Source organism: Perca fluviatilis, chromosome 9 (assembly GCF_010015445.1).
Source record: "Perca fluviatilis chromosome 9, GENO_Pfluv_1.0, whole genome shotgun sequence".
NCBI lineage: Eukaryota > Metazoa > Chordata > Actinopteri > Perciformes > Percidae > Perca > Perca fluviatilis.
This window is the reverse complement of record NC_053120.1, coordinates 7,379,561-7,523,739: the sequence shown is the minus strand read 5'-3', so window position 1 is coordinate 7,523,739 and position 144,179 is coordinate 7,379,561. Positions and strand designations below refer to the sequence as shown.

At 40.6% G+C, this 144,179-nt stretch overlaps 5 protein-coding genes and 1 long non-coding RNA gene across 7 annotated transcripts; 3 read left to right on the top strand and 3 right to left on the bottom strand.

Annotated features, from left to right (window-relative positions):
* The first annotated feature begins 31,874 nt into the window (after positions 1–31,874).
* On the top strand, positions 31,875–91,788 carry exoc2 (exocyst complex component 2). Its single transcript, XM_039811819.1, has 28 exons — positions 31,875–31,951; positions 46,882–47,039; positions 49,191–49,367; positions 50,301–50,427; positions 52,739–52,852; positions 53,744–53,868; positions 60,381–60,461; positions 63,096–63,241; positions 65,344–65,425; positions 65,532–65,634; positions 66,687–66,805; positions 72,489–72,602; positions 72,909–73,033; positions 74,049–74,117; positions 74,229–74,386; positions 75,431–75,552; positions 76,747–76,808; positions 79,991–80,071; positions 81,130–81,189; positions 82,401–82,462; positions 82,548–82,617; positions 83,972–84,088; positions 85,417–85,558; positions 90,104–90,159; positions 90,273–90,395; positions 90,628–90,689; positions 91,114–91,173; positions 91,276–91,788. The coding sequence occupies exons 2-28, from the start codon at positions 46,922–46,924 to the stop codon at positions 91,367–91,369; spliced, it is 2,769 nt and encodes a 922-aa protein (XP_039667753.1). The 5' UTR covers positions 31,875–31,951; positions 46,882–46,921; the 3' UTR covers positions 91,370–91,788.
* Positions 91,789–99,919: 8,131 nt separating this feature from the next.
* Positions 99,920–108,299, bottom strand: LOC120566212 (interferon regulatory factor 4-like). The gene is made up of 9 exons (XM_039812533.1): positions 108,194–108,299; positions 107,768–107,967; positions 106,782–106,968; positions 106,235–106,311; positions 105,455–105,593; positions 105,046–105,147; positions 102,810–103,178; positions 101,434–101,546; positions 99,920–100,318 (listed from the first exon to the last, which is right to left on the bottom strand). The coding sequence occupies exons 2-9, from the start codon at positions 107,963–107,965 to the stop codon at positions 100,157–100,159; spliced, it is 1,347 nt and encodes a 448-aa protein (XP_039668467.1). The 5' UTR covers positions 107,966–107,967; positions 108,194–108,299; the 3' UTR covers positions 99,920–100,156.
* Positions 108,300–110,047: 1,748 nt separating this feature from the next.
* LOC120566053 (dual specificity protein phosphatase 22-B-like) lies at positions 110,048–125,602 on the bottom strand. Of its 2 annotated transcripts, XM_039812274.1 has the most exons (8): positions 125,292–125,602; positions 125,140–125,173; positions 124,540–124,575; positions 121,818–121,900; positions 118,946–118,995; positions 118,163–118,237; positions 115,923–116,094; positions 110,048–110,866 (listed from the first exon to the last, which is right to left on the bottom strand). In XM_039812274.1, the coding sequence occupies exons 1-8, from the start codon at positions 125,310–125,312 to the stop codon at positions 110,711–110,713; spliced, it is 627 nt and encodes a 208-aa protein (XP_039668208.1). In that variant the 5' UTR covers positions 125,313–125,602; the 3' UTR covers positions 110,048–110,710. The 2 variants fall into 2 exon arrangements, with proteins under 2 accessions (XP_039668208.1, XP_039668210.1); XM_039812276.1 differs by lacking the exon at positions 124,540–124,575 and having other exon boundaries at positions 125,292–125,600.
* Positions 125,603–128,461: 2,859 nt separating this feature from the next.
* On the bottom strand, positions 128,462–129,367 carry LOC120566054. Its single transcript, XR_005640327.1, has 3 exons — positions 129,326–129,367; positions 128,973–129,049; positions 128,462–128,623 (listed from the first exon to the last, which is right to left on the bottom strand). It is a non-coding gene; the product is annotated as an uncharacterized LOC120566054 (long non-coding RNA).
* Positions 129,327–139,027, top strand: bphl (biphenyl hydrolase like). Its single transcript, XM_039812273.1, has 7 exons — positions 129,327–129,601; positions 133,188–133,291; positions 134,160–134,326; positions 135,299–135,452; positions 135,544–135,675; positions 137,917–138,040; positions 138,513–139,027. Exons 1-7 carry the CDS (start codon positions 129,516–129,518, stop codon positions 138,601–138,603), a joined length of 858 nt encoding a protein of 285 aa, XP_039668207.1. The 5' UTR covers positions 129,327–129,515; the 3' UTR covers positions 138,604–139,027.
* Positions 139,028–139,676: 649 nt separating this feature from the next.
* Positions 139,677–143,061, top strand: psmg4 (proteasome (prosome, macropain) assembly chaperone 4). Its single transcript, XM_039811824.1, has 3 exons — positions 139,677–139,999; positions 141,551–141,626; positions 142,670–143,061. Exons 1-3 carry the CDS (start codon positions 139,823–139,825, stop codon positions 142,789–142,791), a joined length of 375 nt encoding a protein of 124 aa, XP_039667758.1. The 5' UTR covers positions 139,677–139,822; the 3' UTR covers positions 142,792–143,061.
* Positions 143,062–144,179: the final 1,118 nt, after the last annotated feature.

Sequence of the window (144,179 nt, the reverse complement as noted above, 5' to 3'; positions counted from 1 at the left end):
GGGTACCGTCGGATCCCGACAGGCTCGGTTCGGGTACCCATCCTCTTGATTGGACAGATAGTCTAGCTAGCTGTCTGGATTTACCCTGCAGAGATCTGAGGAGCAGTTAACCATAGTCCTCATAAATCCACCAGAGTTTAGAATTCCAACACAAAGAAAGCGGAAGGAAACGGACATCGGCGAAAAGACATGCATCCCGCGGAATTTCCTGCGGCACCGCAGCAATCCCAGAAGTGGAACGTCAAGGATTCAGACTGTCCAAAGCAGACCACAGTTGCTGTTGGTAGGAAACATCACACAAACCCACAGTCACTCTCTTTATTTCGTTTTTCCTAATCTTCACAATGTTTTAATTTATATTCAGCTTATATTTAGTTCCTTAGGCTCATAAGTTCCTGGGATAAATTGGCTGAACAAGCCTAAAGTAAATGTATGAGGGAAAGGGGTAGCAAGATGATGGTAAATGGACTGCTTTTATATAGGCTAGCGCTTTTCTAGTACTCCGATCACTCAATGCACTTACAACACATGGCAATATTCACCCATTCACACACACACACACACACACACACACACACACACACACACACACACACACACACACACACACACACACACACACACACACACACACACGTTTATAAACTGATGAAAGAGGCTGCCATGCAAGGTGCCAACCTACTCATCAGGAACGGTTAGGGGTTCAGTGTCTTGCGCAAGGAGGACACTTCAACACTCTCTGGAAAATCTTGAATCTTGAATGGCCTTTGTTCAGTTTTCTAGATGTTTTTTAACTTAATTTTTTGGCATGCACGGGTCAGGGTCGAGTAAATGGGTGCTGTGCTGGCACGTGAGGGACTTTGAGCTTTACTTTAACCTTGTCAAGCTGTTTTGATGCTGTTCAAAACAATGAGTCAATCTGGCACTTAAGTCAGTTAGTTGACTAATGCGAGTGTTTCAAACATTTGTCTTTCCACGCTGTTGTCTGGGAGGTGGATTAATGAAGCTGGGATACTCCCAGGTTTCACAATGCCTGGCTAGATATTGAATATGAACTGAGCAGAAGAAGAAAACACATTGTAAGCATCCAGCTGCAGCCAAGCTTTATGAGTCACCAAACTCCGGAAACTTTTCTGAGCCTCAGGAGTTCGACACAAACATGGGCGGTGGATGAATTGGTTGGAGCGGTTGCACACATTCATAATGTACACTCCATCTGTCGGCCTGGCGCTGCCTGTGGGCAGGCTGCAGTTTGATTGGACGTAGAGAGCCGAGGCTGCTGTAAGTTCGGGTCAGAGGAAAGGTTTTGGGGTAAACAAACACACACATTTTGCATAAACACAGAATGTTAAAAAAAAAATATTTGTGTTGCTCCTCAAAAACCACACTGATGGGGAGAACTGGGGGAAAATGATTAAAGGGTCAGTTTACTCGAATTACAAAGGAACATTATTCGCACATACCTCAAGCAGTGTCTCGCCTTGTCTCTAAGATTTCTGCCTCTCAATGCAATGGAAGGGAATTTTGTTAGCAGTGCTCACAGAATTGACACAACATTTTTTTCACTGAAAATTAAGCCCTATGTTCCCACAGCCCTATGTTCCCACAGTTCCCATATTTCTAAGATTTATTTTCCAAAATTAGGCCCTATGTTCCCACATTTCTTTTTTCATAAATTTGTATCAGATTTTATCCCGCTTTCTCCCAATTTGGTAACCAATTACACCCAACCTATTATCCAGTAGAAATGGACTACATAAATAATTTAACCCTAACCCTAACATAGGGCCTAATTTTAAGAAAAATCTTAGAAATGTTGAAACATGGGGCTGTGGGACCATTGGGCTGTGGTAACATAGGGCTGTGGTAACATAGGGCTGTGGGACCATTGGGCTGTGGGACCATAGGGCTGTGGGACCATTGGGCTGTGGGACCATAGGGCTGTGGGACCATTGGGCTGTGGGACCATTGGGCTGTGGGAACATAGGGCTGTGGGACCATTGGGCTGTGGGAACATAGGGCTGTGGGACCATTGGGCTGTGGGACCATTGGGCTGTGGGAACATAGGGCAGACCCCCTTCCACCAACTGTCAGTCAGTGGAACAGCATGAAACCAGCGGCAGGACTGTGTATTGCCTCACCTGTATGCAAGAGCAACCTCGTGTGTGTTCATCATACATACATACAAACCAAGGACACATTTGTAAAAACATTGTTCTGTTACACAACTGGTGGTCAAAAACTCCACAAGGCTCTTTTAACTGTCAATGAAAGCTGTGGATTGGGTTCTGTGAATTATCTTGATTAAAGGTACGATGACACATCTTTCCGTCTAACAAAATTGCCTCCATAGGATGTAGTGTCCTGATTCAGATGTAGGTAATAAATACATATTGAGCAGATTGATCACAAGCTGTAAGAGCAATGCTGCACTTTGTAATCTGGTACAGTAATATTTTAACCAAACAAATGCGCAAATTCACAGGTCAGAGTTGAACAAAGCAGTTGAACAAGTAAGCACATCTTTGACATCATCAATCATGTATGCTTCGATAGGAGAGGAAGCTAATATTTGCAGAATCTGGCATTAGTGTGACTGCACCTTGAGGCCCAATGTGTTGCTCATAGGCAGAGGTGGGTAGTAACGAGTTACATATACTCCGTTACATTTACTTGAGTAAGTTTTTGAAAAACATTATACTTCCAGGAGTAGTTTTAAATCACTATACTTTTTACTTTTACTTGAGTAGATTTGTGAAGAAGAAATTGTACTCTTACTCCGCTACATTAGGCTACAATGAGCTCGTTACTTTTCTTTTTACCTCTTTGGTATTCTTCGTGTCATTGTTTTTATCCCCCCGCGTTCGCCTCATTTTAATGTTTTATTTTGACAGAGAGAGAGACTTCCGCTAAAGGCTCTACCACGTGGCTGTGTTTCACCAATCAAACATAGTTGTGCAGTCTCGTCACGTGACCATACTCAATCTCATCAGCGGGACGGGTTAGCTTTACAATGTCAGAATCAACCATCGGCGATGCAGACACAGATGAGGAGGAACACCCCAGAGGCCAGATCAACATGTCCTGGATCTCTTTCAGTTCCCCGGCTTCACCTAACCTAACCACCGCGGTCCCGCAAGCTGTGTCACGACCACTGACATATATAACGCTGGTTAACAACTAGTTCAATCAACCCAGGGTTTCCCAATCTAGCGCCGCGTGTGCTTTTCCCCCGGTTGATCTCTGATCTCCAACTTAACCTGCTCCCGACCAGGTTAGGCGTCCAGCATGAGTTACCACGGCGATTGAACCCGGTAACAAGTGATCCACCTTCCTGATACAGAAAAACAAATCTTGCTTCGTAGTCCAGGCCTCTGGCCTCATAATGAAAGCATGGTTACCTTAGTAAAAGTGCCAAACAGTAGCTACATTACCTTGTTCTAGTTCTGCCTGCAGAGCCTGGTAAAAAAAAGTATAAAGGTTTGGAAATTTGTGTTACTTGTGCTTATTTATTTTTTATGTATTATTATTTTATTGATTTTATTTTTTAAGTATTTGAATTTATCTGGATTATTTGAATTTAAGCTATTTTGTAATTAATTAATTAATTAAAATTTATTTTATTGATTGTATGAACTAGGCTATAATTTGCCTAAAGATGATTATTTTGTATTTTTGAATGTTTGTGTTAAAAATAAACCGGACGTTACTCAACAGTTACTCAGTAGGCCTACTTGAGTAGTTTTTTCACCAAGCACTTTTTTTCTCTTACTCAAGTAATTATTTGGATGACTACTTTTTACTTTTACTTGAGTCATATTATTCTGAAGTAACAGTACTTTTACTTGAGTACAATTTTTGGCTACTCTACCCACCTCTGCTCATAGGTCACAATTGTTTTGTTTGACAGGTGATCTGCAGTGCGGCTCCTCAGAAGTTGAACCATTTTCAGATTTTTTTCAGGTGGACTCCACAAAAAGACGTGTGTCCGCGTCACCACGCTGCTCTCTCTCTCTCTCTCTCTCTCTCTCTCTCTCTCTCTCTCTCTCACTAAAATACATTACAATCAAAAGCCTTTTGTCTTAGTGACGTCTCTCTGTTTGAACAGATCATAACGGTGTTTCTGGAAAGAGATGTTGAATTTTCGAAGTTGGTCAGCACTAAAAACAATATGACATTCACCTCCATTGTATTGGGGTGGGTGCAGACATCCTAGTGACAGATATCTCAAAAAGCTGCATAAATCAAACCAAAACTATTTGCATGGTTAGATACCATGAGAAATAAATACTTAAATATAATTTTGCAATGTGGGTGAACCAACTCTTTAAATCGTATTGATTCCCAACCTCCAAGGAGGACATAAAAAGAAACAGACAAGGATTTATAAGCTTTGAAACATGAGATTTGAATCATATAAAAGATGCTGCAACTTAATATCAACAAGAAGCTTCTAATATTTAGCTCATTCAGAGTGTACACAACTGCACACAGTAGTTTTTGTTGTTGGAGTGCAACAATGCGCTCAGTCATTATTAGAAGGATGAAACTTTAATGATCCCCATGGGGGGAATTGGGGAAATCATATTGTAAATATGAAAGGATGTTTTTCCGAGTTTATGAGGGTGCATCACAGCCATAAAGAGCAAGTTTTCCAGCCTTTGTCATTTTAATATGGCACAGCGGTGTGTAGGGGTTCAGAGTTTTTAGAACAAATTTCACTCCTTGTCCTCACTGTTGTCTGTTTCCCCTCTCGCTGCTCCGTCGCCGGTGACTTCTGTTTATGCAGAGGTGGCGGCTCGGCTTCATCTGCATCCCTCACAAAGAAGAGCAGCTTGTATCGTTCTCTATGTTAATGGCCCCCTCTTTGTACGTGTGCTGCACATGTCGATAACTCCCCAGCTTTAATCCAAGCCAGTGTCTTGTGAGTGGCACAATCCCGGTGGCGTGCGTGCAAGGATTATCTGCAAGGGTCGCTGTAACGGCGTCTAATCTACAGCAGGCCTGTTCTTCAGTGACTCGCTGCTTTGAACGCATCTGTATAGCACACACAATAAGGGCGCCAGACATCCTCGCTTTGCATATGCATGGCTTTATTACCTCTCACAATAAAAGGCAGGTTTTTGAGTGGCATGTAGCTTGTCGTGCATTTCCCAGAAACCAGCAGGTATTTGCGTGTATCTCACACAGTTAGCTGCATGTGTTCAGGTGCTTTCTGGACTGCCGAGAGTCAGATATCAAAGAAGTTTATTACATAATGTTTATCTGCACAAACAATCCCTTCGTGACCGGGTTCAGTGATATAATGCACATTCTCCCATTAACAACAGCTAAGGTCAGCCCCCTTATGTTCGCAGCAACACGCAGGCCTGAGTAATGACTGCAGATACACTTCATGTAAGCAGTGGGTGTTACCTCCAGCCTTTGTTTGCCCAGTCACTCAAACACTTCCAGGTTAAGTGGAGGTACATGTTAGTTTTGGTGCCCTGATCTCACCCCATTTCTTGACTGATCGACCCAGGACCAGAAGTTCACAGCTCCCCTGTCCTGCAGGTGAACCATGAGAGCTGATCTTGTATAAGGGTGTTTTACATTGAGATATTAGGTGTGTCTGAGGGCATCTGGAGTGCAACAAACCTCAGACTGACAGACGGAGAAAGACAATATGACAGAACACGTCGTACCAAACCTTATTTATCTCGGTAGTTCAGCAGGTTCATCCTTTACCCCTCAGGCCCAGAGTGTGCCAAGACATGGAGGTCAAGAGAGCAGAGGAAGGACAGCAGGATCAGGAACAGAAAATGAAAATGCTTTGTTAATGCGTTGAAACATATGAATCAGTTTTGGAACGTTCTCAAGTCCTTTTTTTCCAAGTAAAAGTAGCAAGATTACTGTGAAAAAAGTACTCCCAATGATCAAATTTAACCACATATATTTACTCAAGTACTGTAAAGGAACTGAGTATTTTCATTTTAAGGTTTGTACTTCTTTGTACTTTTTACTTTTTTTTTCACAGCTGGTGTCACTTGTTACTTTGCAGACCAGGATTCAAATGAAGACGTCTTGCTTGTTTACTTGACTGTCTGAGAAATAGTCAACAACTAAAATTTACCGTTTTCTATCATAGAAGTCTAAAGAGAAACAGCGAATCCTGAATTTGGGCATTCAAAAATCCTCTATCTGTCAAACTAATCAACTGATCATTTGGGCTTGAATTGTGGTACTTTAATTTAAGTAAAGGATAGTTTTCCGCCAGCTATAACACAAAAAATATTATATGAACTGAAATGACAGTAAGAAGGAAATAAAGAAGGTTGTGTTATGAAATCTTATCTAATGTTGAATGTAAAACCTGAAAGTTCCAACTCTGTCAGATACTGTGGTGGAGTAAAAGCAGAACGTTGCAAAAAATAAAAATGAAAATAGTCAAGTAAAGTAATACTATGTAAGGTAGTATTACTTTGGAGATGGAGATTGAAAATTGAACAATGGAAGTAAACAGAGAAGCAGACAAGCTGGAGGGCAGGGACGGAGTAAAAACGAGCAGAGAGAGGTTTTCGACACCTCTTCAGCAGCTGGCTCTGCCAGACACGCCATCCTGCGTGGGTTCACTGACAGCCATTACTTCACCTCCCCTGTGGTTACCCAGCCAGAGACCAAAAACGCACACACACACACACACACACACACACACACACACACACACACACACATGCACGGTAACACTTTACAATAAGATACACCAAAATGTAGGTAGTTCCTCATTCATTAATACAGTAATTACTGGTCTGTTTACCGATAACTAATAATTAGTGCTTAAATCACAGTTAATAAGTAACTACTCATTAAAGAGGCGCTATGCAGTTTGGGCAATTTCTTCGCTTTTTGCTCGCAGGTTTCTCTTAGAGCTCCACCTACAGCTTTGGAATAGATATTTGGCAACGCTGTCGTAAAAACTCGTTGGCGACCCTCCCCCCTCTTCCCATCTTTCAAAGAAGCCGGCGAATGCACGGAGCCATGTCCACTGAGGTTTTTCTCGATATAATACCCTTCTCTCCCGGGTCCGTAACATTATTCTTTTTTCCTACAATGGCCTTACAACGCTGTCGGAGCAGAAGCAACTTGCGTTTGCCAACATCAAGCTGACAGGAAACTCTGTGGCAGATAAAGTTTCTGATCAAAGATGCTTACAAGTGTTTGTCTCAGTTCTCGCCATTCTCTAAAACGCAGCTGCGATGTTTACTCGTGTCTGACTCCTCGCTCGGTCAGTCTGCCCTTTGCTCTTTCTCTGTTCCTCCGACAAAGCTTTCCTAGCTTTCTGCTTCTTTTTTTGCCGGCTCAGCCATGACGATAGTGTGAAAAACTCCATCGCCAGGGGCGGATCTAGAAAAATATTTATGGGGTGGCGAGAGGGGGGCAGGAATTTTTGAGGGGTGGCAACATATGGCAGACGTATATATACTGAATTTAATCACAGTTATCACAGTTTGATGAGAAATAGTATGTACGGTACACGCTATGAAAGGGCACAGCCTGCCATTTATAAGCCCTTACAGACAAACTTAATCTCATGCAATCAGTGTCCTGCATTTGAGATTCATATTAGGAATAAGTGACCATACAATGTGATCTCACTTAATAGGAGATATAGAAGTATGATAGAAGTAAGGGGCATTATCACAGGAAAGGCATTAAGGTAAGACACAGGTGATGAGATGTGTCAGTGTGAGAGGGGAAGCAAACAGTTTTTGACTGACTGCAGTCGGACGTTGGAGATTCACACTCGTAAATTGTCAAATTGCCCATAACTTTTAATTGGTTGCTGCCAACTGGGGTGGCAGCAGGGGTGGAAAGGCTTTCTTTTAGGGTGGCATTTGCCACCCTATGCCACCCCGGTAGATCCGCCCCTGTCCATCGCTACCTTGATCTTATAGCTAGCCGGTTCCTGGATGGGGGCGTGTACGTGTGCAGTGCCGTGAAGCAATTTGTTGCATCGCGAGACCTGATATCACGATGCTGAGGCCGCCGGCTCGCCGGCCCAAAGTTGCAACGGTGGTTTTTTCGCTCACAACCACCATTCAACCCGAAAAAAGTCATATAACCATTCCAATGACTCTGAAGTTCAGTTAAGGTAAATCTTTGAATGTGACGACAGTCTTAAACAAAACATTGTGTCCGCAAACTAAATTATCCCCCATCAGCTCGCACCATTTGGATTTCATGCTGGACTCTGTGGTTGTAAATTAGCTTCATTTTATTTAATTAAAATGTTCTGTCGAGTTTAAATGCCTTCCAGAAGCAAAGCAGGTTTGTTACTAGTATCGTTAAAAGAAGCTTGAAAACACAAATAAAAAAATGAGACATATCACATAAATTTAGGGCATTAATGTTCTTAAAATTCTTTATCTAGAAATGTTTCTAAATCTAACATGCTTCTAGTTGTGTAATGAATTAATTGCAACCACGTGACAACGGTTAGTTTATAACTTTTTTGGAAACCTGACAATTACAGTTCAGGGTTTTATTTTCATGTCCAAAAAAGCACTTAAGATTTTACTTTTTTGCCACAATGTCTCCCATGACCATGTAAGTTAACACACGTACAACAAAATATCAAATGAACTAACAGATTAAAATGTTTATTTTGTTACTGATTGATTTGAATTGAAATTGCATTACATCAATTTTTTTGTTGCGTGATGCCTGTTGGCTTTGTGGGGAAAGTGACAAAAATAGAAATGGTTATTTCACAGGTGAAGGCCTGGGGACAGTTATACAATATACAGACACACAGACGCTCTCAGGAGACATTACAAACAAAGACAGCCTATGGGAACATGACAGTTTCACAAACCAGCTTCTGAGTGACTTCTGAGGTGTCTGTTACATGTCCTATTGTGAACACGGTTATATAAATTATCCCCCCATTACATAACAAGTAGAGTCAGTGTCATGTTTATCCTGTTCACATTTCTACCACAAACACTAGATTGGTAGTATACAGTAAGTGTCTGTCATAGAGATCACAAGGTTACAAACTGTGAAGTAACTGTATGTAATGTATTGACTTCAGGCCTTTGCAAACTTATGTCAAATAAGGTTTTTATGCTCCTGCTCTGAAACTGGCATCCATCATAAGGAATAAACAATAGCTGTAGGAGAGTTTTTTTATTTTTTTTTATTTTAAGATAATGTTTCTCCAACACGCAGTGTTGGCTGTGAATGTGCTTGTGTGTCTGTCATACTTCAAGCTGCTGTTTTGGATCAAGTAAGTCAAAATCAGTCCGGTTATTTTTGATGTGAGCTTCCAGCATTTTCAGTCGTGTCAAAATGGTGTCCCGGCATCACACAGAAGATCTAAGATAAGATTAACATGTATTATCCCCATAGGGAGATTCAGGTATCATAGCAGGATCAGCTGAGTGATGAAATGTGCTTACCGCTCCATTTTATTTTGTAATATGATTCTCTTTCTCAAACTCAAAAAAAAAAAAAGAGTCATACTTGGTGTGCAAAACCTTTAAGGTGGTACGAGTTAAGGGTGTAGCATGCTTCTTCGTTTCAGGACCTTTTCTACAACAAATGCAACCAGATGTCTTGCTCGATAATATAAGCTGACTACTGTGTTTTTACCTTACATCTATAGGCAACCCTGTGTCCTTAGCTGCACTCCCAGTGTGTATCTCGCATCTGGGTGTAAACCAGTAAATGGGGCATTCCTCCAGCAGAAATATCTTATAATGGGTGTGTGGCCTTAGGGTTAGGAGTAACCTTGGGAAAAAAGCCACAGCCGATACTGTGTAGGCTATCCACGCCTAAACATTGATGTGTATACAACGTGAGTCTGATAAGCAACAGGGTATACAAACCTACAGTATCCATCTGTCGATGCAGATACAATGAACAGTTATGAAAATCCTAAAGACAGAGTGGTAAACACAGAACCGAGTTGTATTCGGGTTGGTATGTTCTACTAAGATCTTGTGATTAATACAACACAGTTTGTGACCTATGATAGATATAATTGTCATATATTGCATGCTAAAAGTCTATTTGCAACTTTACAAGTTACTGCGTATTTGGGGGTATTTCTTAAGCTCTATGCTATGCCAGTTTTATTTGGGCAGTCAATTAGCATTTTTATATATATTAATGCAGAATAGACTTACATGTTCACTTTGATTGAATTATACTTTACTTAAATCTAAATTTAATTGCCCTTCTAAATGTGTTAGGTTAGTCCAAACTCTAAATTTAGAGAGTGAAAAAGTTGAAACTAGAGCCTTTTAATCAGCTGAGCTATATATATATATATAATTTTTTTTCTTTCTACATATTCTTTATTAAGTTACAGAGAATAAGTACTGTATATGTGGAGTTCAGAGACAGTACACAAGTTAAATCTTCTGCATCTGCATGTATATCTAGGTGTGACTATGAGTCAAAAACAAGTCTTGTTTTTTTTTCGTTAAGAATAGACACAAACGTAAGAGTTACAGACCAAATCCCTAAAAATAGATGCCTTTTAAATTCCATCCATACCTGCTTATAACCTATGACAACATGCTTTGAGCAAGGCGTGGTACGTCCTGGAAAGGGCCCAAATTAGCAAGGGGCTTTTAAATTAGGATTATTATATTTATTATACACCTTGTCAAAAACTGAGGGGAAAATCCTTTGTTTGCTGAGGTTTGAAAGGTAAAATATAACAACTAAGATGCACATAACTACCAAAGAATTAAGTTAAACACAGGAACCCAACCATCAAATCTTACTCTTACAAATGGTCAATCAATTATGACAGTTACTCTTTGAACAGATATTGCTGTGAATATGCAAAGTACAGAGTTAAAAACACCTTAATGTAACACGTGAAAAATTTAAGTTTACTACACAAATTCTAAATAAAATTCATAAAAGGTATCCTTATTAACTGTGCTTTCAGAAAATACACGTGAGTTTACTTTATTTGACACATTACAACGTTACAGTATTACAGTATTACAGTAGTGCAGTTATTTCTTTGTCCTATTTCATCATCTGTCAACATGTGATCATTACAGCTTATTTAAAATCTTTGCTCCTGGTAATTACATCTATTGGAATTGAGTTTTTTTAATGAGTTTACAGAAGCAAAGACAAATTGAAAGCCCTCCGAAACAGAAGGGGGACCACTGAACAATGTTATTCAGTGTTTTTCTGGATAGCGTGACTGCAGACTACACAACTGCATTGACTGTAAACTGAGGTCATCATCTGTGTTCAAGGACCTGGGCTTTTCGCCAAGTAGTGGAGAATTCGGCAATACCTGTGGCCAACGGCGTTCGGGGCCATTAGCGCAGGGTGTGTCTGCACACTGTCCAATTTTCTGCCTTGTGTGAATGACTAACCATTCACATTAACCCAAATGAGATGACAGCTTTATGGCTGTTGAATGGAGAATAAAATATTGATGTAACGTGGCCAATAGGTAAAGAGCGACTTGGGTGAAATAGCTGTGAGGAGACGTTCCAAAGATCACTTTTTTTTGGTTTGCTGGCATGAAGAACTGAGCAAAGTATGAAGTTCTACAAAGAGTCGTATTGCACAAGACTCTGATACTGAAACTGTATATGTATGTTGGTAAGGATTTGCTTTGAGATTTCTCAGGTTCCCCCCAATCTTTTAGAACACAATGAAAATAGTTTATATGTGAACATAGTTTGAGAGAACAATGGCAGCTAAGCTTTGGAGCAGTGTTGTTTCTTGTTTCTAGGTGTGAACATGCCGGCCTATCAACAATCCGAACTGTTTAAACGAGATAAAGCGAGTCCATTACCAGCTCAGGTGTGTAACCATTCAAAACCGAGGCTTTCGAGCAACACCTGTACTGATAAGTAGCTCAAACGTTTACCTACTAAAATCTTCAGACAAAGACTGAGAACCGATGAATATGACGTTATCAGCATGTGAATTGACGGCCATTTTATTCCAGAGGCAGTTGATACAGTCTTTTCAATACAACCAGCCTTCTTTAAATCACCCCTTTGACCCTGACTAATGACTGCAGTACAGTTTTATCATTGCTTTGTTATACTGTATGGTTGCACATTTTAAAAGCTATTTACATTCCTTCCTTTTTACTTGACGTGCAGGTAAGTGTGCGTTATATAGATCAAATAAGGACATGTCTCATTTAGGAATCAGGTATGCATATTTTTCTGTCCCCCCCTGTCCCCCCCAGACTGAAACAGTTTTAAGTAGCTGTCAGGGCCGTTACTAATTACAACCGTGTGTCATCTCATCAATCAACTGCTAGTTTCATTAACTCTGCGAGTTCATCTATGGCGAGGTGAACTTTTTACCTGGCAGTTGGCCGCAGTAAGCGTACGATTACTCATTTGTATACGATGCACACAAGCCCACTATTCATGTCAGGCGTGTATTATCAGCACCAGACATCTCACCTGTACATTCAAATGCACGTGTAATGGCTCATTTCAACGGTGGTGGAAGAAGTATTCAGATCCTTTACTCAAGGCAAGGCAAGGCAATTTTATTTATATAGCACATCTCAGCAACAGTGCAATTCAAAGTGCTTTACATAAAACAGTAAAAGCAGTTAGAAATGAATACAAAATTAAAAACATAGAATACAGGAATATAATTCACAATGCAGTACAATGAATTTAAAAAAGGCAACGTCAGTTTGTTCCAGATATGTGGAACATAAAAACTGAACACTTCCCCCTTTTTGGTTCTGATTCTGGGGACAGCTAGCAGACCTGTCCCAGATGATCTGAGAGGTCTGGGTGGTTCATAGTTTACAAGCAGATCCGAAATGTATTTAGGTCCTAAACCGTTTAGTGATTCATAAACCAGCAGAAGTATTATGAAATCTATTCTTTGAGGCACAGGAAGCCGGTGTAAAGACATAAGAACTGGAGTGATATGAATCACTTTCTTGGATGTTAGTGAGGACCCGAGCAGCGGTATTTTGAATCAGCTGCAATTGATCTTTTAGGGAGACCTGTAAAGACACCGTTACAGTAGTCAAAGTACTAATACCTGACTGTGAAAACACACCACACACTACAAGTAATAGTCCTGCATTGAAAACCTTACTTAAAGATATAATATGTCGATAAACGACTAGACCTGTGTTCTATGTTTGAGTTGTGTACTTGCATTATCCCAAATGTTCCCAACAATGTTCAAACCCAGAGAAATCTGTCATTTTAATCAACAACACGGAGCGTGTCGTTTGGTCGCCTGTCAATGCCGTCTTAATCAGATGATTCGGTTGAGAGTATTTGTGTCATACAACGTCAGAGAATTATCCTCAGTAGCAGTAGCACGGTGTTTGTTCTGCCGGCATCATTTTTTTATTAACCCTCTGAGGACAAAAGACGCACCGGCAAGTCCAAGCGATAGTCCTCAAAAAGTGATATTACAAAATTTCATTTTAAGACATTTATTTACAATTTTATTCATTTAATGTTATTACGCTACTTTGAACCCAAGACTTTTGTTAACTCATTTCAATTAATAATTAAATGCCACTTAACACAATAATACAGTAAAGATCTAATTTATTAATATGATATTTCCATACTGATCCAGCTTACTACAACGTGTTACGCTGACAAGTGGCTCATGCTAATGCTTGGTGGCTAAACCGTACGCTCAACACGTTCATAAAGTTTTCCAGATGATCAAAGAAGCTCTTTAAATACCAAAATTGTCTCAACACTTCATCCTTTAGTTAATCAGAAACACTTGAAATGAACAAATGTGGACATAAATGCTCCAGACCACCATTCGTTCCCATAGCGAGGCCGTCGTGTGTTTATGTTTGGCGGCGTGAAGAGATAGTTGTGTGGGGAACAAAGTATTTCTGAAAATAGCAAGAAAAATAGCTGAAGAGGAGCTGTGTGCAGTGAAGAAGAGGGATGGACTCTGTGAGAAGAGAAACCGAAAAAAAAAAAAGAAATAGTGGGTGTGCTGCTCTGTGCTGCGTGCTCGCATTGTATTGAGAGACAACAGCGTTGCAGAGTGTGCCCGTGCATGCTTCTATGAGCCACTGTATTGGAATGCTGGCCCCGGGCACTCAGCAGCTCACAGCTTTAACTTCTGTAAACAAACTAATAGCAGGAGACCGGAGGACCACACAGCCTCTCTGGTGAAACACTAACTGCAGCCTGTCCTCCTACACTGCTGCTGCTGTGGACACAGACACCGATTTACTTTGCTGAAGAAGGCCTTGAGTGCTGGCTATAATTATACTTCAGTTCAATACTTACATTTTAATACAAAGAGTAGAATCTGCTACCTGTTCATTTGTGCAACACTCCAATCTGTCATGGATCTTTGTCAGAAACAAAGTAAGTCAAAGGCAATCGGTATCTATTTTTAGAGCCTTGACATACTCTGTGCTAGCCTGACGTGGTCATACTCCGATTCTAGTCAGAATCTGAGTCAGAATCTGAGTCTGATACTGCTCCGCTGGGCTGTGATTATGGGGCGTGTTTCAACCGAACCAGGAAAGAAAATGCCTCTGCACTCAATTGGATAGACCTACAACCAATCAGTGCTCCCCATCTTCTTAGCGATCATTGGGGCCAGCTGATGAATTAAACTTTTGCCTAATCCCGTAGGAAGGACGGCAAAAACATATTTCCGATCGACAAATGCCTTGATCACGGTTCTCTGTTCCTCTTTTAAAATGAATGCGATGTTGATATCTTCTACAACAGACGCGATGGCAGCCATCTTTGTCGTAAACACATTCAACCCAGGCGCTTTTTGGTGAAGTGGTAGATTAGGTTACTGTTGATCATCTGTCCATCATCGTATAAAGCCCGCCCTGACAATTTGATTGGTCCGAACAGCTCTGTTGCGAGCATACATGCTCCACAACAGATCAAATCCAGACCGATCTTCCCGACCTCAAATGTTGTGGGCGGGGCTAAGTTCGGCTGGCATCCAGGCTAACTCTGTGCAAGTATGCAAGTGCAAATATGCCTGCTCTAGCTGGTTGAACATATTCACTGTGCATCCGTATGTACTTGTAGAGATGATAAAGTCATGGGGTCAATATCAGAGCTTTTGCTTGCAAGGCAGGGTTGTTAACTTAGTAAGTAAACCAAAAGCATGCATGTATTTAGAGAACTGCATACAATCTTCCAAGATTGCGCCTCAATCATTCCAGTGAAAGTGGCTCATCGACCGCATATGCCAGGAAGAGAGCGAGCATCAGCGTCCTTCTCTGGCTCAGCTCGCTGGTTTTCCATCTGGATCCCCACTAAGATGACCAGCACTGATATCATTTACCGATTTTCAATGTTTATTAGACACAATGGCTCAAATTGTGATAATACAAAGTCATGTTGGAGTGTTTGAGATGCCCCCAAAAAAAGGATTCATCGATTCTTTTGTAATGATTGTACTTAGGGGAAAAGTCTTCAGAGCCAGTTGGTTTTGCATGACTTACAGTTCTGACTGTGGCCAACATCACCTCCCAGTCCGCCCGGTGCTGTTCCTGAAGGCTTGAGGTCAGCTTTGTCTTGTTGTTTCATACTATAGCATCCCTATATCCAGTGTCAGGACTGCAGCTCGTGCTTGAGATGACCCATTATAAAACACAGCAAAGAGTAAATTTGTTTTTATTGTTCCATTCCATTTATGCTCAAGCCCTTAAAGGTAATTGGCTGTGACTTAAAGTGCTCATATTATGCTCATTTTCAGGTTCATAATTGTTTAGAGGTTATATCAGAATAGCTTTACATGGTTTAATTTTCAAAAAACACCATATTTTTATTGTACTGCACATTGCTGCAGCTCCTCTTTTCACCCTGTGTGTTGAGCTCTCTGTCTTAGCTACAGAGTGAGACATCTCACTTCTGTACCATCTTTGTTGGGAGTCGCACATGCGCAGTAGCTAGGTAAGGACTACTAGCCAGTCAGAAGCAGAGTATGAGGGCGTGCCACGCTAGCAGTTAGGCTAGCATTATAACGTGTGTTACAAAGTGACCACGTCTGTCTCTGAAGTAAAGGCTGGACTACAATAGAGCTGTTTGGAGCAGTTTGTGAACAGTGTTTTCTGTTGGAGATGCTAAGTCCCTTTGGGGGGGACTTTGGGCTTTTTCACTTTGTAAACCTATACCGTTCACAAAAAAGATATATGACACACTAAAGGAAAGGGAAAACGCCAAAACGCACTTTAAGTCAACCACAAGTTCATTAGCTGCAAGTAGTGGAAACTGGTATTTAAAAAACTCAGTCAATTTTAAAGTATATCATGATCATATATTATGAACCATCATCAGGTAAACCCCCTTGGGAAAAATTGTTAAAAAGTATCAATGAAATAATAAGTTCAATCAAATGATACAGAAATCACCAGTTCTGGTTGTTGCCATTCAGCAGCAAACTCCAAAACAGATACAGTTGGAGCAACAGATTAGAACAAACTGATAGCAGACAACAACAAGCAAAAGAAACAAGGGAACCACATCACAAATATCTTTGCATGCGGAGAACCCTGTAAATTCCCCCCTCTTCCCAGCTCACCCACCAGGCTTGAACCACTGGTCCACCAGTATAACAACAAAAGAGTGAGTGAGGATACAAGTTTCCGTTTTTATAACCATCATTTTCAAACTAACAACAGCAGCGAACACATGTTGGAGCTTCTACTCCACTCGCCACGGACTACACACGGTGGCATGCAGGTGTTCACATACGTTGGAGGTGGAATGTTTTATCGCCACAGCAAGACAAAGAAAATAAATGGAATGTTCAAAGTGCGTTTAGACGTAAGTGTCAGGTATTTTAAATGTGAAAATGAAACCATTACTGTTTGTGTGTTTTAGATAGATTTGTTTCAGTAACAATATCACTATGATCCTGTGTGTCTAAATAAGACAAGACAATCATGGTAAAATGGGCATACTGGTACATGCCCATCAACCGACATTTCGATGTGTATGTATTGTATGGCTGTTTCGGTATAATAGTATTTTGCATACAGTTTGTTAAATGTTGCGTTTTAATGATGTGCCTTAATCCCGCAGGTCAATGAGCAGCCCACTGAGGTGTCAGCCTGTCTCTATCCTGCCTTTGTTTGACTCCCTGATAACAATCCAACTGTCACCTCATTATGAGCTGAAACAGGTTGGATGACAGGTTAAACATCCAAGAAACCTCCCTGTGCACTCGCCTTCTGCACAGCAGTCACACGCGATAGGCAACCCTTGGCTGCAACGTCGCTCTGCCTCTGCGTCACCGTGAGTGTGAGTGTGCGTGTGCATAGGTGTGTTTGTGTAAACCAAATGACAGTTAGGCCTACGCAAAACAACGGAATTCTCCATCCCAGTTTCTAAATACTAACTTACCGTATTTGATATACGCATGTGCATGTGGAGCTTGAGCATTGTCTGCTGGCTGTAGACCCACGCATGACGGATGGGCATTGAGGAAATCATTAATCTTTAATGATACTCTGATTGTAACGCTTATGAAATGTATTAACCAATGCAAATGCCTCGCATTCCATTTCCTGCTGCACACAAGTGGGTTGGGGAGGGGGTGGGTTGTGTAGGGGAGCTGGAGGTAATTAGATATGGAGTGGGAGATTGGATTTTGGCGTTTCCTACCTTTCCTGTCCCATCCTACGGACACTTAAGTAGATATGAGTTCTCAGGGGTCTGGTTGGGCTCTGCATACATTGCAAGGCATCAAAGGACAGGAGACTGCAAGGGAAGGAATGTACTTCTACAATCTTGAAGTACTACTTTACTTTAGTAGCACTGTTTATTCTACTTTGTACTTCAATTCCATTACATTCATATGGAAATATTGTACTTTTTACTCCACCGCATAATTATCATCATAACAAGATTGCTTTATATTGCATTTTTGTAAATATAGTGACAAAGTTTACAATTTAACAAACAGAGACAAACAGTAAAAACATGATGAGGTAAAACTGAGAAATAATTATAGATTTAAAATATATATAAATATATATAAAGAACCCAGTAGAATAAGAAAAATACCTTCCAGTAAAATGGATTTTAAGAAGTGAGTTAAAAGCACTGTAACAAATATAGTCATTGGTTAAAAGATAGCACTGATTTGGCTTGCTTGAGATGATCAGGCAAGTGAGTTTAAAAGCTGAGGGGAGTGAATAGGGGCTGGTCATCTGAGGTTTGTTGGTATATGTCAAAATGTCTTCTGTGAAAAAGGCCTATCAGTGTAATACGTTTCTCAAGAGTTAGTTATAGTCTTTGTTACTTTGTAGATTAATACTTTACAAGACTTTTCAAAGCTGGTCATCTTATAAAATATGATACATTGTTGTAGATTTAAATGCCCAAACAGTATAAATATACTGTGAAGTCGATAAAATTGTCCAGCTCGTGTGTTAAATAACTCTCTGACGGGCATTTCTGCATCTTCATGAGTACATTTTATTGACACATTTCCGTACTCATAAAATACAATTTAGAATGCATGACTTAAACTTGTAATGGAGTATTTTTCCATTGATGTTTTATTCTTATATATATATATACTTCTTACACTAAAGCATAGATATCTATGACACTAAAGGATAACTGGCAACTTGTACGGTATGCACAACATCGCAAACACCTGTAAATAACAACCTATTTCCTGTAAGTTTTAGGCTTGTGCCGAGCACTAATCCATTATAGAAGAACCTGTTTCTCAGTTCATTGAATAAGGTGCTTTTTCTGGCTGCGGTAAAGTTGTCAGGGATGATTAGTTTAGAAAGCCAGAGAGATCCCCAGCTGCTGGAACTTGTTTTATTATGCAATGTAGCCGGTGATTCCATCCGCATGCTAAGAAACAAGATGGCTGAATGAAAAGGGTCATTCATCAGTTGTTGTTGTTGTTGTGTTTCTCTTTAGGGCATATTATCATTTGGGTGTGAGATGTCAACCTGCCTATCAATCAAGGTTTAGCTCTATATTAGCAACCCGGTAAACCGCTCAGAACTATAAATCTTATTTGCTTTTGATTGTCATAATTGGATTGTTTATGCAAAGGTTAGTCATGCATAGTGATGGAGGCTTTTTCAAAATAGCATTCCTGTTGCATGTTTTCATACCGTATGTGAGTCATCCTTAACCTTGTGGATTTGTATTGTTATATAACCAGGTAATCTAACATCTGTTATGGTATTTACAAAGTTATCTTATGCATCCTCTTCTCAAAGGCTCTGTCACCGACACATTGTGAAGTTGATGTGAAGATACTATGTCCCCACACACAGGGTCAAAAGGTTCGGGCTGAATGGGTGCCAGGTCAGTTCATTTATTACCACAATGTCACATCGCTGCAGATTATCTCTCAAGATTTGGTTGGAGCTCCGTTTTATTTTCACAGACATCATTTGCATCCTCCCACTTCTCTAATAGACCTCCACGCTAGCACGCACACTTCCCAGACTGTCCTAAAATGTTACTGTAGGTCTTCTTTTTTTTATTCCGATCCGGTCTTCTTTATTTCTTTATTTCCAGATTTTCCTTGTTTACTCATTTGAAAGCCATACTCTGTCAAGAACAAATAAATGAAGAACATACAGGACATTTACGTGCTACTGGTCCAACGTCAAACACAGGAAAGTGGCCCTCTATTAATCCTCTTTGATCCTGTGCTCTATTGTATTTGGACTTATAGTTCCATCCTGTCATTTATGTTCCATATGTGTGTGTTCTTCCAGTGTGAAGAAACACTTTGGAGTATTTCTGCTTCAGAGCAGAAAGGTGACAACAAGGAGAGAACACGAAATCAGAAATGCCAACAAGCAAAATGAAGATAAGGTGAGAGCTGGACAGTTTGTCACAACTTATTCAGCAAGTTGAAGGTATCCTGTGGAGTTTTTGACTACTAGTAGCACTATGAAGAGAAGTTTTTAGGAGTTTGCGCTGACGCTCACACACTCAAGAGCAGCCATTAGTTTTACGTTATTTCGCTGATCGACCGTTGGGGACAGGAACGAGCCAATAAGACCAGCAATGCAACAGCAAAGACAATAAGGGAGACTACTGCAAGCTAGCGAACAGCGATGTCAATAAAGAGCACGTTTTTCTCCCATCCCAGAATGCTGTGTGGACTAGCCAGACCCTCCTCCGCAGTGCTGTGGAGGAAGGTCTGGCAATGCAAGGCTAAATGGACTGTGACGGACAGTTTGGGTACTTTTCTGTTTTCTCTTTCAAATAAGTTCAGCTACAATCAGGGGTTATTATTTTTGGGGGCATTTTTAGGCCTTTATTATGACAGGACAGCTTAGATATGAAAGGGGAGAGAGAAGGGAATGACATGCAGCAAAGGGCTGCAGGTCGGAGTTGAACTTGCGGCCTCTGCGTCGAGGACTGAGCCTCTGTATATGGGCGCAAATTATGAATTGAATGAATTATGAAATTATGCTCAAAACCACAGACATAAGGCCCAATTTGTAATAAACTGAAATGATCCATTAATCAACCAGAATTCCGAATAAAAATAGTCTGACTGCCTGACTGGAAGCTGCTGCACTGAACCAAGGCATCCTCAATATGTTCACGCAAAGTGTTACATCACATTAGTCACACAGTGAGTCAATCCCAAACACCAAAATCCCATTAAGTAATTATTTTTTGATCACACGCACAGTGATTGACACAAACTCGGATGCTTTTGCACAGGATTGTACACACAAGGCCTCACACACACACACATGCAAACATCGGATCGCTCCAGGCTTCGGGTCGGCTGTCTGACAGGTCGTGGGAGGATCAAAGTTCAGATTTTGAATGCACTGTAAAGGGAAACAACAGAAGGGAGGGAGTCATGGAAGAACAGATAGAGAGACAAAGCATTGATAAAGCCCATCAGGATTTATATTAGCAGGAAAAGAGGGGCTGAGTTACAGAACAGCGTGGGCGAGGACGCGAGTTATAGGCAGAGGAGAGGCGAAAAAGATGAAAATAAAAGATTATCGGTGTAATAGAGGAAACAGTTTGTGCTGCATCAAGCCATATTTGTCAGGTAGAGGACTGAGGTCCTCCCCCTGCTCGCTCGCCTCCCTTTCCTCCCTCCTTGGCGAGGGAAGCAGGATGTCTTTCATCCAGTTCAGCTGAGGGATCAAAGCTAAAAGGCTACTCGGCTGAAACTGACCTCAATTTGCACTGCTGCGCACTCCGCACCTCTCCAACATACACAATCCTATAGTTCTCCTTACATCCCCTCCACCACCTCCCACTGAACTACACACATGCTATTTCCCTTCCTGTAGGCCACACTACCTCATCCACTTAACACGGGAAATCTCTCGCCGTCTCCAGCCCATTAATAGCGAAATTTATAGCCTCCACGACAAGTTACCTTTAATCTGGACTATTTATAGAATATATCACATATTATCAGATGTGCAGATGATCAGATATGTCCTCTGCTAACATATAACTTGTGTTTGTGTTCTGCTCACAATAGCCTTACCCTGCTCTGTGCTTCAAAGAGCAGCCTGTGTTTAGCTTCCTCTTCTTTCTCACTGTTTTCACTACAAACAGCCTCTCTGCTTCAACTCCCTCCACACACCCACCCACACACACACACACACATGCATGCACGCACGCGCACACACTCACACGCACGCACGTGCACATACGCGCACACACACACACACACACACACACACACACACAAAAACTGTAATGTATACACAGTATTTGTGTACGTACACATACTTTTAATGTCATACATTTTTGCCCCCAAAATAAGTCAGAAATCCTTTTTTTTGCTGATTTAAAGGCACGTGATTGGTTGACCACACCTGTAGTTAATGTTTGATGTACTGTGCAGATATTCAGCTCTTCATGCTCACCTTTTTTTGAAACCAAAATATAGGCACCTACCTACTTTATACACTGTTACCTGCCTGGTTAAATGACCAGCTCCTATTATGTATCTTTTACATTACATCAATTAATGATTGCATAGAATGGACATAAATGACAAAATTGTATGTACCCTGTCATATATACACACAGTATTGTGTCCACAAACTTTTAACCTCCAACATTTTTGCCCCCAAAATAAGTCCAAAATAATTTTTTTCTATGCGTATTTAAAGGCGCGTCATTGGTTGACCACACCTGTAGTTAGATTCAAATCTTCATGCGCACCATTTTTGTGAGTAAATGTGCACGGATTCTGAAACCAAAATAGAGGCACCTACCTACTTTATTGTTACATGCCTAGTTCCACGACTAGCTCCTATTATGTCTTTTACATAACATCACGTGTAACAAAATCTATTTATTAATGCATAGCATGGAGAATCAACAAAACATTATTTTAAGAGATCTCTTATGCTTTTGTTTGTGTCTGAATTATTATTGATTTCTATTTCTATTTATTTTACTTTTATACTATTCTTCCTATCAATTATTATTATTATTGTAAGGGCTGAATATTAAGGCTCAAGACTTTTGGAACCCACCAAAAATGTCTAAATACTGAACGGGTCTGGTCACATTTGTAATTTGTTTATTGGTTCTTTTAATCAGATAGTTCTTCATTTAAATCAAAATGTTGCCAATTTTATTTACAGCATTCTGTAACACTTAACAATTTAAAAACGGTCTTTGGCTTCTTCGTTAAAACTAAAAAAAGTGTTTGAAGTGTAAAACAAAAATATTTTTTGTGTAAAGTTTCCTTAAAAAGATATTGGCATTATATCAAAACACTGCCAAAAATAACCACCAAATGGTTCATTTCTGGAGGTGTTTATGGTGCTGTTGTTACTGGCTTGCATTGTGTTGTAAGGTGTTCTTATTATTTTGTCTATCCCCTGTGTAGGTTTGATACAGTAACCGTGCAACTGGTATATAGGGGCTCAATCAATGATATGGTTCTTGTAAGTTCACCCATCTCTCATTCACATTTTCCCACTTTTAAAAAGAACTTTCTGTTTGTCTCATTTACTACATTCTCAGCCCTCCTCGGCAAACAAGACCACAGAGGCCAAGTTCATAAATGACATTCTTGGGCGCCCCCTTCTGGCCTGTAGCCACAATGTTTTTTTATTCTGGAAATATTTGGACTGTACAGAAAGAGGGAAAATCCTTACACAGTGAGGCTGCCTGCCAAGGCCTGAATCCTTACTGTCATTGATTTAACAAAGGAAATGAAGACATATTATTAAATCATTTGTGAGCCAATATGCTGCACATTAAGTCCAGTTAATATTCACAGAGGCCAATTGAGTTCCTCCTGAGTGTGTTAAATCCTTACAGCCTGATCCGTGGGATAGAAAACCCATGTGTGGCATTAGAGGGCTGATTCAAGTTAAGACCCTCTCTTCCTTTCACACAGTGGAAAATAAGATACCATTTTATTTAAAGTTTGTGTCATGTGGTATTTTTAATCCCTGACGTCTCCTTTAATCCCCTCACTTGAAATAGGTCCTCTATCTTTCCCCAACCGTACTGTAATGTATGGTTTACTTTAAGTTACTTATCACTTCTTGGTGTTTTATAACATTTTATTAAAATCCTTACCTTTTCCTTTCTCTCTATGTCATTTGATTCACATTTAAGTCAAATCAAAATTTGTTTCCTTTAAAGGAAATATGCTTATTATTATTATTATTATCTTTGCAGATGTGTTTCACCACAAAAACCTTAAAAACGTATTTAACAAAGACAATAAAAACACAATGGTTGGCATGAAATTAAAGTCACTCATCTTTGCTCAATTAAATTAAGTGACGTAACTACATGGGAATGTCCTAAAAAAAAAAGATAGAATCTTACAAATGAATATATGGCAGCATTTGAGCAATAATAAAAAAAAAAGATCTAAACATCTGACCAATGACGACAGAAAATAGAGCCTGAGCGTATAACATCAGCCGGGTGAGTGTATGATTTTATGTTGCTCTCATCTTGATTGCAATTGGCGTGGGTTCATCCAGCACAAATAACCCCCAGCTGTAACCAAGTCCACCTGCTTATAAACACAAACAGTTATGAACACACTCCGACCTGTCACATCTCATCAAAGACGGAGCACACACACTGCTGCATGCATCGATGGCTTCAGCTGGCCCCTGTGGATGAAAGCTGTTTCTTGTTACTCAAGAACATGTAACAGTAAAACATGAGGCGGTACTCCACAACAACCTTTTGGAAGACAATATGTGTCAGAGGAAGTCGTTCTGGCTCGATTCTTCAGCACCCTTGTGGATTTTTCATTTAACTTCCTAGACTTTTCCCAGAGAGTGTTCCTCCACAGTTCTCAGGACCGATCCTGTCTGCGCCTCCTGAGACACAGTAGCCTGTTGTCTGGCCTGGGGGGGGTGCCGAAGGAGTGGTGTTATGAGAAGGCAAAGAACATGTTATGTTAACCTGGGTGGTAAAAGCCTGAACATATTTGGGAAAATGCCCCTTTATACCCTCTCACACCCACTCTTTTTCTTCGGCTTCTTACACCTAACTGCAGGAATTCTCCAATCTTCCCGTGTCTTAATACTTAAAGGGCCAGTTCACCCAAATTACAAACAAAGACAAAACACATATTTGTTTCTTGTGGTATTAAGCCATTCAAATAATGCAGGTTTGTTGAATGGAATTTTGTTTTGATGCTCAAAACATTGAAGAATTCAACAGGAAAGGGTCATTCCATAAACAATGTCTCTGTTACTGTGTTGATAGTCCACATCAAGGCCATAACAAGAGTTTTTAGAACTACTGAGGTCACAATACTGAGTCCAAATTCTCCCAACTGCAACCATTGCTCCAAAAAAAATGTTTGACTGGTCATCAATAACTTTCATAGTCTTGCTTTGCCAGACCCTGCTCCAAAGCGCGCTGAAGGAGGGTCTGGCTACTCCACATAGCATTCAGGGATGGGAGGAAAACGTGCTCTGGTTTAATGGCATTTCTTTAAACCAATCCCAATTGTCATGGGCGGCGCTAAGCTCCGCACAGAGCCATCTGCAAAATAGTTGTGCGAGAGAAAACTCAGATTGGACAGATAGTCTAGCTAGCTGTCTGGATTTACCCTGCAGAGATCTGAGGAGCAGTTAACCATAGTCCTCATGAATCCACCAAATTTAAAATTCCAACACAAAGAAAGCAGAAGGAAACGGAAAATACATGCATCCGTTGGAATTTTGTGCAGCACCGGAGCAATCCCTGGAAGTGAATTGTCAAGGATATAGACTATAGCTTTCATAATACGCTGAGGATGTGTTGGTTAGATTAGTCTCTAAATTGTGTCTAATGCTGTTTCTGATCCCACTAATCTGCACAATCTCGAGATATACTGTAATTCAGGCAATCTCCTTATTTCAATTTAAATTACTTTTGAATTAATTGATAATTTTTTTTGGCAGAGCAACATTAGCATTCATTTAACGTTGTGTTCACCTGATGAATTTGGTTTCCATCAACTCCTAAGGGACAGGTGCCGTCCGGAATAAAATATCTCTTACTTTCTCGCGTCGACTATCATGCTAATGAATAAAATACTTAAAAATACCACCAGCTAGTTGTTAACTTTGTCTGTACATTTGGTTTTTAGAGCTTTTCCTTTGCTCAAAACAGCTGCCTGGTGGGAGGGAAAATATGTTGATGAGAGCTTGCAGCGAAAACAAAAGTAGTGGTCCGTAAAACTAAAATAATGCGCTGAAAGATGCCAAAACACGGTAAAGTTGAGGGGAACTGCAGAGTTGTGGGTTTGTCACTACTCCTTTCATATTACATGAAGTAATTTGATCCTTTGTAAATATGAAACCATTTGTTGGAACAACTTGAAAGAATCACCATGTGCACTGTGTAATTGTAGAATATAAACTTCCTCTCAGGTTGTTAAAGCCCCCAAATTCCCAGAGATAATACCTTGGGCATGTGTCCTCATAAGTACTTGCTATGGTCCTTGTCCACAGTCCTCGCTATAAATAGTTTCTATTGAAATTTCTTTCTACTGAAGAAATGGTTCCTGTGAAAACTGTTGACATAATGTTCTGTGGAATATCCAGAGGAACAAGGACAATAAAGAGTTGTTGCTGTTGAATTTTTACGTGGCATGGCTCTTTGGATGTTAATGACGGCCTGATGGTTGGTCCACCACTTTGGTCCAGACAGAAATATCTCAACTTTGCTCATAGCCTGACTTTTCCTCCATGAGGTCAATAAACTTCAACAGTCCCGCCCACGGCCGATTCCGGAAGTAAGAATACAATACAATTTCTCCATTGACAATTGGAGTATAACCCATAAAATCGTAACCGTCGATGTTAGACTTAAAATCAGCTACGACATGACTAAGAGATTGTATATGCTCATATAGACGCCAAATGTTCATGGGGCACCAACCTTGTTTTGAGATAAATGTCTTTTATTTGCGATGTCTTGGATAAGTACTTCATTACCCACAATCCTGAACAATTCCACAATCCCAAAGTGATGCCTCTGATCGGTGGAACTCATGTCATGTGACTGTTTGGTTAAACCCTAAACCCTAAACCCTGCGAAAGTCCTTCTTTGCTGCTGTACCGTGGCTACTGTAACGTTACTCTCTACTGTACTAAAAAGAAAAAAAACCTGTGTTGCGTTTGTGCACGGTAGACTTATCAGTGCAATCATGATATCCTTGGCTGCCATGATGGCTTTTTTTCAAGGACGAGAACAAGAGTGTCCAAAGGGGTGAAAACCACTTTAAATCGGATCACGTTATTGAATGTAGTGTGTCCGAGGGTCAGCTTTAGGGTTTTGTAAGGACCAGCATGAGGGACAAGACCTACAAAGTTGTGGTGAGTTTTACAGGGAGGTTGGTAACGTTAGTTAACATTATTCGTTCACTTTAGCCAGGCTACTGTAGCCTTTATACTGTATACTGTACTGTAGTCATATCAATCATTTTAAAATTCAATACACAATACAAAACACTATTATTTAATCAATTTCTACTGAAATAACTGCTATTAACTGTACAATCACTATATAAAAATCACAATGTTTGGAGGAAAAAGTGCGCAAGGCTGTTGAAGTTGTTCAAGAGGCTCTTTCGCGGTTGTGTCTTTGACTATATTATTTAGTGGTGCGCGGTGGTTTATGGGATGAGTAGTTCCTTCGCTCGGAAATGAAAATACGTACACAGTTTTGTACCTTTGACTTTTTTTGGATTTTCTGTTCGTTTTTTCACTTGAAATGATATGTTGTATGCTTATGAGTCAAGTCGTAGCTGGTTAGCCTAAGGCATGGTCTAAAACTCTTTATATATGGATTTTTCCAGACGTCGATTGGAGAAATTAATGGGAAACTTACTTCCGGAAACTAAGCTCTCTCGGAGGAGGGGCGGGACTGTTGAGGTCTATAGTTGTGGTTATAAATGAAATGTGTTTCATTTATAACAACCATTAAATGGACTGGCGTGACATTTGGTATAAACGTTTATGGCCCCCTCAGGATGAATTATAATCACTTTGGTGATCCCTTAACTTTTAATATAATCAGGTCAGTACAGAAAAATACTTCGCACATCTACAACGGGAGAGAGACAAGCAGGTCAAAAGTTGCGAGGAAAACTCCTGCACACTGTTTAACTTATACATACAGGCAACGTTCGTAGTTCTGACCAAATACCTGCAAACCTGATGACTGTTGGGAATGTTTTGTCCAGTGCTAATTAGCATGTTAACTCTCACTAAGATAGTAAACATGGTAAGCATTGCCTGCTAATCACAAGGGGGTAAGCGAGCATCTGGAAAGCATACCTCCTATTGGGAGACTCTTAGGCTAACAAGCCACATGCCGTTAGCATCCCATTGACTCCCATTCATTTTGACGTCACTTTCACAGCAAATAACTTTACATCTGAAGTGTTTAAAGTCTCTATTTGTCCGTTATTTATTTCTGAAGAAACACGACAATGTATAAAAGGCTCCATTACCTTGTATCTCACATTATGGCCCCGTAGCAGACGTTTTTGTAAAAATAGGCTAATGATTGTGTCATAACCACGCAACTTTCTGTCGCACAGTAGAAAAATTACCGTAGAGTCAGGAGACGCTCGCAGGCAGTTTCGGCTCACATTAGCTGTTTAAGATTAATTACTAATGTTAACTAGCATTTTAGTTACCAATAATTTTTTTAGAGAAAATCCCGCACACTGACCATTATGCAAGCAATAATTTATTTAGAAAAATATAACGTTATGGTCTCAGACCTTCATCAGGTGAATTAGTTACCAATAATTAGCATGTGCCTTACATATACCTACGCTCTCCGTCTCTGCAAGATTCTGAATGACTGAGATTTCTCTTGGCACAGCTACCAGAAGACTTCCAACGTTTCTCACGTCACATCTACGTCGTCAAGCTCAGTTGGAGGCTGCTCAGTAACGCTCAACCATCACCGAAAAAGTGCTTCTAATTGACTTCACTGGTCTCCGTCGAAGTCTAAGGCGTCACTGTGTCCATTATTTTACTGTCTATGGCTAATCATCAGTATGTCATTGTGAGCATGTTAGCATGCTGATGTAGCATTTAGCTCAAACCACCGCTGCTAATTACAGCCTCACTGTGCCACTTGAGTGGCTGTAGACTCTTGTTTTCATATCATCAAATGAAACCATGGCTGAAAGCATCTACATGGCAATATACCGCTGGAGGAAGGCTAAGTGAGATAATGTGTTTTTGTAATTTGGGTGAACTAACCCTTAAAGTCACAGGAGAGATATCATCAGAGCTATATCAGATTATTTTTCGCCCACTTTTTGTAAAAACATTCCTTTACTCCCTCCCGTATCTCTCCATCCATTTATTGGTTGTGTCATCCAACCACTGTGTCAAACAATGTGTCGGTCAGCACTCAGACTGAAAGGCTCTCTGTTCCCCTTAACTCTCCCTCTTGGAATTGTGTTCATTGGGATGCTTCTCCAAGCTAAGCCTGGCACAGGCCTGAATTTCCAGAGCCCAAAATGTGAGCTCAGGGAACTGGACTCCTCCGGGAAAGGGCAGCAGCGGGAGATGGAGCGCCACTCGGAAGCAAAACAAACCCAAATATCAGGGGGTTTATTTAAAATCTCCCTGTCTTATATTGACCGCAGTGCCACAGGCTAGTGATTAGCCACACATGGGTCAGGGGTTGCTAAGCCTAACTTAATTTCCCTTTGGAATCCATATTTTGTGCATGATGCAAAATACAGGCAGGGATTGGTTTCATGCTTAGTCATTATTAAGATATTATTGCTTATTTAACACTTACAGAGACTGACTGAAGGGCAGCTATTGGATATGTGTGGTGAACATTCTTATTATGAGAAAACATAAAAGTATTTCATGTGTACAGTCCAGTTTTCTTGATAGATGGCAGCTTTGTGATGACACATGGAGCCACAAATGTAGATATAATGCTATCTGATGTTCTTCACAAAGAGCTGAGACCTGCCCAGGTTATTGTAATGTCAACACTGAGCATATGATCTCACTGCAGCGATCTGTGACATTGAGGGATTCATACTTGTTTGATGTCTTACAGTTGAAATGCCCTGCGCAGGAAGGAAGTGCTCACCCACTGGTCGCCTGTTCCATCTTCAGGAGCTCTATGGGAGGGAGGGAGGATTTCAGTGCAATATTTACAGTGACCTTTTCCTCTCACTGGCCAGGGGCCCATGGGAAAAAACTGGAGAGGACAAACAATGAACAATAGGGTTCAGGGATGAGCAATGGTGCCAGCGCAGCATGCGCCATTACGGGATGTGGATTGCTCAGGGTTGGGGGGTCACAGCAAGGATCAAGGCACCAGCAGTGTCCCTCAGGAGCACACCTGGGACACCTGTTCAGAAAGCCTGCGCTATTTAAAAACACAACATGCAATCACGTGTTCCTCGCTAAATGAGAATATTGTCAGCAGTGGGTAAAGGAAAAGTTTGTCATTATGGGGATTATGCTTATTCACTTTCTTGCCGACAGTTATATGAGAGGATCGATACCATTTTCATATCTGTCCATTAAATATGAAGCCGCAGCCAGCAGCCGGTTAGCTTAGCTGAGTATAAAGACTGGAAACGGGAGGAAACACCTAGTCACTGCTACTAGTGCAGTCAAGAAAGTGTGCAGTACATAAACACAAGTAAAACCACATGTCATTTTTACACTTTTTTTGCGCAGAACAAATAGGTATACAAAGGCTAGCTGTTTCCCCCCTGTTTCCTCTTTTTGCTCAGCAGCTAACCGTCTCCTGGCTCAACCTTCATATTAACAGATATGAGAGTGTTATCAATTGTCTCTCTCGGCAAGAAAGCGAAAAGGTGTATTTCTTAAATGGTAAACTACTCCTTAAACTAAAAACAAGGCTCTGCTGTACTGTAAAATGGCTTGGTCGGTAAATATAGATACAAATTAATAATAAAAATATAAATATTCTCCTGGAATATTTTCCCATGGATAACATTAATACTTCAAAACATGACACGTATAATGTGCCAAATAACTTATTGGTTTGTAGATTCACCAGTTGCTGTGTGTGATATGCGACTGATGTTCTCATTAAATGGCAAAGGCCTGTACCACTGAGACCAAGATCAAAATCTCTCAGCGTCATTGCTGTAAATTGATGTTTATGTAGACAAACAGCCCCTGTGTTGCATCAGCATCTGTGCAAACTCTCAAGTCACAGTTTGATCCCTCAATTATCAGATTACCTCGTCTAATTGGACAATATGGTTTCCCCGGGGATTGGGCCTTGCCTTATCAAGGAATTCTTTCTGCCCTGCACAATTTGGTGAGATAAATGTAATGGTATCAGTGTTCTAGTGTGTGCCTGGGTGGTCTCTGTTGCATTTCTAATGATGCTGCGCCTTTCCCAGAACAAGTGGAAATACCTCAGTGATGCACCGTGAAAAGAGAGACGAGGAAAGAAGCAAAGCTCCAACTGGGCCTCAGAATTCTCACACAAAAGACATTCGACACTTCAGAGGAGCATGCAGGCTAATAATGCTGTTTCTGCTGCATTTGATCTTACATCCACTCTCAGCATAAACCAGATGATCCATAGATCAAACTGCATATTAAATGTTGTTACAGCACATCAATATCTTCATTAATTCCTCAAAAGGACCTTCAAGACATAGGAGCAGAACCAACCACCGTCCAAATGGGGTCAATATTTCAAAGGCAGATAAAAAAAAGAGAAATTGGAGAAAGTCAGTTAGTTAGTATTATGTAACTGTACGATGTCTGCAGTGAAGTATTCAGATCCAGAATACTACAATGTCACAAGTAAAAATTTCACTTAAGTAACCATACAGAAGTATCAGCAAAATGCACTTTAAGTCAAAAGTAAAAGTACTCATTGTGTTCCTTTCAACACATCTTATTATACTAGGCTATGTATTGTTGGGTTATTGTTGTTGGTGCATTAACATGTAAGCAGCAATTTAATGTTGTTGCTGTTGGAGGTATTATTTTAACTGCTTTATACACTGTTGGGTTTAATCGATGAGAATCATCAACTACATCATCAACTACTTACAGATAAAATATAGTGTAGTAGAAAGTACACCATTTACCCCTGAAATGTCTTGGAGTAGAAGTATAACGCAAGCTAAAAATGGAAATAATAAAGTACAAGTACCACAACACTATACTTAAGTAGCCTACATTATTTGATGAACTGTCCCTAGTTACATTCCACCACTGATGGGCTGTATACTGCACAGACTGAAATGTAGAGAATGTAAGAAAAAGGTAGTACATGCAATGTATTAGCTTTCTTAAATAAATACTGGTATCATAATATCCACCTTGTTTTTTTTACTTTGCAAAAAAATGGTATTTTTCAGGAGTAAATGTGTCTTTTTTTCATTTTATTTTGAAGGCTGTGACTGAGAACGGAAAGCCGGAAGTAGTCACATGATACAGGAAACGGTCGCCGCAGTCCAACCGCTGTAAATTGTAAGTTACCATTTCTTTAACATATTTTTCTCTTAAATGCTCGAGGTAGATTCAAAGTCATTATGGTAGAAAATGTGATAGTATAAGCGGTTTAGATTAAGTTTACGACGAACACAAATGACAGCCACTCCAAGCACTTCCGGACAGCATAACGAATAGCTTGCTAGCGAACACAGGTTAGCCTAAGCTAACGTTAACGTTAGATGTCAAATTTGTCAACAAAGCTGATTTCCCTTAAATCTTAATTGTCCTAAAATCGCTGATGGGTTGTTTAAGTATGTACCAGTAGTATGTTGCACCGTACGTGTATGATAGCAGATACAGCGGACAGATGCGGCTGCTGTTGTCATTTTTGAACTGCCTTTGCATTATGATTTGCTGAACCGAACCCCATTGAAATATCTATTTAGCTAAAGCTGATGTTGTCTTGTGTGTTTAGGTCAGTGGTTCTCAACCTTTTTTTGGGCCAGCGCCCCTTTATCCATAATCCAGGTCCCTTACCGCCCCCCCATCAAATAGTTGATAGTTGCCCTGAATATTAATGATTAGGCCCTATTATTGTTATGATCAGTGGTTTAGCATTAAACACTTAATTTCCTGCATTTTGGTGAATTTTTATGCACCTATTTCTGCCTTTTTCTGAATCAATATGCTGGAAATATCTTTATGTAAAGGGAAACATAGATTACAATCCAAATATAAAAAACATAATGGAATATATTGCAGTGAGGCTGGAAGGCATTCTGTATTGCTTTCAACTATTTATTCACCTTTGGATCGACTTTTCTAATTATATCGGAGTCAGCTCACATAGGCATAATGTACTCTTCCCTTCTCTTTTGCATCTTTTGTTGGGGAAGAAACCTCCTTAAATGTGCATATGAAAATTATTCACCTCAATGATACATTATTCATTTTAATTTATTAATAAACCCCTGGACTGTAATATTTCTATATGTTTGAGAAAGATTTCTGCTCATGTCCAAAACTTTGTGCATATTCAAAATATATCTCATCCCATCTGTGTTCTCTGAGATTTGAAGGAGTCGTGATATTTTGTGAAAAATAAAGTTATAATTGGCTATTACAAGAATATAGTCGCTATATTTCAGAAAATAATCTACCTGCACCATAGTCTGCTGTGCAATACGTGATTGCTCTGCTGATACGGTAGATCTCAGACCTTCTGATAGACACAGAGCCCCGTTTGGGTCTCTGGATGAGACAAAGTTTAGGGAAGTGGCTGTACGCTGCTCTACATCGGAGGTGGAAACCCGAAACTACGGCTGAAATACACAGAATACAAATGCGACACATCTGCATGTCGACAGCAGAGCGCATCCATAAACCTGAAGCTGCACAGCTTTTCACAGCGAGAGTGGACACTAAGCGAAAAATCATATCATTGAATGAAAAATGTTCAACGGATATGTTCATAGACTTGTTAAAGATAAATTATGTTAATGTTTGATGGAGACTTTAAAGTTCACGACAAGACTGATTCATAACGCTGCAGTACGGAGTTCATTTAACATGATACTCTGGTGTCCCGTTCCCGTGAAGGCAGCACGGAGCTGACCGAAACACAGAAGAGTTATGATCCACCGTCTCGTCCAGTCGCAGTGGCGTAAACTGGCAGGTTTTAATGTTTAATGTTTAATGTTGCAGACCAATGTTTTTTTGCGAATAGTTTAAAGTGTGTAAACTCGTATTGTTGTGAATCGTTGGTGTAAACTCGCCTTAAAACCATAGACTCTTAATAATAATGGATAGAGCGTCACCCATTGGTTTCTGGCATTGACATATATAAACTGGACCAACAGATCCGTTGCTCTGGATGGAAACCAGTGAAGGATATTAGAAGCACTTTTCCGGTGAGCGTTACTGAGCAGCCTCCAACTGAACTCAAAGACGTAAATGTGATGTGAGCAACCTGTCTGAAAGTTGTAAGTCTTCTGGTAGCTGTGCCAAGAGAACTCTCAATCATTCCCAATCTTGCAGAGACGGAGAGCGTAGGTATATGTAAGAAGATAACATGGAGGCTAATTATTGCTAACTAAAATGCTAGTTAACATTAGTAATTAAACTTAAACAGCTAATGTGAGTCGAAACTGCCTGCAAGCTACTCCTGTACTATACGGTAATTCCTCTACTGTGCGACAGAAAGTCGTGTGGTTATGACACAATCGTTAGCCTATTTTTATAAAACCGTCTGCTACGGAGCCATAACGTGAGGTACAAGGTAATGGAGCCTTTTACACATTGTCGTGTTTCTTTAGAAATAAACAATAGACAAACAGTCTTTAAACGCTTCAGATGTAAAGTTATTCGCTGTCAAAGTGGTGCCAAACTTAATGGCTGTCAATGGAATGCTAACGGGAGGTGATGGGCGCTATCTGACTGTGACGTTAGCTGAGAGTTGGCTTACATTCTACGTTACACTTTCACTGGCAATCTGGATGCAACTGCTGCTGAAAGCTAACCTACATAATTCGAGGTAAGATTTGCCTTCCCTAGGTTTTAAATATATCCTTGTCCCATAGTTATATTACATATAAGACAGGCCGCGGCCTGTCAATCACATCATAGCCACGCCCTAAAACACCCCCTGCTTTGTCGCCTATTTTAAAATCAACAAGAAATAAAAATAAAATTGTAACATCATTCTGTGTTGCAGAAGACTTTAAACTAGCGAATGAGACCATAAACTCATTATGAAGATGTTTACTGAGGTAATAAATCAAGAGAGAAGTGGGTCACTTTCTCATAGACTTCTACAGAAACCGACCTCCTTTTGCAACCGCACATGTCGCCCCCTGCTGGAATTCAGATAGAATGCAGTTTTAAGGCACTTCCACATTTGCAGTACTTCGCCGAACCGGATGCTTTGTCCATTAATATTAACAGTCTATGCTTAAAACAAACTCCCCCCAAGGGCACCTCAACGTACCATGGATATCGCTCCATCTTTCTTTTTCAGTTTTTTATCCATCGTTTGCTTGTCTCAAAGTAAGTTTAATACAGTCAATGTAATATATTTTTTTGTGTAAAGGAAGGCATTCCCTGAAAATATACCAAGTTGAAACAAACAAATTTGTTTTGCTCCTCTTCAGTAACCTCCCTCTTTCACCCCTCCTTCCAAACCCTAAGGCACCAGATTCTTTTTTTTTTTTTTTTTTGGTCTTCAAAATTTTTTATTATTCAAGTACAGATATACATACTGTACATTGAAAACATTAAATGCATACATACATACATGAAAAAGGGGCGCATAAAATTTACATTAAATAGGTTGTAAGGCATTGTAAATGTTCAGAGTCCAGATGGCTTTCTTATTTGTCAGTTTCAAAATATAATTTCATGTCATTTTTAAATTGGTGAATATTTGGTTTTCTTTCAGACCATTTACTTTTATGGATATAACATTTTCCAAATAAAATTAAAAGATTTAAAATGAAAACATGGCATTTATCCAAATCATTTCCCTAATAGTAAAAAATAATGTCTCTACTTTGTAATTTTATCCTACAGCCACACAATACATGAAATACATCCTCCACATCAATCCAGAACAATTTGACATAAAAACATTCACAAAAACAAGTGCAATCGTCTCTGTGAAAACACCACAAAATGTGCAGGATTCACAAAGATCAGATTTATATTTATTTAAGATTTAAAAAGCACTAGATTAATCTCTCACGTCAAGTGAAGCAATTACATCACATTGTTGTGATTGCAATAAGTTGAAACAGCGCAAATCAGTTAAGGAGTGTTGTATGAACCTGCAGTGGTTACTCATTGCCAGGTGGCCTTATTTCTCTCCCAACTTCTATAAACACTGTGCAGTCCATTCCAATGTAAATAGATTAAGTATTTGCCTTCTAACACAGAAATAATGGTTGCCTATGAAGGGCTCTATAAAAACAAAGAAAATGTATTGGACGTATTAGCACCTTGCTTATACTTGGAAAAACGTTTCATGTATACAGATGGGAATGAGCAAAAAGAAAGAAATAATTACACCATATGACCTCATATGACTCAGAAAGGCCGCCTTCCATTGATTGGAATACACTTTGATGAGAATAAACATTACACTACTGTAAATGAGGTTTTAAAAACGCAAGTTGTTGACTCATCACTACTTCATTGATTGTAGATGACAAATTATTGGTTTTAATCTCCAATCACCTTAATGTCCTATTAAGCAACTTGATTGCAAGTAAAACTGTTTTCAACCTTGTCTCACAGCTTTTAGACTAGGGCTGAACAATTTTGGAAAATAATCTGTGATTTTTTTTTTTTCACCAATATTGCGATTTAATATGCAATTATTTTTTAAGCTCTTTGTCTTCTGTATTATTCAACAAAGACGAGCAATAAAGTATGAACAACACACGATTAGATAGATTAAACAAACTGTTCTTTCCTGGATGCCAGGCCTGTATGTGATGATGAAATTAGGTGATGCATGAATTTATATGAATCTTTTATTTAACTACTTCAATCACACAGTAGTATATTGAGCACTGACCAATCCTGGTGTAAGCATTCGTATGAAAGTCAGAAACAAATCACAGAAACTAAAGTGCAGATTGCAGAAATATAAAAACAAATATGTGGCTTTACCACACTTAGTAGTATTTAGATGATTTCATTATTATTTACTGTAATAAACCTACGTAAACATGTGGATTGCAGTTTTTAAACACTATCTTTAAACTTTACTAGACAGTTAAATAAGTAAAAATATAGTATATACAGTATATACTACGGCTTATATTTTTTACAGCGCACACAGAGGAGCGGCCTCCAGCCCCTCCCCCTCATGAAGTTGCGTGCATCACAGCATCAACGTTGCACTTGCTCAGAGAGGCTATCGTAACGTTAGCAGTAGCATGCTGCTGCTGGTCTTGCCGTAGGATTAACTGTACTAATAAAACTGTTGAAACAACGTGGCCACGCTGCTGTGAAAGCTCCCCAAACGTCATTTATCAGAGTCTGGTTGTTACCCCTGGTTGGTACAGTCTCCTCCGCTCCATATCTTTATAACGGAGCTGGATTTTAACTTTTTACTTCCACTGTAGCTTTAAAACCTGCTTAAAACACGAATATTGTGGAATCAACTGAAGTGAGGGGGTTGCATTACGTAAAGCTGATGAGATTCAAATTTGGTGTTTGGTGCGAACAATTACTGGTATAGAAATCCAGTTTAGTTACAGTCAGGAGGGATAACATGAGCACAGCTTCTTTTGTTTTAGAAATGTTAGCTCAAGCTTATGTTACTCTAAAATCACGAAAGCACCGTTTCAGCTGTGGTACAGTTGTTTTCAAGTCGCCTAGGTCTTAAGGTTAAGACATTATACTTAAAGAAACCTGAAGTCCTCCCCCTTTTGGATATAGACACTTCTCTCCGCTCAGCCTCATTAAGTGAAGTGTTTTTAAACAGAACAGAGTCTAAGCATCTATAATCCCTACTCTTGTGTACTTATGTCAAATATTGTTATAGCGATAATACCTTATTTAAATAAGCTTTTTCAGGGGAAAAAAGAACCCTACCATGTGTGCTTGTTGAGTATACTAAATGAGTATATGAGAGAGTGAACGAGAGGAATTGATTGACAGATGTGTTGCAGGCAGGCGCCACGTCGCGGGAATTACTTGTCATTGGGCTCCTCCATCATTTATGTCGACGTCCACGCTAACGAGCCCTCAGCCTTTCAGTGAGAGCCTACAGAGCACTGGGTCTCTCCTTCTCTTCTCCTAAGTCAGCACTGCTTAGCTGGGGGATGACGGGTGCAACGCTACACTGATCCATTTCCCCCCCCTCCTGGGGCTCTAATTGAAAAATTTGGGTGGCCCTGCTTGTTTGCTTTGGTGGAATGCAGTGGGTTGTGTTTTATTTTTTTATTTTTTTGAGGCCTTTCCTCAGTGCCGCTGCTCCGTAGACCTCTGGGTTAATCGAGCGACAGGGGTCAGGCCGAGCCTTGTTTTGTGAGCGTTTTTTTTTTTTTTTTTTTTTTTTTTTGTTTTTTTTTTTTTTTCTTTTTTCTCTCTCTCTCTCTCTCTCTCTCTCTCTCTCTCTCTCTCTCTCTCTCTCTCTCCCCTGTCTGCTCTCCGCAGTCTGCCCCCCACCTGGTAGCCTCCTCCCTGCTGACAGGCTCGCTGGGCCACTGGCTCTCACAGTATGGTTCCTGTGACCCAGTCAGACCTGGACAGACCGACAGAGGAGCTTTGGGCTGGGAAAACATGTCACAGCGTCGCTCGAGAGACACAAGCTTATTTAATGTAGATCCAAGCAAGGTTTAGACCTATTGAAGCAATTAGTTGATGATTTTTCCCTTAGCTTTCCTTGGTTTCAGCTTCTTAATTGCAAGGACTGGAAGCCCTTTGCTGTGATGGTAGTCTAAATAAAACCATTTTAAGACATTACATTATTAGGCCCTGACATGTTATAGACCAAATTATCATTTAATAAGTACAATTATTATATAATTAATGATCTAATTAGTCAATTTCCAGAGTAGTAATCAACAACCATTCTGATAATTGATTATGGCTTTTAGTTATCAATTATGAACATAAATGTATTCACTTTTACTGGTTCCAGCTTCTAATGTGAGGGTTTGCTGCTTTTATTTGTTTTATATTGTAGTTTTTGGACTGAACTGACTTTTAAGGCGTCAACTTTCCACTTTTATTACCTTTTCCTGTTTTGTGACCTCCAATAATTGAGTCAATTTTTAGAAAATTGTTCAACGGCAATTGTGCTATTCAGGTTATCGTTTAGTGCCAAAAAGCCACTGGTTTCAGCATCACGAATGTAACCTTTTTTTTCTTCTTCTTCTTCTTCTTCTTTTTTTTTTAAAGCATTCTATCATAGTACATTGAATATTTGGGGCGTTCTTGACTATTGGCCAGGCAAAACAAACCGTTTAAAGACTTCAGCTCAGGCTCTGGGAAATTTTTATGAGCATTTGTCAATATTTCCTGCCACTTTATTGAACAAACAATTAATGATTAATCCACAATGTAATTGGCAGACTATTTGCAGCCCTATAAACAATGAATGAATAGAACAAGTAATAGATTCATTGATAATAGAAATGTTAATTATTAGTTTCAAGTCTATATATAAAGGTGGATTTTTATTGTAAGCTACAGTCTTTGTGTAATTCATGATAGTACGTGACTGAGGATGGTTCTCACGCTGGTGATGAGTTGTTGTTTTTTTTTTTTTCATGTAAAGCAGCAGTGTTGTAGCCTGGCTCATGAAGGTTCAAGTCTCTCCATTTCGCCATGTCATTGGGCAAAGCCGCCTGTCTCCAGTCTGTTAATCCTCTGAAAACATCTCCCTGCATCTGCAGGCCTATACTTCATATTTCTGTTTATTGTTCCAGGATTTTTAGATGGGAAATTGGGGACTTCGCTTTGTTAGGCCTAGCTCTGAAAGGCACTTGAGACTGACAAACAAACAAACAGACAGCCCTAAAGATAACAAAGCTTGTGGGCAGACATCATGATGGTCGGATAGCGAGCCAGAGGCACACATCTGATCACTCTGTCCTCCTTTCTCTGTCACGAAAGACTCTCGCGTGAACGCTGGGACCGTCTGCATGCGCCAGGAGATGCTGACTCATTGTGGAGGAGTGGCGACTGGACAGCGGTCGCAGCATCTGTTTTTTTTAAACAGAACCTGCACGGTTCATGTTGATGTGATCCATATATTTGAAATAGGATACAGTTGACACACATTATGGTTCATTTGGCTACATGGCCCTCTCCACATCTTAGAGGCATGTGGCGGCCTGGGTGTGAGCGAACACTGCGGGGGATTGTTCAAAGCTTGGTCCAGCCTGTGTGATCGGACCACTCGTCTCAGGCTGGGTGATGTTTGGCCCGCTCTGTCCATTCAGAGGAGTCGGGAGGGGGGGATCTTTGAAGGAATCTGGTGTTTGTGTAATGTTGGGGAGCACGGAGTGAAGTGTGTGTGTGTGTGTGTGTGTGTGTGTGTGTGTGTGTGTGTGTGTGTGTGTGTGTGTGTGTGTGTGTGTGTGTGTGTGTGTGTGTGTGTGTGTGTGTGTGTGTGTGTGTGTGTGTGTGTGTGTGTGTGGTGAGTTAGCTGCTCTGATGGGAGACGGAGGGGGTGAGGGTGATGAGCTGTCTAAATGGGTCCCTTTGTGCCCCCTAAACCCATCACTCTCTCTTACACACACACACACACACACACACACACACTTGCCAATCACTGCCATATGTGAGTCACATTTGAGCTCAGAGCAGCATATGATCTAAGGTATGAACGCCTTATTCATGATGTAGTCGTGTGTGTGTGTGTGTGTGTGTGTGTGTGTGTGTGTGTGTGTGTGTGTGTGTGTGCTGATATAGGTAGATAGATCCCCATGTCCGTGGTGCTGCAGAGAGTTGGTCATGTTTTGAAGTTGAAATAGGAAGCAAGCCAAAGGAGTTTTGGAGTACCTGTGGTGTTTAAACCCCTGGCAATTAATTTTGGTGCATTATTTGGAAAACTAATAAGATTTTTTTAATCCAGACCAGATGTTTGTTCTTTGGTATACCTACTTCCTACTTCCTTTTATTTGTTAGCACAAAGTGTAGACAGACAAGGAACAGGAAGAGAATAAGGTGGGTGGGGGGGGCATTCAACAAATCTCCCTATTTGAACCTGAGAATCTGCAATTACATGGCTTCAGTCTTAGATGAGGTTGGGTAATAATTTTAGATCTGCAACTAACGATTGTTATTGTTAAAATATGATGGCTACTTTTTTTTTTATTTATCAATTAATTCTTTTAATGTATGAAATGTCATAATAGTGAAATATGTCCATCGCAATTTCTAAGATCCTAAAGTGATGTGTCAGATGTCTAAAACCCCCAAATAGGAGCAGAAAATGAGAAAAGGGAAACTGTATTGTTAAACCATTCAGCATTCTTCCACAATGAGTTTAATGTTATTGTTAATCGACTGTTAGTGGAATTGTATCTTGTTAATTGTTTTTGCAAGTGAATGATTCCAAGCAAATTGTAATTAAAATCCTTGCAAAATTAGTTCATGTTTTTGTTCATTTTTAAAGACTTTTGTCAGCATGTACAATGAAACGCAGGTAATGGCAATCAACATAAATTCTGTTATGTTATGCGGTTTGTACCTTTTGTGATATATTTTAATATCATAATATTGCTTTTATAATTTTTTGCTTTCATAATATTGTAATATTGATTTCAAAAATATAAGTACATCTTTTTTTTTGCTGTTTGATTTTTTTAGTAGCAGCGACTACTGAACAACACTATTCATTCCAATAAACAACCAATTACAAATGATCTAATCCTGTATTAAAAATGTAGTTGCCTTTACTGTTAGCTTTTCCCTGCAGCCCTGTGTGCTTGAAACAAACGTGTGATAGGTCAGACAGTTTACCAGTCAATAGGAAACACTTGACCTGATGCATCAGCGTGTGTGCTTGAAACGCAAAGCATCAATAACACCATCTTAATTAATTGTTTAAGCCAAAGTCATAATTGTGATTATGAAATAGTTTTCCAGTATCCTTTCTCTGCGTGTGCTGCCATTGTCTCTCCAAGCTCTGTAGTAACCCCAGTAGCATGGGGGAAATCATGCCCATGTTCTAATCTGAGTGACACAGCGTTTCCGTTTCCTTTTTTTTTAGACTTAAAAAGTCTAAAAAAAAATATTGTGTTGTAGGTCTTAAGTAATTTTAAACAGGCCCTAATTTCCCCTCCTTCCAGTGCTCATTGAAATGTTCCTGCAGCGCTTTGAAATGTTCTATTTTAATTCTGTGGTGTTATAGTTCTTTCTGTTGCAAGTCCAATTCTAATTAGCTGTAATATGACTACAAATTAGACCAATATGCAACTTATATTACAGCCAATCTAGACCCCAGTCCTATAATGTCCATTGAGGAAATCTGGGAATTGTTTCAGACATTCTTTCCACACTATGACATCTGACTTTTGTTTTATGTAGGTATATAGGTCTTAAATTCTATTCATAATGGGCTTAAAAAGTCTTAAATTTGACTTGGTGAAACCTGCAGAAACTCTGTGACATAAGTCACAAATATCTTTTAAATAAACTTCTTTTTTTTCTTCTTTTTTTTCCTGAAAAAGAAATCTGTTGCTGCCCTCTAGCCCAGACCGATTGAGCACATATTTTTTGGGGTGTACTGCATGTGGCATTTTGATTTGTTTGGCGCTTTAATGAAACGTCTTTCCTTTGTGTCTGCGTACTCGAGCACAACGTCAAGGAAGGGATGTCACTGGTTAGCAGCGCTGCAAGAAGATCCCAAGCCTCAGCCTTCCACAGCTACCACACAGATTAGAGCCAACCCTGCTGTTTGTAAGGCATCCTCCAAGGAAAACAAACCTGCCTTTTGAGCCCTATTACCAGAGAGAGAGGTTAGGGTTGGGGCTAACAGCATCATGGTTGGAAAAGAATTGTGCGAGAGGAAAAGGGGCTAAATCTGGTTGTGTGTTGTCATTGATTAAATTTAGCCTTCACAGTACTACACGGCTTGACACATGTTGGAAGAGTGTGGGGTATACTCTTGTGGGGATCCTCTGATGCCCCCTAGAGGTTAATACCTTCATCCCTCTTGTGGAAAATGCCGCCTACCTTATAGGTTTCCAGTTGGAGCTTCAGAAACCTTTTGTTTTGTTTTCCTCTTCATGCTACTTTAAGGAAAAATTCACTCAGTTTGTCCCCGGTCTGTATAAAGTTATACAGAGTTTCTATTGCCCAGTTTACAGGGGTTTTGTGGTAGTGTGTGACATGAGACTTTTGCAAGAGTCCGCTTAGTTAGTTTGTTTGTGTGTGTGTGTGTGTGTGTGTGTGTGTGTGTGTGTGTGTGTGTGTGTGTGTGTGTGTGTGTGTGTGTGTGTGTGTGTGTGTGTGCGTGCGCGAGCATGCTGGTGTTATAGAGAGGGGTCTGGGCAGTGTTCCCGTGTCCATGCACAGCCCCCAGAGTAAAGTAAACACAGCGGCTCTTTTCTCATCCCAGCCGTCAGCAGGCTCTCCCCAGGCCTGCGCCAGAGACCACACACCCAGACCACACACACACACACACACACACACACGCACACACACACACTGCCCAGACCTTTCCGCAGATCCTTCCACATACTCGCATACACACAGACCACACAACACCAGCTCGGGCCCCTTGCACGCAACCTAGCTGAGCTGTCATTCTGCCCAGCGTGTGTGTGTGTGTGTGTGTGTGTGTGTGTGTGTTGTGTGTGTGTGTGTGTGTTTGTGCACGTGTATTTCCAAGATTGGGGGGGGAGGATAATCTAGAAACAATCCTGGAAGCAGAATCGGAATTATACAAAATAAAGATCCTCTGCCCCTTCGCAACTCCCACTCTAAACATATGGGATTGATGGAGGATATACCAAGCTCTTGTTTTAGGCCTGTTAACCTCTTATCTACTTCATGTCAGATCCATAGCCCCTCCATTTCCTCTGACAAGCGCAGGGTAGTAGCAACAACATGAGGTAAATCCCGTTGGAGTTTTCTCGTTAACTCCGGGATGTCAGGGCGATCGGGGGGGTGGGTCTGTGGCAGAAAGGTTTTACCCGAAAGGTTCCTACTCTTGGAGGTTTCAGCGTCACTACGTGTGCTGCTGCTGTCCCTCTGTAGGTTTTTATGCTTCTGTGTTTTTGTTGTGCCATACGTTTCCCTATGACACTAATGAAAATCTGTGGTCGGAAGTAGGGTTGCACGATATTGACAAAATGTGATATTGCGATATTGATTATGAATATTGCGATATCGATATTAATTTCGATATTTTTAAACATGTAAAATTACTAAAGTTATGGGAATACGTATCAAAATAGATTCATAACAAATAAAACAAGTTTTCTTACAACACAAGGTTTATTTCAACTGACGGTCATATTGGACTGGTCCAACATGAATAAATAATTAATGACCATGTCTACAGAACAGGACATGTTTTACTGGTTGGACAGTATAAAAACAATAAATAAAGAGCATGGCTACAGAACAGGACATATTAGAAACAATAAAAATAAATATTAAAAAAATATTGCATACTTATCGCGACACTTTCGATATAATATTCCGCAACGTGATATCGCGATAACGATATTGAGTCGCTATATCATGCATCCGTAGTCGGAAGTCTAGGGGAGATTTACTTAGTGCCATGAGCCAAATATTCAGCAATTGATAAATTGTGAGCTGGTGGGACTTTAGTGTTATGGAGGTTTTCACACTATGTACTGAAATGATTCAACTCTTTAATTTGTCAAAGTCAGTCAATGGAAAACAATAATGTTGGTAACTGATTACCCATACATGCCGGGGAAGAATATTACACATATCTCTCAATATATTTCAGTCCAGTACAGCACCATCACTAACCTCAATGCTAAAACATATAATTGAATTAACACCTCTATGACCGTGTCACCAAAAACTGAACATAAAAGTAGACAAGTAGACTTTATGGCAGAATGTTGCATTGGGGTTTTTACAGGTTTACATAATAGAGTGTAAAGCACAACCTGTCACTGATGTTTATTTGAACTCACCAGGTCTAATGAGATAGTGCAGCCCTGTGAAGTAGGGTCTCAACTAACGATTATGTTCATTACTGAATTAAGGAATGACTTGATTAATGAATGAATTATTTTGTCTATAAAATGTCATAAAATAGTGAAAGATCTCCATAAGTCCAAGTCCAAATTGACAACTTTAAATGTCTTGTTTCTTTCTGAAATGATTGTCAAAATAGTCGCCAATGAATTTTCTTTCGATCGATTAATCAACTAATTGTTTTAGCTTTATCGGTAAAGGTTGAAAAAAAAAGAAATTAACATGATTTAAACTTAACTAACTTATTATGCACTATTAAAAATAAAAACAAATTTAATGTTTGCATATCAGGTCAGCCCATAAGTTCTCGACCCCAGGGTTAGGGAAGCACAGACTAATCAAGAAGTCATTTATGAAGCCACAATGCCAACATTCTTTTTTGTTATATATCATTATAAACTTGAAATATGTTTGGGTTTTAGGCCGAGTGCCTCATCAAACTAGAGAGATAGATAGAATAGATAGAAGATACATTTGGTCTCTGGGAGATTTTGATTAGTATTTTTGCACAGTTTTTTTTAAATAATTTTATAGACTGATGTGAATGTAATTTTCAACAATGATAGAAACCATTTTCAGCCCTGGTTTATGGCTCTTGGTGCTTGCACTGGCTGCTGCAGGGGTTGAAACTTAGATTTTCTTTTTTACAGGAAATCTCTCTAACAAGTAGACTAATCAATGTCGTGCTCTGTCAGTTTTGATTTCCTTTGATATAGGCGCCCCCATTGGTTCTTGGAATTCGCATTGCACCTCAGTTGTACGCCTACACCTAATTAGTGACCGTATAACTGTACAAAGGGTTACCACCATGAACTTTTTGCAGGTCCGGTCCGTGTGAACTCCTGCATTGTTTGTGGAGAACGTGTTTTGGCTGCGGAGCAAAACGGCGGAAGCCTCGCTCAGGCCGCTTCGGAGAGTATAGATTGTCATCCTTTTGGAGAGCTGGCAGTAATTTATTAGCAAACATCTGTGCTGCTGAAATACATCCTTTCATTTTTTCATTTGGAATCTTTCCCTGTCTTCCTTTTGAACTGATTTGCATGGGCGCTCCTTCGTTGGTACCACAATCTGCACTGTATTGTGTGGGCTTATGTGGAATGATTGGGAAGGCCAGGTTTATTTATCCTTCGCTGTGAGGTTTACATTCTTCCTTTCCTCCCTGCTCTCTGTCTGCTCCTTCATTCTTGGCTCCCTTCTCTATTTTTCCTATTATCTGGGAGATAACTGCTGCAATGCATACATTGTTTGGAGACCTACAGGGTGGGAAATTAACACTAGCTGCCAGCCAACTGCTGCTCCAGTTTTGCTGTCCCCATTCAGTTCTACAAATCTAAATATCTGGCTGCCTGGTAATTCACTCAAATTAAATTAAAACTAATAATGTATCGTATTTATTATCAGGAGAGGGTTGTGGGTTCACCAGCTACGCTTCCACGTTGACGTAAAGATTATTTTTGATCCCCCTTTCAAGACATGGAGGGTCTATGGTTGATTGCAGATACTTCTAATACAGTTGGGTGTAAGTGTTTTGTGTGCGGTCATCTGGCAATGCTTTGTTTTTGCATTTTTAAAGCAATAATTTGCATATTTTATATCTTCAGAAGCATTTTGAGCTTCCAGAGTTATCCCTGTTTATTTTCCCTATGCCTTGATATATATTTTTTTCGCTAAATAGAAAATGTAAAGTGATTTTTATTATCGATTGCGTCATTAGAAGATGTTGTAACTTGTTCACATGTGTTACCTGATCTGTGTGGAGTTTTGTGTTACTCGCTATGTCCTCTAGTGCAGTGGTTCTCAAGCTTTTTTCAATATTGTACCCTCTTTGAACAGTTTTTTTAAGCCATGTACCCCCTAACCAGTGCGAATAAGTTTTGGTAGAAAAAGAATCTATATAAAAAGGAACAATACAGCGATAGCGATGTCAGCGATAGATTTACTAAACAACAGCCTTGTACCTGGACAACATTTAAATGCTAATGGAAAAAGGCGACAAAAACTTGGAATAAGACAGGCGAAAATAGGCTGAAAATATTAACAAAAACTTCGAGAAAAGAGACAGTAGAAAAAAGTAAGGAAGAAAAAAAAGACAGAAGTAGCCTAACTACAGCCTTGTAAAAAAACATTTTTGCAAAAAATCTTACGTCCCTCCCCTCCCCCCCATGCAGTCCCCCAAAGTACCCCTAGGGGTACACGTACCCCCATTTGAAAAAACACTGCTCTAATGTATGCCTTCTCTGCCTGTCTTTTTGCATGTCCAGGTGCTGATCGACCCAGTGTTCCTGTCTGCCTCAGGCCACCATGTCTCGTGCCCGTCAGCCCCCGCTGGTCACGGGCATCTCGCCCAAGGAGGGTGCGGCTTGGACCAAAGTCACCATCCGCGGAGAGAACCTGGGCACGGGCCCAGCCGACCTCATCGGTAACGCACTTATAACCACATGACTAACCACACACGCAGCTCAGTCTTGGTAAAATGTTGTAGTTTCTATATTTGTTTATTTTTTTTTATGAATTGCTGTTCAGCAATATAGATTTTCATGGGGAATGAAGACATGCATTTTCAATCTTCACTGTCTTCCTCTTGATATTGTTTTCTTTAATGAATACGTCCAGATAAATAAACAGTGTATAGGTATTTCTTAGATCAGCACACGGCTCATTGACATTTATTTGTTTTATCGTAAATGATCATTCTTAGGTGATGATTTTTTTTTTTTTTTCCTCTCTCTCTGTGGTAGTCGCTTTATTTGAGATATAGGGACACTAATGTTGAGTAAATATAGCTGCTTCATTGTTGTCATTTCATTTCTGCTCTGGTATGTAGAGTATTTTGTAACTTAAGTCGTATTAACTGACTTTATTAACTTATCCATCAACAAACCACAGCGGCCCCTTTTTTTTAAACAGGCTGGTGTAAAGTTTGTTTTTGTTTATATGATAAGTAAGTGGACTGGACGCCTCGTTCTTTTTCCCCTTTTTGGAATAAGAATATCATCAGTTTTTCACTATTTATGTTTTACTCTTATGGCAATTTAGTAAGTTGTTTAAAAAAACCTGTCTCAATGCAACTTTTTCTTTGTACACATTTATACGTAGCAATAATTAACTGTTATTTTAAACAGACTTTATACTTACATTTAAATATGTGTTGCATTAAAACAAGTATTTTCTAAGTAATTTTCATTCTAAGTAAAATTCATTTGAAAATGTAAAATCTGTTTAACCATTTAATTTTGCAGTTATAATATTAAATACATCCTTTGAGAATGTATTGCAGATGTGAAAATACTTCATTTGAAGTGTTCTTTCAAAGTTTTAGCAATAAAAGTGAAATCCTCCAAAAACGTGAGTAGAGAAAACAAACCAATAACTCCTGCACACCAACCAAATAAAACATGAAGATATTATACTGTTTTGTAATTCAGTTTTGCTTTCTTCTGTGACAATTCTGCCAACTCTCACATTTTTGTTTCTGTAAATATTTAGATACCGTATGCCTAGTTTGAGAAACTTAGGAGCTTATCAACATGCATTAATGTGAAAATAGAGTTGCTGTTATTGGTGGCGTGTCTTTTTTTTATGATTTTCAAGAGCCACACAGATGGACTACCTCCATCTTGTTCTCATTATGTGTTTGAACGTCACACTTTTTCTGTGCCGATATTTTCCCTCATGTTTGCCAATTCCTCCTCCTACCCTACTTCTTTGGTTTGAGTGGAGGTGGGGACGGGGGGCGGGGGGGGGACAGTCCAGAGGACTCACACACTGCTCCATGCTTGAAAAGCCGTGCTCTGGCCAGCGATACAGGTCTATTTCTGACCACGAATGTCCCTGGGGCCTGGAATTAGACAATTAGATATGCACAAATGTGTGTGACTGCTTGCGTATTAAAACAAAGTGGCCATTCGAGAACAGAGGCAGGAAATGGGGCTCTAATTGCCATATTATTCACGGTTTTATGGGCTATTTATTCATCAGCTTTCACAGGCTTTTATGATGTTTGATTATACACACGTGAAGCATTCGGAATCCCCTCGGCCGGAACTGTCACAGTAATCCCCGTGTCAATCTTCGAGTGTCCAAATAGTTTTCAAGAGGCTTTAAAAAGAGGACGACAGATGTAGGGGCAGAGTGCACATTGTGCCAGTAATGGGCTACTTAGCACTGAAGTGACACACGTTAGCTTAAAGGAGCTGAGTGAGAGGAAGGAAGGTCACGGCCACCCACACCCATCGTGACCCCAACTTGAACTTTGGCCCCTGGTGACAGTTTGACTAAACTTGCTGATAGACGCCAATTCTGTCTGAGTGAGCTCCTCTTGTTATATAGAGTGTGTGTGTGTGTGTGTGTGTGTGTGTGTGTGTGTGTGTGTGTGTGTGTGTGTGTGTGTGTGTGTGTGTGTGTGTGTGTGTGTGTGTGTGTGTGTGTGTGTGTGTGTGTGTGTGTGTGTGTGTGTGTGTGCGCGTGTGTGTGTGTGTGTGTCGGTGCCACATGTAGTTTATTTGTGCTGTCACTGTGTGGCTGTATCGCTCACCCTTTTCACCTTCTCCCTCGCTCCCTTCCGTCCCAGGTCTGTCGATCTGCGGCCATAACTGCCTGCTGACAGCCGAGTGGATGTCAGCCAGCAAGATAGTGTGCCGCGTGGGTCCAGCCAAAGACGACAAGGGAGAGATCATTGTCACCACCAAGTCCGGGGGTCTCGGCACCTCCACAGTCTCATTCAAACTGCTCAGGCCAGAGAGGATTGGTAAGACTCCCCAGACTCAACATTTGATTTGCTAGCCTGGACAATAGGAGCAGATAAAAGTTGCAACTAACCCTGCAGCTAATAATTATTTACATTAGCGATTCAACACTTTAAACAGTTTATAATTTTTTTTTTTTTTAACTGTAAATTGGTCTACAACTTTAAAAAAATAACATTAAAATAGACAAAACACAAGCAAATAATTTTTTTAATTTTTCGCCGCTTTGGCAACACATACATCACATTGATAGAAAACACTGCAAGTAAATAAAACACAGGCAAATTGAGAAACCCATTGGCCAAAAAAACTGATTACAGGAACACACCTGGTTGTGTGATCTGCAGAAATCAACCATACATCAATGATGTTGGAGAATGAGCTAATGTTTATTTAAATTATATATGTTATATGTTTCTATGATTCCAATATTACTGGACAGAGTGGCTGTACACAGCATTAGCCTTTCACTCATGACTTGTGTGTCTCCTGGTCGGTATTTGCAGCCCGTTTATACGCGTTGTCAAACTGGTGAACGAGTTTCTCTGACGGCTTGTGTTTGACTTATTTCCAGGTTTTCCTAAATGCAATGCTTGTTGTCAAATTGAGATTTTATTGATTTATTTGTGTTTTGTTCTTTTGCATGTAGTTCTGAAGTTGCAGTGCATTGAGCTTTCTCGGGCCACTGTAGATCTCTTTACCAGAACATGTAAATGGTGGTGTATGCACAGAGTAGAGTAGACAGAATTTGCACTTGTTTAATTACAATGCGAAGAAACCTAGTTAAAATAAAGTAAATTCAAATTAAAATATAATACATGTGCGTGTTTGTAATTTTGTGTGTGTGTGTGTGTGAGTGTGAGTGCACATCTGGGATGTGTTGTTGAGCTCCCTGACGTGTGTCACGCCATCTCCTGTCGTGTCCTGTCCCGCAGGTATCCTGGACCAGTCCGCTGTGTGGGTGGATGAGATGAACTACTACGACATGCGGACCGACCGCAACAAAGGAATCTCCCCCCTCTCCCTGCGGCCCAGCAATCCACTGGGCATCGATATAGACAAGTATGGACGGAGAACACACAAACGCTCGCACACAAACATCGCTCAGCACAATCACACCGCCATAAACACATGCGCTCTGGTCATTGACTCATGGTTTACATCCCTAAACAGAAACAAACTCTCCCCATATGCAGGCGTTTGAAATATTATGCCAACACAGCAATGGCTGAACAGCCTCTAACCGCTGCTCACAGGGAGTGGAAACAGTATAATTGTGTATAAAGCAGAGAGGACGGCGGACGATAGAAAGGGATTTAGAAAGAACTAAGGCAGCGACCCACACACGTTTGTGTACCGCCTAGGAGCAGGCAGGCAGGCAGCGTGGCGCTCCCACGCGCCTGGCAGAGAGTGCAAACGTTGTGATGTATAGTTTGTGTTGTCAGGTTCTGGCATTTCTGGGTTAACGTTTGTTTGGTTTAGAGGGGCCGGGGGCAAGTGACCGCTCGTGGCCAGAGACGAGACCCCCATAAACAGGCTGTACCATTCACTCCTCTCCCAGGGTTGTGTTAAACATGCAGCATGAAAGGTCTACACAATTCCCTTTGACGGTAATGTGTTGATCTGACACAGGAAGAGTTGTAAAATAAAATAGTAACTAGCTTTGTTAGTAAAAGAGCATCACTCTTGTGCGCATCTTTGTGTCGGTGATGTCACTGGATGGTCATTCAGCTGTAGATGTTTGCACCAGCTGTTTGTAACGTCATACTTGGCCTTGATATAATTTAGGTGATTCATAAATGTAGATTAAAAAGTTACTAGATGAAACTAAAAGTCTGTACGTAGACCTTAGTTGTTACTAAATATTACCACACGATTTTTCCCTTACTCTGAACTTGAACAAATGCAAACAAGTATAACCAAGGAAGCTTGCTTGTTACAGACAATGCTGCAGTTCAGAGTTAATATTGTTGATTGCTGTGTGATTGCACAGCTCTGCAGATGTTTCAGAGGTTTTAACAGTGCCGCACACTTAAGTGAAATACAGCTAGAGATTACTAAGAGCTTATTAAAGGAGCTAACACAAACTGGAGTGATACATGTAATATTAGATATGCATCACCAATTCAGGATCGTAGAGGAAACTGTCACATCTGATCAGCGAATTGGTTTCTGTCAGAGGTGTAATGCTTGGATAATGATGTAGTGCAACACCTGATGTCTGCTGAACTGCCAAGCTTGAAAAGCAAAAAGCTCTGTCTGCTTAGTATCTTCTGCACACGTGAGAGACTTGAAGTGTCACTTTCAGAGGCAAGTGAATGATATTAGGAAGTGGGAGAGTGCCTTCAGCTAGCCTCATTTGCTTTCATTCTAACATACTACTTGAAGTTCCAGAAAAGGACACCAATTATCATATATTAGAAAGAGCAAAAGTTGCACAGCTGTGGTATGGGACGACACCAGTAGCATTTTGAGTTGTCTTGTATTTCCCTCAATTACAATCACTTCTTGACCATTAAAAAACAATTTGACCACACAGAAATAACTGATGGGTTAAAAAAAAAAAACATAACACTTACCTCTGTCTCTTTGATACAGATAATTTATACATTTGAAGCTTGCAATTTCCCTCAGTTTTTCATCTTAACCATTGCAACATCTCCACCTGTAATAATAATATTTAGTGCCCAAAATGTTGTACGTCCATTTGCACTTTCACTCTGTTGTGATATAGTCATTTGACCATTGCAACAACTCTGCAGAAATAATATTATGCCATATACACGAATGAGTGTGTATGTGTTTGTACTAACTACTGAGAGCTGCTGTTTTTTTTTTTTTTAGCATACGTCACCAAGTATATGGATTTTCTGTTTAACAGACCTTTATACTGTACTGTCCGTCTGTTGGTTTTTCTACATATGTGTATGTAACTGCAGAGTGGGTGGTGGTGGTGGGGGTTGGTTTGTGTAGGCCATGGGTCATTAGTAGAGATCAAGCTTCCCTAATGAGTGCTGGGTCCTCCAGGGGCACCCAGGCGTCACACACTGCACTTCCCACGCCAAGCTCTCCCAGCCTGGGTACTTTTTGGCTGCACACTGCCCCCTGCTGGACAACACTGCCCCCATCATGACATAAAAATATAATGATCTCACAATTTACACAATTATTTTTCCAAAACCCCTTCTTACTCACAATTTGTCGTTAATATATTTATACATTTATTTGTCTCTGTTTTCATGTCCTTGTCCGATTGTACTGCATGATTTGATCCTTGCTGTTTTTCTTATGTTCATGTTAATGAAGTTGAGTTCTTCTTTTATCCTGCTTTTCTTCTGTCATCATCTTTGTTAATCTGTTTTTTTTTTCTCAGAGGCAAAATCCCACAGAAAGACATGGAGCTGACATTTCCAGGAATGAGTGGAGACTTCACCAGTGAGAACTTTTCTGCCACCTGGTACCTCATAGAAAACCACACAGGCTCCAGGTAATTAATGGATATTAACCATTAATTGAGAAAATAAGTGATAGATTAAATGCAGCCCTATTGTACAGATGGGGAGATGGCAGTGGCTACATTGAAAAGAAAAGAATACAAACAGAGAGTGGAGAGACAATTTGTTATGCTTGGTTTTACGTGAAGTACGTTTTATTTATATAGCGCCTAATCACAACAGAAGTTATCTCATGACGCATTTCATATGGAGCAGGTCTAGACAATACTTTTTTAACATACACTTTGATCGTATAGTGTCTTGGCTGAATCTTCACATGGTCATTTGGTCCGTTAGAGAGCAGTTAGGTATGTAGACGAGGCAGCCTGCTGACCCAAAAAGCCCCGAGCCTCGTTGACTCGTCGACTGTCATGTCAGGGCAGAGGAGAGTTATTTTGGACTCTCCTGGCTTCCTCTCCCCCAGCTTAGCCTTCCAGTAACCCAGACCCCAGGATCCAGCATGACCAGGGGCCTCTGTTTGGACCTCGCTGGGTGACTGTTTCTTCCTGCGGAGGAAACCTCACTCAGTGAGGACACTCACACAGACACACAAATACTCACATTTGCCGCATGTTTGCGTGTGGTTGTGTTTCTGAGATAGATGCTCGTGTGCAAATGCCTTTTGAAATCAAATGGCAAAATATTGTCAATATAATGTAAATGATTAGTTGACCAATCAATTAGAAAAGTAAAAAACACGCCATTGATTGTAATCAAGTAAAAATACCAAACATTTGTTGGTTCTGGCTTTTTTGGAGCAATTCAAATACATCATCTTGGACTCTTGAAATGGGCATTTTACAATTACCTAGACAAATGAATGAATGAATGAAAGTAATAATTTGCAGGCCTAATATAATGGCATAACCATTTTGTTTCCTCAGTTTTGAGCAGTTGAAGATTGGGGCCAATAATCTGAAGAAGCAGGCTACTAAGAAGAATGAGGGGAGTCTGGCCTATGTGAAAGGAGGCCTCAGTACGTTCTTTGAGGCCCAGGACGCTCTGGCAGGTGAGAGGGATTAACACATTTTTGTGTGCTATGGAATCGCACCAAATGGCCCACAATTAATACACGGCCTTCCAAATCATCACTCTTCATCTCTGCTCAGAAAAAGAGCTTTTGATTTTTGGAAAGCGTGCAGGCGTGCGTGTCTCTGGAGTTTTTCCCCTCCACATGCGGTTTAGCAGCGGTTGATTAAAGAGGCTCATTTGGACGCTGTGTGAAAACCCTCCTAGCCCTCGGTACTACAGTTACACAAGCCAACCACAACACGGCTAATTCACCTTCATCAAAATGAGATCAGCTCTCACCTGTCTCACTCGACTCTCCCTAGAGCTTGGAAGTGGACGCACAAACAAACACACACACACTTGGCCACATGAACTTCCAGATGCCAAAAAGATTTCAAGGTAGCCGAGACTGACTGACTGCTGTCGCTCTGCCAGGTACTTCAAATCAATTGTTCACTTCATCATTCATACTTTTGTCTGTTTACTCTCTCCTCCCGCCATAGCCGCTCAGTTACTTCCCCTTACTATTTATACGTACACTTTTCTGCCTCCATCATTATTATTATTGCTTTCCGTATGTTTGTGCCCCGGTTGGGAGAGAGGCAATGTTTTCATTGTTAGTGGCTGAATCTAAATAAACGGAGCAGCCCAACACAATGCAGGCCAGAGTATTAGGACTGATAGTGCTGATAACAGACCCAATATGACCAATGGGAACAATGCACAGTCATTCTCACGTTCAGACTGAGCGTGCCTACTGTGTGCCCACTGGCCCAATGGGAACTGTACAGTCCCTACAGATGGAGGAAGCAATACACTATGGATGGACTCGAGTGACCTGTGAACCTAGAGGGCATAATGATGCTTTATGACCTGTGTGACAGGATGGGAGTCACTGTATTGGCCTGATTATAAAATGCCCCGCTTTTCAACACCTGTTGTTTTGTTTAGGAACACATTGAATTAAACGAGGTAGGCAGATATAGCATATTTAACACATTCTAAATGTATTGTCAAATTTATATAAAATACAGTAAATAATTTGAGACAAAATAACCAAAGTGGTCTTTTTAGTTCTGTATCATTTCTAAGAGAAACAACGTTGCTCTTTGTCTGCTGGATGTGTATATACGCAACTGTTTGGTAACAACTTGATAGTAAGGCGATAGTATGACAGTGTTTACTCTTTGTGCGGCCGGGTGACCAAGAAATTATGAATCCTGCTTCAAAATATAAATCTCACGTCTATGTAGCTTGTGCTTTCAAGTGCGGCTAACAGACACTCCTTTATGATCAGCCTTTTTGGAAGAGCTGGGAATGATTGTTTTTAGCTGGAAGCAATTTTCCAGACTGTGCCTTTTGACCGAGATTTTCTATGCTTTCCACTAATTTCATTTGTTGTTAAGTTATTTTCTATTGTGGCAACTAAATATAATGTACAGGAGCCATTAGAGTCCCTTGTAGGTTAAACTTGGCTCACTAACCACTTAGAGCTGACTAACCATAACCGATACGCTAATTATAAACGTCAATAAACTTGCTAGCTCATCAACAATGAGGCTACAATACAACATTATCATGAAGGAACAGGCTCACTCTGCAGGTACTCACTTTATCCTCAAAACTCCCACTTTTCAAATGTAATTTCCACAAAAAAAAACATTGTCTCATATTTAGACCAGCAACTTGACTTTAAAGTTCATTTTTCAAACTTCCTGACTCTTGCCTTCTCATCATGACTCATTACAGCACCACAACATCCTTTCTCGGCCGAGATTTGGCTCGGAGTCATAAAAAATGAAGTGGTAGCCCAGAATGGATAGCTCAAGTGGAGATATTCTCTACACTAGGTATGGTCAGCCAAACCGACATACCAGCCGACATGCTGCTAGCAGCCAGCTCTGCAACCTCTCGCTGCCAGGCCTAGTTAGCACAGCTGTCTGAGTAACTGTGAATCCTTTCTTTGTCTCTCAGCTGCGTTTTGGCAGGTCTCTGTTGTTCTTAGTCATTCTAAATGAACCTCACCTGAGATGTAGCTGAAAATTTAAAAGAAATTAGCTGTTAAAAAAGAAGAGAAATTAACAGGGTGCTTGTGTGTTCTCCTTGTTCAGAATTCGCTGTGTTAGAAGTTGCTGTAGTGCTTCCAGCCCTCTTAATCACCATCAAGACATTTTGGTCTCCTCTCCTGTTTATTTTCACTTCTGCTTGCATGTGAGATATTTATTGATGACTTTAATAGAAGTCTGGAGTTACTTTTTAATGCAAGTGTAATGCTGCCGGCAAGGTGGAAACGGGGAGGAGAAGCCAAATCTTGGAAACGAAATGAGGCGGATAGAAAATATTTAGAGCAAGCGTCAGACTCTGACTTCAATATCCGTGGGGTTCCTCTCCCTCCCTCTATTTCTTGTCCCCGCTAATTGCTTCTTAATTGCTCTCCAGTATAGCTAACCATCTCCAACAGAAATAGCAAAACAAAATCCCATGTCTCTTTTTTTAATGAACTATGGACTCTGTGCTTAAGCACACAGTTTAGAGTTTTGCATCTGCAAACCACACATCTTGTTAATTACAGAGCTGTTTGGGTTAGTTAGCTAATGTCGGCTTTTGGCAAATGGAAAGAACAAGACTGGGAGCTCCGGCCAACTTCTTATGCGAGGGTTTTATTTTTAAGAGCTTCCAAAGGGCCGATCAGAAGTGCATGGTCAAGTTGCATGGCCTCAAACGAATTTACAAATTTTTATGGTGTAAGAAATAAGCTGCACCCAGATTAACATCCATTCTTTTAGCAGAAGCATCTTTTCAAATGACACTAGTTGGGCTTCTTTTTTTTTTAAATAACCCATCAATTATTAAGCAGATTTGTTATCCACCAGATTGACAAAAACACATGAAATACAGTTTATTTGTCAATGTCATTATACATTTAAGTGTTTCTGCTGTATTTAGTTTTTTTTTATCACCACAGTGAAGTGTGTACTCAAAGTACTTTACATAAAAGTGATACAGTAGGTGGTATACAGATTTAAAATGTTGATTTTGAATTTGGAATCTGTATCAGCAGATATCCAGAGATGAGGTATCGTAATGGTATCAGGAGAAAAAAAGTTGGTGCATGGCTGATTACATGAGGCAAAAAAGAAAGCTTAAAATGTCAAGCCCGTAACTCATTGTGTAACAAAAAAAAAGAGGCAAGAGAAAATTTATATTTGAATTAAAATGACAGTATGTATGAAGAATAGTGGACAACTCGGGACATAAATGAAGACAACACACTACTTTCAACTGCATGTATTTATGTGGATTTGCTCAGTAGGAATTGAAGCCTAAATCTGTGCAGATCAGACTAGTGTACATAGTGCTGTATCTGAGGCTTGACCCAGAGATGTAACGCAGCATCACTCACACAGCGTCTCCGGTTCGGATGGGTTTCACATGAAGTCACAGGGTCCTACATGTAAACTATTTATTTTTTTACCTTAGTCAGATGCTACTGGGTGTAGAAAGTTGGAAGGACGCTGTGAGGCCAAATGGGTATTTCATCAAATAATGTAGTCAAGCACCTAAGGCTGCACGATATGAGGAAAATATGCCATATGCGATGACGTTGTCGAATATCGCAAAAAAAAAAATATATATATATATATATATATATATATATATATATATATATATATTAGGGGTGTGAATCACCAGAGGCCTCACGATACGATATCATCCCGATACTTATGTCACGATACAATATTATTGCGATTTTAAACATATTGCAATATTCTGCGATATATTGCAATGTATTACCTTTTTTCCAACTTCAGGTTTTTCCCAATTTCAAATGATGTCCCGAAAGGACAATTTTGTCAACATCTGTTTTATCTAAAAAGATACATTTCTTTGTTTGTTCATCTCACTTCAATTGTATTGGTGCAAAATGTGATTGTCAAACTGACCAAGACATATATCATAAAAGATCGATACTTGGCATCTGTGTATCGATACGGTATTGCCATGAAAGATATCGCGATACTATGCTGTATCGATTTTTTCCCCCCACCCCTAATATATATATATATATATATATATATATATATATATATATATATATATATATATATATATATATATATATATATATATATAATTTGCGATAAATGAACAGTAGTAAGTGTACTCAGTTCTGCATTTCTGCAGCTTTAAATATTCTGCTAAAATACAACTAATAGCTTGTTGAATTTAAAACAAATAAAAGGAAACCATTTCCGACATTCTTTTATTGAACATTGATTTGAATATAAAAGGCAGCATTAAAAAAAGTGACAGTTCCATTTTAAAGTGCAGTTTTCTACTGATATTTTCTTTCAACTAACACAAAAAATATGGTTATTGCGCCAGTGGATATCACGAGGACAATAAAAAAAAAAAAATAACGATATATTGTGCGGCCCTACAAGCACCTGTATGTCGAATTTCTGAAGTGTCACGGCTTGTATCAAGTCGTTACTAGTTTTGAGGACCGATGGCGTTTTGTAGTGGTCAGAGTTCTATGCTAGTTTCCAGAAATCAGCCATTAGTGTTTACCCAATAGGCTTATTTTTTTTAGTTTGATGTAATATTTTAGTTGTTTGCAAAGGGGAATTCTTTGCAGTGAAGAAAACCAAGTGGCCCTGTAAACACTCCAGTGAAGATTTTGGGCATGGCGACTGTTTGGTCGTGAAGCCTCATGTTTCTGAGACAGAGCTGCTCCGGCTCTGATTGACTGACTGACAGTCTGTCAGGGGAGACCAGGGTTGTTTCTACAAAAAATGTTGAAATTTGAGGTTTTTCATTGTTGTGTGAACAGGAAGTCTCCCAGTGATGCAGGAAACGGAACGGCTACCGTGTTCCAAAAATGCCAGATTCCCAGGGCCTATTCCCCGAGCCCCTGGCCCCGGCAGGAGTCAAAACATCTCCAGCTTTAGAATCCAGGGACACTGTATTTTTATTCTTATTCATTTTTTTTTCTTTTCTTCCCTAAACGGTTCCAGGAAGCAAAGTGGGAGCTGCAGCTCTTCCTCAGGTCCTGGCTGCGTCTGTTATCCGGACTCTGACCTGATGTTTAGGTTAGCCGTGACGTCACCAGCCCTTCAGTGTGTGACAGTTGCAGAGGACACACAGCTGGTAGCAAGGCGAGGGGGGTCGGGGGTGGAGACGTGAAGCAGCCCTGCAGTGTGTGTGTCTCAGTCTTCCTGTGTGTTCAGCCCTATCAATCCTGTGCTCTCCCGTATATACTCCCACGTCTACGTGCCTTTGTCCTAACCTGCGCCTGGCCGCATTTTCTGCCGAGCTGCGAGAGGTCCACCAAAGGGCCAGCGAAGTCCGTACTGATTAGGGCAATGGCCTGTTTGAACAGCGTGTTTTTTAGGAATACCACGGTCTCTGCCTTGAGGCTTCTGTCTGTCAGAGTGGACCCACATATTTATTTACAGAACTCTCCCCCTTCACTTTGCCTCCGGCTCCCTCTGCCGTCTCCAAGCTCCGCTAACAGCGAGCATTTGTAGTTGTGGGAGAAGAAGGAAGGCAGGGAGAGTGGAGAGAACAGGAATGAGTGGATCGTTATAATTCCCCCCCACCCCCCCATGTTTCTGTCTCTTAACTTCATTCTTGAGATGTCTGCCTGTTGCATATTTGAATCGCTCCGCAAGTATGTATGAGAAGGTCTCTCCTAAGCCTTCTCCACCTCTCTTCCACTCTGTCAATAAACCCACCCAGCCCCTCTCAGCACCCGGCTGCCCACTACTGCACACCATTTATTTATTCACTGGGGTAGCCACACCGCTCGCTCTGCCTCTTTTGCTCTCTCTCTGTTTTCTCCCCTCATTCCCTCTTTTCAAATTCCCTCTCCCGCGTAAAGCTCTTCATGCTAAGTGATGGATACAAGCCATCAGAGATTTTCCGCCCACTTCCCCTGAGCAGTCATTTTTGGCATCCAGACCTCCAGCGCTGCTCTCCCAAATGTTATTTTTCAGAGAGTTGAAACATTTTCGATTCACATTACCTCCAGGTCAAAGGGCTCCCAATGTCCCAAGACCACAAAACTGTGCTGTTAATGGCTTTGGTTAGGTGAATTGATCCAGTACAGTCACTGCTGGTGCAAAGTCAGGTCCTCAGTTGGCGTGGGAACAGGCAAAGGGGGGTTGCTGGGTTCAATAGCAACATCTGTGGGCGGAGAACCGGCGAGGTTATCTCCCATCTATCACTGGGGTAGGGCCTGTTTATTGTTTTACCTTCGGTTCCTGAAATTGAAAATGTTCTCGTCTCAGGGGATTACATGTTGGTTACTCTAAAGTGTAGGGAACCGGTTTCTGTTTTTTTTTTTTTTTTTTTTTTCACATTTTGTCCCAACTCAACGTTCATGCTAACATTTCTTATTTCTCTGATTTTCTTTTTTCTCTGTGGATTTCATTGTATTTTCTCCATCACAGTCCTTCTTCACAGTTCTTCCAACAATACAAATGAATTCTGGCTTTTGTGTTGCAGCGATCCACCAGAGGCTGGAGTCGGATGGTACAGAGAGAGTGGAGGGATCGATGACCCAACGACTAGAAAACATCCTCAACAGTAAGCATCTCCTCATTCAGAGTCCAGCCCCAAGAGAAATCGCAAATGTACAGGTTCAAGTTTTTGGGTCAGAAATATCTTTGCACATAAAGGCACCGTGTGCAGAGAGAACGGTAATGTTATTAGTGTTGTAAGTTAGCAGAAAACTTGATTAACCCGACCCAGGGTGAGTCTGATGAAAACTGCTGTGTCTGCCCGGTTGGCATTGCACAGCGCTGTGAAAGAATAACCTCAGAGATTACGTCATATTCTGCCTCTGGTTAGAAGTGGTGAATGTAGGCTACAGCTCACATAGGGCTGGGTGATAAATCGATTTTATCGATTAACTCGAATGTGTAGTTAACATGGATTTGTTTAAATGAAAAATCGATTTTCTCCTTAACATCCGCCGACGCTCCCCTCTGGGCTCCCGTAGCTCCGAACGGGCTCATCCCTCCCCCCCGCGCGTTTGCCATAGAGATACACAAACAACATGGCAGCGACAGGGACTAACACTGATTATTTTCTTAACCAGTCGTTTCATTACTTACTTATCTGTAATCTCCGCCGAAATGACCGGCCGCTCGCAGTGCACTGTCCCCAGCTGAGAGTCACCTATTCTGGGATAACTGAACCACCAGCTACAGCTGACCTGAAGGAGCACGACGCGGGGCACCAGAGGCGGTGCTGAGGAACTCTTTTGCGGCTCAACACATCTACTAAATGCTGCTGATACAACCGAGCTGTGACGGAGGTCTGTAGCGGCTTAAACAACTTGCAATCGCCGCTCTGTAGCACGGAGCTCCGCTTCGACGTTTGTTTTTATCGCTACGAAGGAGCTTGCTACAGGTGTGTTACATTCAAGAGACCATGGGATGTTAACGTACGTTACTCAGCAACAGGTAAAAATAGGGGCAAGGTTGCGCAACAACGTTAAAATGATTTGAACTTTTAGCGAGGAACGAGAAGTGAATTGCCTCTATGTGTGAAAACAGCTTTATCTCACGCATCCGTTTCATTTATCATTTATCATTCTTTTTCTTTCATTCAATTGTATGAAATTGAAAAACTAAATCAATCGGTATAATTAGCAAAGTAAGTCACTTTCTGTACACCCTTTATCATTCTTTGATTTAGCTTTACTTTTCATACTGCCAGTTTAATTTTTATAGCAACCTATATTATATAGAAAATTAATTTGAATCCCAACCCCTTCAAATCCTCGCACCCTTTTGGCTCATTTATTTCCAAAACCTCAACTTTTTTACAAGCAAGATACAATTCAGAGAGGGAACTCAATAGGATACAGGGCTTTTATTACGTGGTGACAAAACAATCTCAACTCAAGGCTAAGTTACTGGCTTTTTCAGAACAATAAAACTTCATCTCACAGTCTTCCTCAGCAAATAAAACTGGCCACACCATCATGGGAGGAGATTGTAACTCCCGTTCTCTGTTAAAAGATGATCTTAGTTGTCAGAAGTGAATAGCCTTGATCTTTCTCTCCATTAGCTGGCGTTTGAAAAAGCTAATAAGTGGATTTTGAGTTGATGTCTTGATGTCACACATACATCAAGAATGAAGGCCCACCCTCAAATCCTACAATACATTTACAAAAAAAAACCTTAAAACTATTTTCTTGTCTATTATTGAATGGCTTTATTTTTTCTCTAATATTTATTTCTAAATAACCTTTGTATTTTGTCTTCGTTTTATGTTTTCTTTTAAGGTCGAGGTAATAAAAAGAGCTCTTTTTGGGTTGTATTTCTCTCCCTGCACATTACTTTGACTTATCTTTACAGTTTATCCTTGGGTTGATTTGAACATGTTCTAATAAAACTCACAGAGCACAAGGGTCAAAGTCATTATGAGAAGAGACAGATGCTCTGCGCTGCCACACTTATCGCACACTGATACGCCGTCCATTAACCGAACACATGCACACTGTGTATGTTCAGCCGCCTTTGTAGATCTTCCCCGTTTTAACAAGCAGATCACTCGGCAGATCCTGTGTTCCCACCCTCTTGTCTCGTACATGATAATGGGACTCCTCTAATGGAGGGTCAATAAGCAGGTCCTTTTCCCGGAGTCTAGAGTAAATAAACCTCCACACCGGACGTGGCTTTCATCCCCGCAGCCCCAGACTTGTGGGCCCTTGTGGCACCAGGCCACCGTTCACCCCCAAAAATGCGTCAAACACGCAGCACCAATAAGCCAATCACAAAATCGATACTTATGTTTCATGACAACTCAGATTGGCATGTGAAAAATATGAAATATTCCTCTGTTGGGTCCCATGCTGTTTTTTTTTTTTTCTCTCTTCAGGGATTTTGTTTTGGTGGTGGGGGTTTGTTTTGATTAGAAGAACTATTTTTTGTATTTAACGGCACATCCGAGGCCACCCATGAAGCCCCTGAGTCGTGCAAGGTTCCACTAAGCTGTCGGACTAAGAGATAGCTGTCACTTTCTCCTTAGCAAGCTCAGTCTCCACTGTGTCCGGTAGCTTACAGAGCAGGAAGAAAACCAGAGGCCGACATTAAAAAGGAAATTTGGTATCAACATTTATTTTTATAGTATCCCAGTTTCTCATTTGCTCCTGCCTCTTTCGCTTTCGCTCACTCTTTATTTTTTTTCTCTCTCTGTTTCTTCTCGTAGGAGCGAGTAATACTGCAGACACTCTTTTCCAGGAGGTCTTGGGGCGGAAGGACAAAGCTGACTCCACACGCAATGCACTCAACGTCCTGCAACGTTTCAAGTTTCTCTTTAACCTGCCACTCAACATTGAACGCAATATCCAAAAGGTACTATATGCACATGCATGTATGTACAAAATAGAAACACCAGCACATGTATGAATATTAAGTGCCTCGTACAAAATATATACAGCCTCCCTCTGCTTCCACACCAGTGCACTTGTAACGCTGTCATCCGAGCTGTGTGCAGTGAGATATTGGATCATTCATCATCCCGTAGGGGAGAGCCTTCAGCTCTCTGAGTGATGGAGGAGGTGCAAATCTGTTTTACAGTCTGCACTCTCAGAACTTCCCTTTGCATGGAGTGTTTAGGTCTGGTTATTTGTGAGGCTGTTGTTTTGTCTCGGTGTTCATGAAACCAATCTTGAGTTTGTTTAGCTGTCATAACAGGACATTGTCATCTGAAAATATGGGAACCGAGAAAAATGTCCTGTAGCTTAATATTCCTCAGTTATTATAAAACCCAGCAGAGCAATCCTCATAAAACCTAATGTCTCACATGAGAAGCTTCCCATGCCATTGAAAGTCCACCACCATATGTAACTTCACCTCACTGCACTTTACTTCATTTTATTTTTATTATTATTCTTTTTGGGGGGGCATTTAAGGCCTTTGTTTTTATAGGACAGATGGAGACATGAAAGGGGAGAGAGAGGGGGAATGACATGCAGCAAAGGGCCACAGGTCGGAGTGGAACCTGCGGCCACTGGGTCGAGGAGTAAACCTCTAAATATGGGTGCCTGCTCTACCAAGTGAGCTACCCAAGCGCCAGACTTCATTTTATTTTTATATTACAGGAAACTGGCCTTACAGTAGCAATTAAATACATAAATATATACATATAAACATAATGCAAAAGAACAGCAAACAAACTAATGACGTAGCTGCCACTACTGAACAAATGTGGAACCGTAAAAGCATAATTTGAGTGTATATATCATGAGTGTGTGTGTGTGTGTGTATATATATATATATATATATATATATATATATATATACACACTCGTGATAAGAGTTTTTGTTCAAGCGTTGATTAAAGTGTGCTTATTGTTGAGGCAGTAATTATTGTCATGATTTTAAAAACATTTAGTAAATTCAGTTATGAGTCAAATGCATTTGTTTCCGCGGGGTCTTAAAAAGTCTAAAATTTCAAAATCAAAATTTTAGGCCTTAAAAAGTCTTAAATTATCTGAAGTATTGTGTTCTAGGTCTTAAATAATTTTAAACAGGTCTTTATTTTCCTACGTCCATGCAATGCTACCTCTAATGCCCTTTTTTATTTTATTTTTATATTGTAGTTAGGTATTGTAGTTCTTTCTTTCGCTAGTCCAAATATAATTTCGCTGTATTCGACTACAAATCAGACCAACATGCAACTTACAGTATATTGCAGCCAATCAGCTTTCGTGTTATTGGCGCAAGTCTCTTTCGGATTGTACAACAGACATAAAACAGATTTTATTCTTCAGCTATGGGGAAGTCCAAGTTTAGCGATACTTGGCTTGAAAAACCTGAATTTAGGGCTTAGTTGGTAAAAGGTCTTAAAAGTCTTACATTTGACTGCAGAAACTCTGTATGTGGACGTCAGGTTTTTTATAACTCCTAGTTGTCCCGAGCTGCGTTGAGAACTCCGACAGTCCTACAAGACAAAAGGAGCACTTAACATTATGATTCTAAAGCAGTAGGAACTGTACAGCCTTCTGTTCCTTTATAAAAAGTTAAATTTTTTTATTGTAATATATCTATTCTGTATTTATGCTCTTGACCGTAGCAGTACTTTGCTTTATTGTATATTCCCTTTTTAATATGTTTATTGTTTACTGTATGCACTTAATACACCAAGGCAAATTTCTTGGAAGTGCAAACTTGCTCGGCAACAAATGGGATTGTTATTATGATTGTGAAGCCGCCTTTAAAATCATGAATTGTTACTTTTTCTTTTTTTAAATACAGTTTTTCCATTGCACTGTCTATCACCAGTATTTACAGTGTGTATATTTGTTTTAAATTGCAGCATGGATGGCTGTCATCCAGAGGGTGGAGCTAGAGAGGCTTAAATACACAGTGTGTGTGTTTGTCACGATTGCTAAGTTGAAAAAAAAAACCCGTCCTGGGCTGCATTATTAACTGAACTGACTTTTCTCTCTCAGGGTGATTACGATGTGGTCATCAATGACTACGAGAAAGCCAAATCTCTCTTTGGCAATACAGAAGTCCCTGTTTTCAAAAAAGGTAAACACATTTTATTTAATTTTTTTATCTCAACAAATGAATGAAATTAAGTTTAAAAAAAAAAACACTCTTTGAATCCAATGGTTTTGCCGTTTCTCTGCTCTAGTGTATGCTGAGGTTGAGACGCGGATCTCGGCTCTGAGGAGTCTCCTATTGGAGAAACTGCTGCAGACCCCGTCAACACTGCACGACCAGAAGAGATACATCAGGTCTTTAAACATTTTCATAACCCTGCGAAGGCTATTTCATACCATCTGTCTGTATTTCTCCCAGTCGTCATGTCGTGGTCTTTATAGATCTCTTACTCTTTGATGTGTTTTCACATAACGGGTTCATTATCTACATGTGAAGCAGTTCTTTTTTCCTTCATCACTATCCTGCAGTGTGTTTGTTTTTGACATTTCTCTGTCTTGATACGTGTCACACAATCTCTACACATTGCGAAACAGTCTGTGTACATGAACTATAAAGTCATGACATATCTCTTATACGCCTTCATTACATGTCGTTTGGTTTCTTTGATGCCTGGCTGTGTCATCGTTTACCAGAACTTCATCCTCCGTCCACTTTCCTCTGTCTGCCTCTCACTTTTCTCTGAACGTTCACGGTGTCCTCTCAGCTTTCTGTTGTCCCGTTCTCTTGTTTCTGTTTCTATTTTTCCCCTCTTCCCTGCCTTTCTTTCCCTCTCCCCCCTCCTTCTGCCCATTCATACTTGTGGTCTCTCCCAATTTGTTATTGTTAAGACCGACCTGTCAGGATCACAGAGACCAGTTCTCAACCACACGGCAACATCTTTCATCCTGCTGCATTAGGCACGGCTCTGAACACCCACTCAGCTCCTGTTTACTCTTGCCGTGGACGGTGGGAGCTGTCTGCATGTGTGCGTTTTGTGCCTGCGAGTCTTGCTCAATCCTTTTTGAAAGATGCCACCTAATGAGAAACAAATGAGCAGTTGGTTCATTGGATGACAGCAGAGGGAGCCAGGCCACAGCTCAGAGAGTCATCTGAGAGCCCACAGGTCACTGAGTGATGCCCAGCAAATAAACTCCTGGGAGAGGGATGATTATGGAATTATGACAGATGGATAAGAGGGTGAAGTGTTTGTAGATACAGTTCATAGAATTTGCCGTGATTGGTGTTTTGCTCACTCCTCCTTCCTTTTGATGTTTACTGTGCCTGCAAGCCAGCGCGTCTCACCAGAAGAGGTCTTCTTCTTCTTTGAATGCAGATGTTTCACACCTGTGTGTTTGTGCACGTGTAGGTACCTGTCTGACCTGCACGCTCCGGGCGACCCAGCATGGCAGTGCATCTACGCTCAGCACAAGTGGATCTTGCAGCTGATGCAAAGCTGCAGGGAGGAGTTCATCAGTGGCCAGAGAGGTGACTAACTCGCACACACACGACTCGCTTTACACATGAAGTGAAAAGCCCCTATTTAGCGTTTCCAGTCGAGCGGCTGGTGGATGTCATGTGAGTCTGATGGTACTGGTAGCTGAGGGAAGGGAGGCGGCCAGCTGCCTCTCCCGTCGAACCAGCACTCCCCTCTCTGTCACCGCCCTCCCCTGCTCTGCTCGAGGCCCGCATGTTTATTTTTTCATGAATGTATGAATAAGATGAAAGTGAGGGAGCATTGGCTTTGGATTTGGGTTTCAGGGCTTGCCATGTTACTGCACACGCTCACATACAAACTCTCTCTCTCTCTCTCTCTCTCTCGCTCACACACAGCTTCACAGATGGATTGGAACAATTAACCCCAATTAAGCTGTTCCTCTGTTAAATCAGCCAGCAGAAAAATGTGAATGTGAAACCGTCCGCTCAGGAACAGCGATACGGCAACCATGCTTAGACACACACACACACACACACACACACACACACACACACACACACACACACACACTCCTACACCCCATACAAATACATTGTGAGTGGGTGGCTGCTTCACACAGTGCAGCTGGAACATAAACATGTCTAATGCTAAGGGTAACAGTGGTTTCCGGGGCTCAGGCTTGATGGATATGGGGTTTGCTGTGCTCCCTGCCTCTCTACAGTCGAATATCATCTTGATTATCATGTCAGGGATGGCCCCTTTTTCAGTTGCATTCCACAGCAGAGCAACATGTGGCAGGGAGTGAATCTGAAATTGCATGCAAATCAAATGCAACCCAGCTATTCTAAAAAAAAGAATTGCTGGTTTGCAAAAATGCATACTTACAGTTAGTTTATTTACTTGATATGCCAGTAAAATATATATTAAATAAACTTGAAGTGATTCAAGAGAAACGTTATATCCAAACAATAAACAATACAATACTGACACCGTATAAATAGACACATTTTTTTGCACACAAGTTTTTCATACCTAAAACACATAACCGGTCATTTGTCAGTGTCTTCCAAAATGACCTATATGACTTTTCCAAACAAGTCTCATGGATGTTTGCTGATCTGCCACATCTATGGTGAAGCTCTGTTTAAGTTAAGCTAACTAAAGCTGCTTGGTTAAGAGATCCTTCATATTTAAGAAGAAACTAAACTTGGTTTGTTTCTAGCAGGCAGGACATGAGTTGCTGTCATCACTGTCAAGGTCATGCATTTGTAAATCCACCCCGACCCCCGTTATAATACTTTTCTGCGGTGTTGTGAAAAACGTTGTGTAACCTCCACCTCTGCCACCGAGAGAGGACAGTCATTATTCACACAACCACATGAGGCTGCTTTTAAGGAAAATGTAAATGTAGGTCGTTTTTAAAGGTTCTCTCATAAATAAACACAATTTTGTTTACATACTGTTTCTCATCAAGACATTTGCAGAACCGAATTTTGGAATATTTTGAAACCTGCATTTACATCCACGTAAGCAGTTTTCTTCTACCCTGCCATTTGCTGGTGCATTGATAGTTTCTTGGTTCGTTAATGCCAATAATTGTCATTGGGTCCTTGGAATAAGGCAAACCCATCAGCGGGAAGGTGCATTATGTCACCTGCGTGCTCGTGCACAGACATGTGCGTCCTCATTTGGTACCTGGATTTATTAAAAGTCCCATGGCATGGTGCTCTTTGGATGCTTTTATATAGACCTTAGTGGTCCCCTAATATTGTATCTGAAGTCTCTTTTATATAGACCTTAGTGGTCCCCTAATACTGTATCTGAAGTCTCTTTTATATAGACCTTAGTGGTCCCCTAATACTGTATCTGAAATCTCTTTTATATAGACCTTAGTGGTCCCCTAATACTGTATCTGAAGTCTCTTTTATATAGACCTTAGTGGTCCCCTAATACTGTATCTGAAGTCTCTTTTATATAGACCTTAGTGGTCCCCTAATACTGTATCTGAAGTCTCTTTTATATAGACCTAAGTGGTCCCCTAATACTGTCCTAAATCTGAAGTCTCTTTCCCGAAATTCAGCCTTGGTGCAGAATTACAGCCACTAGAGCCAGTCCCACAATGAGCTTTCCTTAGGATGTGCCATTTCTGTGTCTGTAGCTATTGAGGAGGAGAGAGGGGGGGCAAGGTGGAGAGTGGGGGGTGTGGCCTTGACCAACTGCCACTTTGCTCGTTTGAAATCCATGATGTCTCTCTCTCATGGGTAGGCCAAATTCTCTGGGCGGGCAAAGCAGAGAAAGGGGAGGTAACCTTGCTCCTTATGACCTCATAAGGAGAAGATTCCTGATTGGTCCATCTGAGCTTTCATTTTCTCAAAGGCAGAGCAAGATACCCAGGGCTCGGTTTACACCTATCGCCATTTCTAGCCACTGGGGGACCATAGGCAGGCTGGGGGAACTCATATTAATGTTAAAAAACCTCATAAAGTGACATTTTTATGCCATGGGACTTTGGGGACCTTGCCATGGGAGACTGGACGCCATACAGCAACAAACGGTTTTTCAGGCTTTCAACTTTTTGGGCACATAGAGCATGCTCAGTTCTGTGCAGAAAAACGGTTACGTATGCTAATGTTTGAAACCTTTTAATTTTTATTGTAAAACCCTCCTGATTACACAAAAGTCATGTCGGAGTGATTGCAATGCTCGGCTCAGCATTGTCCCTGGGGGGCCTTGGTTTGGGTGCTAGCAGGGCACATAATACAAACAAAACCGCACAACTATTAATCCAAAAAACTCCACTGGGTGCCCTTCAGTGGTAAAACAATGAACTGACCAACGCTGTCATTTTTCTATCTAAAAAATGACAAAAGCATACACGCATATTGAAAGGTGTGCACAGTGTTCATTTCTACTAGTTTGCAGCCACCAGCTGTCTCCTGTCCCCTGGCTGTCACACCCCCCCCCCCCCCTTCCTTAACACAACACACACGGGTAGCTATCTTACATCCCACGTCTTCCACTACTCACATTGGGCACAAGTCTGAAATAGTATTTACCATCCCTTTTTCCCTTTTAAAAAACCCATGCCTCTTGAAACACCCCTCCACCCAGGCAGCCCTTTAACAGCCACCATCATAAAACCACATCCACTACATTCTCCCGACTCTTCCTCCCCCTCCCTCCCACCCTTACCCTTCCTCTCAAATAGCCAGAAACCCCCCTAACCAGTACCTCACAGCCTACCCCTCTGCTGGCGGCCTCCTCTTCCTCCTCGTATCACATTTACCAGCTCAGTGTATTTCTAAGCCATCTTTTATGCGATTGTCCGCATCACACGTGGCAGGGATTAGTCCTCTGTGATGGATCAGCCATGTCTGCAGTAACTGATGTCATTTTTATTTTTTTTTCTCTCTCCTGTGTTTCCGAGTCCAGAATATGAGGTCAGAGGCCGTTCTGATGGAGTTATGATTCCATTAATTACCCTATAAATTGCCATAAACGGGAAATGGACCCATCCATCTCTGTTGAAGCAAAAGCCTGAAGTTCCAGTTTTCCTGTGAGGAAGCATAGCAGCACAAGTTGCTTCCGTATGTCTAAACACTCCCATCATGCCCCGGTGCTGGCAATCTGACTCTGCCCGATTCAATTCTAAACTTTGAAACTTCTCATTTCCCGAGCAGCGCTTCTTCAGCCAATGTCAATAAAATTAGCAGGACATTTTGCTCGTAGAAAAATAGGTTTGTCAGTGAACAATTAGAGGGATTGTAGTGTTCGTACATTCGACTGGGAAACATGCGGTTGTGATTTTAGACAAGTGTTTGCTTGTGTATCAGTGCAGGGTGGTGTATTGTTGAGGGTCACTTTTAAAGATCCCCCCCCCAAGAAATCCAGAAACTATCAGTTTATTTTTATCTTTATTGTCCGTTTATTTGTTTAATCTGAAAAAGCTGGTGAAACTCGCATATACAAATTGAAATGAAGATACAAAAAATAAGCTGATAAACTTTAAAATGCAGAGCAAACCGGGTAGTTTTTTATTTGTTGCTTTTTTTTTTACGTTTTTGAATGGATTGTGGAGCTTATTTTCATTCCACCTACGTTTTTGTCTCTGGTTACTAGATGCATCTTTTAATTTAAATAACTGTGTTTTCTGTAACATATCTTGGTCAGTGTTTCTAAAAGGAGCATAACAACTTTTGGGTCTATAAGGACATAAAATGTGGGTGAAAATACAAAAAGAATCTGTGTACTTTTATATTCTGTAACGTGGGAAAGGAACTACATTTAAACAGGAGTCAGTAAGGTGTGTGTGCTCGTTTAGAGAGAAAGCAGATGTGTGTGTGTGGTCAGGGACAGTGACCCTTTGGGGAACAGGAACTCATCCGACCTGTTAAGGAAGTGAGCAGAGACACATTGTCTCAGTGTCTTCAACACACATACACAGCGGGTCCTATATTTTAACCTAATAATTAACAGTTTGAATGCTTAAAGCAGCCTGGCACACACACACACACACGCACGCACACTTTCTCTCTCACTCGCGCGCCTAAACTGTCTCACACACACGTACACTTGTGCATTCTGAGGACGCCGGGGGTTCAGCTGACACCTGGATCAACAGCAGCTCTCATCCCTGTAAAAAGAGAGGAAAACATCACAGAGACAGACTCTGAACAACCCCATATGGGCTGTGTCAGTGTGTGTGTGTGTGTGTGTGTGTGTGTGTGTGTGTGTGTGTGTGTGTGAGTTTGTGTGTGTGTGTGTGTGTCTGTGTGTTTGTGTGTGTGTGTGTGTGTGTGTGTGTGTGTGTGTGTGTGTGTGTGTGTGTTGTGTGTGTGTGTGTGTGTGTGTGTGTGTGAGATGTGAGAAAGCTCCGTGTGTTTACAGATAATCTGACTCAAATGAGAATTTCCTTACATTTTCTAGACTGGATGGCTGTCTTGTGTTGTGTGCACGGCCGGCTCAACCACATTTGCTCCTTTTGCTTGGGGATTTCTCAATACTTGCTTACACGTTACATTCAGTCTGTGACTCACCAGTACACTTTTCTCTGTGTGTGTCAGAGACATGTTTTGGAAATGTGGCCATCAGTCTCCCTTCGTTTAGACAAACTACATGTAGGCGTATTGCAGTTTTGCACGAACTCGTCTCCCAAGTTTCATTTTCATTGTAGTAAGTTTGATCCCCTCTCATCACTGCAGTGTTTCACTTTCATTCCTGTTTGTCAACTTTCGCCCCTTCTGTTATCCTAAAGATATCTCATAGATCCATTGCACTGAAGTTATCTCACTAGCCGAGATAAGTGTGTGTGGTTGTGTGGTTGCAGAAGGACTTTCTCATTCGTCGCTGCTGCAAAGCTCCCTGTCGCCATCTAGTGGAGCTCTGGTGCTCGCCTAAGGATCAGACGCAACTGATCCCAGTGTGGCCGACGTAAACTCACTTCACCCCAGTGCTCACGAAGCCCACAGATATTTTTTCCTTACCCTGGAAACAAGGGTGCATTCTCTCAGCTGTGGGCCACGGCAGAGATGGATCAGAACACAAATAAAGAAAGGCCGAGCGGGGCGAGGGAGGATTGTTTGGTGTGAAAGCCTGCTGAGCTTTTTGAGGAATGTGGAATTATGAAAATGGCTTATTTGATATCTGAAGTATGTTGTTTCTTTTCCCTCCAAGTTCATTTCTCATCTCTCCCCCTCCCCTCCCCCCTTCTCGTCCTTTTGTTATGTCTGTAAGTGGGTGTCGGCGCTCTGGACCCAGAGGGGGATGCCCGTCCATCGGCCCTCGGCAGGCTCAGCCATACGGCGTCTCTGAAGAGAGGGGGCAGCCTGCGAACACCACGACCCAGCAGTGAGCACCACAATCACATTACGGCTCACCCACACGCTCGGTGCTGGAGAGGGGCTTCCCTGTCTAAGGCACACTCTGAGTGTGCATTTTTTTGTGTGTGTGTGTGTGTGTACAGTGCTTAGGGGAATCACATTATATAAGAGTTATGCGACTGAACTGAAGCCTGGTGTGCCTGGAAGTTAGAGATGATTTGATTCTTTGAATTACAGAAGCACTCTTGACATTTCTAATTCAGTGCGGTTCACCTCCCAGCACAGCATAGATAAGTATTGTGTGCCAGTGAATGTGTGTGTGTCTTTGTTCCAGCCTGGCGCTTTGAAACCCCGCAGCAGGTGCAGTTTGTGGAGAAGCTGTCAGATGTGGTGATCGGTCAGTTGCCCAACTTCTGGAAGCTTTGGATCTCGTATGTTAATGGAAGTCTTTTCAGTGAGGTAAATACCTGAAAAGCTTTTACAGTGACAAGTAAAAAAAAAAAAGATACTGTGTACAACACACAACGGATGGGTTTCACCCTTATCACATAAACATTTTGTCCCGCTTACCTCTCGTGGTATCCAGCCTTTCAGATACCTTGATATCCTTCTTTGAGGTTTCTCCTTCCTTCCCAAAACAATGGAGGTGATTGGAATTTCCTTTGTGATGCTCAGAGTATCTTTTAAAATCCTCACCAACACATCTGTCCAGTAGTGTCCATATTACTCTTGAGAATCCACAGAACACACCATCACACAAAGAACAGTATACAAATATTGCCTATGAAAGAAAATAGATTTTTGAGTGGAGTGGCTCTTTAACTTTATGGTAAAAATAAAATAAAAAACATTGTTGTGACAAACCTGACGAGAATAAAATCTTGTTTCACTGCAGCTTTACATTACAGACATTTATTGATTATTTTATTTGAGGGGTTTCCTTTTGGGGGCCTAATACAACCACATTACTCTGTGTTTATAACATAACGTTGATGGATTGAAATTTAATTTGATTTGCCTAACAAAAGCACTACAACTTAACATCAACACATACTATTTAGGATGATATGGTTCTCTATGGGATCTTTTGACAAAAAAATCCTAAATTGTTCATGTTAAAAAAGTTATAAAAGTTGTATTTCTGCAGGCTTTGATATGAATGGTAAAATAATGAAAAATGACCACACCATGAGAATACAGTGTTTGGCCTTGTGGTGGCGTTATAATTAAAAGGGATTGATCTGAGGCTATTTTGGTGGCCTAGTGGTTAAGACTCATATCATTTTATTTTGTGATAAATAAAATTGATTGCAATTTCTGAGCTTTGATTGTGGCAGGGGACCTTTTGTTGCTTGTCATAACCGTTTTTTTCTCCTGATGATTCCTGTCTGCACCCGCAACTATGGAATTAAGGCACAAAATAAACAGATGACATTAAACATTAGTGTTTCCTGTTTTGTTTTTCTTTCTGCAGACTGGAGAGAAATCTGGGCAGGTGGAAAAATCCAAGAAGAATGCCAGACAGAGACAGAATGACTTTAAAGTATGCTTCGTTGTGACTGTTTACACAAAAAATTTTATTTTGAGATTCTTACGCATTTAAACTAAATGCCACCTCTACAACCTTGTTTGTACGCCTCACTGTGTTTTATAGAAAATGATCGAGGAGATGACCAACCGGCTGGTGAAGCTGGTTCGCGGGGCTCTGCTCCCCACCACCCTGCCCCACGGGGAGCTGAGTTTCTACGGAGGCTGGGAGAACAAGACGGAGCTCACCGGAGCCTGGCTCACACAAATCATACACACCGTCAGGTTTGAATATGTCTCATTGATTATGTGCAGTTCTGACATGGTTAGATGCAGGATTTTTTTTTTTTTTTTTACTTTATGCCTGCCATACCATTTAATGACCTCCCTCTCTCTCTCTCTCTCTCTCTTATTTTCTTATTTCACCTTTATTTTTTCAGGCAAGTCATTGAGAACAGGTTCTTATTTACAATGGCGGCCTGACACTCAGGAAAAGAGAAAGAGGACTAGAAAAAGAAAATACATTAGAAATACATACCGTTTCAATGACATAAAATACAATTTGAAGTACAACACAGACAGCAGTAAACACATATACCGAGAGGAACACACAGGTACATGGGTGAGTAAAAGAGGGAGAAACCATACAACACACATAAATATTTAGCTGGAAAATGATGATGTGGAAAAGCAACAGCGTATGTCGGTGAACAAGGATGATATGGCGGTTTTGAAGGATGAAATGGAAATTAGTGTGTCCAGTTTGAGAATCTTTTTTTTTTGGCAGAGCATTCCAGTCGCGGAGGTGGCAGCAGATTGAAAAGATGCGAGACCAAGAGGCAGGGCTGGTTTTGGGAATGCTTAATTGAAGATGAAGTGAGGGCCGGGTGTTGTACTGTATGTGGCAGACTTTGGCTGCAGCAGGTGACATAAGTAAGGAGGCGATCGGCCAAGAAGGGTCTTGTAAATGAAAGTGAACCAGCGAGTGTGAAGGGAGGGCCAGTTGACTAGTGATTAAAGGGTGCAGTGGTGTGTATTGAAATGGGAATTTGTGGCAAACCGGATAGAAGAGTGGTAAAGAGTGTCGCGTTTTTACTAGAGTGCTATTGCAAGCAACCCTGTATATAGTGTCACCATAATCTAACATGGGTAGAATGGTCATTTGAATGAGAGTGAGTTTGGCAGGAGGGGGGGAGGAGGAAGTGGAGCGGTTTCTGTAAAGGAAGCCCGAGTTTGGCCTTGACCTTAGATTGCAGCTTTGACATATGGATGAAGAATGAAAGTGACGTTTCCTTTGTTGTTGTTGTTTATTTGTTGTCTCTCGTCCAGGGCTTGTCACGAGGCTCTGTCTGCTCTGGAGATCCCAAACGATTTGCTGCAGGTGATCCAGGATCTGCTGCTGGAGCTGAGAGTTCACTGCCTCATGGTGACTCTGCTGCACGCTACCGAAGGTGAGCAGGAACACTAACGGATGGCAGAGGTCATAGGTAGGGCTCGTCCTTTTAGGTTGCAAGTGATCATCGAAAGCTTTTCAAAAGATCCGTTTTGTCCCCAGGCACGTTATGTTCTAAACAAAATGCTGATTATGCACCAATGTCATCTTAGTTGGTGAAAAATACTGAAACACTGACTGGAAAACAATATCATTTGTGCCGCAAATGTTCATTGTTGTTTTGACCTGGATTTTGCTATATTTGTTTTTTAAATAATTTTTTTCAAGCTTATTAAAAAAGATTTGTCAAATTCTGAACTACCTACTAATTCGAAGCAGATTTTATCGAGGTGTGTTCACACTGGAAAACTAAGTATATGTGTTAAGTATACTAAACCCAGTCATTACTGTACTGTGTATATATCAAGAGCTCCAGACCAAGAGGGTCTTAGAAAACTATTCACTAATTCATTTTGAATATTTAGAAACACATGGAGCTTTCTCTTGTTAAGTTTAATTGACCGTGTCATACTGAAGCAGTTTGATGTGTGCATGTATTGTATCATTTCCTGTAAAAAAAAAAAAAAAAAGAAGTAAAAAAATATTCTGGTGTTTGTGTGATAACCGCAAAATCATTATACTATAACAATAAGCATATATTTCCTACTGTATACAAGTACTTTGTTGTATTGAATTAGGACAAGCTGAAAGATCTTTTTTTTTTATAAATCATCTGAAGATTTATAGTATTGTCTTTTGTACAAACCCCAACACAGACCGTAAAGACACCTCTGTTTTTCCCGCATTCCTCCGTTGTATTTGGTGGTCAGTGTCCTCAACTGCCACATTTTACCTTGTACAACTCTAGGGTAGTAATGGAGAAAGTGTTATGAGACTAAAACCAGACATGTTTGGTTTCACTTGTGGTTAGGCATGGTCATTTTGAGAAGAGTGACTGGTTTTCAGTTAACTTTCCCCCCCACACTCACATCAAATTGTGGTCTCGTCAGCAAGTGTTCGATTTGATATCATGTTGTGGTTTTCCCTCGGAAACTCTTAATTCTGTTTGTATTTTCATTTGTAATTACCCTGTGTGAAAGTGATGACACTTCAAATATGGATAGGCTTTTTTTTTTGTCTGAGTTCAATAAACTGTAGAGAGGTTTCTAGTAATTGCCCTTTCGGTTCATATTTGTGCTTTTTGTACACACAGATGTCAAGAGGCTCGCCGAGAAGGAGGACTGGGTCGTGGATAATGAGGGAATCACCAGCCTGGTAAGGATGTGCTGTTGCATCAAGCAGGGTGTCATATCATAAAGAGGAATCAGAGACTCCACGTGGCAGACAGATACACACTCAAAAGATACAGACCAATATCAGTATTGCACTTTGAATTGCCATTTCACACTTTCTGGTCGGCAGCGTAGGTAGACCGCCTTCTGTTCTAAAACAATAAAGAAATTGTTTTTACTAACAATGTCAAATGTATTTATATAGCACAATTACAGTAAACAACTGTGGTTGACCAAAGTGCTGAACAAGACAGAATACAGTGGCACTCATAAGTTTATGAACCCATGCTAAAGTTGACTAAAAAGAGGAATAAAAAAACTATTGGAAATTGATCTTAAAGTGCCTGTATTATGAAAAAATCACTTTTTCTGGGATTTGGGGTGTTCTTTTGTGTCTCTGGTGCTTCCACACACATACAAACTTTGAAAAAAATCCATCCATGCTGTTTTGAGTGAGATACAGTTTCTGAATGTGTCCTGCCTTCAGTCTCCTAGTGAGCTGTTCAAAATCGGCTCGGACTGTGACGTCACAGTCCGAAATGAGCTGGCTAACCACAACCGTTAGCTCGTTAGCATGCTAACCGTTAGCATTAGCATGCTAACGCTAATGCTAACGCTAGCATGCTACGTCGTTCTCAATAGCAAAGCACTGCTACAACACACACAAGTTCACCATAATCTACAAAAGAACTACTTACATGTGTGCCCTCATTTAGAAGTCTCCCAGCTAATCTGCCTTGTAACTGACCAAAGTTGGAGAAACAGGCTTTCTTTTACTGTCTCTAGAGTTAGCTAGCTGACATGATCTACATCTGAGCTACTGAGCATGTGCGAGTGCAGTCAAAGATAGTAGTGAAGAAGAAGATGAAAAGAGGTCTCACTCTGTAGCTAAAACAGAAACCAGGTGAAAAGAGGATCTGCAGCAGTGAGAGAGAGCTGTGCAGTACAACAAAAATATGGTGTTTTTTGAAAATTAAACCATGTAAACCTATTCTGGTACAACCTTAAAATACAGTTATGAACCTGAAAATGAGCATAATATGGGCGCTTTAATGCCTTAATTAAAAAAATGAGGAAAAATCCAACATTTAAGGACCCCAATTTTCTTTGTGACTGAATAATGTGTCGTAAATGAATAAATGTTCTTCCTTTAAAATACAGGGGGCATAAGTAAGTACACCCTTTTGTTAAATTCCCATAAAGGCAGGCAGATTTTTATTTTTAAAGGAAAGTACCCCATGCCAATCTCTAGGTATGGTGAAGGGTATGTGATAGGACTGTCAGCATTAATGCGTTAATCGCGTTGCGATTAAGTGCCGAGCAGAACGCTTTACATTTTTTTTTAAGCGCATTAATCGCGTGCCGCCATTTATTAATTTATTTTCACTTCAATAGGCTTCACGTCGTGCCTAACAGGCTACTTTTTTTACCCTTTGCCGCCCCTTTACTTATCATCAAGCTGTCACACTTCCTTGTAACACTTCCTCCTGTTGCAGGCTGCTGGCATGATGGAGAAATGCAGCAGCAACACAATTCTGAATGGTTCTTTTTATCTTCCAAAACTCCCAGACGGCTCATAGACCCGTCGAAAGCCATATGCACATTGTGTAAATCCAAATTAAAATATCACCGAAGCTTGAGCTACCACCTACGAGCTAAGCATAGTACAGTTAACGTGACTCAGGTTGATGCTAGCGGGCTCAGGCAAAGCACTGTTTTGGAGAGTGCTACTCACCGACCTGTGATTGAACAGGTGATCACTGGACGTCCGTGAGTAATCAAAATTATTTAGAAGTTACTGCACGCTATATTGACTCTGGTAAGTAGGGTTGGGTACCGAAACGTGCCGACCTAAACGGTAGTAACGAGACCGAAATAAGAACGAAAATTTCGGTGCCTCATTTCGGTGCCTGACTTTACACTACACTTGACAGCGGCATTTAACGTTAGCCTACCTTTTGCTAGCAGCTGGATTAAACCTATATATATATATATATATACTGTCTATGGATTAAACACGGATAAAATGCTGACAGCTAACGTTAAACACTGTAGAGGATTCCAACAGCGGGACGTAACAGTCTGCTCGTGGTGCATTCACAGTAATTGTAAAATACCATTTTACCATCTGGTGGTTGTTTTTGTCGTTCAACAGAAATTTACTGGTGAAATAAGTTATTGTTATAGTTATTACATTATTATTATATCTTTAATTTTGACCATGGCCTTAACAATAAACAAGTTCCTGACTGTTGTTTAGTACCCTTCTTGTTTTTCTTCTTTTGTTTACAGTAAATAAATAATAAACTAATACAAATCTTAAAGTCAAGTTCATAAAGTAACTTTCTCTGCATTCATTTGATTCCCAATCAATATCAATCTCCCAAATCACTGGTACGAATTGCTTTCCATTGTTAATATATACTTAAAAACAGTTCTGAAATGCAAAATAATAGAATTTTAATCATGTGATAAAACATGCAATTAATCGCGATTAACTATAGAAATTCAGCGATTAATCGCAATAAAAAAAATGTAATCGTTTGACAGCCCTATTATGTGATGATGTGGGGCTATTTTAATTCCAAAGGCCAAGGGAACTTTATCAGGATGCATAGTATCCTGGATCCTGGAGAGGATAGGAGCACCCACCACAAAAGCTGGATCCCCTCTACTTTAAAAATCTTAAAATCGCTCCTGAAACGTACAGGAAGCCAATGAAGGGAGGCCAGGACAGGTTTTATATGTTCCCGTTTTCTTGTACCATTTAAAAGGCGAGCGGCTGCATTCTGTACTAACTGGAGCCGATTTAGTAATGAATGATCGATCCCCAAGTATAAAGAGTTGCAGTAGTCTAACCGAGACGTAATAAAAGCATGAATAACTTTCTCAAAGTCTTTAGGAGAAAGGTAGGCCTTCATCTTTGCCAACAGTCTCAACTGGAAAAGGCTGGATTTGACCACTAGACTAATTTGCTTATCAAATTTGAACGAGCTATCAAAGATAACACCTTAGTGTACTTTCTGTATGTTTTTTTTGTCACTTTCTTCACCCATAATGTGTTTGCATCCCTGCTCAGGAAGCGGATAAAAATGTTAGCCTATTTTCAGGAGCCAGTTTTTTGTAATCTACGTGTTTTCTCCTTTGTTTTTTGTTTTTTTGCAGCCTTCACAGTTTGAACAGTGCGTGGTCCAGATGCTGCAGTCACTCAAAGAGCCCCTGGAGATCAAACCTGGAGAAATGAATGTGAGATTCTTACCTGCAATCATCAATGCAAATTAGGATTGCCTCCTTAGTATCGAGTATCGAAAAATACCTTGTCATTCAATACCTAATTTCAATACCTAAGGAGTAAATCTCATCAGTGTCAGTGAGCCAATAAGCATGCATCATGCTTCTACCAAGATCTAATAGTGTTGGTGATTGGCTGTCTAACGTTACAAAACTCTCCTTTACACACAGAGACAGGGCTTACGTATTAGGAGCTGAAAAAAAAAAAGATTTGTGCCGTAATGTAATTTCAATTTGGTAAAATGGATTTTATAAAATTGGTATTGTTTAGGAACCTGTATCGAAGTCACGGTATTGGTATCATTGCTGGTTTTGAAAATTTAGCACGATACCCTAATGCAAATACAGTAGCAGAAGTATTCATATAATGATCATATCCACAACTTCGGCCTCCTCAATTCCCTTATTGGTTACCACTTTGTGTTTTGGTACATCAATGTAATCTGTTTGGCCAGTCAGAGACATTTGTTTCGAACACTCTTTCAATATGTCATACTTGAGCTTGTGGGTGTTTCACTGTCGCAGCACACTGCTCCTCTTAGGATTGGTCAAAGCAAAGTATGGAGAACTGAACTAAACAATAGCATAACGTGTAGTCAAATCAAACCAACAGTTGCAGCTGTAGTTAAGAACATTTTCAGTGCACAGGGAACCCTGACAGTGTTTTAATCATTCCTTTTTTTTCTCTAGTGATACGTCTTCTGTACACCTAACGGAATCATCATAAATGATCACGTTTTTAGCAACAATCATCCAGTCCTAATAAATAAAGAAAGTCATATGAGATTGTGCTCACACAAAGAAACCATTCATGATACTGCTCTCTTTAGGAATCGTTATTAAACTTAATTCATCCTTAAAGGGACACTTTAAAATAGGAATAGCGGAGCCCAGATAAACAACATATGATGGTAATAAAAAAAACACAAAGCAGAGTAACACAATGTCTGATTTGATGTAACTTGAACAGGATAGGAAGACTAGTCTGATGTGTCTTACTGCCTTTTCTTCAGGTGCTGCAGTTGGACCAGGTCCAGGACCAGGCCACAGAGCTCAGTATGGGCATCATGAAGGTAAGAGCTGCCAGCCTGCAGCCACAATGACAGATATGGTTACATTATGGATGTTTTGACCGACACACAAAAGCACAGGAATTTGTATTTCACTTAACTGGATTTATAAATAGAAATTCTGAAAACACTAGACATCTCAAACCCATTTAACATGCAGCAGACCCCCAATTCTAGCTCTTAATTTTTGCTTTAAAGGAGCCTTTACACTGTGTGATCCTGGGCTGTCTGAGAGAAATGTACTGAACAGTGAAATCCGCTGCCAGCAGATTTAGCTTAGGCGCTCCAAACTTCAGGTGAGCATATGGTCTGCTGCTCAAGACGTCTAGATCAAACAGAAAGCAGGAGCATTTTAGAATAACGGATATGCAGCGTAAACATTATTTCATATTGTCCGATTTAGAGCTTTGACAACCAAAGACCTGCTGCGTCAAAATTCTGACAGTGCCCAATATTTAGTCCAACAATGTGACTGATTTGCTACTTTTTAAAAACATGACTGCAGCTCGAGTTGATGATTCTGCTTGCATCAGTTTTTAGCTGCAACCAGCTTTTGTGGCCACTTTTTGTTGCCAGGCATGGAGGTCAAGTGTGTGTGTGTGTGTGTGTGTGTGTAGTTGTAGTTGTGGGTGTGGGTGTTGGGTGTTTTATGTGTACGCTAATGAACGCATAGGTGCATGCACGTACATGGTCGCAGCTATCGCAAATTTGCAGCTCGAGTTGATGACTCTGCTTGCATCAGCAACCAGCTTTTGTGGCCACTTTTTGTTGTCTAGCATGGAGGTCGCATGTGTGTTTGTGTGTTGTTTGTGTACGCTAATGAACGCATAGGTGCATGCACGTACATGGTCACAGCTATCGCAAATTTGCACTTATTTTATTCTATTTACATCGTACAGCTTAACCAGTCTGACACAGATTGTCACCAAGAATGTATTTGTGCCATCTCACACAAATTGAGATGCAGTGAACTTTCAGCACTGTTGTTTTCGTCGTTTCGTTTAGTGTGTATAGGCGCCATCGAAATGATAACCTATTGCACCTTATGGTATACATACTGTCCACTTAATCACCCACCTTATGTTAATGTACCTAAGATCTAGGCTAAATCTGTTGTGAACTGAGCCAGGTTAACATGTAGAGTAAGATATAGGATGGCACCTCTGTTGTGTTGCGTGCCATGCCTGACAAGTGTGTTCATGTGTTCAACGCAGGTTTTCATAAACTCCTTGGAGCATCTGAGCACTAAAACTGATGCAGACATTAATATACCTCAGTAAGTATTTGGATGACTTTTTCATATCTTTGATTATAGTGTGCTTGACTCTGAAAACGTCTTAAAATCTCTCCTCTGTGTGCAGCAACATTTCAGTGGACCTGTGCTCCCCAGATCGGTTTACTGCAGTTCACGAGGGCTTCAGTCCAACATCTGTAAGCGTGATGTTTTTTTGTTGTTGTTTTTTTTTTTTTATTATTATTATTTCCGTTAAACTGTTTGGGGTTAATACACCTGAAATCACACATCTGCCAGCGTCACCAAAGCGTGGGCTCTGTCCTTTACACAACAGGACAAACACGTGGCATACTCATTCAAACCACAAAATGTTATCAGGCTGTTTCCTGGTTGTGGACAAGAAGCAGATACGTCCTCATTTCCTGTAACTAGTTTGATATGTTAGTGAAGGGGGTTAAGCGCAGGGGAGGAGGAGGACGAGGAGGAGGAAGAGCAGGGTGTAGAGTGCTTCTGGTAAAGGGAAATGGAGCAAGGTGCGGACGGGGTTTCCCCAGCCCAAATGTGCGTAGCAGAGGTTAGGTAGCAAAACTCGAGGGCATCGAGGGTTGTGAAAATATCATGATATGAAATCTAGTGTTTGGCAAGTTGACAAACTATAAAACCACCACATACAAACGAGGATGGTACCTGGCTACCATTACTAGATAGATCTATGGCTACATCAGCCCACTGAAGTCTCCTATTTTGTCTGCAGTCTACATCAACCTTTCATCAACCATCATTTGTGGTTGTCAAAATTTAGGCTAACCATTCATATCCCTCCTGTCAGTGTTTGTGTGCTTGTGTTTTGATCATGTGTATGCATTAGTGTGCGTTTGTGCTGTTGTACTTATTTATTTGTGAGCACCGAGTTGAGTTTTAGACCTTGCGAGTGAGGATATTTCCGCAAAGCGAAGACGATTTTGGGAAAGCGAAGACACCCACGCATATTAGAAAAATGAGGACAAGTTTGAAAAGTAAGGACGTTTTTGTGAAAGGCAGAACATTTTAGGAGATAAGGACATTTTGGAAAGTGTGTTATTGTTTAAGGAAAGAGGGGAATGTGTGAGGAAAGTGAAGAGATTTTAGGAAGTAAGAACAGGGAAGTATGTTTGAAAAGTGAGGAATTTTTGGCAAGTAAGAACATTGATCCAAAGCGAAAAGATTTTTCCAAGTGAGGACATTTTAGAAATGGAAGGACGTTTTTGCAAAGTAAGGACATTTAAGTTAGCTAAGAACACTTAGAAAAGAGAGGATATTTTAGGAAAGCAAGGACATTTTTGAAAGGTGATGACATTTTAGTTCAATGGGAACATTTGGAAAAGTTGGTACATTTTGTTGGGTACTCGCTTCTTCAAAGGGCTGTTTGACGGTTAAGACTTTGTTTAAGGGTTAGGGTAAGGGTTGGGTTAGGCATGTAGTTCTGATTTTTTTTTTTAAGGTCAGGGGCTTGGGAATGCATAATGTCTATGAGAAGTATAAAAGTATAAACGTTTGTTTTTCTGTGTATAGGAGCAGCGTCTACTGATCATCCTCAGTAACTGCCAATACCTGGAGAGACGCACCTTCCTGAACCTGGCCAATCACTTTGAGAAACACGGCCTCACGGGGACCGAGAAAATAACACGGGTCAGTTTAACACTCCAGTTCTTACCATTTCTCAGCTCTGCCTCATACTGCTGATGAGAAATGGGTTGTGTTGTCATTAACAACCAAGCTGATCAGACAGATGCTAAAGATATGACTCTTTTTCTTAAAAAAATAAGTAAAGGTCATTCTCTTGGAAGCTCAGTTCCACATTTGGTCCCCTTTCTGTTCTTCACACATACTTACACACACTCACAATGACTAATGGCTGATTCACAAAGCAAAGAAGTGTTCGGTTGGTTTTCCAGTAAAAACTGGTGAACATAATTTTCTTTGAAAGATCGATTTAGACGTTTACTTTCATCGTCTTAATAGCGTTTAGAGAGAAAGCTATGGGTGACAGTTTGTCCAGAAATATTAGTTATTAATATCGCTTTGAAAAAGTGTCTAACCCACAGCTGCCTCATTGTGTGGCACAGCTGTACCGTTTACACTGGAAAAAGTCAAATTCCCCTCACCTTTCATTTGAAACACTAAATCAGTTACAAACTGAAATTGTAAAACTTTTTGTCTGCTAAGGTAGAAAAGTTTTTTAAGTGCAGTCTTAACCATTTTCACCAGTCGATGACCTATATCACTACTGAAAATATACTCTTATTTCTATCATGGCCCAGCCCCTATATACCAGAGTTTCCACAGGGTCTTAAAAAGTCTAAAATTTCAAAATAAAAATTTCAGGCCTTAAAAAGTCTTTAATTAACTGAAGTATTGTGTTCTAGGTATTAACATTTTTTAAACAGGTCTTAATTTTCCTACCTTTAATGATCTTTTTTTTTTTTTTATTCTGTGGTGTTCTTGTCGTTCTTTCTTTCGCTAGTCCAAATATAATTTTCGCTGTCACACTTTTATTGCAGCCAATCAGCTTTCGTGTTATTGGCGCGAGTCTCTTTCGAATTGTACCACCGACATAAAACGGATTTTATTCTTCAGCTATGGGCAAGTGCAAGTTTAGCGAAACAAATGAATTTAGGGCTTAGTTGATGTTGCAAGAAAGGTCTTAAATATCATTCATAATGGTCTTAAAAAGTCTTCAATTTGACTTGGTGAAACCTGCAGAAACTCTGCATACAGATGTGTTGTATGTTGACACATGCTAAGATTTTCACTCTGGTTGTCAGAAGCTCTCACGGTACAAATGTAGACGTGTCAGTTTAAGAAAGACAACAAAGCCAAACAACAATAAGTAGACCAAGATTGATTATGTATATCTATTGATAGATGGATTTATTTATAAAAATGTACTGTATTGTATGCTTATAATGCATTTCTCCATTTTGTTGCGGTAACATTACGTGTCCTCGGCCTGCCAGGTGAGTGTGGACGCGGTACGAGAGCTGGATAGGAAACTCTTTGAGGCCTACATCGAGAGACGAGCTGACCCGATCGCAGGCTCTCTGGAGCCCGGCATCTGCGCTGGATACTTTGACTGGAGAGACTGCCAAACACCTACAGGTACTGTACAGCGCGGGGGAAATCACCCGCAGCCACCACTAGCTGACCCCGTTAATATCCAAAATTAGCCCCAAACAGTCCTGTTGGATGAGAATCTGACATCTCTGGTTTGATCTGTGTTGTTGTGGTTCGTATGTGTCATGTGTAAAGTACGGCTCTTTGATGGCTTACTGTAAACACCGCTGAGATCACGCTGTTGGTGCCCCTAAAGGTCTCATGGCCTTTGTGTTGTGCTGTGGGTGTGCAGCGATGTCTGTGCACACCAGTTTGACTTTGACTTTGACTTTTTTCTCACCAGATGCACCAAAACCCAGGTGAAACTTAAATGTGTATATGTGGTTTACCTTAGCACAGGATGTGAGGCAACATGTCGGGGTGTGTGTTAGAGCTCTGGGTGAATTTTCAGATTTACACAGTTTTAGAAAGGCAGTATTGATCGAAAGTTGGGCCTTGCTCTGGTGTGTTCCTGCCGGTGTGTGTTTGGGTGTTTGGGCTGCATGTGAAAGAGGAACATTTTGGACACAAAACCGCAGTTCTAGGATATGATACTTTCACTTGTTGCCCTTTTGTTGGTGTGTGTGTGTGTGTGTGTGTGTGTGTGTGTGTGTGTGTGTGTGTGTGTGTGTGTGTGTGTGTGTGTGTGTGTGTGTGTGTGTGTGTGTGTGTGTGTGCGTGTGTGCGTGTGTGTGTGTGTGTGCATGTGTGTGCGCGCGCGCACTGCAAGGCATTAACAATCCAGTTTCAGTCTGTTGTGGCCTCTGGTTGTTTCGCTGTTAGTTTATTAAATGTTAGTTAAAACTTACACATTAACTATGGTCTCTCCTGTTTCTTTTTCTCCTCACTGAGCAGTGTAAGGTTTAAATAATACACTTCCAGCTCCATGTATTTGCATTATTTTGAAATTTGCATGCATCTTATCACTTTTTTCTTTTAAAGAGTCAAACATATCATGAAGCAATAATGATCAATGGAAAATGAAGTCCTCTCACTTAGTCACATTTCTTGCACGAATGACGTTGGTTTCCGATACAATTTTAATCGCTTAAACGGTGACGATTTCACTGAAAAGCCACTTACATTCACCTTTTACTTAGACTGCTGTCTAGGTAAATAACACATGATGACACAACACTGGTGTGGGCAGAGCTGTGCCTCTTAAGACCTACAGTTTACAACCTAAGCAACAACTCCCAAACATTCTCCCTGGATCAAATCTTCATCATTAAAAATCACAAATTATGAGCTGCTATTTTAATCCAGTGATTTTGACATGGCTATAGAAATCTCCCTTATGCAAATTCTCTATACTAGTGCCAATATAACTTTTTGGTATTAATACTAAAAATGATACTTTCTTTGAACCCCAAATTTCCCCTTAGGGGATGAACAAAGTATCTATCTGTCTATCTTTCATTTAGAGATATACAGTTGTCTACAGAATCCAACAAAAGGCCGTGTGCATAAAAACAGAAGTTACACTGTTAACACCCAGCTAGAATTCATCCTTAAGCTGCCTACACCTGATCCACGGCAAAGCCCGCGAGGTAGGGCGCAGAGCAGAGAGGCAGAGCGCCGCGCAGGAACGTTCCGGAATTGGTTGCACCTTGAAAGGTCAGCGCTGGGGTTGGGTGCCTGCGCTTCTCTCTGATGCTCCGAAACGGACGTTGAGAGGCAACCGAAGCATCGCTGCGCGTGGTGCTAGTTAACACTACACTCGACAGCAGGTAACGTTAGCCTACCGCTAGCTAGTAGCTGGATTAAACACGGTTAAAATGCTGACAGCTAATGTTGTGTACAGTGTAAAGTGTGACTGTATTTCACTGTAGAGGATTCCAACACCGGGACGTAACAGTCTGCAGCTGCGTTCACTGAAACTGGTGCATTCAAAGTTATTGTAAAATACCCTTTTCCCAATCTGGTGGTTGTTTTTGTCGTTCAACAGCAATTTACTAGTGAAATAAGTTATTGTTATAAGTTATAGTTATTACATTATTATTAAATCATTTAATTTGGCTTTAGCAATAAACAAGCCGTTCTTTAATGTCGCCAACAGTTATTTAGTACCCTTCTTTTTTCTTAAACCTTTTTAAAGTATCGGTTCAGGCACTGTTTTAAAAGTATCGCTTTAGCACCGATATCAAAAAAAACAAAAAACGCTACCCAACCCTACTCAGCGCCAACAAGGTCAAAGTTGAAATGATTTGAACTTTGACCACACGGGGGCAATTCCTAGCGCTGTGCCTGGTTGGGCAGCACCGCTCTCCCCACAGGAAAACAATGGAACGGCCAGCGCAGAGCAGTTTTACCGCGGATCATGCGTAGGCGGCTTTAGAGAAGCAAAACTGGCAGAGCAGCTTCGGAGCTGCAGCGTTTTTTTCCAGCTGAGACACCTTTTGTTGACTCTGGTTCCTATGAGGGTTACAAATGTGAATAATTCATGTGTTTGTTTCCTTAATAATATCTTGGTTTCTTTTCCCTTTTTGGTTTTCAAGGAAATTGTTTGTAATGCAATTTTTGAGGGTTACAAATGTGATTAAATAATTTCTTTACTAATATCTTGTCCCTCTTATCCCTTTTCCTTTTGAGGTGGGTAGATTTAACCGATAAGAACATAGGATAGGCATATAGAAGCTTTTGCTTCGGCCTAAGCCTGTACAGTCACTGATTACTGTTTTTAGTTTACACTGTGATATGTTTACAATTATTGTCTTATGATGACCAGTGGTGTAGTCTATGTGATACACAGGTATACGCAGTATACCCACTAAGAAAGCTTCAGGATTTCCATATACCCTCTTAAAAATGCCTAATGACACGCAACAACATACTTTCTGTTATATTTTTGATATATTGTTGAATTGTCATCTGTGTTTTTCTTCTTCGCTAAATAAAGGCATTTCCACCGTAAATTGGTGAATAAAAGTTATCCGAATGCAGGAAATAAAGTCTTTGATGCTCAAAATAACCCGGGGGGAGGACACCCTGACCCCCCCACTATGATATGCCCCCCTCCCCCAAAGGCAGATTCTGGCCCATATATATAGGCCAATATATTTATATACAGTACAGTATACCCATTATAATACATTAGACTACACCACTGCGGCTGACTGAATTAACAGCTGCTATGATACAGAATAATCACAGAAGAAAAAATGCCGGCGGCTATACGTCCGCAGTCATAGCTCGGCACCATATGGGTCGGCACCATATGGGTCGGCACCATATGGGTCGAGTACATGCTCTGGATGAAGGGACAGGCTGAAGCACGCATGTAGAGAGGAAAGATGTATGCAGTCCCGCAGTATTAATTTAGTATTAATTTCTCCTCCTCCGTTGTTGCTGGTCAGCACTTGTACATGTAGAATGTGACGGTTGGTCTTTGTGGTATTTGTCCCGCCCCTCCTCCACCGTGATTAGACGGCTGGGTAAAAAGTGACAGTAACCCAACTTGAACATTCTTCATCTCTGCGATAGGGCTGCACCATATGAGGAAAATATCTAATCGCGATTATTTTGACTGATATTGCAATTGCGATAAGATTCACTATATTGGAGGGAATGATCGTTTTTTGTATCATTAATTCTCATTGAAAATGATTAAAATAATTCTAGTGTGATTTTTGTTTTTTTGTTTTTTTTGGCGAGGATCTGTACCAAACAGATTTTCTTCTTTAGTCTGTAGGAGGGGATTTGTGGGCCGGGACGTCTCTGCAGCACCACAGTACTTCATTCAGAACGGTTTGACACATATTTTGCCATTAACAAATATTGCGCCCCCCCTGCGATTTGGATATTGCACTAGTCCATATTGTGGTTTCGATGCAATTGTGGTTAATTGTGCAGCCCTACTCTGCGACCAAAAAAAAACTTCCAAACATGCAGCGCGCAGAACAGACGCTCATCGGCTCGTCATGCTGCTGGTGTTGGTAGCATCGAGTGAATATGCAGAGCTGGCATTGCAAAACATTCAACACGTATAATGGCCTGAGGAAGAACCGCTTCGATGGACGCACAACACCAGCAGGTAGAGTGCACTCGGTGCACTGTGGACAATTTAGTTGATATTAAAAAAGAAATTTCCCCAATGACCAATCGATTGGTTGAAGAGTAGGTAGGATTTCAGTTTGACCAAGATTTTCTTTGGTTGAATACAGCCCTACAAATGATGCAAGCACTTTGCGAAGCAGCTGGTGTGTGTTGCACTTCAGTCACACTGTCTGTAGCTCCACACACACACACGTTCTCTGACAAAAGTTAGATTTATCTCTGTGTGTAATGACAGAAACTTTGACTTTGTCAGACACGTTCTTACTTCTGGAAATACTCCGTTTTGTTTAGGCGAGGGTTGGTGCTGGGTAGAGCGTGCCGGGTAGCGGCTAGATCATTTCAGGTTTGCGGTGCATATGTGAAATGGGCTTGAGAGAGAACCTTCTCACCTTGGCGGAGATCACTACAATGTGATCTCTAAAATGTTATTTGTTAGCATCTCATCCTCCAGTCTACTTGGACTTAATGTTCATGCTGTGCCTTCTTCTCCCTCAGGTGTAAGGAACTACCTGAAGGAAGCTCTGGTCAACATCATCACAGTTCACGCCGAGGTAAAAACAACCGACACTCTTCTCACACACCATGAACTCTTCTCTTGTTCTTTGGACAAACGTTGCCTTTAACTAGCTGTTTTTTGTCTCATCACCAACTTTGTCTGTGTCAGGTCTTCACAGTGTCTAAGGACCTGGTCCCTCGGGTTTTGTCTCGAATTGTTGAGTCAGTTGCGGACGAGATGTGTCGTCTTATGCAATGTGTGTCCTCCTTCAGCAAGAACGGAGCCCTGCAGGTACACACTGGCACGCACTCACACAGTTATAGACCACTTTCTCACTCATAGTAAGACCCTGACTCATAAGTCGACCCTCACACTTGTTGGGGGATTTCTGGTCGTTTCTGATAACGCCGTATTTGAACTGCTGACAGTTGAAGATGTTCCTTTTATTTCATCTTCTCTGTTGCCTTTTTGTTTTTTTCATAAAACCCGACCCCCATGCCCCCCTCCCTCCTACCGTCCCCAGGCTCGACTTGAACTCTGTGCTCTGAGAGACGCCATAGCCGCTTACCTAAACTCTGAAAGCAAGTAAGTGCAGCACACGCACGCGCGCACACACACACACACACACACACACACACACACACACACACACACACACACACACACACGCACGGTCACACACGGTCACACAGTGGCACAGACGGGAACTTGCATTATGCGCCCAGTGATTTATGGTAGTGAATGTCACAAACATAAATCTTAGCAGTCGCACATCCCTCACTACAATCCCTATTTATGTTACTTGGTGGGTTATGGAAAGGAAGTGAAAGTAATCTGGTTCTGCTGTGCGCACGCACTGTGGTGTGCGCATGTGTGTGCGTACATGTACACTATGTGTTCATGTGTGGAGGTCAGCGTGCACGCCTTTAGACTTATTCGGAACCAAGTTTTTCTCGTTTCCAGTGTTAATAAAGTTCAACAAGTTGTAACTGAGCGTGTTTGTTTCTAGCGCCAGCTTCAAACTGGCTTTGGACGCCCTTCCTCAGCTACACAGCGGAGCCGATAAGAAGTGAGTCTCATACTGGGTACTTACAAAATAGATCTTTTTCTTTCGGTGTTTGCTTCATGCTTTAATGATGAATTTCACATGATTCATTGTTTCATCCGCCAGGTTATTGGAAGAGCTGTTGAACAAGTTTAAAAGCAGCATGCAGCTGCAGCTCACCTGCTTCCAGCCCTCCTGCATCCAGCCTGTCAAGAGATAAACGTCATCCACTCTAATCTACCACTATACTGCACTCTTTGTTTCTTATCTATGCGCAATCAGCAAATGAACCGTACCCGTATCCTTTCAGTTATCGCCTCACTTGCTAACTCATCACTGTTTTTCAGTGTCACTTTCAACTTCTGCTTCTCCAGATTGGGCACAAATGTCTGTTCATCTAATCTCGAAGACACTAAATGAGTTGATTTCATTGTTACTGTGTAGGGCAGTCCCAGTCATGTTGGTTATGCTAATCACACACGGCCACTCATGTAGCTTACAGGCAGTGTGCAAGTGGCTAACTGGAATAGTTGCTGTCAGACTGAAATATCTGTCCTAATCAAGATTTAAAGTTGGTGCTGATGCCTTGTACTGTGCCATCTCTGCTGCCCAATAAAGTAAGAAACGTACTGTTTAAAATGGTTTCATTTGGTTTTTTTGTCAAAAACGGCAACAATTTCAACTCAAGGTCCCCCTACTCTGCTTGTTTGTTCGGGTGCTTCTGACCGCCTCACACGTTCTTCAATCAGCAGATCAAGTTCTCTTAGTTGTCCTGGAACTGTAAGTGTTGAATCTTTCCATTATTCTGATCACGTTTTTAGGACTTCCCGTCCGTCTTGGCTTAAAATTTGAGCCCGACAGTTCATTTTATTTGACATGTTTTCAGCAACGACATGTTTTCAGCAACGATTGGCGGCTATCTGACTTTCTACAAATGGCTACTTCATTTACAGTAGCTCTTGAGGGATGTGTGACAGACACTCAGGCATACCTCTGCAAAAGGCCTCATAGGCCTCAGCACATGCACCTACGTAGATCTGCAACAAAATGGACATACCGGAGTGATAGATGGTCATGCTGATTTGCTGGCTGCTACGATTTGCGGTGAGAAACAAATCCCTTGAAATGGCTAAATGTTCACCAAAGTTTACTGACATCCCTTAAGTATTTAGCCGCCAACATCCTGCTAACTAACTGAAGCTGTTTTCTTATATTGACTCCGGACAATGTCAGGAGAATCAGGTGCGTACGGTACGTTATCTGGAGTTCCCCTTTTACACATTTAGCACACAACAGGAGATTGTGTGTGTGTGTCAGATGAGTTTTCACCTACTGGAAATACTCTGTTTGGTTTAGGCGAGGGGTGGCACCTGGGTAGAGCGTACAGGAGGCCGGACATGACGCGGATTACACCGCGACTGAAGTTCACGAATCTTGATGTCTCTCCAGTTAGACATTTTTTGTTAGCCTGGATGCCAGCCTAACTTAGCCCCGCCCCCACAACAGTTGAGGTCGGGAAGTTCGGTCTGGACTTGATCCGTTGTGGAGCATGTATGCTCGAACCAGAGCTGTTCGGACCAATCAAATTGTCGGGGGCGGGCTTTATACAATGATGGACAGATGATCAACAGTAACGTAATCAACCACGTCACCAAAGAGGGCTTGGGTTGAATTAATTTACAACAAAGATGGCTGCCATTGCGTCTGTTATAGAAGATCTCGACAGCGCATTCATTTTAAAAGGGGAACAGAGAACTGTGATCACGTATAGTATACACATCGCCACACCCGTCCTCACGACACGGAAACTGCCGCCTCTGCCTTTGATCTGTCGAAGACGGCCTTTGACTTGCAGCTTCTGTGACGTCTGTCTCCGTTGCTCTGATTGGTTGTAGGTCTATCCGTTGCTCTGATTGGTTGTAGGTCTATCCAATTGAGTGCAGAGGCATTTTCTTTCCTGGTTCGGTTGAAACACGCCCCATAATCACAGCCCAGCGGAGCAGTATCTGACTCATATTCTGACTAGAATCTGAGTATGACCACGTCAGGCTCTTCGTATAAATCACCCTTCAAAATCGGGCGTTTGGGCGTTTGTTTTCTTCCGCTTTTCACGCAAGCAGCATGATACAAACATCAGCATGAATTCTCCGCTCAATGAGCGGCTTTATTCATACGTTGGCTCAATCAGACATTACATGGAGTTTGTGCTAGGGAGCTGGCAGGGTAAAGACTGATTTAAGTCTGATTTAAGAGAGGGCTTGAGAGAGAACCTAATCTCCTTGGCGGAGATCATCTCTCCTTATTCCAGTACACTCAGTTGTCCTTTGGTTATCAACACAAATTCTACATTATTACATCAATGTGTTCTTTTTTGACTTTATAATGAAAGGCGGTGCAGTAGAAATGGTATGGTATTACATCATTATTATTATTTCCGAACCTAGAATGTATCAAATGCAACCTTGAATAAGCATATATGTCAAAGAAGTGCTAATTAGATTTGACGGTATAATTTGTGGTGTTCCTGTACTGGATTACGTTGTATTGTGATGTTTACGTAAATAATGCACCATGTAGTGTAGTCCCAATCTCTTGTCAGTCATCCACATGCAAGTGTACAGTTCAGCAAAATGTTTCTGGGGCCAACGTCCAGAAACAAGTATGACCTGCATGTTTACACCAATGCAGACCCACGTAAACTACTCTTTGTACATACAGAGGTGTCAATGACTGTGGCCAAACCTGTGAAGCCTCTGCAAACCGATCCCTTATCTTGTCTTTACACATAACAGATCCGTACGTCACACTCAAGTGACCCATTTTGCGTCAGTGCACATTTGCAGGCAGTTGGTCTGTGTGCACCACGGTTCAAACCAGCGGGTTTAGGCCATTCATCTCTGGAGCTCCAGCTCACCAGTTCACTCATGCTGTCTGGCATGAAGTTGTCTAGCTTGCTGGGAAGAGGGTGAGCCCAGGGCGTGTGCAGGGTGTGGAGGGTGGGGGCAGTGTAGGCCGTTATTCAGGGCAGCGAGCAGAACAGGCTGTTATTGGATCCCAGAGGAACACGGCGAGAACAGAAAGTGTGATTATGGTCGTGGGCGTAGGGACTCACAGAGCGAGCGGTACGGTTGTGGTAGGTCTAGTCACTCAGCCAGAGGAGACAGACGGCAACACACCCACAGCTGACATGAGAAAGTTTGACAAAGACACAAGGTTATCTGGGGACAAAGGTGGACTCGCTGTTGAGTTGTAGCAGAAGTTGAACCCCACAATTTTGACCAAGCTCCACCTGTACATTTCAGTAGTCTTTCGGCAATGGCAATTTTATTTGTATAGCACCTTTCATCACACAGAAACCCAAACTGCTTTACATTAAAAACAGCATACACATTATAACATAGCATACACAGTAATAAGAATACAGTATAAGCATCAGCACAACAAAACGATTCATAAAAGGAAACAAAATGCTAATTCACCCCCCACACACACGCATGCATGCATGTGCACACACTCACGCACATTACACACTGTAGTTAATCAAATGCCTGAGAAAATAAGTTTTTTTAGTTTACTTTTTAATGTGGACACCGTTGTGATGGATCAGGACCACAGCTTCTGGTTACAACTTTCTGTTATTTTCTACATTCATGCCCCTCAGAGCTTTTTTTCTGTCTTGGTTTGCCATCTACGTTTAGGGGAAAGCCATGCAGGGCACGCAGGAGTTGTTTTGATTCTCTGAGTTCTAAACTTAGCTCTCTGCCCTCCCACGGATTCATTCACAAAAGTAATTTCAAAGCCTAAACCCTTATCCGCTCTCTGTTTACAGTAACAGAGGTGAGAAGGGGGAGTTTTTTTTTTTTTTCTATATATTTTTTTTTCTATTCTCCTGCACTCTGTTCCATTCGGATGACGAGACCCGCAAAACAAATTCAGTGCGAGTGGGTAATTAAAAGGAATGGAGACATTTGACACACCAGAGGAAATTTAGATTAGCTCACCTGGACTGTTTTTGTGACAGTTTACTTTCAGTATTCACGCAGATAGACTTGCAAAAACACAGCAGACATTACAAAGATCATCAAGAAACAGAAGTCACACCGGAAATGTCTGTCTATTGCTTGCTTGGTTCAAGTGTTAAACATCATATGATTAAGGGAACCTACCCTTCCATTCTGCAGTATAAAGTCACCCTCATGCATTACTTTGTGTGAACATACCATATTTAAAATAAAAAACAGCGCATTTGTGTTATTTTTCAATGTGAAAAATATTTAGGTGTTTTGGAGCTCCATGTGACGTTTGTCCTCAGTGAGTTACAGCCATTTATTGGATAGTAGACAACAATAATACATTTTGTTGCTGTCTTTATATGTTGGTCAATATCACGTGATAATTAAATATCAAAGTGTTACATATCATTGGAATAAAATGACAACCCAGTCTGTCTATATCAGGGGTCTTCAATGTTTTTTGGGCTAAGGGACCCCCTACTAAATTGTAAAAAATTTAGCTGCAAATTAAACTGGGCCTACAATAACGTGTAGGGCGACCTAAAGCCTTTACACATACCTTTATATGGTGCATACAATACTAAGGTATTAAAATATATACAATATACATATTCATATATTTATACAACATGTTGAAAAAGTTGTAGCAGAGCAACTCACCGTTTTCTTAGAGAAGCACGAGCTGTTTGATAAATTCCAGTCTGGTTTCCGTAAAAGGCATTCTACGGAAACTGCACTTCTTAAAGTTTCTAGTGATATTATGATGTCCGCTGATTCAAAGGATTTTACAGTTTTGGTCCTATTGGACCTTTCTTCTGCGTTTGATACTATCGATCATAACATTATGATAAATAGACTTTGTGATCTGGTTGGGATGTCTGGATCAGTTTTAAAATGGTTCTCATCCTACCTTAATGGTAGAAGTTTTAGTGTTTATGCAAACATGAAACTGCAGAGTTGTCGTGTGGGGTACCTCCGGGTTCTGTCTTGGGACCTATTCTGTTCCTCTTGTACATATTTCCTTTAGGACAGTTAATTAGTCAATTTAGTGACATATCGTACCATCTGTATGCAGATGATATCCAACTGTACTGCTCGTTTAAGGAAACTGAGTTCTCTAAACTGTCATCTTTAATAAACTGTTTGACTAGTATCAAACAGTGGTTATGTGACAACTTTCTGCTTCTGAACTCAGATAAAACAGAAACTCTAATTATCGCCCCTGAAAGTCGTATCCCTGAGATAAAGCAGCATATTGGGGACTTAGGCTCGTCTGTCCAGCCGAGTCTCAGGAGCTTAGGTGTGGTTTTTGATTCAGCTATGTCGTTGGATCACCACTCTAAATTATTAGTGAGGAACTGTTTCTTCCAACTGAGAAATATTTCTAAGTTAAGAACACTTGTGACTAACTAAGGATGAATTAGAGATGATCATTCATGCTTTCATTTCTTCACGTTTAGATTACTGTAACAGTCTTTTTACCTGTCTGAGTAAGAATCAGCTTTATCGTCTCCAGACTGTTCAGAACTCTGCTGCAAGGCTTTTTAATGCACATTAACAAAAGAGCACACATCACACCTGTTTTAGCAGCACTTCACTGGTTACCAGTCCAGTATAGAATTCAATTTAAAATCCTGGTCATTACTTTCAGAGCCTTGCACGGTCAAGTTCCTTCATACATCTCTGATTTGATACAGCTACATACCCCCACCCGTAGTCTGTGATCATTAGGTCAGATGCTATTAGTGGTTCCCCGCACTAATTTTAAAACTAGAGGGGATCGGTCATTTCCAACAGTGGCTCCTAGGCTGTGGAATGACTTGCCTCTCTCACTACGTTGTGTGGATTCTGTCAAATCTTTTAAAAAGCAGCTGAAGGCTTTTACTTAGTCGAGGGGTTTTTATGGTTGTTTATGTTTTCTATTTGTATTTCAATTTGCTTGTGTTGTGACTTCTTGTGTTGTATTGCATTTTATTGTGAAGCACTTTGTGATTTTTATCTGTGAAAGGTGCTATAAAAATAAACTTTACTTACTTTAATGTTAAACATACATGTAGCACAGTAAAGCCTTCATTTTAATTTCTAATTATAATTTATACTTTTATTGATCCCCAGTGGGGAAATTAAAATTAATTATTAATTAATTAACTGTGGATGGCTACCTTACCTACAGGCCAGTAAAGCCTGTCATCAATGTTGTGTGAATAAAATAAAAACACAAATAGGCTGATTTCTCTTTGCTATTAATATGTTGGTGGCCCCCCCTGCAGTAACTCTGAGGACCCCCTAAAGGTCCTGGACCCCCATATGAAGATCCCTAGTCTATATATACTGGATTAGACGGCAGTTTTCTTTTTTGAAAATAACATTTTTATTTCCCACTGCAAACCCTAAAACACACACACACACACACACACACACACACACACACACTCATCTCTAGCGTAGCATGGTTTTTAAGGGATGAGGATAAGGCTGGCAATATTCTACACACTTTACTGCTTTTCTGCTTTATGTGCTTTATATCGTAATAAATTTGATATCTTTGAGTTTTTTCGTGAAAACAAGCAATTTGAAGACCTAACATTTGGCCGGGAGATTTGTGATTCTTTTGACTTTTATCTTACATCATTTTATGGACTTAACAATGAATCTGTTAATTAAAACCAAAATGAGCACATTAATCGATAATGAAAACAGTCATTAGTTGCAGCTCTGTCAGCTGTGTTAGGGGTCATAATCAACTTTCAATTAGTCAGTGGATTTCAAAGTAAAACATCACAATTTGTTTTTCACAGGCAACCCTATCAAGTTATGGCATCTTCCCTGCTCTTCTTGTAAATCATTTTATGGCTGTGACAGATGCTTTTGTGGGTTTTTTCGCGATTGTTTTCCGTGGAAGTGGAAACAGACTCTAATCTGTGAGCAGAAGCCAGGAAGGCTTTCTCTCCAGCGTAGCGCGGAAAGCGTGGCCAACCTCTACCTCTCTCTCTCCTCCCCCGTGATGTCATCACATTTGTTTGTGATAACGAAGTGCTTGATTAACCCGCCTCATCCTGCATCTGAGCCACACTTCCTGTTCAGACGCAGCACACATAGTACTGACGTTACCCAAAGAGCTCGCACAGATATGAACAGAGGCCGTCACTCTTTTGCACTTATATGCCTTTTATTATTATTTTTAAAAACAGAAATGTGCTTCTTTTTTAGGCAAAAAAAAACCTCCAAACATTGACTCCTACTCTTTCTCAGATTTGATTTCTGACACATTTCCAAAATATATCATGTAAGTGAAATATTTCATACAAAAGTTGATAAAGCTTATCTAAAAACAGCTCCCTGAGAGTTTCTCACACAAACACAGCCGGGCACAAGACTTCATTCATAATTTACCAAACGGTGGTGATAGTGTCTCCTAGTAACAAAAAGGTATTTAGAAGACGTGTTACAAGAGAAAATCCATACCACTCTCATGTCTGTACAGCAAATATGAAGCTTAGCTTAGCATAAAGACTGCAAACAGCTAGCCTGGCTCATTCCAGAGATAAAATATCTTCCTCCCAGCACCTTTTAAAGCTCACATACTGTATAACACATTATATATTGTTAGATATTTGTATGAATTAAAACAGTGTGAAAATGACAGTCAGGCTTATGGCTCCCATAAAATGGTGAATTTGATGTTTTTACACTTCAGTTTTGTACTGATCAAACAAAATATTACGTGTTAAATTGTGAGCTTTAGACGTGCTGGTGGGTGGATTTTGTCAACTTTTGACAAAGCCAGGCTAGCAGTTTCCCCGTTTCCAGTCTGTTGTGCTAAGCTAACTGCACGTTGGCTCCAGCTTCATGTTTACTGTACAGCCTTTTTTTATTTTTATTTAACCTTTATTTATCCAGGTAAGTCGATTTGAGAACAACTTCTCATTTGCAACAACGACCTGTCACATTCACACAGTTCCTTGAGACTGGTATGTCTAACAATCACCTGAAAGTGCTCATATTATGCTCATATTTTCAGGTTCATAATTGTATTTGGAGGTTATATCAGAATAGGTTTACATGGTTTCATTTTCAAAAAAACACCATATTTTTGTTGTACTGCACAATGCTGCAGCTCCTCTTTTCACCCTGTGTGTTGAGCTCTCTGTTTTAGCTACAGAATGAGGCGTCTCACTTCTGTTCCATCTTTGCTGGGAGTCGCACATGCGCAGTACCTCGGTAAGGACTACTCTGCCAGTCAGAAGCAGAGTATGAGGGCGTGCCACGCTAGCAGCTAGGCGAGCATTATAACGTGTGTTACAAAGTGACCACGTTTGTCTCTGAAGTAAAGGCTGGACTACAATAGAGCTGTTTGGAGCAGTTGGTGAACAGTGTTTTCTGTTGGAGATGCTAAGTCCCTTTGGGGGGGGACTTTGGGCTTTTTCACTTTGTAAATCTATAACGTGCACAAAAAAGATATATGACACAATAAATGAAAGGGAAAAAGTCAAATAGCATAACATGAGCACTTTCAGGCACTAAAATTCACCACACAGTTTTCTACAGTACAATCACCTAAGCTGTCAGTTTTCTTTGCATAGTCGGTATGAAATGGAAAAATATTCCTGTTATAAAAATACAGTAAGGAGAGAAAAAAATAATACTGCAACTTTTGTTCCTGCTGCACACACACAGACACACACACACACACACACACACACACACACACACACACACACACACACACACACACACACATACACACACACACACACACACAGAGACACACACACAGACACACACACACACAGACACACACACACACACACACACACACACACACACACACACACACACACACAGCCCTACAGGGCAAACTGCATACTGTCACTAAATGTCCTTCATTTTTATGAATAATACATTGTCCTCCTGTCTCTGAGTTTTCCGGGCTCTTGGGTCAAAGGTCACTGCTGCATCTTGAAGTTTTCAACAGTCACTTGAACCTACTGAGATCACTCCTGCAGGCTGCTGCTGTGGTGGTGTGTGATGGTCCTCTGGTAGTCCTCAGAGGTGTTTATGTGCTCCGTGACCCCCGGGTGCTCGTAGCTACGGTAGTAGTGGCTGCCCATCTGTTGGGCGTAGTACTGGAGCTGCTTGGCAAACAGCGGCTCCACCTGAAACACAGGAAGGCCACACAGGTCAGTGAAGGGCTTCCAACTGTCACTTTTATGAGCTCAGATCAGTATTAAAAAAATATATCAAAAACTCATATTTGAAAACCTAAAAAGTTAGGCTAGTGCTGAATCTCTGCAAGACTCGTTCAGAAACTGAATTTAAAGTTTTGAAACACTTTGACTATGAAGAAGTTCTTACAGACTTTCAAATCCTCAAATCTCATTTTAAAAGTGCAAAATGACAAAACTGAAAGTAATCTATAGGTGCATGGAAGTGCAATGTGGAGATGTGAGGCATGGCTTATCAAACATAACTTTAATATGAGTGTTAGGCCTGTAACAGTTATTACATAATTGTTTACATTTGTTTTACATTATCGCGATTTCTTTGTTTAACCGCAATTAATTGCTAACATTAGCTAAGGTCTTAAGGGGTATGACGGTTGTTGAGTTTGTTTAGATATGCCAAATAGTAATTATATAAGTAATTATTGGTAGGACTGTTGAGCTAAAGTTATGCTAGTTGTTGGAACTTGACCCAATACACGTTCATAGCAACAAAAATGAGTCAAATATATTTTCCATAGATTATGTATTTAGGCCTGTAACAATTATTGTCTAATTGACAATTTTTTTTTTTACATAGTCACAGTTTCTTTGTCTAACCGCAATTAATTGCTAACATTAGCTAAGGCGTATGACTGGCAATTGTTGATTTTGTTTAGATATGCCTAATTGTAAAAAGTTATTATTGGTCGGACTATAATTTTTTTTATCATTAAAATTGTTAGTTGTTGGCAGCTGACCCTTTTTGAAAAGGGGGGATACAATCAGAAAATGTTTTAGGATAAGAGGCGTTGTTTACTTTGTGTTATTCCATTACATGGATCACATAACAGTGATATATAACCAAAAGATGTATTCGGTGGTTTCATTCAAAACTTTACATTTGTTTTAAAAAGTAATACATAAATAAATATTTAGAAATTTGACCGAAAGAGACAATTATATGGTTAATCTCAATTATTTCCGAAACAATTAATCGCACAGCAACTTTTGGAGTCGTTACAGCGCTATATGAGCGCAGCATCTGGTCCTACAATATGGGCAGTCACCTGGACTGTGAGGGTCCGTCTCTGTCTCTGCGGGTCCAGGCACTCGTCTCCAAAATGAAGCACGACCTGGAAGCGAGGCAGCGGCCGACCGTGGAGCCCACAGCTCTGGATCTCTGATAGTATGGAAAGAGATGAGGTCAGATCATTTTTTTCCCGCTATTAATATCTAAAAACACATTTGAACAAATTCAAACGAATTCAGGAGAAATTCACTTGAAGTGACATGACATTTGGGGTGATTCAAATGGAAAGTCCTGGTCACACCATGTATGCAAATACAATTAGCTGTCAGGCTTTTTACACAGCTGGGGCTGGCTTAGCATGTGGGCGAGGATGATGTGACTGCTCCCTCATCATGAAATACTACTTAAAAGAGGTGGTCTACCACATTTGTTATGGTTGACACAGGGATTTGGACTTTGGGGGGGGATTAAGTTTTGTTCTGAGATGGCTTTTGTCTTAAGTGACTTACAGTAAATGAGCTGTAGTTTTTCTCAAAGTATGTTCAGAGAAACACAAACTACATTTTTAAAGAATTCAAATCTGCACTGCTGACTGTTAAGTTTATCCTTAGCCCCAGTGTTTGCCTCTTAAGTACTCTAATACCATTACATAGGATACACAGAGCAGCACTTTTTTTACCTGTTTCTCAAGTTGCAACTCTTTGTTCTAACAAAGATAAAAGCCACAAAGGACATAACTCATGTACAAATTCTTCTCAAAAAATCTAATTAGTTGTATTGGTGTTTCTTTCTGAAAGTTTCATACAAAATAACGTGTTCATATTTTGCTTGTGTTTTACTAAAAGAGCAAAAGAGATGTGCTTTTTTCCACCTATAGTTGCAACTTTGGAAATGTGTCAAAAAATTGTTTTTTTATTCTGCAAAGTGAAATATGTTTCATCCAGATGGTTAGAAGAGTCTTTGAGGTGTCTGAAACTGATTTCAGAACAGCAGTTAAGTGTTATTGAACAGCCAGGTTTCTACAACAACTGGGCGGCCGGAAACATTTGGTGAATAAAGCATGGTGTACTGAAGAGGAGTTGTCCAACATGCTTTCAGTTTGAAGAACTAATCGACAAACATTTATGATAATCAATTGTTCATCATTCATAAAACCAATATGCCAAACGTTTGCTGGTTCCAGCTTCTTAAAAAGGTGAATATTTCCTATTGTTTGTCGTTAAATGTGAATTGAATATCTTTGGATGTGGACTGTTGAGTTGACGATGCCACTTCGGTCTTTAGGAAAAACTGGGATGGCATTTTTTCACCACGTTTTGATACTTCGTAGACTTATCGATCATAGACAATCAAATACAAATCTCCAGATTCAATGATTATGAAATTAGCTGCAGCCCTTTTCTGCTGTCTCACCTGTCAGGTAGTCCTGTGTGTGGAGGAGTTTACAGGTGACCTCCCTCTCCAGTTTGTTGAGCTTGTCCCCGTACTGGGGCAGTCCTCCCTGCCAGTACACTCGGCTCTGACACAGCCGCCGAGCGTACAGTCCGTCTTGGCCCATCCACAGTAACACTCCCCTCTCCAGGCTGGACGGGGGACTCGGGGGACACTCCTCTGCCATCCTGTGGGCCGAGAGACTGTCCACAGGCAGGGGGATCACCTCGGGACCTCCGGGCGGCAGGTAGTGCTTCTCTTCTGGGGTGATGTGGCAGCCCTCCAGACTGGAGGTGGTCACCTCCCTCACATGATTTTCTCGGAAATACACAGACACATGCAGGCGGAAGTCTGATAGGAGGAGAAGAGGACACAGGTAGAGTTCACGTTAGTCTGGATCAACGGCGCCGGATGTCCCTCGCTTTCCGCTCTCTCTGTGTGTTGCCGCTGTCTAACTCCGTTCTCCTCAACAACACACTTCGAGCCAGCAAGCTACACGCTAAAAAATGTCAGGTTTTGAAGAAAATTTGGATCGTGAAACAAGGCAGGCCTGCTTGGTTCTTTCGGGGCAATGATTGTAGAGATTTACAAAGAATATGTTCCTGGCATTTCCTCTCTAACCGGGACGTTTTGGGACCGGCGGGATTGCTATGGACGAACACTGGTAAGAGCAGTTACTTCAGCTACTGTATGCTTGCCTGAAAATATGAGAATATATTTACGATGAAGGGAATAATCGATTAATCAGCTGGCAGAAAATGACTTTAAAAAAGTGTGGATGACTGTTTCAAGTTTCTCTATTTTATGTAACGACTTTAGTGTCTACCAAACTAAATTATTGTATTGCCCCATACGGCGCTGCTAAGGTTTGTAGTTCTCTGGGAAACAGGTGAACAGTGAAGTGAACAAACACATGGCGTCAGCTGGGTGGAGCCATCGTGTTAGTACTTGGACTCTCTGATCTTGAACTGTGTTGCAAGATTTGTGTCCGACTTCAAACTGTGAAATGTTAAACTTTTATTATAGTGCCACCATCACTCCACTTAGTGTTTTGAAGCACTTTCAAAAGAATATGTCATCCCTTCAAATGTCATAAAAAGTAGGCCAGCTATGTCTGAAGTATCACAAAAAAAAATGTAGACCTTAAACTGAAGCTAGTCTAGAAATCTAGACACACCCTAGCGGCAGTAAATTCTGGTCAGGCCAATCATATCGTGTATAGAGTCGGTGGGCGGGGCTTATGGCTACTGCTGCTGGGAACAGCGGTCTTCTGGAAGACTTGGAGTTCAGCTTTTCTTTGAGAAAAGAACAAAGAACGGCACTGAAGTCATTCTTAAAAAAGGAAGATGTGTTCGGAGTTTTGCCGACCGGATATGGCAAAAGTTTAATCAATCAACTAGCTTCTCTACCTTCTTCGTTGCTCTGCCTGGTTGTAGTGGTGTCCTAGTGCGTGCAGAGGATATTTGAAAGACAACTGTTTATTCCCGCCTCTCGGATTGAGCCCTGTCAATGGTGAGTTCCCAGACCCAACATCTGGATGTGGGTCTGGCTTGTCAGCTTAAGCTAGTGCCTCCATCAGGCTTATTGTATTTTCTTAATGTCAAAACACTGCAATCCCTCCAAGTTTCATTAAAGCTGCATTCATTCATTTCCTGTCACTAGGGGGCAGTAAATAAGTTCCGTGGCCACTAGGGGGCAGTACATAACCAAATCTAGCTGACAGATGCTACAGCCATTACACGTCCCAGGCACTGGTGCTTTGCAGGTATCGAAACGCCAGCCTAAGGGGTTTAAACTTTAATTATAGCGCCCTCATCAGGGCAATTATTATATTTGTTAAGCTTAGCAAAACAATGTGCAGTTGGATTAATCTTCCCAATATCATAGCAGTGTTATCCAAATCCTTTCTGCAGTTTTGCGTTAGCCGTTTTATAGATGTCTAAATGGACGTAGGCTACAATTAGGCTACATACTGTAGATTAAAAGTTAAACAAACAGGTGTCTGTTATATTTCCAGGCATGTATACATTACACAGTAAAGATGTTTTCACTGTTTGGTCCTAATTTATGGTTTTGTTTAAAGGATTCTGAGAGCTGCAGCCACGTTGAAACCGCATCTAAAGCTCAGCTGAGGACATCACTGGACCAACAGTACCCTCCCTCCCTTCCTTCAGATTTTATAGCGTGCAGAGAGAAAAAGTGAAATGAAAGTGTTTACCTGAGAGCGCCTCCGCTGATCTGATGCTGGCGTCCAGCGAGAAAGGCGAGGGCTGGCTGTCAGCAGGACCGTACGAGTAAATCGAGGCTCTGAGCTGGTATCCTGCACACACAGAGGGGCAGACTCAGTCTCAATAACAACACATATCAAATAATTCCCAACATGGACACATCACCTCCCCATCTGAGCCCCCTTGCCATCACCCCCTCCCTATACAAAATTTAAGACAAGATGAAATAATAGCCATAATATTCAATACAATAAAATAACAACAAAATAAACAACAAACTGTAAACCAAATAAACATATTATGTATATATGCTAACACCGTAAGCACATTGCATACGTCTATCCCCAGTCCATGCATCCCAGGAGCCCACCAATATATTCTGCATATTGAGTAACGTACCATTCTCCATGGACGGGCCCTGCCATGGCAGGCTGCGGGGGGGACAGGGACACTGAGTGTAGGGCAGCTCAGGCAGGGCGGCCTGTTCCTGACAGTAATCTCTCCAGCCACACTCTGGTGTGGGCACGTACTGTGGCATCTACAGACAGACACACAAACAACCAAGTTTACATAATAATAAAGTTAACATAATCCGACTTTACTGGACACATGCACGCTCCAGCTTCCAAATTTAAATGGTAATTATGACGATGTAACTTCTGTCATTGATTTTGTTTTGAGTCCTTGTGCTGCCATGTAAAATCCTTGTCTTAAGGAGGATTAAGGGAATAATAATGCATTTTCAAACCTATTTCATATACAGTATATTTACATTGTTAGTACTTACAGAGTTTTTGTTAGTCATTACTAGTAAAGTTAATAGTTTGCATTCCACAATTATACACGGCATCCTTTTTTCATTATCTTTAGACTACTTTAAGACAAATAGTTGAGTTAAATAAAGGAATTTATTATTTGTCTACCAGAATTACAAATTGGACACTGTCCTCGTCCTGTGTGATGATTTTCTGATAATTTCAGCATTTCCAGCAGCAATTGAAGTCAGCGTCAGTAAGATTTTGTGATGCAACTCATAAAACCTGTGACCTGGCATCTGGTGCATCCGAGGTCATTCAAGCATGCACAGTATGCTTTCTCATCCATTGTTTCTGTTAAGCATCCAACCTCTCTCTCTCTCTCTCTCTCAAGCACACTCATTTCCGTGTGTATGCAAATCACCTGAGTCTGCAGTGCAGGATAGGGGGAGTGCACCTGATAGCTCATTGGACTCAGAGGACTGTCGTCCTGTCGGGGTCCTAAACAAAAGACAGAAGGAAGAAAAAACAATCTTAACACATACAGAAGTCTTCACAGAAAAATTCCACAGCTGTTGACATCAAGCAGCATGACCTTCTCTAGTGGTTTGGCTTTGTGACTCTTCAAAAGTGTTTTACTGCACTGAGGAGTCAGTGACCTTTATCAATCATGGCAGAGAATTTCCAACTTTGTGTCATTATAACCAGTTTAACATAACAACATCTAACAACCATAATACCTTAAACACACACATTTCAACCTATGTCGGATTGCAGGGACCCAGGTTCCATTCAGCCTAAGATTATTTGTAGATGGCTAAAACATTAAGCGGAATAGGTAAGCACATAAGAAGCTGGGTCCAGACTAGTTTAATGATAGCCAGACAGATTCTTTTGAGAGGATGGAAGAAGAATGAAGTGGGGGCCGTCAATTTGAGAGTGATATGTGTGATATATGATTTGGGACTGACTTTTCTTGGCGCCCTCAGGGATGACGCGGTACACTTTGTACGGGTCTGAGATGTCCAGTTGGCTCCTCTCCACCAGCTCCTCGAAGTCATTGCTCTTGTTGAGGGCGCAGCGGAGGCGAGTCTTCCAGGTCGGCGGGTCCGCCTTGTCGATCCCCTCCCGAAACTTGCCTTTAAACAGCGCCCAGGCCTGCAGACCAACAACCGGTAAAACTTCAAAAAAAACTTTAACAAAGTTTAGCCTGAGAGGATGAGAGAAGTAGGCTACCACACTGATCTCCAGCATGTGGGGAAAGTGAATAGAGAGCTAAAACAATTAGGATTGGTCGATTAACTGATTGGTACATCAACAGAAAATGAATCAGCAACGACGTTAAACTTCTTAAATGTTTTTGATATGTCCTATTTTTCATTCCTAACAGTAAATTGATTAGATTTTGATTTAGAATTATTGTTCAGACACAACAAGCGTTTTAAAGAAGTCCCATTTGTCCCTGGAAACCTGTGTCGAACACTTATTTTCAACTATTTTCTGACATTTAATAGACCAAATAACAATCAACAAAGTAGTCAGCAGACTAATCGATCATGAAGAGAATCGATGCAGCCCTTCTTTTTTTTTTTATTGCACATTTCATACACAAAGGCGTGTTTTACATTCAATATTAAAAAGATGAAATGTGCAAGACAAACTGGTTAATGTTCCTTTGATTACCCTAAGTGATTAAGCCTCAAATACTTTGTGAAAAGCACCATTAAGTACGATTAAAAAATCTACGGTAGCCTAAAACAGAAATGAGAGAAATGATCTCCCTTTGAATCATTTGAAAACGATGGGTTTGTGTATATATATATATATATATATATATATATATATATATATATATATATATATAAATAAAAGTTTGCACACCAGTTTTTCTACTTTTATTCTGAAAGTCATTTTTCGTTCTGTCTGGATTAAACAGAGTAGGGTGCGAGTCTCTTACCTTGAAAAGCGCGGCATCCTCATCGCGGTTGTAGTCCTGTTTCCCGGCGTGTTTCCACGGTATCCTGAAGATGTTCTTCTCGTCGTTCTCCCACACCAGCCCGGGGTATTTGCCGGAGTCCACCTGCTCGATGAGCCACTGGCGCAGCTTTCCGTTCCCGCTGCTCCCGGAGCCTCCGTAATCCACCTCTGCGTTCATCTCTGTCCAAACACACACGCACGTCACAACTCCACTTAGCCCCTGTATCGGTGCGCAGTGTGCTGCTGATTATGTGTTTTGAAAGTAGTGCAAGTTTAGCAGAGAGGGATGAGTCTATCCACGTTCAGTAGGGCTAAAACTCGCTAACCCCGCTCTCCCACGCAGACTAACGTGGCTTTTAATGTGCTCTAGTTTTAGTGTGCTAATGGCGTGCCGAGCTGCTCTTACCTGTGAAACTCGAAACCCGTCAAGTTTTGAAATCAATCAGTCTCAGAAAGCCCTCATCATTACGGCGGGCCCGCTTAAATCCTCCAGCCTATAGCGAGCAGCGGGAGGGCGGAGACACGGATCCGGGGATGCTGAGGAGGACGCACCTGCTGCTGCTTCTTCTCTCTCTCTCTCTCTCTCTCTCTCTCTCTCTCTCTCTCTCTCTCTCTCTCTCTCTCTCGCGAAGCTTATCAGCGCGCGCACAGTGGCCGGTCTCCAGTAACACACACCGGGGGAAACCCTGCCGGCGTCAGTCTGAAGTGTTACAAACCCGCACACGTGGAAACTCATATAGGACGGAGACGAAAACAATTCTTTGAAATGATAAAGCTTTACGAAAAGTAACTAGAGATCGGTCCTGCAGCAGAAGTGATGCGCAACAACAACAAAAAAGAAACCTGAGCTTGTTGCCGTTGGAAGATTATAAAGAAAAACTGCGATGATACCGCAGACAATTAGACAACAACAGCCTACCGGCTGGGATTATTATAAACTGTGTCATATAGGCTACCGTATTATATAGCCTCGGCTACAAATACCAAATAGCCTACGTTATTGGGTGAGCACAATGTCTACGGTCCATCGAGGTGTCTTAGAAATAGCAGTAAAGGTTCCATACAAAATACAAAACAATTAAAAATCCTCACTGTAACGCTCTAAATCAGCTCTACATTTACATGTATTACTTTACTTAAAATATAAAAATACTCAAATCCTGCGTTTAAATAGTCTACTTTAAAAGTAACAGTACTACAATTAGAACTAATTCAACTTAAAGTCTCAAAATTAAAAGTATTCATTCTGCAGAATTGGCTCCTGTCAGTGTTGTAATAATGGATGTAATATGATAGGCTACATAATTTGATTATCATTACTGATATTAACCTATTAGAAACATGGTCGAGGTGGAGCTAATTTCAACTATTTCATACACTGTCAGGTAGTTTAATCAATAATGTGGCCTGCAATGCATCGTATTTTATAAAAAATCAGCATATGTTTTACATAAAATCTTAATCTGTAAAGTAATTGGTCACTATAGCAGACAAATCAGATGAGTGTACAATACAACACACAAAATTTCCCTCTGAAAAGCTGTGAAATACCCTAAAATAGTAGAGATTCCTACCTCCAAATTGTAATTAATAACAGTATTTAAGTACATTAAGCACTTACTATTACTATTGTACCACTGCCTTTGGGCACACACACACACATACACTCAAGTTTTAAACATACCATTTTTTAGTAGAGAACTAGATCCAAAACAAATAAAAATGTGTCATAACAATAACCCTAATATTAAGAAGAAAAAAAAAGTTAATGATCAATTTATAAAATATAATGAATGTTGTATAGATTAAACTACGCCGCAGAATATCAAGTAGTTAAAATACCACCTCAAACCAACTTTCAAATTCTGCTCACACAATGCATCAGGATGTTTACTTGTAACAGAGTATTTTTATATTCTACGTTGCTACTTTTACTTAAGTAAAGGATCTAAATATGTCTTCCACCACTGACCAGTTCCACCAAAGACTCTTGTTTTATTTTAATATTTTGTAAAAGGCCTGAAATGTCTCAAATTATGCTTTAATTCGTGTCGCAGAAATCGGTTTTAACATGTTTTATGCCTTCCCAATCCTTATTGGGGTTCCAGCCTCCAGGTTAGTAACCACTGCTTTAAATAGATAAAGAAATATTCACTTGATGAAAAGTTGAAAGTTAGCCATAATCTCTCTGTGCAGCAGTTTGCGTGCCCTGTGATGGAACTATGTTGAATTGCTTCATCCCTATCAAATAAAATTCAAACTCAATTAATGGATTTTATTAAATAAAATGCAAATTCATGTGTAAATGCCTATATCATCTGGAGCAGAAATGTAGGTGTCAATCATTAACTCCACAAGATGTTATAATTGAGAGTCTAATTTAGACCATGAACACATTTTTACAACAAAAACAAAAATACACATTAAGGAATAAAACAGAGTTATAAATAAATACTGCTTCTGATACTGTTTTACTGGATACTGATACAGTATTCTTCAGCTTCCACACTGTCTACAGTAAGTAATACTCATATTTCAAGTCAACACAACATAACATAACTAACCGGGGGAGGGAATGCGGCTAAATGTGTGTTCACACTGTGGACTGTATGTACATATTTCCTTGGTGTCATGCTTGACTGCCCTTGCATGTGTTTTTGACAGTTAGAGGCGAGGACATGACATGACGAAAGAGGGGCTGAGATAATGGCATGAAAAAATTCCCCCCTCACATGACTCCTCAGCCTTTCTGCAAACATGAGATTCAAGGTAATATGGGTACAGAACAGGTTCCTGCTGTAGCTTTACTCCGCAGGGTTGACGATGAAGAAAAACAGCTGATAATAATTCTAATAATGACAATAATAGCAGTCCTTCAGCTGCTTGATTTCAGGAAAGACGAGACTCTTAGAAGACATTTCTTTCAGGTGCCACTTGTGCCCAGCTCAGGTGTGATGCTGGTTGTTATGCTATTGCTGCTGCTGCTGTCGCTGTTGGATTTCCGAGTTAAAAGGTTTTCAATCTTCTCGTCATCGTTGAACGAGTTCTTCCCGTACCGTTCCTTCCACCAGGCCTGATACTGCGGGGGGGAAGCAGAGGGAGTGTAAAAGTGAGTCAGATGAATAGATGACAGCTGAGACAGAATCAAAGCGATGGAGGGTGTGACAGGAAAGAGACAAAGAGGAGGGTAGTTCAAGTTGGATTTCAGTCCTAGTTGTTTTAGGCAACACCATTTGTTACCGGTGGTAAGGGCAAGTGTGTTTCATGGGTCAGTAGGCTTCCAGTCTATAACCACGACGTTCCACTTCCGGGATTGCTCCGGTGCCGCCGGAAATTCAGCCGAATGTCCCTCTTTTCGCCCTGGATGTCCGTCACCTTCCGCTTTCTTTGTGTTGGAATTCTAATCTCTGGTGGATTTAGGAGGACTATGGTTAACTGCTCCTTAGATCTTTGCAGATTTTCTGTTGCGCGACTAAAACAACTTCTGAACGTACACGTTCCACCAAAACAAGTTCCTTCCCGAGGCTATTTTGCAGAGACACCGTGGCTCTGTCCGGCGCTTAGCGCCGCCCAAGACGATTGTGATTGGTTTAAAGAAATGCCAATAAACCTGTGCTGTGGAGGAAGGTCTGGTAATGCGGGACTAGTTAGGCTTAAAATTACTTGCTCGTCAGATCGTCAAACAGCATCTGAAACCCCCTCCCAAGTCCCTTTCTTCGAATGACAATTTTTGTAACTTTCCCAAGCCGACAATCATTTACTCATTCTACCTTTATATAAACTCGAGAGCTCATTGAGGGGCAGCCCTGATTTACAACACAGAAAAGAAGGGACACCATCATAAGCAAACTTATGATGAATTGACTTTCTGAATTGAAAAATGATTTGCTGAATAAATTACAATGATAAGGATGCAAAAGAGAGTACACTTATCTAAAGAAATTAAAAGTAAAAGTTTGCAGGTTTAAAACCAGATTTCTAAATTGTCCAAAAGGCACAAGTGAGTTGATTTTTAAGGAAGTGCTGTAATTTGTTCTAGGAGTCAGGTGTTTTTCCAAATTCAGACTGAGCTCTTGGAACAGGAAGTGAAAGCCAGTCAGCAGAGCTGCCCCTCTGAGAAACAGAGAAGTTCTGTAGGGTTAGGGTTGGGCATCGTTTGGACTTTAACGATTCTGATTCCAATTGCGATTCTTCTTTTCAATTCCGGTTCTTATCGATTCTTGATTCCGATTCTTTGAGGGGTGGAGTTGAAAGGGGACACATGCTTATTTCACAAATAAGAGGAAAGTTTTATTTTGATTCAATGGTGGGTTGCAGTTTTACCGGGCTTTTTCAATTTAAAATAAAGCCACACTAGAGCGCTGCTTACTGTGCTCCAAAGCTGCAACACAACAAGCGCCTGGCTGCTACGGAAACCACAACTTGCGCATGTTAAATTTGCAACCCATGATCAGATTTGAAACCAAATCCTCCAAAAGATTCCAATAAAGAAACGATTCTACTGGAATTGTAATTTTTGAAACTGCACATTGCTGCAGCTCCTCTTTTCACCCTGTGTGTTCAGGTCTCTGTTTTAGCTACAGAGTGAGACATCCTACTTCTGTACCATCTTTGTTGTCAGTCGCACATGCGCAGTAGCTAGGTAAGATCACATCAGCTAGCTAGCTGTTTCTCCAACTTCGGCCTGTACAAGGCAGGATTAGCCGAGAGACTTCTTCTAAACGAGGGCGCACTTCCAACTTTGCGTGGAATACCTGCAGAACAGGGACATGTTTGTAGATTAGGGTGAATTTGTGTGTGTTGTAGCAGTGTTTTGCCATTGAGAACAAGCTAGCTAACGGTTAGCCCCCTAGGCCCCTCGTTTCGGCTAGTGACGTAGAAAGCCCAGCAGATTTTGAACAGCTCACCCGGAGACTGAAGGCAGGACACATTCAGAAACCCGTATCTCACTCAAAACAGCATGGATGTTTTTTTTTCCAAGATTGTATGTGTGTGGAAGCACAAGAGACACAAAATAACACCCCAAATGATTTTTTTCATAATATGGTCACTTTAAGGAGATACTGTCTGAAAGTGTGTGTTCCCGTATCCCAATTTGAATGGCCATCACGTCTTGTCCCTCTTCAAGTGTGGCCCTTCAGAGCAGGTCTGAAATTAATTTCAAACATACCGGGGCTTTTAGTTATATGGGTGCCAATGTCAAAATGTGACACGTTTATCATCCACTGGTGGCAGTAGAAATGCCTGCACTGCTCTGGCGTTTCAGAGCCCCTAAACTGGAGAAATTTGATAAAACTTCCGACCCCGTTTTGGTTTGTTATCTGCGGGGTTGTGTTGCAGTCTCAACGGCCGCACACGTAGACCTTTGGCAACACCGACACGGATGCCAACGTTTCGCCACCTGATTGGGTCATGACGTCTCGTTCTCTGAGACTAAGCTACTAACGTTACCATGGCAACTACCAGCAACGGGTGGAGTATACCCAAGGGGGGTAAGCGAGCATCCGGAAAGCGTACCTCCTATGGGGAGATTCTGAGGCTAACAAGCCATCACCTTCCGCTAGCATCCCATTGACTCCCATTCATTTTGGCGTCACTCTCACAGCGAATAACTTTACATCTGAAGCGTTTAAAGCCTCTATTTGTCCGTTGTTTATTTCTAAAGAAACACAACAATGTATAAAAGGCTCCATTACCTTGTATCTCACTTTATGGCCCTGTAGCAGCCGTTTTTGTAAAAATAGGCTAATGATTGTGTCATAACCACGCTACACATCTAGTGAGTAGCCTTAGCTTCTCACCTTGCTGCTGTGACGTAGAAGTGTACTCCTCGGTGACGGCGCACAGTGACACCACTGTCGTGTGTGTTTACAGATGCTGTTACAGCGCACACTTCTGACCACAACTGGGTGAATCCAGAAGTGGGTGGTGTTGTACTGTACATGTGAAATAGGCGGTGGCACCCTGTTAGCCGAATGGTTACAACGCATGCCACATACTGTGACCGCAATGTCCACGGTTCAATTCCAACCGCGGACCTTCTCTCCCACCACTTCCTGTCTGCCGCATTACTTTCAAATAAAAAAGCAATAAAATAATCATCTTGAAAAAAAAAAAATGAAGAAAGAAGTGGCATAGGCTTGAAACTTTCAACCACAGAGGGTAATACAAACAGTGCTTTTCAGCCTGGTGTTGAGTTTCTCTTCAAGCAGCTACTCTGTCTTTGAGCAATACAGAGCACCTGAACAAACCGCTGGCCAAGAGCCTTCATCACGTCACATTGTTTTAATTTAGAAAGCAGTCGACACAGTCATACTGAACTCTAAAAAAAGTCCAGTGCATGTTTGCATCATTTCCCTTTTAGTCTCGCATTGCCAGACCTATCTCCACATCGCTGTGGAGTAAGCTCTGGCTACAGCAGACATACATTCAAGGATAGGAGAAAAAAACGCTCTGGGTTGTTTCCATTTCTTTAATCGTCTTGGGTGGCGCTATGCTCCGGACGCAGTAACCCTGTACGATCCCAATTTTCGTCAAAACTTTCCATTTTCAGCGTGTAGCTTGCTAGATCTAAGTTTGTTGTTGTTTCCTGAACCTAACAGAGTTTGAGAATGCAACACACAGAGAGCGGAAGGTGAGGGACATCCGGCGTGTGAGCCACCCGCGGGATTTCAGGCAATTATCCTGGAAACGTACTTCCGTTGATCCAGACTATTTCCCTTATAATCCCTTGTGCATGGATACACAATTTGAATCCCACGTATCCCATATATATATATATATATATATATATATATATATATATATATATATATATATATATATATATATATATATATATATATATATATATATATATACATATACAGTACAGGCCAAAAGTTTGGACACACCTTCTCATTCAATGTGTTTCTTTATTTTCATGACTATTTACATTGTAGATTCTCACTGAAGGCATCAAAACTATGAATGAACACATATGGAATTATGTACTTAACAAAAAAGTGTGAAATAACTGAAAACATGTCTTATATTTTAGATTCTTCAAAGTAGCCACCCTTTGCTTTTTTGATAACTCTGCAAACCCTTGGTGTTCTCTCAATGAGCTTCATGAGGTAGTCACCTGAAATGGTTTTCACTTCACAGGTGTGCTTTGTCAGGGTTAATTAGTGGAATTTTGTCCCTTATTAATAAAAAAGCAAAGGGTGGCTACTTTGAAGAATCTAAAATATAAGACATGTTTTCAGTTATTTCACACTTTTTTGTTAAGTACATAATTCCATATGTGTTCATTCATAGTTTTGATGCCTTCAGTGAGAATCTACAATGTAAATAGTCATGAAAATAAAAGGAACGCATTGAATGAGAAAGTGTGTCCAAACTTTTGGCCTGTACTATATATATATATATAGTCAACTACAGAAACCCTGATGAATGCCACAGGCCGAAGTCGTTCAATAATGTATTGTATTAAGTGTTGCTGGAGATTTGACCTATTTAGACTTCTTTCCCCTCTCCATGCACCTTGGAAGTATGTGAAGTTGTGCCTAGTCTCGCATTGCCAGACCTTCCTTCACAGCACTGCGGAGGAGGGTCTGGCTAGTCCACACAGCATTCCGGGATGGGAGAGAAACGTGCTCTGGTTTGTTGCCATTTCTTTAAACCAATCACAAAGCGCCGGACAGAGCAATGGGGCCGCTGCTAAATAGCCTCGGGAAGGAACTTGTTTTGGTTGAACATGTGTACGTTCAAAAGTTGTTTTAGTCTTGCAACAGAAAACTCAGATTGGACAGATAGTCTAGCTAGCTGTCTGGATTTATCCTGCAGAGATCTGAGGAGCAGTAAACCATAGTCCTCACAAATCCACCGGAGTTTAGAACGCCAACACAAAGGAAGAAGAAGGTGACGGACATCTGGCCGAATTGAGGGACATCCAGCAGAATTTCCGGCAGCACCGGAGCAATCCCGGAAATGAAACGTCGTTGATATAGAGTAAGTTGTACCAGAAAACCCCCCACTCTGCTTCTAGGTAATTACAGAAATACATTGAATGACTACTGCTGAAAAGAATAGACAAACGAAATGAAATCTTAATGATCATAACTTTACATTGAGATCAGCGGGGTGTCACTCACTTCTGTCAGTTCTGTGTTTTCAAACTCCTCCAGCTGCCGGAGGAAGCCCAGGTTGGGCCCCGCACACGGCCGTGCCGCCCTCACCGCCGCCAGAGACTCCACCCAGCCGCGGCCCGTCACCGTCATGATGTAAGCCACCACCAGAGTCACACTGCGGGACACTCCTGCCACACTGAGAGCACACAGCATCACAGCTTGATGCCAGGTGTAGTAATCAACACATATTCACATTCCATGAGATGTGCCGTTCTCCCCCCAATTTTTTTTTAGCAGATGTAGATTTGTCCCCCTCAAAAAATATAAATGACAAACCACTCCCCAAAAGAGGTACAAATAACCGTTCAGGGGGCTCAAAACATGTATGGAAAGCAGTAACTGTGTCTACACTGTTAGAAATAAGGGCCAATATACTAACCCTAATCCTATGAAGGAATATTCTGTAATCATTTTTCATGTTTTTCCGTATTTTGATTTTTGGATTAACAGAAATGTCTGTTAAAGGTACCGAAGATATACTGTAAATCTACAGAATCTTCTGTTTTGGGATTAACAGAAATGTCTGTAAACTTAATGGAAAAGGTAGGCTGCTGGTAATTTTCTGCCAGGACATTATCCATTTTTCTACGGATTTGTTTCTTACAGTGTACTTGTGCTACATTGGGGCCGTTAAAGAACACAACACGACCGGGAAAAATAAAGATGTGTTTTCTTGTGAATTTGACTGTCATGTCTTTGACTGTCATGTCTACAAATTTTAACTTTGGAGCTTTAACAAGGTCTCATTCTCTAATAGATATGTTGTTGAGATGTACACGAGTCCAAAAACAAAACATCCCGAAACACATGTGATGTTTTAAATATGCAGAAAGTTTTGAACAATAATTTCCTTTACATCAATAAAGACATTTGCACCATAAATTGATGCAGAAAAGGCACAAATTGTTGCAATAAAAGTTCACCAGAATGCAGGAAATGAAGTGTTTGACACTCAAACTTTTATGGGGGAAGACCCCCTTGCCCCTCTGGTTATAATGTCCCGCCCCCCCACGTTAAAACAAAACCTACGCCCTTGTCAGAGTCCCTTCTTTAGTGTACAAAGAAGTGAAACTCTGCTGTGGTTAAATGCTTGATTTTGTCCTGTTTGATATGAGAAAAGATTAAAGGTGATGACATTTACTATGAGAGCATTAACCCAAGTGTTGTTGTTTGGTCACAGTGATGTGGTTGAAAAAGGAGAATTGGGTCAATAACATATGAAGACATCCAGTCAGTAATCACCTAAAGAGAGAAGCATGTTCAGTAGACTTCTGTCCCCAGGGCCATCCAACTCTTCAATACCACACAAAGGGGGGGAGGGGAGAAATTGACTTTTCAGCATGAGCCTGTCTCTCTCAGCCCCTACCATTATATCACCATTATATGACTTCTGTCTGCTGTACACCTGACTGTCTTATAGGCTATATTAGCCCTCCTACACAATCTGGACTGTGGACGTATTCCCTGTTATATATTGTTCTGTTAATATTTAATAATAAGCTATTGCACTGTTCAATCCCTGCACTGTTCACTTTTGCACTACCACCATTGTACACACTCTACCATAGCACCCTATCATGGTCATTTCATCACATGGTCAGTCCATACCAGACCTTTGTAATCACTTCACAAATTGTTAACTATTTAAATTGTGATTTGTATGTATGTGAGATATATGTGTGTATGTGTGTTTGTTGTGTTATGTTTGTATAAGCTACTGGATGGCTAAAATGTCCCTCTGGATGAATAAAGTATCTATCTATCTATCTATCTACCTATCTACCTATCTACCTATCTACCTATCAATCTATCTATCTATCTATCTATCTATCTATCTATCTATCTACTTCGAGGCAAATGCTCTTCATAATGAACCAAAACCAACTAAATCTGAATATGTGTGCGTCTTCCTCTCAACATCCTCGTATGCAAATGACACCAGTTTCGTACCATTAATTCTGATGTAAAGCATATTATGATTTTATGATCTTTAAATCAAAATATGAATGGAGAGCACTATGCATTAACAATTCAGACAAGACATGCAAGGAATATATTGTTTAAAAAAACAAAAACAAGACTATAAATCCCTTTAAATCCTGTTTGAGCAATCAAATTGAATTATTGTTTTAGCATGTCATTTGTTTAAGATTAAGTACATAAATAAGGATTTTTAGTATTCTTTATGATTTATTTTCACTCACCAGTGAACGAGGCAACCCTCTCCTTTCAGTCGGGACTCGTGGATAAACATGATGCTGTCTCTGAAGAACTGAATCCTGGTCAAATTATCAGATTAAACACACTGGATTAAAATGGATTTAAACATCCTGATAATACAGACTTGTATTAGTCGTTTTTTTATGTTTTATTCATTTATTTGTAAATCAAATCCACAAAACAAAATACATTACATACAGCACAGTTCATTGAAGTCATGAGCTCCTTCTTGTGAAATAATTTTAGTGAAAACACAACCGAGGGCTCGGCCCAGATTATTTAATGCATCTATCAATCAATCAATTCCACTTAATTCAATTTGCGAAAGTACTGATTTTGGTATTCTGCGTTTATAAAAAAAAGATTTCCATCAAATATTAACTGCTGAACATGCCCTGCACTCCAACCAGAAGACACTGTGGATTGTATGATTTATTAATAGTTTTAAAGTTTTGGTTTACAGTACTCAATCAGTAATAGCACTGTGTATGTGATTCTTTTCAAATGAACGTCCTGAATAAGAATACTTTTATTTAAAATGCTTTCATATACATATAATAACATGTTTGTAATGCTGTGGGTAAAACATTTGTTGGACTTTTAGTTTCTTGTTATTTACACAATGCCACAGATCAACAGATGGTAGATACATCAGATCCAATATTGAGGACCTTTCAAAAGAAGTGGACCTATTCATACATACTGTGTGTGTATATATATATATATATATATATATATATATATATATATCTCATATAAATACTCACAGGTTTTGCTTAGAGTGGTCAGCAGCAGATATACACAGGTACGTCATGTCCTGGAGGAAAATAGAGGGGAGAAGTTTCGACTAAAGCGACACAACAGAGTGTTTTTTCTGCAGATAAACCCGGTAAATTAATGAAAGTGCAACATTTAACAAAATGTAACAAGGGTTTTCATTCTGTCAGGTCATCTGTTCGAACACCGGGTCTAACACACTTCCCGTTTCTCGGTGTACGGGGCGGCCCCTGAAACTTTGCCCCTCTGACCCTGCTGTTATGGTAGGTCACGACATAACGATATTCGCCTGTGTGTGTGTGTGTGTGCGTGTGCGTGTGTGTGTGTGTGTGTATGTGTGTGTGTTTTTGTGCTGTGCACCTGGCAGCTGATGGAACATACCGTACAGTGGACAGAAACTACCTTGTCCCGTTATGACTGCACCGCCGCAAAAACCCCTGAGCCCTCTGGGACACACCGAGCTCTGGAAATGCTCCAGACAGGTTAGCGTGCAAACACTTAAACACAATCTCATACACACACGCCTAAACACTAACACACATGCACATATTACATATTTTTTGCACTCTGCACTCAACCCATTCAGCCTTGTTTTTCTTGTGCTGGACAGCTACTTTGTATATCTTTGTTTCTGTTTCTATATTTATTGTTTATTTCTTATTAATGTTTAATATGTTAGTGTGTGTGTGAGTGTGTGTGTGTGTGTGTGTGTGTGTATGTGTGTGTGTGTGTGTATATGCACCAATCACCAAGGCAAATTCCACATAGGTGTAACTTACTGTGTGAATAAACCCTTTTCTGATTCAGATTCGGCACATATTGACAGAGAATGTAACTCTCGTGTGGTGAAAATTGTAATTATTGACAGTCAAGGTCATGTTATGCAAACAAATGCTGAGATATCTTCTTATATCTTTGCAACATCGCTCTTAAAACTCATCATGACCATGATACAGTGTTTGTAAAATCAAACCCAGGCAGTCAGAAAGCACGAATAAATTCCCAAACAGTGTGCATGCAAGTGGATATGGATAAGTTCATAAATGAATTTTCTTTACTTGCAAAATGCAAGTTGCATAAAACCAGTCATTTTATTTTGCGGCATGTTAATTTGAGCCACAAACTGTACAGTAAAGGGTATTCAGAGACTTGGTGGTTGCAAATTCTACCTTCCTCTCTCAGAAACCATGACGCTGTCTTCCAAGAAATCAATCAGTCAGCAGTTTTGACTGTTAGGTATGCAAATACACCATCCCATCTGGCCATTTGGGCTAAACTGGTAAAAACAGACCTGAGTCATTCTTATGTCAGAGTTCAAAACACTGCGTCAATCGTATAAATGCGAGAGAACGATCCAACAATCAAGATCAAAGATTTGCACAGCAGCTGGGATTAAAGAGCTTCTGAATGAAGGGCAGCACAGTTCAGCGAGTCAGACATCATTCCAAGCCCAAAACCTTATAAAAAGAAGTTTTGGTGGTTGACCAGTTTGGGTAGTGATACTGTAATACAAGTTGCTGTTTCTTTTCAGAGTTCTATGAAACATACTAGCATGGATGGAGAAAGTGTACAGAAATCTCATGAGCACTTTTCATGCTCGCTTTCAACAAGAAAAGATGAAAGTTGTGAAAGCGGACACTGAAGATCAAGATTGTCAAAAACGAGTCAAATGCAGACAGAGAGAGAATGAAATATCACTCAAATATCATAACAATTCAATTCAATTTCAAATAGATCATTCGCTATTATTCTGAGGGGATAACGTCTCTAAATTCGACTTTATTCCTCCAACAACAGATCTTACGGACGATATATTCTTACATCTGTTGCCAAATGGAAATCAGTGAGAGCAATTTTCTACTTTCAAACTACCAGGTTCTCACAGTAGAATCACCTCTTTCTCTTCTTCTCACACTCACTTGCTCACGTACACAGATAAAAAAAAAAACCACCTCTCTCTCCCTTTCATAACCCAATTGCTTGGTGTAATGCAGCCGTGAGAAGCCAGAATCCTTTTTTTTTTTTTTAAATGCAGTTGCACTTTCAAGACTTTATGAACTTCAAGCTGCTGAGCTAAAAGCATCTTGTGTGAAAAACATCTACCAGTTTGAGGGCTTGCATCTGCATCACAGCTGCATCACAGACTGAAAACGACATACAAATTTTCAAAAATTCACCGGGATCCCACACAATATTGAAGTCATTCAGAACGCTGCTTATTTAGTGAAACCTGGTGAATTCCAGCTCTTGTGACTGAAAAAAGGACTTTCTGTGCAAAATTGGAAGAAAAAAATGAACATCTGACTGTCACACCAGTTGAAGTGGTCTATTTTAACAGCCTTTGGTAAAAATCTGACTTTTGTGTAAATTATGTTACTTTACACCCTTTTTTCTTCATATTTATCCTTTCAAAATGCAACAACAATGGCAAACATATTATTAACAGACTGCTGAAGACAATACCTCAGAGGAAATAGATAGAAAATTGACATTGTGATAAATGTTTAAGTCAGTTTTTTAAGCATAAAACGCAAAAAAATGTATTGGTTTCAGCTTCAGGTTCAAGTAGGTTTAAGAAATTGAGACATTTTTCAGACTAAGCAATTGGAAAATGAACTGACAGATTAATAGAAAGTATTTGTTAGCTGCGACCCTAATGAAGATCTAATCAGAAAAAAAGACAGAGTGGCGTCTCAGGTCTGCTGCCAACTTTTAAAAACTTTCAGAATGAGTAGCAGGGGCGCTGAGGTGGGAAAAACTGCCCTGGTGAGTTTAGGCGAGGTTGTGTACTTTACGGTCGGATCAATGTAGGGGTCAGGGGGGTCACACAGGCCGATATAATACGCAGAGACGACAGCTCACCTCCAGGATGGGTGCAGCTGTGTCATGGATGGATAGGATGTGGGTGATGTTGTGCTGTGCCAACAGCTCCCTGTCTCGAGCATCTGCGGAACGCAAAGAAAATCAATTGTCAACAAATATTCCTTTGCATCCGATCACAAATCACCCCATGTAAAGTCCAACCTAAATTAAGCGTTTTCTGCCCAACAACAAACCCTCCCCCCCTCCTCTAATGTCTCCCAAGCAAATGTGGCCTTAGGTTTTGCTCTTGTTTTGAACTGAAAGAAAAACCGGAAAACCAATGTTTCTAAAACAGTCCAACAGCTTGTCCCAGAAGCAAGAATCAGTAATTGTTCTAATCAAATTTTGTTCTTCAAAAGGAAGCCAAATGTTTTCTACCTTGGACAGATGTGCCTTGAGCACGATTTTCTCATGCTTTGCAAGTTTGCAGGATGCTGATGCCACCCATACAAGACCAAGATGAGTGTGAGCCCTCCTGCCACAGAAATCAACTCAACTAACCCAAATATCACACAACATGAGTTTGTATAAACTGTAAGACAAAACAAAAACTGATACCATATACATTGGAAAATAAATATAGGTACTTAATACTCAATATAAATCCTTAAAGGGTCATTTCGTTTTTGTTTTTATCAAACTGGACCCCATTTTCCTATGTTTTGGTGTGTAAGTGACTGATAGGTAGCCTGGAAATCCAGACCCAAATCTGAAAGATTAAGGGCGTTTTCACACATGAAAGTCCGAACCAAGGTCCGGACCAAGGTTCATGTTTTTGTTACATTGTATACATTTGATCTGGTAAGTTTTGGTTTCACACTGCAGTTTTGCAAGCGCACTAAAGATCTCTACGTGACAAAACTACGTCCTGCCGTCATCACATACGTGAGCTGCGTCTCCAGATACTTAGAACTGATTGGTTTGTAGGCGGGCATCCCCGTCCCTCTCTCTGTGTCGGAGTTTTTTCAACTGACTGCTGCTCTCCCCTTTTGTTGTGATGTTGAGATGCAAGATACGGAAACTTTCTTTCTGGAGCATTTATTCAGAGACAAACTGAAACCTACACTGTACATTTACTACCACTTAACAAATAAACTGCTCATGTATTCTCTGCTCTGATAGCCGACAGCTGTCTTCTTTGAGCGCATTTACCGTCACTCTCTCTCTCTCTCTCTCTCTCCCTAAGCACCGAGCTGTTCCTTAAGGGACTTTTAACACAAGGGGAGCCTGCCAGAGCTTCTTGTATTTGGTCCGAAAGTCCGAACCATCCAAAAAATGCTTTCACACTACAAACGAACCGGACCATGGTTCAGTTTGGTCTGGACCGATTCCACCTCTTTTTATCGGACCAAAATTTGGTCTTTTGATCCGGACCGTGGTCCGGGGGAGGTTTCACACCTGTAATTTTGGTTCGGATCAAACTAAAAAGTCTGAAAGTCAGGACCAAACGAGGTATGTGTGAAAACGCCCTAAGGGTCTGGCAATGAGTAATGAAAATGGCCCAACTCGAGGGGCGGCACCAAGCATGCATTAGAAAATCTCACTGCACGCAATTGGATAACACTCCGACCAATGTTTACTGACTGATTCCGGACTTCGACGTCACGGCGCTGTCGTCATCTGTTCAGCTCGCCTCTGGCCCACCTACATCAGATACACCGATGTGATTGGTGCAGCTCGGCTCCAAGGGCATAGTTAATGAGCATCGTTGCTCATTGCCAGAGTGACTTGCTGAGCAAAATCTAATTGTGTTCTCGTGATGAAATCTGGATTTCCTGGGTAGCTGATAGGAACAACAATCTTTGAAATTGGTCCAGTATTAAGCATGAACGCTGTAACCAGCAGCCACAGACCAAGCTGCAATGTGACCCTATGGAGCAAATGTGCATCGTCAATTTGGCCCACTACTGTTTATTTACATGGAGTCTGGTGGCTTCAGCGAACGCAATTTCGCGGATTATTTTATGTTTAAAAAAAAAATAGTATGCTACTCTTTGACAGAAAGGTCGACCTCCTTAGAAATCCTTTCCATAATGTTGTCAGACACTTAGAATATTAATCTGAGGGTGCCAGGATAGCAGTTGGTAGAGAGGGCGCCCATATATAGAGGTTTACTCCTCGACACAGCGGGCCTAGTTTCAACTCCGATCTGCGGCCCTTTGCTGCATGTCATCCCCCCCCCTCTTTCCCCTTTCATGTCTTCAGCTGTCCTGTAAAATTCTGCTGTCTAAAAATGTCCTAAAAAATTATCTTTAATAAAAAAAGAGAATATTAATCTGAGCCTGTCAGCGGCAAAACAAGCACTTTTGTGAGGGTAAATACAAGCTGCACAATGGCCCCATTAACTTCCATTGCTTGTTTTGCCACTGCCGACTGCAGTGGTCTCACTTAATACTGGACCAATGTCAAAGATTGCTGTTCCCATCAGTCACTTGGACACAAAAACAACTTACACTGTCTGCCAGTGACTTGAAGGTCATATGAGTCCACAAGTGTGTTGGTCATGAGATAAATATTTGTGACAGCTTAGGCAACAGATAAAGACAGTGCCTCACACTTCTGGGACCGTCAGTGATGATTGACAGGGATTATTTTTGTATGAGTCTATACACAGATTTTTAGTAAATCCTACTCATTGTGCCTTTAAACTATTTTTTTCTAGACTTTACTGCTTCTGTAGCTACTGTTGTTCCTTTGGAAGACAGGTCAGGGGTCTTCTTACACTGTAAAAGTCTTTGGTACTTGCTCGCACTTGTTACTGTATAAAGACAAGAGCAAAGTGGATACAAAAGAAGGCCTTGATAACATGAAACATGTCAGATTTCCTATTTAGCAGTGGTTCCCTGAACATGTCATGTTTACAAAAAGTGATACACGTTTTAAGACATTTCCTCTGCAGTCACCATTACACGTGTGCACGTATAAAAAAAAAGCAACCTAATGATTGCATTTGCTGCTTTATGGAAAGATGTGGAATACAGTTTACACCAGGGACACCCCCATGCCGCGGGGCATCCCCTCCCACACCAACCCTCAACTCAGCAGCCCTCAAAATAATTTGTTTCCTCCAGCTGCTGACAGAGTAACCAACCCCCCCGCACACACAGAGGCAAAAACACAGTGTAATAGTTTTTTTTTTTCCAATCATCAAAATATACTTCAATCATTCTGCTCGACACTGTGACCTCTTCACTCTATAGAAACTGAGCTCAGTGTAGAATCTCACCACATGCCCCTCCGTATGAGGAACTGAAACATACTCTGCTACTTTATCCAGATAATAAATCAATTTTTTTACTCGACAAAAGGCAGGACATCTTACCTTTGATGTTTCCGAGATACAGATCAGGCAGGATCTAAAGAACATTAGAAATCGTGTCAAAGGAAGGAAGAAGAGGCTGTAAAAGTACAACGAGGTGATTCATGTTTGAATGTTTTTTTGAATCCTTTTCAGGTAGAGATTTCATACCGTACCTTATTTATTCCATTACCCATGTCAGCGAAAAGTCTCGAGGAAAGCACACAAAGGACACACTAGGGATTTAAAAAAATTAAAAAGTTGTGTATCATGTAGTGCCCCACAAAGGACACACTAGGGATTTTGTTTTGTTTAAGTTGTGTATCATGTAGTGTCCCAGGAGTGATTAGCGCCACCGCTCAGGCCCTCTCACTTGTTGTTACTGCGTCCAATCGTTTTCAAGCCGCCCCTAATGACCCAGGATATCGTAAAGCTTTTCGGCGCCTTCAGAGCTCATGCACCGAGTGCTACTTGATTGAGAGTGTGCTGCTTGGGATGACGTAATGTGACCCTAGCAGCGCTGCTTGGATATTTATATTTAGACCAGGAGTCGGGTCACGGGACCGTCCATAGGCACATACCAGCCAGACAAAGATGGTTGAGGGCCAGAGGACAGATGAGAACAGATCCGACACGCATGCCACTATCTGCTGAGGTGTAATACCGTACAAGGAGACCTTCTGACGAGGCTCAAAAAACATGCCACTTGCAATAGATCTCAATTTAGATAATATTCCTGAGGTACATATATGAGTTGAAAAACACTTTCCAAAAACAGCTTGTGGTCGATGTGTCCTACATGAACAAACAATGTTCTGCAAAAGTTCCCTTTCTGTTTTCTCTTTGAAAGTTGTTCTGTATGTTTCATTCTGTCTGTGCTCTCCTTGCTGGTTTGAAGTGGGTGGAAACCACTTGAGCGGGAAGAGGTTGAAAACAAAGGTGATACACTTTTTTATTTATTTTTTGGGGGGCATTTTTAGGCCTTTATTTTCACAGGACAGATAAAGACATGAAAGGGGAGAGAGAGGAGGAATGAACAGGGCTGCAGGTCGGAGTCGAACCCGCAGCCGCTGCGCCAAGGAGTAAACCTCTATATACTGTACGTGCGCCTGCTCTACCAACTGAGCTTACCCGGCCATGTGATACACATGTGCGCCAATCAGGTTTTAGGAACATTTCAGTATCAAAATGCAATGAAAGTTGAGGGGATGTTTGTATAGGCAATCACATCCAAACTTGAACTTTTATCTTTGCACATTTATTGATGAACATTTTATTTTATAGAGAAATACTTTAGATTTGTGACCATAATTTTAGGAGCTTTAACATGGTGTCCAGTTCTCAGTTGAAATTTAGATACTGTATTTCCATTAAACCAAATGTTACCCATGTTGTAGATTTATTAAAATCAGTAAATGAATTAGTGAAAACTTTGATCAGCTCATAATTATTCCCTATAAGTTTAATTAAAGTAAAGAGTGAACCGGATTGGAAAAAGCAAACCGCCACAGTGGCTCCAGAGGAAAGTGTCAGGGGATCACCAAAGTCATTAGGATTTATCCTCTGTGAATCAAAATATGTACCAAATATATTATATACTATACTATGTTATAGCAATCAACCTGAAAGCTGTCACTGTATTTCACTCCAAAACTAAAATGTCAACCTGTTGGTGGATTGTGAAGATCCAGGAATTAGCCAAAAAATGTGAACATCAACAACTTCTCAGTCCCTCCCCCCTTTCCGCTAAAGCCCGAAACGGTCTCCTAAGCCCCTCCCCCCACAAGGAAGAATGAATGCGTGTGCATGAACAGTGATTGACACGCAGTAAGACACTCCCCCTGGCCCTGATTGGTGCATCTGAACAGGGAGCAGTGGATTTTTGCAAATCACACTACAGGCTGTAGGTGGTGCCAGAGGAGCCGGATTTTTTTTTTTTAATTACCGTCTTCATGTAGTTGGGGAGCGCGGGGCACAAAGTAACGCGGGGTTAAATGTAACACGGGTTTTTTAGATGGTTGCACAAGGTAGAACTGGATGTGCTTCAGGGCATGTAATGACATCGCCATTAGATGTGTTCCAGCCAATTTTGAATTCTGTTTACTTCTGCTGTCTCCGAGAGAGAGAAGAAATTGTGTTTTGGTGTCATAAAAGTATTTTTCGATTTCGAGTGTGTGAAAGTCAGTGTATCTAATCTTATATTGCCTTGAGCACCGTCCTCTTGGCTAAAACATTGTACCATTTTAAAAGATGTGACCATCGCTTAGCAAGTGCTAGCCAGTCCTGAGGTAAACGCGTCACAGCGGGGCTAGTTGTAACGCGGTGTTACAACTAAGCCGCACCTATAATTATATGCCATTTCTAATTCACAAAGTCTTTAATTTGCATTAATGTTTCAAAACCAAAATTTTGCAAGTATTTAAGTACAGCGTGAACAACTATGTATTACATTTCTTTTGTCCACAGAATGAGAATTGTTTTTATTATTATTTTTTACATTTTATTTTTATTATTTTTTAATAGATCCATAAATTAAACTATTATATTATGCAGAGTTTAGTAAAGATGTGTTTTATACAGTTTTATTAGGTGTATAGCACAATGCTATTGAATTATTTGTGTTAAATCCAACTTTTTAACAAGTGTTACAACTAACCCCCCATATGGGGCAGGTTGTAACATTTCACCTATCGCCACTCTCGGGGGAATTGTTCAAGAACGGTAGGTCCTACAAACAAACTTTCAGTGCACCTTTGTAGCAGAGATATGTATGTTGCTTGTATAAAAATATGAGCAGTAAAACTCAAATGGTTTGAGAAATATTTAGCTAAAACCAAAAAGTGTTACTTTGTGCCCCGCGCTCCCCTTCTACTGGAACATAGGGTCAGTTTCAACAAATATGACAGAAAGTTAGTTTTATAAGTCTTACCTACTGCACCTTTGAAGAAAAGTAAGGGCATCAACAAAGTCAGTGGGATTATTCATCCTCTGGGGACCATGAATATATGTACTAGATTTCATGGAAATCCATGCAATAGTTGCCGATGTATTTTAGTCTGGACCAAAGTGGTGGACTGACCAGCCGGCATAGCCTACTAACAATTGCTGCTAGCATGGCTTAAAACTCTACCAGGCGTCGAAATCAGGGGAAAGCAGCAGCAAATCCTCAAATTAAACATCAGCTTGATAGCCTACTTCATGACTTTTGTTTATTTTCATGAGAATTGCTTGACTTTGTAAATGTTATCTCTAAAGATTCCCCTTCCCCCCCCCCTACACACATACACACACTATTTATTTGAAATCATGTCTCAGTGGACATCTACTTCAGTCACTTCATTTCCAGTAAATTCTGCTAGGCCTACATCTTCAACACATCGAGGTATTTTTAGCCCGGCTTTGTCGTCTTTGTGGTCTTTGTGTTGTGTTCCTGTGTGTGGTTCAGCGTGTGGCACACAGCTCAGACGCACTGACAGGCAGAGGGGATCGGAGGCGTTTACAAAAAAAGCTGCCAGAGAATGAGAGAGAGAAATGAGGTCTCATCTAGATGGGGTCACCCCCATTCATAAGCAAACACAAACATCTACATTAAACGTGTGAGTGTGTGTGGGAGGAGGGGTGGACGGTGTGTTGCACTTTAGAGGATGTGATATGGTAATGATTAAAACATAAAAAAACACCATCACTGTGTGTGTGTGTGTGTGTGTGTGTGTGTGTGTGTATGCGCGTTTGCGTGTGTGCGCGTGCGTGTGTGTATGTGTGTGGGAGGAGGGGGTGGGGGCTGTGTTGCAAACACAATAGAGGATGTGATATGTTAATGATTAAAAGTGTTTTTTAAGAAGAAGAGGAGACATTACCTCAGGAGTTAGGTTACTTTCTAGTCGGATGCCAGATTATGTGTGACACCCAGCAGATCATCCATAGGATATAGGTGCTATTTTTGGCAAACAAAAGTAATATTTATACAAGCATTTTACAGACAAACAGCTTAAAATATGCGAAGAATTAGGTTTACAATATTAAATTAGTCTAAACTCTAAACTAGCCTAGTCTCCCTGCACCCAATTACATCAAAGTAGGCTATGTCAAGGAAAGTTATCTGGAAATTATTAGAAAATCAATAAAATCCATGGTGTTACTGAAATATTCCCCAAGGGGTGTAGCCTATTTAACCTCCCCGTGACAGTTGTCCTTCGGTTCGTTTTCTTACTTTCGCTTTAATTCCGTCTGTCAATAAAGACGACGTGGAAAGCATGGTGGAAAGCGCCAAACGGACTACAGCTTCCTGGATTCCCTAGGAAGAAAAAAAACTAGGGACTTTGTTTAAGCACTAAAGAAGAAGAGCCGCAGGCGGCAGCGGAGGAGTGCTGCTCGGTGTGCGCGGAGCGGACGGCGGAGGAATGGCGGTGTTTTTACTCGGAGGACGGTTCTTTAAATGCAGAACTGACGTTAAGAGAGTCATGAAAGAGTCATTCCAGTCGTACTGGTAACTGTTTTCTGTTTGATATTTGCATGTTTATATGCACGTTGAAATGTGGACTTTAACCACGGAGTGCTGCCGCCAGAAAACAGGAAATGCTTGCCCCGTTCTTTAGTCGTGTTCCTCTGAAGCCTAGTTTGATTTCTAAAGCCACTAGATGGCGGAGCATGTCCAGGCCATAGACTGGTAACTATACAGTCTATGGTCCAGGCAGACAGCGCCCCTTCACCCTTCTGTTGTCCTCGGCTCATACTTCACCCGTTTTAAATGTTTTCATTTCGGAAATGTGGCGTTCTTTTAGGGCAGCACCATGTGAGGAAAATATCTAATTGCGATTGTTTTATCTTATATTACGATTGCAATATGAGCCACGATATTGGAGGGAATTTTATTTTTGTATCATTATTCTTATTTTCCTTGAAAAATATTAAAGGTCCCATGGCATGAAAATTTCATTTCAGTTCCCCCCACCTGCCTATGGTCCCCAAGTGGCTGATAGGTGTAAACCGAGCCCTGGGTATCCTGCTCTGCCTTTGAGAAAATGAAAGCTCAGATGGACCGATCTGGAATCTTCTCCTTATGAGGTCATAAGGAGCAAGGTTACCTCCCCTTTCTCTGCTTTGCCCGCCCAGAGAATTTGGCCCACCCATGAGAGAGAGAGACATCATGGATTTCAAACAAGCAAAGTGGCAGTTGGTCAAGGCCACACCCCCACCCTCCACCTTGCCCCCCCCCCTCTCTCCTCCTCAATAGCTACAGACACAGAAATGGCACATACTAAGGTAAGCTCATTGTGGCACTAGCTCTAGCGGTTGTAATTCTGCACCAAGGCTGAATTTCGGGAAAGAGACTTCAGATACAGTATTGGAGGACCACTAAGGTCTATATAAAAGAGACTTCAGATACAGCATCAGGGGACCACTAAGGCCTATATAAAAGAGACTTCAGATACAGTATCAGGGGACCACTAAGGTCTATATAAAAGAGACTTCAGATACAGTATTAGGGGACCACTAAGGTCTATATAAAAGAGACTTCAGATACAGTATTAGGGGACCACTAAGGTCTATATAAAAGAGACTTCAGATACAGTATTAGGGGACCACTAAGGTTTATAAAAAAGAGACTTCAGATACAGTAGGGGACCACTAAGGTCTATATTAAAGAGACTTCAGATACAGTATTAGGGGACCACTAAGGTCTATATAAAAGCATCCAAAGAGCACCACGTCATGGGACCTTTAAAATAAAATAAAAATTAAATGATTATAATGTGATCTTTTTTTTTTTTCAAGGATCTGTACAAAACAAAGATTTTCTTCTTTAGTCCGTAGGATACACTTTGTAGGCTGGAGCACCACAATACTTAATTCAGAAGTGTTTGACACATGTTATGCCTTGAACAAAAATTGCGCGCCCCCTCCTCTTGCGATATCCCCCACCCCCGCGATTTGGATATTGCAGTAGTCCATATTGCGATTTGGATAAACCTGTGCTTAATTGTGCAGCCCAGTTTCTTTCAACCAAATTGCCCAAAAAACCACAGATGGTTCAATGATGAGCTCACAACTTTGATTGAATTGTTGGTGTTTTATTCAAATTCATAGGATAACATTTTATTTTTTTTAAATGGTTTCAAAACAGTATCCTGACTAAACTTTGACATTAACTATTCTGTGATTATCCATTAACATCCTCTGATCTTAACTATTAGTCAAAATTATTCATAATTTCTGCTTTTTTTTTTTTTTTTACTTAAAAAGGGGGTGTAATTTCACATAAATGAGGTTTGTTTAACCATGAATTCCAAGAATATAGGCTACTGGTGGTAGTTGGGGAAAAATTTTCAATTTTGACCCAAGAGGACAAAAAGTTCATGGTCGAGGGAAAGGGCCAATAGGTTTTGTTTCAACATTGGCGGGATGCAGAAAAGTTTCAGCGTCAAACACTTAATTCCTGCACTCTAAGAAATAAATCCGTAAAATAACAGAAAAAGTATTGGCAGCTTGTTACCCGGACTTTAGTCTATATCCACGACGTTCCACTTCTGGGATTGCTCCGTTGCCGACGGAAATTCCGCCGGATTTCACTCATTTAGGCCGGATATCCGTTGCCTTGGGCATTTTAAACTCTGGTGGATTTCTGAGGACTATGGTTAACTGCTCCTCAGATCTCTGCAGGGTAAATCCAGACAGCTAGCTAGACTATCTGTCCAATCAGAGTTTTCTGTTGCACGACTAAAACTACTTTTGAACGTACACATGTTCCACCAAAACAAGTTCCTTCCCGAGGCTATTTTGCAGAGGCGCTGTTGCTCCGTATGGAGCTTAGCGCCGCCCATGACGATTGTGATTGATATACAGAACATTTGTTAGGCCTATAAATAAAATGATCTCATACAAAGCTGCTCAGTTAGTAAACTTCTGAAAATGTGGAAAGAAACAGAATTCGGCAAAAAGGGACAACGTGGATTTAATCTCCCAAAACCAATCCTATTTTTTGAGGGGGACAAATCTACCTCTCCAGTATTAGATAGTCATGTAAAGTTGACTATTTAAACTGAAACCATATGCCAACATTCACACTATAATGAGCTAATTCTACAAGTCGTCATGCCTTGAAATGTTCAAAATATTTAAGAAAAATTGCTCAAAATATAGGTGTTCCGATACCGATACCAGTATCGGTATCGGAACATCTCTATTTTTGAGCCACTTTTCTATATTTTTTTAGTATACTGCCTAAAACGCTGGTATCGGTATCGGGACGTACTGGAGTTTATGCACCGATCTGATACCACGTAATAAAGCCCTAAAGAAAATCTACATTAAAGTAGTTAATTTATGTTCTTTTTCCGTTATAACTGACTGTCACACTGGATAATAAAAGAAAGTTCTGTGGCATTCATTGTTTGCGTTTGATTCATGTTTCACAAAGAGTTTAACCTGAGGCAGACTGACCACAAAGATAGAAATCATATCACATCCATACAGGTAGTATACAGTTGTTAACACATAATAAAATATATGACACACTGGTATCGGATCAGTACTCGGTATCTAAGTAAAAAAATAAAAAACATTTGTTGGCGAAAATAATTGTTATTCCTATTCTACGTTTTATATTAACTAGAATAAGGCATGGGCACTTTATTTTCAACGTTAAAACTCTGCTGAACCAACCAAATAACAACCCTGTGGAGCAGAAATCAGTGTTGATGTGTCGTGCCAAAATCTCGAACAAGTCCACACGACTTCTTCTCTACCGAATAAATTTCCTATGTGACATTTTTGTGATTTCATGACACTCCATCAGAGCAGTCATCGTCTGTGCAGCTTCATGTTTTATTCAAGTATCCTTGCTGACATGTTCAGCTCAGAGGTGAATGTTTAAAACGGAAGCTGCTATCACTTTTCTTTTTAACGCCAATGTTGTACCAATGTAACATTGTCATGTTAATGTGGCTGTAATTTTTGTCATATTTGATTTTGCTGTGACTGTCAAATGAAAGCCAATGTTTTTCAGAGCTATTCTATTCATTTCCACCACCGTGACCATTACTGCCACAGTCTACCTGTCTGTGTCCCTGCAGCTCTTCGCTGGCCTCGGGCAGGCAGCATGTTAACGGAGTGGATCTGTACTACGAGCAGACCGGCACAGGGAAACACGCTGTGCTGTTGATTCCTGGTGCTCTGGGTAAATACAACAACAACATCTCTTAGTCTTTCTGACAAGATCTCTCTCTCTCTCTCTCTCTCTCTCTCTCTCTCTCTCTCTCTCTCTCTCTCTCTCTCTCTCTCTCTCTCTCACACACACAAACACACACAAACACACACACAAACACACACACACACACACACACACACTCACTCACTCACACAGTATCTCTGCCTCATGTCCGTCTACATCAGGGGTGTCAAACTCATTTTCACTAAGGGCCACACTGGAAAAAGAGAATCAGACCAAGGGCCAGACATGGAGAGTTTATTGACATGCTTTTGTTACTGCGTGTCACTTTTTTTTTTTTTACATTTTGGTAGCTTTTTTCCTCATTTTTTGTTGTTTTTGTTCCAACTTTTTTGTGGCTTTCTCAGACATTTGTCACCTTTTTTGTAAATGTGTTGCCTTTTCCAACATTTTTGTACGCTTTTTGTCGCATTTTTGTTGAGATGAAGCCCTACAAAAGTCATCAAAAGAGTTCCTTCGCCATCATAGAATTTAGCAAATCAAGCAAAACAATGATACATTTTTTTAACAACAACCTGTTTCACAGCCTGAATATGAAAACTCTCTGCTTCTTCTGGGGGGGATTTCTGAGTCTCAGAGTTGGCAAATCTGACATATTTTGCTTTGAATGTCATATAATTGCAGTTTAAAAAAAACACTTTCCTGTGTTTGTGGCTTGGCGCACAAATAGGTGGGCCAAAATTGATTGTGAACCCAAATTGATATACGGGCCGGACCTAAATCAGCAAGGGGTCGGATTTGGCCCACGGGCCTTGAGTTTAACACATGTGGTCTACATGTACGTCTTCTAAGCTTGTGAAAACCTCTCCTTCCACAGGGTGCATTTGGACTGATTTTGGACCTCAGCTGAAGTCTCTGAATAAGGAACGCTTCACTGTAGTGGGCTGGGATCCCCGTGGTTACGGACAATCCCGCCCCCCAGACAGAGACTTCCCCCCTGATTTCTTTGAGAGGGATGCAAAGGATGCAGTGGATCTTATGAAGGTCTTATCAGTCTGTTGATCAGCTAAATGAAAAGCACAGGCTAATACATGGTTTCAGAAGAATAGAGAAAACACTGAAATGTCCTTTTTGATGCACTTAATAGATTTAAAATGAACAAATCAAAGCATTTTGCTGTTGCACAATTGATCTTTACATGTTAAAGCACAAATCCTACCTCAAAATGCCTCCTCTGATCTGTACTTTATCTAAGAAAATAAGCTTTAACAGTCAAATAGTGTCTGATTGTCACTCCATTATGTGCTGCATAGAGGAAGCACGTTATAGCATCCTCACTGTTTTTTTTTTACACTGATGATAGTCCTGATTGCTAAATCTATGCTCTCGGTTAATCTGTGCACACAAATGTCCACATCAGTATTTTCCATAGTTTACTGTGATTTAATACAAATAATAATAATAATAATTTTGATGATTCTGATTCTGAAAAGATGCCATTCACCTTAAACCCTCTGAGGACAAAAGACGCACCGGCGAGTCCAAGCGATGTTTGACAACAGTCCTTCTCAAAAACCGATATTTCAAAATTTCATTTTATACATGATGTATATACTATTTTATTCATATATTATGCTACCATTGTGAACCCAAGACTTTTGTAAACTCATTTCAAGCACCAAAACAATTGAGTTTAGGTTTGTGTTCACAAGAGATTTGAGAAATTTCAAAAAGCGAACATCAACTTTTCAGCTTTAGGGCCAAATTATCGCTATACACATTGCTCTGGAACAAATTTGGGCCTCACATTACAGAAAGCTGAGTCTGTTCTGAACATTTTGATATGAAAGACATGGAGATCAGGTTATATGCAAATATCCTTAAAATGTGAATTTAAAAAGAAATGTAAAAATGCCCCTAGACCTCAGAGGGTTAAGCAAATATGTGCTTTGATCACATAAATTTGCGATGGGACGAATGAAAGCTAATTAATAGTATTTTCCATTTCATCGGCAGGCATTGGGCTTTGGCAAGTTCTCTCTGCTGGGGTGGAGTGACGGAGGGATCACCGCTCTGATCGCAGCAGCGAAGAACCCCGACCTGATCAGCAAGATGGTTGTATGGGGAAGCAATGCCTTTGTTTCCCAGCAGGACCTCAAGCTTTACAATGGTAATGTGCCCACGTAGTCCCAAACTGTGTGAACTGTGCATGGTGCCATCTTTCTTAACTGTGTATGTTGTGTGTCCATGGCAACACATAGCGGTGCGTGATGTCTCCAAGTGGAGTGCGAGGATGAGGAAGCCCATGGAGGAGGTGTATGGAGCACAAGTCTTTGCTAAAACCTGGGAGGCCTGGGGGGATGGGATCGCACAGTTTGCCAAAAGACCAGAAGGTACTGAATCCATGTTTGATTTAATTTATATAGCACATTTAAAAAAACAACAGTGTTACATATACGACAAAATAAGTAAAAAAGACATGCAAAGGAAACCCAGAAAACCCTCAAGGGGCTTGACATGTTGGGTTCCCTAAAATAATTCAACGTAAGGTAGCATATAGAAAATAAAAACATGCAAAACACAGTCTATGCAAAAAGGGACAGAAGAAAGGAACAATTAAATGAGGAGAGAAAGTAAAGAATGAAGAAAGAGAATAGGAAAAGTAAAGAGACAAGAGACATGTCAGGCTACTGATACAGTAAAATATTTTGGGGGCAGGCTGGGCTGCTTTTTCGAGTGGGATAATTTTGAAATTGATTATGAAGGTTAAAAAGATTGCAAAAAATAGGATGTAGGGTTTTGTTTAATGAACCATGAAGAAATTGGGCAACTTAGATTGCTGTTACAGACTCATTACACAAGTGGCGTTGAAACTGAAAACCATCAGAAATAACCAAATCAAGAGATGGAAGGGAAATGCTTTATAGTCATAATGCAATTATCAGAGGTGTAAAAAGTATTCACATTCATTCAAGTACAGATACTAGGGTTTGAAAAGACTTCTGTAGAAGTTGAAGTATCGACTCAAGCTTTTTACTCAAGTTAAAGTGTAAAAGTACTGGTTGCAAAACTACTTAAAGTATAAAAGTAAAAGTAATGTAAGGGGAAAAAAATGGCATTAAGGACAAAAGCTTAGCCCGCCCCACAGGGGCCTATAGTGCATTACCCCACCTCCACAAAAAAACATTTTTCTAAAGGCCATAATGACTATAATAATGTTATATTAAAATCATACGTGCAAACTCAGAAGGGCTGAAAAAGGTGACACATCTCTGAGTCTGTGTTTTTCAGACAAGGGCTGCTACAGTCTGGTGTTACAATCCTCTCCAGTGAAATACAGACACACTTTTACACCGTTTAGCTGTCAGCATTTTAACCGTGTTTACTCCAGCTGCTAGCTAACGCTAGGCTAACGTTACCTGCTGCCGACTGTAGTGTTAACTAGCGTCCCGTGCGGCGATGTTTCAGTTCCCTCTAGCGTCCGTTTTCGGAGCATCAGAGAGAAGCGCAGTCATTTAAGTGGCACCTAAATAAGGCAACGAAATCCCCGTTGCTATTGGGTCCGGTAGATAACGGTCGTTAAGGCACCGGTGCTGTATTAGCACCGGGTCTGTGCAGGTGTGATGGATCGCGTACAAACCAATAGGGTGTCGGAATGGTATATGTTTATACTTCTCATTCAACCACAATCAAATTCACTCTCTCCGGATGGTGCGATTTATCTGGATAGGTTTTTGGTTGTTTTTGTGGGAGTTTTTTTTGGTTGATGACAAGCCGGTATGAAAACAAATTGAAATAGGAATAACGAGGCTATTTTTAAAATGTAAGGAGTAGAAAGTACAGATAATTACGTGAAAATGTAAGGAGTAGAAGTAAAAAGTCTGCTGTAAAATAATTACTCCAGTAATGTATAGATACCCAAAATTTCTACTTAAGTAAGGTAACAAAGTATTTGTACTTCGTTACTTGACACCTCTGGCAATTATGAGGGAAGTTTTTATGATGATTGTAAAGTTCTGATAATATATAGTTACTGTGAGTTTGCAGTGTTTTGCATAGCGGATGTGTCGCAAGAAACACAAAACTGATGGAATTTAGGACAGAAGATATTTATTTTTGCCACAAGATCTCTACTACTTTTCATACACAAGGAACATATGGAGAAGTAGAAGGGAAGTCGGACAGTACAGACATCCACCAATGCATGCCCTATCTCGCAATGTTAATGCAGTGGGAATTTTCCCAGTCGGGAACAAATCTTGCAGATTATTCCGACAGGACATGAATGCAGCAATAACGCCCTATCTCACAATGGTAACGAAAGCGACAAATAATTTGTGTACCCTATGGCGTTATATATGTACCCACCCTTGGATTCGGATCCGCTGCAGAATGAATTGGCTTCTTCCTTTGCCCATGCTACAGCCTTCCACCAAGTGTCCTAACTTGGCCGGTAGTTTTTTACACAATCCTGTTGAAAGACGAACAGATAACCCAACAACCATGAGCTGAAAACATGACCTCCTTGGAGGCAGAGATACATTTGAGATGCTCCTTCATTTTGTTATGTTCCAATAAAAGTCAGCTGAAAATATGATTGATTGAAAATGTTTTCTTAAATGTCATCTGGTCAGGGAGTATCTGCTTGGAGCTTCTGCCCCGAATCAGCTGTCCAACCCTCATCATCCACGGAGAGAAAGACCCCATGGTGCCCAGCTTCCACCCACAGTGCCTCCTCAAACACATCAAGGGATCACGGTGAGATGAGATCACACACACACACACACACACACATACACACACACACATTATGAGCATACAATGTATTTTTATTGTCACTTGTAAGACTAAGGAAACTGTACAAATGTATCCATCCATCCATCAATGGATACATATAATCCATCTTGGTCTACTTATTGTTGTTTGGCTTTCTTTAACTGCATGTCTAAATTTGTATTTTTCAACACACAACACATACGTATGTAGGGCTGGGCCATAATGATAGAAATAAGAGTATATTTCCAGTAGTGATATAGGTCATCGATTGGTGAAAATGGTTAAGACTGCACTTACAGAGCTTTTCTCCCTTAGCAGACAATAAGCTTTACAATTTCATCTCATTCACCTATATACACACACACAAACACACACACACACACACACACACACACACACACACACACTTAAACAACAACAAAATAACAATGACCTTTTTTTGTTCCAAATCTAGATTACACCTGATGCCAGAGGGTAAACACAATCTCCACCTGAGGTACGCTGATGAATTCAACCGACTGGTGGAAGACTTTCTGGGAAACTGATTGATCAATTAACACTGTGAAATGACGACTGATCGTGGAAGTCGCCAGGGTAACTAGCAAATATGTACACTTAGTGACTTAAATTTTGTTATTGATTATTTAATTTGTACTCTGTTTTCATGAAGCATCCATTGTAAAATAACTGTATATTTAACTTTCAAATTTCAGTGTTCATTTTTTCTCATTTACGCTAATGTTACACTGCAGTTATTTAAAAAAAATATAAAATAAAAAAAAGAGCTGTGACATTAGCTCCTAAGGAGGTTTCGGTTAAGTTAAAGTAAGATCTAATATCACAACACTGAAATTAAGATTTGGCAAATTGTCAGTAACATTAGTTATTCATTTTGGTGATTACAGGAGTGATGTTAATGATTTCATATTGAAAATGATTTTTGAGCATTAATAAAGCTATTTCATACCATTTAAAAGCCCTTTATTTAAGTGTAACCTATGCTACTTTACATGAGGATTTATATTTAAGTTACACAGTAAGCAGTGGTGGAACGTAACTAAGTACATTTACTCAAGACCTGTATGCTACATCATTACAACTTTGAGGTATTTTTTTGAGTATTTAAATTTTCATGCTACTTTTATACTTCTGCTACACTACATCTCAGAGGGAAATGTTGTGCTTTTTACTCCTCTACATTTATTTGACAACTTTGGTTACTTTGCACATTCCGATTATTGATACAAAATATAATCAACTAATACATTATGATGTAGGCTAAAATTATGGATTTAGCCACCCAGCATAAATTTAATGTAGTTAAAATGAGCTTCACATTTCCCAGTTGCAATACTAAAGTGATGAACACATTAATGCATCGATAATTATAATCATATATGATTCTGAAATTTACTATTCTGCATAATGTACATTTTTATGCTAATACTTTTGTACTCATTTAAAATACAAGGACTTTTACTTGTAACAGTATTTCTACACTGTGTTATTATTGTTACTTTTAAGTAAAAAAATTTAGTACGTCTTCCACCACTGACAGGTGTCTTTTTGTGGCGTTTTTTTAATGGTCAAGATCAGTTGCTCTGGTTCTGCACATCGCATTGACGATCGATTGCTTTGGGCTGCCATCTTCCTTTCACCAGGAAATAGCTCTTTCTGTTTCTGTTAGCAGCTAGCACGAGTTCAAATGGTTGCTAGCTAGAGTTAAACAACAACAACAAAACAACAACAACAACCACAACCAAAATGAACGACACACAAAACGGAGCGGTGTTTGAGGCCATTACGGTGCACAACTTTTCGGAGAAGATTTTGGAGCAGGTCATACACTTCCATGTGATGAAGCTCAGCGGAGGGTTCTTCCTGTGGGTCGGTTCGAGTCCGGTTCTGTCCAACCTCGCGGTGTCAATGAGCAGCAGATATGTAAGGAAATACAACCAAATGTTTAACTACTAGTTACTACCACTAGTACTTTTATTTAAGTACTTTACTTGAGTACACATTTGAGGTACTTGTACTTGAGTCTTTTCCTGTCACTCACTCTGTTATTCTACTAGCTAGATAGCTAGCTACGTCTTGAGATGTTTATCAAAGGAATGCTAACGTTATTAGGCTAATGTTACTTTTTTGATATTTATGGGAAGGCTGTTCAGTCACAGTTTCAGTCCACACTGTTATAAAAGATATTTTATCCCACTCGTGTATGATAACAGAAGTTTAAGTGATAAAACCAGGGTCTGCCCCATGTTCCCACAGCCCTATGGTCCCACAGCCCTATGGTCCCACAGCCCTATGTTACCACAGCCCCATGGTCCCACAGCCCCATGGTCCCACAGCCCTATGTTACCACAGCCCTATGTTCCCACAGCCCTATGTTACCACAGCCCCATGGTCCCACAGCCCCATGGTCCCACAGCCCTATGTTACCACAGCCCCATGTTCCCACAGCCCCATGTTCCCACAGCCCCATGGTCCCACAGCCCCATGGTCCCACAGCCCCATGTTCCCACAGCCCCATGGTCCCACAGCCCTATGGTCCCACAGCCCTATGTTTTTAAATTTCTAAGATTTTTCTTAAAATTAGGCCCTATGTTAGGGTAAGGGTTACATTCCATCTGTAGTCCATTGCTATTGGATAATAGGTTGGTGTAATTGGTTACCAAATTGGGAGAAAGGGGGATAAAATCTGATACAAATTAATGAAAAAGGAAATGTGGGAACATAGGGACTCATTTTGAAAAAAATCTTAGAAATGTGGGTACATAGGGCTGCACAGGCACGCTCCCATAAAACAGAAACAATGTTACGATGTACAGAGCTTGGGATGATCTTTTCGGTACCGATACTGTAGTACATTTATCTCCTTCCTGTGCAGTGGGTATCTGGGGGTATTAAAATATTGTGGGCAGTATTGTTAATCAAAAAGTAGGACTGATGTTTAAGTAAGAATGGATTTTTATATGATTTTTGTATCAGTGTATAAACCTGACATATTATCCAAAAAATAGACATGCTTATTTTATACATTAACACCTAATTGATTCTATATATTAGATTAGATTATATCATACATTGCTCACGTCTAGCTTTCATGGTTAAATACCGAAAGGGAAAGGTGGGAAAACATGTTTGTGATCTGGATGAGTTGATCCTCTAAGAGGAAGGCACTGTCGCTCTGTTGCATAGTGGTGACCTGGAATTTGAATGTTGAAGTCCCTATGATTCAATATTATTCCAGCACAGTGCCACTCGTTGGGTAATGGGTCCTTAGCAGGCAAAATACAATACATATTTTCCTTGACATCTTCTGACTTTACCACAAACCACAGAGACAACAAAGCTGAACCCAATTGGGAACACTTGGCCTGACAAACAGATATGAAAGTAAAAGATTTTGGATGCCAGAGAGCTAATGATTTCTGTCCTGGAAGAAAGACCAACCGCTGTTCTGCTCATCATTTGTTTTGTCTGCAGGATTCGATGCCTTTATCTACATTAGTCATGGGGGACCCATCCAATACTGCTTCAAATTCCTTGGCACAGAGATTAGGTAATGATGTATGACTTTGCATTTAAATGTGTGCGTTTCATTATTGCTGCTAATGTAGAAAGTTATAATAAGTTAATATAAAGCTGTTGTGTCGTTATATTTTGTGGATATTTAAAATGTTTTTGTATGGGGGCGATCTCTAGCTCACCCAGTATGTTTTAGCTCATTTGCTAGAATCCACTTATAATCTACTTTACTGCGAACAGTTCTCCAAATCCTGCTGTTGCTAGTCATCCTTCACCGTAACCGTTTTTAGTGTTGTTAGAGCGCTTGTTAATGAAGTTGCAAGTGTGGATAAATTTGAAAAGTCTATGTACTATGCAGTGTTGGAAGAAATACAGTAAAAGTAGAAATACCACAGCTTAAAAATACTCCATTACAAGTAATAGTCCTGACTTCAAAATGCCACTTAAAAGTAAAAGTGTAGAAGTATTACCAGCCAAATGTACGCATCACATGTAAAAGTACTCATTATGCGGAATATCTCCTTCCACAGTTTTGTTAGTCGTTATTACAGAATATTATTTTATTCCACGTTTATCATTAACAAATACATGGAAGAGCATTTGAATGTTGTAGTTTGTCAATGTGGAGCCATTTTTAGATAAACAATTATGTCAAAATTGTACTTAAGTGCAGTACTTAAAGCAGTAAATGTACATTCCACCACCGCCACAAATCGATAACACAGGTTTTCCATAAATAAAGCGACAATAATGTTCACTATGATATGTTGAAGATGTCTTCACATGTTGATTTTCATACCACCCCAAATGTAACTAAAACCAGAGGCTTCTTGGAATGTGTAAAAAACACACAAGCATCCTTTGGAGCGCTCGTATGGTATTGAAAAATAGACATTGTAGCGAACAGGCTAAAACATACAAAACACTGACAAGGTCCATTAACCAAAAAAATAATTCGGAGTCTCCATGACTTCCAAGACTGAGAACTTCGGCGTAACTGTATACTGTAGCTAATCATTTAGTGCTCTTGCTAAACTAAAAGTGAAATAAATGTCTTGTTTCTGTCTGTTTTTGCAGCAAAGAAGACCAAAAAGCAAGTATTTGTGAGTTACAGTCTTCCGATGACAGACTCCAACCTCAGTCTTTCGGTGGAGAACAGGATCAAAAAGGAGCTGGAGCTTCACCCGGAACACTTTTGATTGTTTATTGAACTCTTGTTTTGTGTAGAACTGAGGCCGTGTAGGAAGCAGAGCAACGGTCAAGTAGCAGGTGCTTCTCCTTCTTTTTCTTTGGACTGACATAACTCATTCTAATACTGTAATCGAACTCCCACACAACGACCACACACAGTCACATCAACGTGTTCTTTTATTGACATAATAAATTAAGTGGTTTATTATCAAAACATGTAGAGGCCTATGGCTTTTTGTACAAATGCATCATATTAAAAAAATAACACTTAGAAAACAGCATTAGTGGGATTTTCTTCTTTCCTCCGAGCGTTTTAACTGTTGAAAACATACAAACTAGTAAACCATACAGGGTGTTTAAAATACGTGCTGTGTACTAAATATGATTTTTAAAAATGTAGGATGTTTGGATTCAGGTATATATGGATGAAAAATGGGATGTATTATCTATTCAATGTGCTTATCGTCCTATGAATGAATGGTACATGGATACATACCTTACGTTTTTATGCAGTCCTAAGGGAAACGTACGTAGTACAGTGTATAAATGTACGCTAATCACAACTAGGCCAGGTCTGCGCAGGCTACGCTGCTCTATTCTAATCTTCACAAACGTTTATTTCCAAAAAAGAAACAGTAAAATATTGTGCTTTCCGGCTAGAGTTACACATCCTAGGAGCAGGATTACAACATTACCACAGTACAGAGAACAAGGAAGTGAGAGTTGGAGTGGAAATATTTGCTAATTAAGGAGGTATTTCAAGCAACAAAATTGCCCTTCGGCAGCATGACAAAATAAATACTGATTTCCTTGAATTACATTCTGTGTTTTGTTAAAAAGAACAGAGCCGTCACGATAAAGCCATTTTAAATCCCGAGACGCGTCATAGGACATCACTGTCCGTTCAACTCTCAGATTTGTTTAGCATTACCCCCACAGTCTCTGCAGGCTACACGTAAAGTCTGCCAAGGTCTCCGGCTGTTCGTCGCATCAGACAACCATCATGCCCCCACACTAGTAGCAGGAATGCTTTCCTTAAAAAAAATTTTTTTTTTTAAATCAGCGTCTACACTAACCTCATCTCTGAGGATAAAGTGCCACATTGGACTTCTAGCAGAGGGACCACAAAAAGGAAGAAAATACATGTAAAAGTATTTGTGCCCTTTCATGCAAAAAAAAAAAAGAGTGGTAGTGGTTTAGCCAAATCCCTGGAACTCCAACGTGTTGGCTGAAAATCACAAGCACTTTGATTGTGTCTCTGACATTTAGTGCAAAATAACTTAGAAGATGCAGTGAAATCCTCTCTCAACGAATCAAAACTACAAACCGAAAACTCACAGAGCACACGTTATTCAAAGCCAGTCTGCTCTCCTCTCCCTCCTCACTTGCCTGCGTC

What these genes read in the sequence shown, in the direction of transcription:
- exoc2 (XM_039811819.1), top strand. Translation starts at nt 46,922, where the DNA reads ATGTCTCGTGCCCGTCAGCCCCCGCTGGTCACGGGCATCTCGCCCAAG. An exon ending in TCAGTATGGGCATCATGAAG is followed by an intron (nt 81,190 to 82,400) that starts GTAAGAGCTGCC and finishes TGTTCAACGCAG; the next exon opens with GTTTTCATAAACTCCTTGGA. An exon ending in TCATCACAGTTCACGCCGAG is followed by an intron (nt 90,160 to 90,272) that starts GTAAAAACAACC and finishes TGTCTGTGTCAG; the next exon opens with GTCTTCACAGTGTCTAAGGA.
- LOC120566212 (XM_039812533.1), bottom strand. Translation starts at nt 107,965, where the DNA reads ATGAACGCAGAGGTGGATTACGGAGGCTCCGGGAGCAGCGGGAACGGA. An exon ending in CCCTGAGGGCGCCAAGAAAA is followed by an intron (nt 106,312 to 106,781) that starts GTCAGTCCCAAA and finishes TCTTTTGTTTAG; the next exon opens with GACCCCGACAGGACGACAGT. An exon ending in ATCCTGCACTGCAGACTCAG is followed by an intron (nt 105,594 to 106,234) that starts GTGATTTGCATA and finishes GTCTGTCTGTAG; the next exon opens with ATGCCACAGTACGTGCCCAC.
- LOC120566053 (XM_039812274.1), bottom strand. Translation starts at nt 125,312, where the DNA reads ATGGGTAATGGAATAAATAAG. An exon ending in GTACCAAAGACTTTTACAGT is followed by an intron (nt 121,901 to 124,539) that starts GTAAGAAGACCC and finishes TGCGTTCCGCAG; the next exon opens with ATGCTCGAGACAGGGAGCTG. An exon ending in GACCACTCTAAGCAAAACCT is followed by an intron (nt 118,238 to 118,945) that starts GTGAGTATTTAT and finishes TAATTTGACCAG; the next exon opens with GATTCAGTTCTTCAGAGACA.
- bphl (XM_039812273.1), top strand. Translation starts at nt 129,516, where the DNA reads ATGGCGGTGTTTTTACTCGGAGGACGGTTCTTTAAATGCAGAACTGAC. An exon ending in GAGTCATTCCAGTCGTACTG is followed by an intron (nt 129,602 to 133,187) that starts GTAACTGTTTTC and finishes GTGTCCCTGCAG; the next exon opens with CTCTTCGCTGGCCTCGGGCA. An exon ending in ATGCAGTGGATCTTATGAAG is followed by an intron (nt 134,327 to 135,298) that starts GTCTTATCAGTC and finishes TTTCATCGGCAG; the next exon opens with GCATTGGGCTTTGGCAAGTT.
- psmg4 (XM_039811824.1), top strand. Translation starts at nt 139,823, where the DNA reads ATGAACGACACACAAAACGGAGCGGTGTTTGAGGCCATTACGGTGCAC. An exon ending in TGTCAATGAGCAGCAGATAT is followed by an intron (nt 140,000 to 141,550) that starts GTAAGGAAATAC and finishes TTTTGTCTGCAG; the next exon opens with GATTCGATGCCTTTATCTAC. An exon ending in TTCCTTGGCACAGAGATTAG is followed by an intron (nt 141,627 to 142,669) that starts GTAATGATGTAT and finishes CTGTTTTTGCAG; the next exon opens with CAAAGAAGACCAAAAAGCAA.